The sequence below is a fragment of the Atractosteus spatula genome, chromosome 9 (assembly GCF_055471065.1).
Source record: "Atractosteus spatula isolate fAtrSpa1 chromosome 9, fAtrSpa1.hap1, whole genome shotgun sequence".
Classification (NCBI taxonomy): Eukaryota; Metazoa; Chordata; class Actinopteri; order Semionotiformes; family Lepisosteidae; genus Atractosteus; species Atractosteus spatula.
The window spans coordinates 37,344,262-37,488,440 of record NC_142714.1 but is presented as its reverse complement, the minus strand read 5'-3'; the positions used below and the strand labels follow the sequence as shown (position 1 = coordinate 37,488,440).

Genomic DNA, 144,179 nt, shown 5'->3' with positions numbered 1-144,179 from the left:
TAAACTGATTCATGCTCTTTTGACAGTTTAACACACTGGATAAATAAACTGCAGCTTTACACAAGCAAAGTGCTGACTCACAGCCTTTTTAGTTAAAGAAACAATTACAGTATTATGCTCACATTATTATTTGAAATCAAAATTTTGTTGGTTTATGTTTTAAAGGTTATTATACCCTACTCCCATAATAGTGTAATGTATGTTTCTTATTAGTCACAATTACTCAATATGAATCATTGATAACTACTGTAACTAAATTACAGTACATACTAATACAAAAGAATTGCATGTATTGTCCTACTCATTTATAATTTTTCTTGTTGCTAATTTATTTGAAATACAAAGGTGCAAATAATAGATAAACATTTATTAGCTGCAAAAGCAGAAGGTTATTATTATTATTATTTAGAAAGTTCTACTGAATACACGTGAAGTTTAACAGGTAGAGCTTCTACCTGAGAACCATTGTAAATGTTTTGAACTATTTTTGTACATAAGCAAGATGACAAAATAAAGTCAATGTCCATTATTTGTCACTGAAAAAAAACCAAACAGGAAAGTTATGTTTCCAAAGATTGGTGCTGGTGTACTGTCTATATTGGCGGGACAGATAATCAACAGACCTATTGCTCATATTGTATGCTGTGTGCAGTGTAGTGCATGTGTTTTCTCAGTAGACTGCTAGAATGTTGTTTATTGAAACATTGTCATTGCAGGTTATTTTTAATGCAATGCCTAAGGGTTCTTAGCTCCAGAAGTGTTGTGTAATCCAACACAGTGGAGGGTTTATGTTTTACTATAGGATTTTGGTCTTGAACCATATGTAGCAATCAACAGTGTTAGATAGACATCACTTACTGGACCTGTCTTGTTTAAACATGCTTGTGTTAAAATCTACTAGGGGATTTCTTTCCTCACTAAGCTATCAGTTATCTTGATTACATCAGGAAAAGAAATCACTCAACCAAAACACAATGATGGAATTTCTTTTCACGAAATCTAAATCTAAGCAGAAATTCTGACATTTAACAATTCTTGTGATACATAATCATTGTTTTTAACTAATTGTGATAAAATACATACATTAAATAGGTACTTCATCCATTCATTACATTAAAATTTATAATTTATGTACTTAATAATAATAAAATGATACTGTGCAGTTATAGCTCTTTTGAACTCAAGACTCTTATTTTTATTAAAGTTCCCAGTTTATATTCCATTAATTAAAAGAGAGATTTGCAACCAGTGAAAAATCATGTGCAAATACTAATTTGTTTAGCTCAAACCCTCTTGAAGATACAGTGCCAACATACTGCCCGTATTATTGCTTGATTTTACTGGTATTGAAAGGTATTGGTAGTCAAAGGTAAGAGCAAACAGGAGCATTTAGTGCTGTGATTGGGAGCACGTTGTCTCTGAGGTGTTAAACAGTACTAAAGGCTGGTAACTTAGGTTTTCAATTCATGCACAGTTGTTTGGATTTTATTGATTGTCCTCTGCAAATATTTTCACTAGACCTTGCTGTTTCTCTAAGGAATTAAAATGTAGAGTAAACAATTTGAGTAAAGGAAAACAGCACTAAAACTGTTATTTTCATAAACAAGACAAGCATCTTGAGTTCAAAATATTTTTCTTTTAAAACAAACATGACCTCACATCATTGGTTGTTCCACCCTAGTCAGGAAGTCTGTTCCACTCTAGTCTGTCACTGATACTTTTTTGTTCTCTTTTTGCATTGATATTTTTACTTATTAAGCAAGAACAAATCCCCTCCAAGTGGCCTTTTTGGCATCATATTCTGCTAAATTATTCTAAAACCATGGTACAAATAAGAAAATTAAAGAGCAGAAGTATTTTTTCCCTAATTCTTGGATATATGAAACAGCATGATTCTGTCATGTCAAAATAGATCTAATTGTGTCATTAAATAACTCACATAATGGTGTAATTAGCTTTTCTCAGATTAATAACAACTCCAACCATGTCTCAAAATGGAACCATGAGGTTGGAAAACAGAGAACAAAAGAAATGCTAGAATTAGTTTCCAACTTGTTCAGTGAGAAGTGAGAAAGTCATTGTTGATGTCTGTCTTTTACAAGAAAAATAACACAGCATATGGTATCTCCCAAGAATATTCTGTTAGTTAATTAACAATAATGAATTGTAGAACACTTCTTAGGATCCCAAGGTAAAATAAACAAAAGCTGACAAAGCCCCCTGTACTCTGAAAATCAGCTGGTGGTCATTAATGAATTGGGTTCTGGTTTGTTATTTAGCAATAGCATATACTGTAGTTTATTGCAAAAGTACAAGCAATGAAGCACTAATGAGAAAAGAATGGCAAAATGTGCTTGCAATGGCAAAGCTCAACGGCCATTTACTGCTGATGTTATTAATGAGCGGATGTGCTGCCTTATTGAAAATCCAATCAGCTGCTTTTTCAAAACTGAGCTGTAAGCCCACCCTATGGTCATTTAAAACTGACAAAAGTTTTCAACAACCCATCACTTTCTATTTTGGTACATTTTGTTTGGGTCTTGTTTGTCATCATTGTGTAGATGTACACAACCACAAAACTAAAATGCTGTGTTTGGTACTGACACAACAATTACTGTATATAATCTGTTCTGTATAAATAAGGGAAAACAGAGAAGAAAGAGTGGAAGAAATAAGAAGTAAAAATAAACATTTTAAAGCAGACTCTATAGGGGTTTGAATGGGGATATATATCAGCTTGTGAGCTGCAAAAGAGCAAATACAGGTTAATTGTGCACTGAAAAGTGAAAATAACCTTTTTTTATTTCCTTCTTTTCACTTATGTGAAGAAGACTCCATAGATGAACACATTTATTCATCTTCTCTTTTCTTTTCATCTTAGAATCACACAATACTATACCATAGGATCTCATGATATAACTTAATTAATTTAAACATTCCACATGCAATATAAACAATATATTTACAGAATAATTCAAATAAGGCAATGTAAAAAATCAGCTTCAAATACTCACTGTTCCAATGCAAGTTTAAAACATGTACGCAATAAGATTCTTAGCTTAAACCAAATAATAAAACACCAGATCTATTTGGAATATCCATCCATTTTTTCACCCCTTTATCCAATATAGGGTCATGGGCGCAAACCAGTTTACACCCTGGACAGGACACCAGTCCATCACAGGGGACACACACTCACACTCACATTAGGGGCGATATTCCCAGCAGCCAAGTAAGCTACCAATATGACTTTAGATTGTGGGAGAAAAACCTTATTTGGGGAGAACATGCAAACTCCACACAGACAGCACCATAGGTCCAGAATTGAATCCATGACCCTGGCACTGCCATGCTAAACACTGTGCCACAATCCCACCCCCATTTGGAACATGTATCTTTTAAAATTCATATGATTTTTCATGTACTGTAGATGCTGCTACATATACTGTAGCTACAGTACTTTGTGTTATATATGTGTTTTCTTCATTTGACTAATGTACTCAAGTAACATGGAAATTTAAGAGTATATATTATGTTATATTAGGATAAATACAAATAAGATTTTTATCATTTGTACTCATATGAGAATGTTAGAAAAAATATGTACAGTATATGCATTCTAAACAGTTTATAATAGGTGGGGTATAGCACTTTATAATTACTGATCAATAGGTTTGACATCTATAAAGTGTAAGGTCATGAAAAAAAGTTAAAATGGAGTTAGGGGGTCACCTAAATTAATGTAGATCAGATATTAGGAATCAGCATGGTTTTAGAAAAGGCAAGTCTTTCTTGACCAACTTGCATAGGACATATACTATATTTAGATTTCTAAAAGGTTTTTAATAAAGTTCCTCATAATAATGAATTTTTTAATTACAAGCAAGGGGCAATTGGGATTATACTTGTGTTTTGATTGAGAATTGGTTAACAAATAGAAAACAGAGGAAACACCTGAGAGTGTCTGCCAGAATGTCTGAGAGTGTGTGCTCCTCCAATTGAAGGGTTACAGGAAACTACACTACAACGTACAGTATCCTGGAATCTCACTTGGTTTGGTCTTTTCATTCCCAGTTTCCTGAAAAACCCTGTCTAACACCCAGAGTTCACCCTTAGAGGGGTGGGGGAGCACTATAACCAGTATAACTATAACCAGCAGCCATATTACCCTGCAACTCACAACTGACAGCCCACTGACGCTAAGCAATTGGTCAGTACCTGGATGGGAGACCTCCTGGGAAAAACTAAAGTTGCTGGCAGAAGAGGTGTTAGTTGGGCCAGCAGGGGGTGCTCACCCTGCGGTCTATGTGGGTCCTAATGCCCCAGTATAGTGATGGGGACACTATACTGTAAAAAGGCGCCGTCCTTTGGATGAGATGTAAAACCGAGGTCCTGACTCTCTGTGGTCATTAAAAATCCCAGGGCGTTACTTGAAAAGAGCAGAGGTGTAACCCCAAGGTCCTGGCCAAATTTCCCATTGGCTCTTACCAATCATAGCCTCCTAATAATCTCCTCGACACTGATAGCTGATGTGTGGTGAGCGTTCTGGTGTTCTACTGCCGTCAAATCATCCAGGTGGATGCTGCACATTGGTGGTGGTGGAGGGGAGTCTCCAATACCTGTAGAGCACTTTGAGTGGAGGGTCAAGAAAAGTGCTATATAAGTGTAAGCAATTTATACCTCTGCTTTGAGCTCAGCTCAGGAGCTGTACTTACACATTTCTTTTCTCTGTACCTAGTATTCTGCCCCTTACCGTGCGCCCTTCTCCTGTTCGATTCCAGTTCTTGTTCTTCTTCTCACTTTGTTACCTCCTGGTTCCTCCTTGTTTCCTGTGTCCTGCTTCGGATATTTGATTTCTCCTTTGATTGCCTACACATACTGTTGAATCCACTCCTTTTCTTACTGGAGCTGTCAAGACAGCCAGTACACACTCTTTTTCACCATCCAGGGTATTGTCATTACAGGTGATCTGCACACTGCAGTTATGCAAGCATGCAAGACCAGCAATGATGTAAAATGACATTACCATTGCAGGAATGCTTGCATCAGATACTTGTAGTTTTAAGTTGTCTGATGAATGTACAGGTAATACACTTTATAGGTCTTTCAAGATGCCTTTTTATGTTAATAAAATATTAAAGTAAAATTTAATGTTAATGGGTGTAGTAAATATACAGAAGCAATCCCTTTAGTATTTCCTACTGGGAGGTTACAATGGGCAAATCATGTATTGATTAATCATGTTTTCCACCCCTTTTATTTCTATAACACTTGCTTACTCCCAGTCGCTGGGACACTCCTGTAGAGTTACCACGGCAACTGAACCAACCTCAACTACTACACCTGTTAACTCAGCAGCTACTGTTATTACATTATAATGTAGAAGATAAATCTCACCTGCACACAATTAAGGTTCACTTACAGTATCTCATTCACTACTGGATATTTAAGATTAGTTTCCACATCAGTTCTCCGAATAGAGACTGTCTCCAGTCTTGGCATTCCCTGTGCTTTGCACTAGTTTACCTTCTTTTCTCACCTTTGATTCATTTCAGTTCACCTCAAATTCCTCGAGTTTTCTACTGGATACTGGCTTCTATGGACTTACTTTGTTCTCTCTTGGACTTGCTTGTGGATTACCCTTTGATGCCTTTCTCTAATTGTCTTATTGGTTCCAGACGTTGCCTGGCTTTTGACCTTGTTTTCTGGATTTCCCCTTGATTGTTTGCTCGATATTTCTCCAGCCTCACCTACCCTGTCTGCACTGTACCTGTGCTCAACTCAGCCACAGACCACTGCTCTAACTTCAGATAAGAGCAACAATAGAACAACTTCAGTACAAACTAATAATCTTTATTTTTATGAATAAAGTTTATTAAATTAATAAACTGAATTTTATTGCATTATTTAATGCCTTTAAAGGTGGCATCTCAGTGGCTTCTCAAAGCGCTTTACAGAACAACAACAAAAAAACACAATATAATGTATCCACAAGGAGATAAAATAGTAGATTGGGGGAACAGAATAGAGCAGGAACAAAGGAGGGCCAAATAGTGGCTCAGTAGCTAAGGATCTGCACCTGTGGCTGGAAGGTTGCCAGTTCAAATCCTGTGGCTGGCAGAGGAATCATATTCTGTTGGGCTCCTGAGCAAGGCCCTTAACCCCATCTGCTTCAGGGGTACTTTACAATAGTTGACCCTATGCTTCTCTCCCTGTCTGTGTGTCTCATGGAGAGCAAGTTTGTGTATGTGAAAAAGGCTAATTCCTAATGCAATAAGTTGTATATGGCTAATAAAATGATCTATCTATTACAGAATTAGAATAGCTACAAGGTGGAGAGCAGGATCATAGTAGTTCAGATGGGTACTGAAGTGCCAAGTCTGGCTTGCCTTATAGGTGAGCATGAGGATTTTGATTTTGAAGGATTATGAAACCTGAGAGAAAGCCAGTGCAAGAACTCCAGGATAGGGGTAATGTGATGACTTACACTACACCTGGTCAGGATTCTGGAAGTCGAATTCTGGACATATTGAAGTTTGCTCAATGTGGATTTAGAAACCCCAGCGTGTTGTGAAGTTGAGAAAAGACAAATGTGTTGATCAGCTTTTCTGCAACAGTTAGCGACAACATAGAACATAGTCTGGCAATATTTCTGAGGTGAAAGAATGATGTTTTGACAATATGTTGCAATGTGGGTCAAATCTCAATCCTGAATCAAATAGCACCATCACGTTTTTCAATTTTGACTGCACTGGCTTTAGTTGAAGGGGAGTGCCAACAAGCATGACTTCAGTCTTGTCACAGTTTAGATGAAGGAGTCATCCATGTTTTTATGTCAGAGATGCAATTAGGGGGAACAGAGACAGCCACATCAGTGCCAAGTTTGGTATGAATGTAGATTTGAGTATCATCAGCACAGAAATGATCATTTAGGCAATCTTAAAAGTTGACTGAGTGGGAACATGCAAGTGCTGAAAATTAGGGGGCAAAACCTGAGCAAAACCAGACTTAACAAATCCAATTTCATACCTAAATCCACCAAGAGAGACAAAGTGACAGTGATCAGTGAGGTAAGACTTGAACCATTTAAGAGCAGTGTCAGAAACTCCAAACACAACCTCAATACAAGTAAGACATCATAGTTAACAGTGTCAAAAACAGCACTGAGGTCAAAAAGAATAAGGATAGAAAGAGAACCAGAATTAGAAGCCATTATCTAGATTGTTAGTGACTTTAATCAGGTTAGTTTCTGTGCTATGAAGTTATTGGAAACCAGATTGGAGGGGTTCAAAGACATTATTTGCATTGAGTTAACAGATAAAAGCAGTTTGAATGCCATTGGTACCACATGAGAGAGCAGTGAAACAGGATTGAAATAAAGTGGTGGAAATTGGATCTAATAGGCAGATGGTGGATTTCATATTCAAAACCAGTTTACTAAGGGATGCAGAGTCAAGTAGAGATGTTAGAGAGAAGGGAATACACTATTGTATTTGCAGTAGGTAATTCTAGATTTAAGAGAATAGCTAATTGATTGTAACATATTGGTCGCAGGGTCCCAATATCATGGCAAAACTCAAATGTGAATTTTTCAAGGAAATAATTTCGTTTAAGTTGCAGCAGTTGTGGTGAGGAGTACCTTAGGAACATTTTGGTGGAATCTGGGACAACCTGGAAAGACATCATGAATCAGGGCAGTAGCAGGTGGTTATAAAAAGCCTCAGTTTAACAATTCCAACAGTTAGTGGCAGTATCAGACTGGCAAGTGACAGTAGGATCAGTTACTGTACAACTCAGTTTATAGAGACATTGCAACATGAAGCGGTTACTGTAGAAGTTTGTGTAAGAAAAAAAACAAGGGAGACAGAGAATAAGTAGAGAAAAAAACTGAAAACTGGCAACAGGAGCAGCAGCCAGAATAAGCCAGCGTTCCCCCTTAACCAGAACTAGAACTGTGAGTAGTTAGTAGCTAATTGATTCAAGGATCTGATTCAGCTGTTTCTTGAAAGAAACCTGGGTATCAGCTTCAACAACATGGGTTGCTAGTTTGTTCGATATACCAACAACCCTTTGGATAAAGAAGTGCTTTCTATTCTGAATTTTAAATGCTTCTGTTATGATAAGGTGCTGAGCTGATAAGTTCGCATCTGTGTGATCTGCTGAGGAATCCGCTTGCTTGGTCTTTGTTAAAGCACGAGGAATAGCAAGAATTAGGGATGTGCTCTGCAGGAACAGGGAGTGTGCTATTCTGCTGGGCTGAGTACGACAGAAAAGGCACAGGATATCTGAGCAGAGCAGAACTGGGGAGTGGCGAAACCAAGCAGGTCTGCAGACAAGGACAGTCCTGCAATTTCAGGCTGGTTAGTGGTAGGATGCTCATTGACAGGGCCTCCAATGTTGACAGGGCATGATAGCCTGGAGCTGAGTAACAGAGAAAATTATCTGTTAAGTGGGGACAGGTGGCATGGACAGCTGGCCCGATCGAGTTCTCACGACACCAGGAGGTGGTCAACTCACCCTGGAAATGCATTTGGTCGCTGTGGAGATCGAGGGTTGTGACCTATGACTCACCCGGGCATAAACGTTTTCAGTTGTGTCATTTGGTTCGTATTTCAATGTTCATTTGAAGAAAACAGTCGGCCTTTCAGGATTTTGCTAACTGTCTGTTATAGACAAAAAACATTCTGTTCCTTCGGCTTTCTAGTTTAGGACTTAAAATTTTGTTGATCTTCTAGAGACTGATCCCAGAGTAGTAATACCTTTCTGTAACATGGTGATGAAAATTGTACTTAACATTCTAAATGAGACCTTATTAGTAACTGTGTTTTTCATATGAGACACTTTTATCTTCGTTTTTCCCTTTTTGTATTTACAATTTATGTTTTTTCTAGCTGCATGCAAAATTCAGTACTTGTTTATCCATCCATTTTCTAACTTCTTCATCCAACTCAGGGTCACAGGGAAGCAGAACCCAATCTTGGCAAGCAACAGATCCAAAGCCGGGTACGCCTTGAACAGGATGCCTGTCCAATGCTTTGTACATGTTTGTATAAAACATTATCTCCTAAGGATAAAAGCTGAACTAAGTCTTCTTGAAATACAGACATTTGAAAATGAAGATACATGTATGTCTGTATCCAGTCAAATCCTGACTGATTCACTTAGTCTGACCATTGCTCTCCAGATTATATCCCGAGGATAAGTTGACTTTCATTCCCAGTCAGAAACAAGAGATGAACTGGAGACCTATACCAGAGGAAATGTCTGATGGAAATCCATGGATCCTAAAAACCCCTTTAGCGAAAATATCCGCCATCTGGAAAGCAGAAGGCAACTTTGGCAAGGGAACAAAGTGAGCCAACTTTGAAACGTGGTCAACGCCAAACAAAATTACAGAATACCAATGAGACTGACGAAGTCCTGTGATGAAGTGCATGGAGATAGAAGATCAAGGGCAATTAAAAAATTAAGTTAAATTTAAAAAATAAAAATTAAAGGTGAAACTTTTCGATGCAGACACTCAATTTCCAAGGAATATTTTACATTGAGAAAAAAAGAAAGAGCCAAAACCTTAGAGCAAACACACGCTGAACATACACAATAATTTATTTACTGCCAGATCCAGCTGTAATCACTAGAGGACACAATGTGATTTCCGTTTAAAGGTGATCACCCTTAATTCAAAGTGCAAATATATTACCAGACAAGAAAAATGACATTGGAACTGATTATTAGGAGTCTTCTCATAGCTTTTCTCAAAGGGGGAAATGGTGTATTCTAGGGAAATGTGAACAGATTTTTGTTTGGTTTCATAACATCTTAGATCTTTTCTGTTTATTGTCTTTATAATGCCGCTTTCAGATGTAGTGGAAAATTAAACTAATTGTCAATAAAATGACTGCTATGCAAGCTAGAGAAAGACTAACTGAAAACTACTAATAATAATAATAATTAATTGCTTATACTTATATAGCGCTTTTCTGGATACTCCACTCAAAGCACTTTACAGGTAATGGGGACTCCCCTCCACCACCACCAATGTGCTGCATCCACCTGGATAATGCGACGGCAGCCTTGATGCGCCATAACACTTACCACACATCAGCTATCAGTGGGGAGGAGAGCAGAGTACTGAAGCCAATTTATAGATGGGGATTATAAGGATTATTGGTAAGGGCAATGGTAAATTTGGCCAGGATGCCGGAGTTACACCCCTACTCTTTTCAAGAAATGCCCTGGGATTTTTAATGACCATAGAGAGTCATGAACTCGGTTTTATATTTCATCCGAAGGACGATGCCTTTTTGCAGTATAGTGTCTCTGTCACTATATTGGGGCATTAGGACCCACATAGACTGCAGGGTGAGCGCAGGCTCACACCTGCTTAGCTTTAGTGGGTTGCCAGTTGTGAGTTGCAGATTGATATGGCTGCTTTATTAGTATTATTTTAAATGGGCCTATTTAAAATGGAACAGGAAGCACACCAAGCACAGCATGTAGTTTTTCGGCAGATGAGTCAAATACAATGACTAAAAAAAAACCTACATTTCCCGATGTGCCACACATGTTAAAGAAAACGGGAAAGCCAGATGTAGCAGACAGTTTACTGTTCAGTCCAAAAACAGATCAATGTCAATGTTGCCCCTGCCCAGATGCAAAGTGGATGCATTGTACAGTCTTGTATGTGTATGCGTTGTAAGTCTTTTACACAAAAAAGAAACATAACATAAAAATAAAAAACATTAGAGAGCTGCACACAAGATCTCGTCATGGAATGGTCCATCTTGTTTTGATTAGTTTGTAGTCACTCCATGAAATTCCTTCTTCTCTTAAAATATCCATCAAACTAGGCACATTAAAAAATCAAGGTCCAATCCAGGCTCCATTTATGACATGTTATCCCCTTTTCATAAAAACAACAGCCATGTTACATTTTAAAACAGTAGATAGGCTATATTTATATATTCACGTTTCAACATCTAATGCAACATACGTGCCACCTAGTGATATGTTTTGAGCTGTGAAGAGCTAAAAAAGTAGCATGCCAGGCAGGACTGTGTGCTTTTCATGAACGTGAGTTTTGATGTGCATTTTAGATGACTGCATCCATCCTGCAAAAATTAATGGCAGGGATGGGCCTGAATAACTCAACAAGGATGTCATGGTGAAGCTGTGCTTCAGTGCTTCGAATGCATTTTGGGCTACAGGAATTAACGTACCCTGACCAGGCCCCTTCCTTGGTGAGAGCAGTAATAGACACAGTCACAGAACTAAAGTTCTGAAGCAGCACTAAAAATGTGCAAAGCCCACAAATCAATGCACCTGCTTCAGGCAGGTGGGGATAAACCAATCACAGCTGACACTTCCTGTGGATCCATCTAAGGCCCTTGGAGTGTGATCTCAGAGTATATGGGGCTCTGGTATAGAGTCTGCTCTATGAGTCTACCTGTAATCCTAGTCTCAAATTCCTTAGTTTCAGAATTCTCTACTTTCCCACCCTTGCTTTGCTCTGACCACATCAACTGGATTTGCCTTTTGTGCGTTGATGTGGTATGTTTCCTATGTGATGAACTTGTCTGATTGTCTCTACAAAACTATAATTCTGGATTTTCCTATTGGTGCCTTCAATGTGTCTTTCTGGTTTTGAACCATGCTTGCTTCTGACCACAGTTCTGGACAGTGTTTACCTGTACCACGCTCTGTTTGTGACCCCCTCCTGCTACAACATTGGACTGCCTGCAGCATCCTTGTTTTTTCTCACCCTGCATGTGGGTTCTATTTACCAATCAGACTACTGCTTAGTTCCACCTTAAGCACCCAGGATGCTTACATAGAGCTTTGAACAATTACACTGTCCTTTCCCCCACATTCAATGCGCAATCCTAATGATCGATTGTGTTGGAGTTCAGTGGAGGAAAGCCTGGCCCAGCGAATTCACATTGGTTTTGTCTCAAAGGGGTCATAGCTGGAAGCAAATAAGCAGGTGACTTGTTGGCATTAGTGGTCATCAAAATTACCAAAGCCTCCACAGGGGTACCACATTATTTCTCCTGCTGTCTGTCATCAAGGCAGGCATCTTAATTTGGTGACAAGATGAATTAAGGACTGGAATCCAGAAAGTAGGTAATGCAATTTTGTCCCTTAAATCTATGGACAGTCCAGCTTGAAATAGTATAGAACCACTCTACAAAACCAGCATTTCGAAAAGGATGGCATAACGTTACACAGATTGGTCATCTTCCTATAGACAAAGAAGAGTAAAAAACTCAAGAAAAAGGCAGTGGAGCATGCATCTGTAGTTCCAGAGAATGTCTCGGAGGAGAACTGGAAGAAGACAGTGCAACCACTGTGCTCACAGCAAAGACTAGAGTCACCATGCTCAGAGAATTTACATCAGCACTTCGCACATGCTTCTAACTATGAGATTCAATTCATCCAGGCTCAAATGATGAAAATGTGTGGTGAAGTCATGATTTGTCAGAATATGGTTGATATCATCTTCACCCACTGGGTTCATGATGGCCTTCTCTTACTGTGATATCACGGCTCTTACCTGAAGTTAAAGCAGCAGCCTGTAGCTGTGAGCTGACCCCAGGTGAAGGTGAAGCAGACAAGGCATCTTAGGCCATGGAAGTATCAAAATACCAGGAACAAAATATCCATGGTGTCACGGATGTCGGAAGGGACGAACCGTGGAATAGCAGGAGACCGGAAAAAGACCCATATGCGTAGCAACGGAACGGGGAATTAGCCCGGGCTCAGCAGTTCAGGAATTGAATAGAAACTAATGCCCTCAGGCAGTGGACGTGGGGCGACCTGGTGCTAGGCGGGTCTCAGGACATCCGAACATCAATGCAGAGCGCAGGTGAATGAGAGACCCGGAAATATATAGCCCCATAGAGAGAGACATCGGAAGGACAGCAAAGCACAGGAAACTAGGGACAGGACAGAGTAGGAGCACCCTCTGGCTGCAGAGGGCGTGACACAGGGTATCCAGAAAACAAAATCAAAAGTTCAGAGTTCAGAAACCAGTTCACAAGCGAGCCAGAGAGAAGACAAAGTAAAGTATGTAGCCATCATTAGACAGTAGAAAACACAGGAAATCCAGAGACAAAGTGAAATCAAGCAAAGTCAAGAACTGAAAGTAAACTGGAACAAAGCACAGAGAATGCTAACACTGGAGACAGTCTCTAATTGGAGAACTGAGGTGGAAGCTAATCTTCAGTGGTAATATTAGAGTTTATTGTCATATGCACAAGTGCAATGAAATGCTTATTTGCATGTATGCTCCTATACAAAGACATCAAGAAAACACCAAAAACAAAAACACAGAACAGTGGCAGCAAAAACAACAAGTTAAAAAAAACATCAGTGTGAGCCAGTGGTAGGGGTTGAGTTCAGTAATCTGATAGCTTGAGGAAAGAAGCTGTGTCTGAGTCTAGACATTCGTGCTTTTATACTCCTGAAAAATTTACCAGAGGGAAGGGGTGAGAAAAGTGAGGAACCAGGATGACTGGTGTTCTTAACGATACTTCCTGCCTTCCTGAGTCAGCGAGTAGTAAAAATGTCTGAAATAGAGGGCAGCTGTACTCCAATGATGGACTGGGCTGATCTGACCACCCCCTGTAATGCCTTCTGCTCAGACAATGAGCTGCTGCCAAACCACACTGTAATTCCGAATCTTAGCACACTCTCAATAGCACACCTGTAAAATGTGGTAAGAACAGTTAAAGGCAGTCCAAATTTTTTCAATTGTCTGAGGAAGTAAAGGCGTTGTTGTGCCTTCTTTGTAGCTCCAATGCTGGGACTACGTCAAGTAATTAGAGATAAAGGTACCCAGGTACTTGAAGCTGCTAACCATCTCAGCAGTCACCCCATTGATGTGAATAGGAGTTTGGTCCTCACCCTGCTTTCTAAAATCAATGACTAGCTCTTTGGTTTTACTGACATTGAGGAAGAGGTTATTGTCAAGGCACCATTCCACCAGGTTCCTGACCTCATCCCTGTGGGCTTTCTCATCATTAGCAGTAATTTGGCCAATGATGGTAGTGTCATCAGCATATTAGAAGATGGAATTGGAACTGTGTCTTGCCGCACAATCGAGGGTAAACAAGGAGAACAGCAAGGGGCTAAGCACACAGCCCTTGGGGGAACCTGTATTGATGGTCAGCGTGGAAGAAAGTTTTCCATCTACCCTCACAGTCTGTGGTCTGCCAGTGAGGAAATCCATAATCCATCTGCACAGAGAGGGTTGATGCCCAGGTCATTCAGCTTCCTGACCAGTCTGGAAGGAACTATTGTGTTAAATGTAGAGCTGTAATCAATGAATAGCATTCTGACGTACAGTATGTTTCTTTGTCTTCCAAATGAGTCAGAGCAGGGGAATAGCATTGTCGGTGGACCTGTTACACCTGTATGCAAACTGCAGGGGGTCTAAGCACTCAGGTACCATTGTGTTAAAAGAGCCCCAACACCAGCTTTTCAAAGCATTTCAATATGGTGGATGTGAGCGCTACCAGTCTGTAACCATTAAAACAGGTTTTTTTCTTTGGAACTGGAATAATGATACTGTAGTTTTCTTAGAGCACGTGGGAATGGAAGATTGTAAACGTGAAAGATTAAAAATATCTGTGAAAACCATGGCCAACTGGTCTGCACACGACTTAAGGACCCATCCAGGAACACTGTCCGGGTCAGTCTCCTTTAGTGTGTTAGCCCGTCAGAAAGTTGCCCTCTGTGACTTCAGCCTCTGTGACAGAGCAGCAGCTGGGAGCACCGGCGTCAGTTCTGTGATTTCCTTCTCAATGCAAGCTCAATGAATAGGTGTTCAGCTCATGTGGGAGAGAGAAATCACTACTGCTTATATTGGCTTTATAGTTTGTAATTGTCTGAATACCCCGCCACATTTGGCGCACATCGGCAAAGCAGCTTGTGTTTCAATTTTGATGCTGTATTGCCTTTTAGCATCCCTGATAGCTTTTTGCAGGTTATACTGTACCTTGCCTTTTTATAAAGATCCAGATTGCCAGATTTAAAGGCCTCCGATCGTGCACGTAGCTTATTTTGGATGTCGATGTTAAACCATGGTTTCTGGTTGGGGAAAAAACTGTCTTTATGGGCATGCAGTCATCCACGCATTTCTTAATGAAATGCTGTAGCGTACTTGTTCAGGATCGTGGTAGGCGTCTTTGATTGCAGTGTAGCAGTGATCAAGCGTATTCGCACCCCTTATTTGGCAGAAGACATGCTGGTAATATTTCTGAAGAACTTTCCTTAGGTTGGCTTGATTTAAGTCCCCTGCAACAACAGATACAGCATCAGGGTGGGCAGTTTCATTGCTGTTAATGTTGGCATATAATTCACTGAGTGCTGTTTTCATGTCCTATCAGGGTGGAATAATAAATATCCAGTAGTGAATGAGGTAAGTGAACCTTAATTGCATGCAGGTGGGATTGATCTTCTACCATATAGTGTAATAACGGTAAACGGTGAATTATTGTAGTTGAGGTTGATTCAGTTGCCGTGGTAGCTCTAGGGTGCTTGGGTGATCTGGCATGAGTGAGTGTTGCAGAAATAGAATATAAATATTAGGGGGTACACATGATTCATGAAAACATGGTCAGATCCTTGTAACCTCCCAGTAGGGATTACTTAAGGGATTGCTTCTGCATATTTACTACTTTCTACATAAAATTTTACTTTCATATTTTATTAGCATTGAGAAGCATCTTAAAAGACCAACTGAATTAATACATCTACTGAAGCTCCTAGACACATAATCAGTGATGTTCCTGGGTTCATTGAGTATTTTGGGTCTTTCAACATCATACACCCTTGGGTGCACCAGGTGCCCCAGCTGAGGCTTATTAGATCTCAGTTTGTGTCAAGGTGGCATTAAACTAATCGCCATGAATCTTCTCTCTTAAGCCAGAGCCATCTTGAAGGTCTTTCTGCTGCTTCAATTGTTTTGTGGATGGCTCATCTCCTCTTCTTCCCCACAATGCGCTGTACACTGAGAGTCCTAAACAGTGATCAAGATGCATCTCTGCATCCAACCTCGACCTGCATGTTTTCCAGCCCCTGTCACTGACTAGTCCATCATACTTATTGAGTATCCTTTCAATGGCCTTCCTCCAAATGATCTTCCAAGGGACAATGAGCTCCAGAAAGATAACTTGTTTGGTGATCTCCGAGACCAGCATGATGTCTGGTATCAAGGTGGTGGTTACAAAATGTTGGGGGAATCTAAGCAGTTTCTCTAAGTCTGTCAACAACTGCCAGTCCCTGGCAGAAGCCAAGAACTCTACCGATAGTTTTGTTGAGGGCTTAGGCTGTTCTGTAGCTCTTACAAATGCATTTGTGTGGAGGTTACACCCGCTTGCTTCCATGAATCCCTGTGCTAACTGCTTCTGCAGTGGCCTTCAGGACTTGGTCACTTCCCCTCTCCTAATGCCTTAGAGCAACTGCCCAGGATTTGCTCCATTGTTCCTTGTTTTGAGCACAGAAGACATCTTGGAGATTGCCCTGCCCCAGATGTACTGGTTTGATGGACCCGGGAGCACATCATACACCAGTTGGTTCAGGAACTTAATATGGTGGTGTTCTGCCTTCCACAAGTGATCCCTGGCTTCCTGCTGTCTCATCCCCACCATTTTGCTGTGCTTTTTCTCACCCACGGTTGCTCATATTTCCTCCTGAATCAGGTAGTACCTCTCCTTCCTATTGATGGTGTCACAGTGAGGGGCTGGAAAAAATCCCAATCCATCCCCACATACAGAGATAAAACAACATGAGTAAAGGAACAACAATTTGCTGATAGCAGTATTGTGCCATAAAAAATAAGGGTCATTCGAGACTTTCCTCTTCAATCTGAGATCATATGCTTGCTGCATTTTCATGTTTAATCCAGAAGATCACCTGTTGTAAGGATTGGGGTGGATATGGATATCAAAATCATCCACAACATAATAAAACTTGTGATCTGGTGGCATGATGAGAGATCGGGTCTTCTAGTCTTCAGTGGAATTCTTTGCTGTCTGAAGAAAAGCTGGATTTGTTTGTGAAGAGGTGTAAAATTTCCAGTGGCTGTTCTTCATAATACCTTTAGGTTGCATACATACGTTTGTGTACATACTGTATGGATGTTTCAAATGTACAAAATACAGTTCAAGGTTAAAGCAAAGGATACAGTTTTTATTTGGCATATATGAATCTGCCTCTGTATCTGTCTCCTGACTGATGAGCTTTAATCATTTTGTTCTTTCTTTTTCTTTGACCACTGGCTAGATGCAATAGAGATCACTGCTGGAGGGTTTTGTAAAGCTGATTGTGTTGCCTTTTTGACTCATTTGAAAATTATTTTGTGCATAATAGAGTAACAGCAGAGTAATAGCACTAGTGGCCATCAACTGGCTTAAAAAAGTCACTCAAAAGAACAAAGCATTTCCATTCAAGCCCTTGCTTCTAATGTTAGCCTTGCTATATTTGGAAATGTTACCCAGTGATTACATGGTTTTCACATTTATCTGCAGGCATCAGGGATAATTTCTCCTTCTGGCCCACTACAGCTGCTTTGTAAGAATTATCATGGTGGTGTGTGTTAAAATTATTTTTGAAACGTAAATGCAAAATCTTTAATGCAAAGTTCATATTGTGTTTAAAAAAATGAAATCCAAAAAATAAATACGCAAAATAAATAAAAAAGGTATGGTGTACTGTCTTAAAAAAGAAAAAAAAACATTGCAATTTTGCTTCCTTTGAGTTTGAGGTTATTTTTTTTACGATCAATCATCATTTTATTTATACAATCTTTGGCACTCTTTGGTATACTAAACAGATATTTTCATACTTTCCTCACAGATATTTTCATACTGTCCGGGGGCATGGGGATCCTAGCTTTCAATACATACCAGAAAATTAAATCTACAGGACTGTATTTAATGACAAGTTACTGTAACTACAACACTGGCAAATAGGCTGGGGTTCCCAATCCTAGTCTTGGGGGCCCACACATTTACAATTTCTGTTTCATAGATAAATAACCTAATAATATAAAGGTGAATTGGGTTACATTGTCAGTAGCTATATCACCCTGCAACTCACAACTGGCAACTCATTGGAGCTAAGAAGGTATAATCCTGGCCAGTACCTGGAGGGGAGACCTCCTGGGAAAGCTAAGGCTCCTGCTGGAAGAGGTGTCAGGGTGTTTCTTGAAAAGAGTAAGGATGTCACCCCAGTGTCATCTATGAATTGCCTTCATCACTCTGTTCTCCTCCTCACTGATAGCTGGTGTGTGGTGAGCATATTGGTGCACTCTGACTGCAACTACATTGTCTAGTTGGGTGCTACACACTATTGGTGGTGGAGGGGAGTCCCTGTTGCCTGAAAAGCGCTTTGAGTGGAGTATCCAGAAAAGCTCTGTTTAAGTAAGTTTAAGAATTATTAGTATTTATCTATTACACTTTTTTGAGGTTGTCTTTTAACTATTACATTTAAAAAAAACTCTTTTATTTACTCATTTAAGTAAAGTTTGCCCTGCAATAGACTGGTGCACTGTGCAGAATGTTTCTTGCCTTGCACCCATTGCTTGTGGGATTAGGCTCTTGCATCCCCAGCAACCCTGTACTGAATACACAGATTAAGAAAATGGATGGATGGAAGTAAAGGGCTCGACTGCAAGGAAAAGGAGCAATAAGGGGGCTTCCGGGACTAGGATTGTAAACTGTGTCTCTGTCAGACAGACCTATGAACATGCCCATGGCTTGTAGCTCCTTAGTTCATTGTCCTTTCATATTACTTCACCAGGGGGACACTTTCCCTGAAGGTGGAAGTTTGATCATCTTTTTTTTTTTTAATTGGGTCAACTGAAAATTAAGATGGTGTTCAAACATGGTTGATTTTCTTTTCTGCTCTCGTGGGTCAGAGTGTCTTTGAATGGTCTCAGTCATTGCTACCTCACTGAACATTTGGAGGAAAGGGTGTGGCAAGCCCCAGATATAAGCTTTATCTATTTCAAATGACCTACTGGTTCTCAACCCTTTATCTACCCACCTCAGTCTGGATGAAATGCTCTCAATGAAATATTTAATAAAAATAATTTAATAACAGTGGGTGCAAGGCAGGATATATCCTGGTTGGAAAGTCAGTCCATTGCAGGGCACACACAAACACACATATTTTTGTTACTTGCCCGGGCCATTTTTTCCAGGAGCCAGTTAATCTACAAGAATGTGTCATGGGCTCCCATAATCAGAGGCAAGCCTCCACCAGTTCTAGAAGGCGTAGACATCAGAACTAATTATCCAATCAGCCCTCTCAGTCACTACCACACCTTCTGGCTTTAGACTACTTAAGAGTCAATCACAGTTACATTGGTGTTCAGTATTGGTTTTCCCTGTTGAACCTCACATCTACTCCTTCAGAACTTCTGTCCTGGACGCTTTTGTGTGTTTCTGGGTCCTGGACTTTACTCCCCTTTGACTATGATTCTGGTTCTCATTCTACTGCTGAGTAGACCAGGTTTTCTAGACTCTCGTTCCTTGATCTCTACCAAACGACCACATAGGATCCTCAACACCATCTATTCTGGCATACACTGATGTAACAGCTTGCCTTTGGGCTCTGGGAGGAAACCAGAGCACCTGGAACAGACCCTTGTGATCACAGAGAGTACATACAAACTCCACACAGATAACACACCAGGAATCGACCCCAGGATCCCACCACTGCGCCACTGTGCTGTCTGGTTCAAGAAATCTTGCTTACTTATTTACTGTCTCACTTGGTTTTCATTCTGAAAGTACAGTATCTCATACACTGCTCAAGCCTTCATACCTAATGTACATGGTGTCCTTGGATGCAGCCCTGTCTTCTAGCCAATTTAATTGATACAAAACTCAATACAAGGTTTCTAAACTCCTGACTACATAACTTCTCTTACCTAAAGTTAGTCCTTTCCCAGCCACCTTTATGTGGGTTAGAGAGCTAGATGGAAATGCTGCATAAGATTTAGTCTGGAACAATACTTCCTTTTTACTGAAAATGCAGAACATAAACTAATCCATTATTAATCTTTCACATAGAATTTAAGCAGTATGGTATTGGAGTTTTAAGATACAGATTGTTTCTAGCCATTTCTGTCACAGACAAGCAGCCTAGTTTCCCTAGTTTCCCTTTTCCCTTTAAATTTCTACAACTGGAGATCATTCATTACTATTTGGCTTAAAAGGAGACATGCACCTTTGAAACCTTATTAGCAGTCACCTTTATTTGCCTTTTTTCTCAAGACTGCAGGAGCTATTGGAAGATCTTCCTCGCTGTCTTTTTGGTCTGTCTTGATAAAAGAATAGCCTAAGATGGAAGAGAAGACCTAAAACTCAGTAATTAGTGAAATGTTTAAGTTGTCATTATGGTTTACTTGACTTAAGTAGCTCCAACTATACCAAAATATATCTGTCATGGATGTGTAGTACAGGTCAATCAAGGTTTATTTATTTATCAATGCACGAACAGTACAGCATACAGTGGTGCTCTCGGCAATAAAATGCTTTTATTGTTTATAAATAGATTAACAAATAGATGGAAGGAAGTAAAGTGCTCAACTGCAAGGAAAAGTAGCAATATGGGGGCTTCCAGGACTAGGATTGTAATAATAATCAAACATTCAACTCATTAATATGGTTTGCATTGTGTCCTTAAATATATCCTGCAAAATTTGTATTATGGGTCTTGCCCTACCACTGAAACCACCAAACTATGCAATTCTGGATGGTCAAGCTTTCAAGAAAATGAGCTTCCAGTTAAAATATTTTTTTCCAGTTAGATGTACTGTGATGCCAAGTGGCCCAAGTTCTGGGCATGTCTCCATTCAAAGATACAGTACATCCTACACGCAAGTCAGGAGTATTGTACTGTATGTTATTGACTGGAACTATGTACAATACAAGCTCTGTATCAGGCACAGCAACAGGGGTGGTCGATGTTCTGTCTGAGACAGCCAAGGTAGTAGAGGCATGTGTCTTTAGTCCTAGGCATGCAGGTAGCTGTGAGATTGAAGAATTTGCTTCTGTGGCTATGTTGGTGAACCAGCATCTGGTTCTGTGATAAGGCAGCTGTTGTGAAAACCACAGCTGGTCTACAGCTTGTGGCCTGTAAAGTAGTTGAGTGGCTGGGGCTTTTGGTTCTGTGGCTGTACTGGTGTGTCAGCAGCCCGTGCTGTATTAGTGTGGCTTGTGCAGTAGCAGCACAACAGATCTTCACCCAGGAAGGTGATATTATAGCTGGGATCTTCTGCCCGGAGGCTGCTTTAGTAATGTACTGTATCAGCCTGTGTAGGTCTTGTGTCGCTCATACTCCTATATCCTTTCCCATACATCACTCCCTCTTCCTGGTTCGGCGTTTGATTTATGAGTACTGTAACTGATCCTTGGTCCAGTGATTGGCATCCAGACTTTTGGGAGCTGAACATCTGGTGCACCATCTAGGGTGACGGGAAAGCTTCCAAAAATTGTAAGAGACCTTGGGGAAAGTAACTCCCCTCAAGGGCATGGACCCTCATGGCATTACAGTACTTATAATGCAATTTTTTCTGTTACATTTAAAAGATGTGCAGTAGCTGCATCTTGCATATGGTATATTGTTTCAATGGACAATGTTAGTGCTTACCCGTATACTATCATATAAACTTGGTAAAATATTTTTGATCAAAGGATCAGCCCTTTCCAAATTTATGTTCACAGAGGTTGTTAATGTGTCTGTAGCATTAACATTCTTTATTTGGCACAGTTGATTCCTTAGCCTCACTCACTTATATGCAGTATTTCTGGACTGGGTGCAGTAAGGGCTGGGTATTGTAAAAATACCAATACCGTGGTTCTTAAAATATTTAGAAATAGTAAAATATCTATTCAATCCAAAGCAATAATGTAATCATGCTATCTGTTTAAATATTTACATTTTTAAAAATGTGTATGTTATTTTCAAATCCTTGTGGATTTCATAATGCATTTTTAAAAATTTCTTCTCTTTATATTTTGGTTCAGTTATCTGCAAACTGTAAGTATTCCACTATTTTATAATGGTTTTAAAGAAATATAGTGCTGTGTGGTACAGCTCATACCTGTTGTATGCTCACACTGTCCCTAAGTGGTGTGCTGGCAGAATGCAAGGGGCTTCAGAACTACATAGGCCATAGAATATCTTCTTTAAATTCAGTGCTTAAGCAGCATCATGTACTGTACAGTAAACGTCATTCCAGAAATCGTGAGGTAAAAAAGAACGAACTTTATCTGCAACTATCAACTATTAGTCTACCAACTGAAATATATTCCTGGACATAACGAAATGTCATGCACCTGATGGGATAAAGCAGATTAAATAGAACAGAGACAACCATCTAATTCTAGGTTACAAAAGCACATTAGTCATTGACAAAACTGACCCAACAAACCTCTTCACAATTGATGGCGAAACTAGAAATGCAGGACACAAATAGGAATCATGGGCAAATACATTTTGAACTGAAAACTTACCTGTCTTTTTTCACTGGATGAGATTAGCAACTTGGATGAATAAACTACTAACAATTAAAGGACTTAGATTAGCTTCACAATCTCCTTTAGTTTATAACCATTCTCTGTCTTATGTCCTGCTTCAGGCTCGATCTTAACTGTGCAGTAACAGAAAGGACAAATTAATCTTCTTTAAAAGACTAAATTCTTCATTATTGGTACATATTGGTAAATATTTGTATAATATTTCTTGCATGTAAAGGTGATAAAATATTCAATTTCATCAGGCCATTTACAATTTTATGGAATGGTTAAACGCACAGATTTTTTTTTTTCATCAAGCTATAAAAAATACAGGGAATTCAAAGGACAACATCCTTTAGTTACAGGATTTTCGAGATGAACGCACATAATTGGCAGAGGGCCAGGTTAGGATGGATGGATTAGTTAGAGATACTGTACTGTAGTTCTCTCCCCGCACTGGCAGCTGCAGGGCTTGTGGGAAGGACAGTGGCTGACGCGCCAATCAGATGCTGGGAAACTTTCAGTGTAAAAACCTGATTGGTTTATTCTGCAGACAGGTTGGAGGAGCCTGTCTATCTTTCCTCACTTTTCCTGTTCTGGTCCAGGAGTCACTGCAGTGAATTGAGACATAAACACAATTGGCAATTCCAAACTGGGTGTATATGACATACAGTAACAAAAACGTGGTATCTCTGAATCTAACTCAGCAGCTTTCTTTCAAGATCGAGTGGGTCATTGCTAAAGAACCCATTTCTCATGGGAATAAACTTGAATAACACATGGTGTAGGTAGACTGGTGCCAAAACTTCACATAACCTGGCATCTAGGTTACAGTATATGCCATAACATGTGGCAGGAAACTGAATGTCCAAACATACATATAGTTTTTAACTCTAAAAATTGTTTTTTTTCGGGTAGTTTCCCCTCTCTCACATGGCAGAGAATAACTTTTGACACAAATGTCTCTTGATCTGAATCCACACAATTTTGTTTGTGAGTAACGCTAAGATACCAAGTACAGCATTCCGACTTATACATTACTGAGGGCATAAGAGGAACAATCTAGAAAGAATTTAATTTCACTGTTCATGCTTTAGAGTGTATTGAGTAATTTGACTGTTTGTTTGTGGGATGTGATTGAATGTAAAGGAGACAATATTGGCCATATTTGGAAATATGAATGAATATGTAAATTAAATTCTTAATGGTCAGATGAATAAAGCAATCACACTCTATAAAGATTATTTAGAACAGGATATGGCACAATGTTTGATTCATTGCCCTTGAATCTATATCATTTCAAAACCTAGTCATTCTCAAGGCCTTGTTATTTTAATTGCTCATCTGATTGTCCTGAATGAATAATTCAAGAACTGTTTTAAATAAAGTCCTGGATTGGTAATGCTTTTGAGAGACTCTTCAAAAGATTTGAGAAGAATAAAAACTCTTGTACTAAAGGGTGAAGAATACTGTAAAAATTTGGAAGGTTTTTAATTTAAAAATATTGTAAGTGACTTGGAATGTCCCCAGTCTAACTTGCCTTATCTATTACCATAACGCAACTATTTATTGTATCCACATAAGAAATGAATTTTGAGTAAATGTTTTCTAAAAATGTATTTAAATTCCATTAATTTCGAACCACTTCAATCAATTTAGGGTGACGGGGGAGCCAAGCAGCAGGTGCAAGGCAGGATACACTCTAGAAGGGACCCCTGGCCTTAGAAGGGGACACACAAATACAAAAATCACACAATCACACCAGGGCCAGTTTTCCCAGAAGCCAATTAACCTACAAGTCTGTCTTTGGACAACGGAAGGAAACCAGAGCACCTGGCCACAACCCATGTGAACAAGGGGAGAACACTTAAAAGCCATACAGGTAGCACCCCAGCACTTCAAGGCACCAATGATAATCACTGTATGTTGCTCAATATGTAAATTCCATAAAATCTTACAACCTTTAACTGTTTTATTGCTTTATGATAATATATTTGCAATAATAAATTACAATGGTCTCTTAGTTTTACATTATTGACATTGCCATCTTTATAGCATAGGTTTTGCTACTTCTATCTCCTTATAGAGTTAACTTCATTCTGTTAAATTCTATTGGAAAATTAATAAAATATTATAGTCATTATAGTATATGTCATAGTTTATTAATTAATAAAAAAATAACATTTGATCTGGATGAATACTACCATAGAAGCTTTGTAATGAATCAACAGTAAATAGTATAATTCCAAAAGCATTTTTGTTTTGCGTCTAGAAGCATATAGCATTTTATAAATAACCAATACCTCCAACGTGGTTTCTGTCAGAATCAGAAAAAAATATATTATGTATTGATTCTCTCTGTTTTCACAAAATGACAAACTATTTAAGCTGTGTTATAATATACAAAAAGGGTAATAACAGTTTTTATTATTAGATAGAGAGGTGCCACAGTAATCTTGTGGGTCTTGGGTTCTGAGTTCAGTTCTGAGCTGATGTGACCTTTGTGGAACCTGTGTCCACCTGGGTTTTATCTAGGTTCTCTAGTTGGCTCTCATCTCTCAAGGACATGCTGATAGGTTTGAAGAAAGATATAAGATGTGAAGAAGGGGTTAACTGAGTCATTTCTGCATGAGGACTGGACTTCTAAGTAACAGGCTTAGAGTTATGGCAGGAAAGGGGGATAACTGATAAGGATTCCAGAGGCCAGCTAGGAAACCCCTAGGGAAGGAAACCTAACACGGACCATTAAGAGTGACCAAAGTCTGTGAACTGGCTGGACACCGTGACCTCCCCCCATTACCATGGTAACGAGCTACATCAGAAGCGGCAGAAAAGGACTATATAAACTGGAAGTTTTGTACCGGTACTTCGAACAATACTTCTGTTTTATTGTTCCTTGCATACAATAAAACTCATCTGTTTAAACTTCATCTCGGGATCCAGAACTTATTTGTCTGTTACAACAGTTGATTGGCTATGCTAAATTGCCCATTCAATAGTGAGCAGAAGTGGGGCCCCTGCTTCACTCATCCTCCCTGTCTGGAGTGCCTCTGCTAGAATATTGCTGACACCAACTTAGCTGGGATATGGTTTGAATGAAGAATATTGGGAGAGAAAGGGCAAGCTGGCAAACTGTCCCATTCCAAACCTTAAAAGAACATTAAAAGAAAATTCCATTTAAAGTATTAAGAGCAAAAGCGATATGGCAGCACTGGTTACCATTGCTGCCTCACAGTGCTCGGGCCCTATATTCAATTCCTGGGTGCTATCTAAGCAACATGTCTGGAGAGCTTATTCCATACTCCCACAATCCTTTGCTATTCTCAGTTTCAAATGCACTTCCACATAGTTTGCAGTTGTGTCCTCTGATTTGTGTTTTACAGATTATTCAGAAGAAGTCCACTGGGCTGACCTTGTCAAAACTTTAGAGGATTTTATTTTAAAAAATATTAAAGTTGATTAAAAAAATTAAAATGCCGAGCTGGGAAAAAAAAAGCTAATTTCACTTCTTATCAAAGTTTGCTTCAAAAAAGTGCTATGAAGGACTTTGGTAGCATGGATTGTACCACTGAGCCATTCTTTACCCTTAGACAACAATTCACATTGTGAGTAAAACAGACAGCTAAAGTAAAGTTAGACACATAATTAAAATGAAACAAAAGGCAAATGAAAAATGAAATGCCACCCGCTCACAAAGAATCTGGAGAAGGAAGCTGGAATGAGACAACTGTGTGATAAAAGGTTTGTGAAAATACACTTAGGGCACCCAGACAAGCAATGCTGTTCAAATAGGTTTCAAAGGAATGTAACATATAGAATCAGCATATTAAATCCTGATAGGTCTGAGATGTAAGCACATCAAAGTGCCTTGTGTATTAATCTTTTCTGCCACCTAGCATTCAGATTCAAAAACAACCCAAAGGTCAAATCAATCCTAAAGATAAATTATAATACTTAATACTGTGTCATTTGAATACTATGCAAATACTAAATATAAATGACTATGTAATTTAAATATAAATAATATGAGGTTGTGAATGCATAAATTATTCTTTTTTGTGCCCAAGAACAGCTTTCAAAATATTATGAGATGTTGTGAGCACTTGCAGCATTTGCAGAAAATCCATTTATAAAACTCTCATGCATTCAGTTTATAACACAGATGGCTAAGTTTTTTTACTAGCTATCCATTCAGCCATTTTGCAACCGTGTCATCCAATACAGTGTCACAGTGAAGCCAGAGCCTATCCTATCAAAGCAACATGTGCAAGGCAGAATACATTCTGGATGGGATGCCAGTCCATCACAGGACACTCACAGACATGCATACACTCACACCAGGGCCAAATTTACCAGAAGCCAATGAACCTACCAGTATGCCTTTGGTCAGCTGGAGGATTCCAGAGCACCTCAAGGAAACCCACATGAATGCAGGAAGAACAAACTCCATGCAGATAACATCCCAGGAATTGAACCCAGTGCCCCAATGTTGTGAGGCAGCAATGCTAACTACTGCACCACCATGCTGTCCTATATTAGTGATGCAGATTCTTATTAATTGAATTGTGTAACCTGCGTTATACAGTTTTACAATTGTAAGTCTACAATTTAAAAAAAATGCTACAGAAACCACTGTCTTAATTTTAAAGTGTAAAATAGGTCCTATGTCAACGGAAAAATTATTATTGCACTTTCACAGCTTTACATCAATTTGGCCTGAAGCTTGTGCTTTAGTTTTCTATGGTTTCCACATTATCATTCACTTGGTTCCACACAGTAAAACACAGTTAAGAATGCTATTCTAATTCTATTCCTAGTTAATCCTAGTTTATTTGGTGTAACTCTATGGGTTATGGGAACAGCAGCCTGGACCTAGGGATGAGTTTGATAGAACTTCCCCTCATTTTTGTGAGGAGCAGATGCAAGGGTGAAGGGCGAAGCTGGGGTGGAGGGAGAGATGCGAGAAAGATCAAGTGATACAAAGGGTTGCTTAGAAGGCAAGATATTTGCCTTCAGATATATGCAGGAAAGCAGAATTTGACGTTCTCCTCTACTTGTATATGATTGTTACCAAAGACAAAGACGAAGGCCAGAAACCTTTCAGATCAAAGCCATTCAAACCAATGAGCTTTATCCTATGCATTTATATAGCGCTTTTCTGGACACTCCACTCAAAGTGCTTTAGAGGTAATGGGGATACCCTCCACCCCCAATGTGTAGCACCCAACTGGATGATGCAATGGAAGCCATCAGCGCTTAGTTGTTACTAATTCATCAGCTATTATTAGAGAGAGTAATAAAGCCAACTCATAAATGGAGATTAGTAGGACATGATTAGTAAAGGCAAAGCAGAAACTTGGCCAGGACAATGGAGTAACACCCAAATACTTTTTGTGAGAAACATCATGGGATTTTTAATGACTGTGGAGATTTAGGACATCAGTTTTACATCTCACCTGGAGGCTGACACCTTTTTACAGTATAGTTTTCCCATCAGTATACTGGGGCATTAGGACCCACACATTCCACAGGGTCCCTACATATCCCACTAATACCTGTTCCAGTAGTAACCTTAATTTCTCCGGACAGTCTCCCATCCAGGTACTGTCCAGGCTCACACTTGCTTAGTTTCAATGTGTTACCAGTTGTGAGTTGCAGGATAATATGGCTGTTGGCATAAGTTCCAGTTCTGTAACTGTAGCTTCTGTTCTGTAGCTTCATTCTCTAATTGAACCAGTTTATTGAATAAATCTAATCAATTAATCAATTTTCCAGGATTTAACCTGTTGGTGACTTGAAGAGATCCACAAAACTCACAAGTGTGCAGACCACTACAGTACTGGGAGGATCATAATTTATTGAAGTCAAAGACCATAAGCTTAAATAGAAAGACAGCAGTCAAATCTGCAGGGTTTTTTTTCTCAGAACCTTATGCAGTTTTTTTAAAATTCATAAAAGCTTCCACAAATCCATATGATTGTAAACTAAAAGTTTTGAAAGAACCACTTTCCAAAACGTACAGCTCAGTTATGATCAAAGCAAAATTAAGGTATGAATCCTTTGCATTGTTGTATTCAGAAGTCACAGTTTATATTTTACTAGAATAGCAAAATACAAAAAATGCTTCTCAAATATCTTGGGGGGATCCCTCGTTTGTGTCCTTGAAATGGACTAGAAAAGAACAGCAAACAAACACCAGAATAGAAAACACAGCAATATGTCACTTTTGACGAGTTTATATTTAATTGCAATTGGTTTCTGCTGCACAGTAACCAATGTTAGCAAAGAAGCAAATACTGACACATCAATATTTAACTGCAGATTGGAAAACCAACCTTGACCTGCTACTGCTCATTTTTATTATTTCTCTGTTTTATATATGTTTATATTTTTGGAATTAATAAGGAAAATAATAAGATGGGATAAAGTTGTGAAATACAAAAATCACAAGCTGGAAACACAAGGGTTGGCACATGAGTTTGTGTTCCTTTACAATCACACAGAGTTTAACATAATAGACATGTAAAAGCAAATCTCAAAAATAAATGACTAAAAGAAGCTAAAACACCAAACTATGAGAACACAAAAAACACGAACTGCTGATCGCCTTTCATTCATATTATTAGCAAGGTTGAAATCACTGTCAGCTGTTCCAGATTAAAGTTTGACTGGAGATCCTATCAGTACAGGCTATCACATTTTGTTGTGTGTGGATACAGAGGGAATGGACATAGTAAACATAAATAACAATTCACTCAAGAAGATTCTGGAATTTCTACTCTTCTTACTATAAAATTCTATTGTATGTAAATGAAATGTACCTGCAACCTCACCTGCAAGCTCATATGAGTAAACCCAAGGCCAAGAACAAAATGTTCTTGATTCTGGGGAAGGGACCTCAGGAATCTCTCACAAAACCATGGAGACTGGTCTCCCAATGAAGGTGTCAGTTTAAATCTAATATCTGAACTATCCTTTTTTAGCACTTGAGATGCAGTGCTTCCAGAACGTACTGAAAGCACTTAGGATAAATCTGCAAAGAGTGATAGTTCTCATTCATTTTACTTAAGGTAACAAGAAATGTGATTAATAGGATGTTAACAAAACTCTTCTAGTACTCAATTGATGAGACCCATTGATGGTATGCATTGACTGGAAAATATCTTATGTAGTTTCCATTGATAAAATGGGTCACAAAATTGAAACAAGTACAGTATATGCAAACCAATAAGTCAGACTTCTATTACACGTAAGGTCATTGCTTACAAATATGAAGAAATATTCATATTAGAAATTACAAATATGAAGAGTAAATATTATTTTTGGAATTAAAGACTAATTCAGTAAAATTAATTTCTATACACTCTTACAATACAACATGGCTCCACTGTCATACCTTGTTTTGTGACCTAACCTGACACTACTATTTCTGGATCTCCAAACTGATACTCCAATGATGGCATCATGTTTGTCTTATTTAATTAAGTAAGGTAACATCATCAGTGATATGTTCAGTGCACCCAACATCCTTGTTAAGCCAAAAAGCTAACGAGACAGGGCCATCAGGTCTTAGATTATGAATTTTAATGATTTTGTCATGAAAAATAAACCTCTAATTAAATGGGAAATCTCCTCATTATTTTTTGTTCCAATCCATAGCTTCATTTTTGCTCCTTCAACATGAATATTTATAATCATACCTTGAAATAATTATTTTTATGCCGGTGCTTTGCATAGCTTTATATAAAAGCTTGTTGTTTCTGCTCCTTTATGAGAGTTTCTTAATAATCAGAAAATACTAAGGTTGCAAATGCACAGTGCCTTCAGAAAGTTTTCAATCCCTGCACAATTGCAACACAGTTACAAATATTGTTGATATGACCAGAATTTTTAATGCATTCGACAAAAGCAGCAATTTAAAGGGGTCTATGTTTTTACTGGGTATAAAAAATGTATGTAAAATTAACAATGAAAATGTGTGTCATTTGCACAAGCTAATCTCCCAATCAAGTCAAGATTTTATACACACTGTACTGTATAAGCAATTGGAGCTTCAATGTTTCTTGTGAAAATCTCTGGATCTGGAGATTTTTGCCCAATCTTACTTGCAGATGGAGAACGCTGATTGAACCCCAATCTTCAAGTCCATCTACAAATTTGCAACAAGATTCTAGTCTAGTTGGCTGGGCCAATCAAAAAACATTCACCCTCTTGTTCTGAAGCCACTCTAGTGACACTTTGGCTGTATGTTTGGTGTTTTTGTCTTGTTGGAACATAAATCTTCACCCTTCTGTAATTTTTACAGAAATACATTATCCTCAAGAATTTGCCTCTGTTTGGCTCCATTCACTGTTTCCTCTATCCTGTCAAGAGCCCCAGTCACTGACACTGAAAGTAATCCCATAAGATCATTCTGCCACCCACCATACTTTATAGTAGGGATGATCTTACCTTTTCATTCAGGCAAAAGAGTTTAATTTTTGTTTCCTTATAGTTTCAGGATTTGCTATGTACCGCCTTGCAAAACTCCAGGTGTACTATTACAGTAGCTTACGTCCAGCAAATTACCCAACTCGCCAGTCTCGGTCATGAAACTCTGTAGTTCTCTCAGGGTGGCAGTTGGGGTCTTGGTGACTTCTATGACCAAAGTCCTTCTTGCCCACTTGCTCAGTCAGGAAGGACAGTCTGGGTAGTTCGTATAGATCAATGTCAAAGGAATCGGATTTAAAAGTATTTCTATTTGAGTTTGCCCCATAAATTGAGGAAAAGTTCAAGAAGAGTGAATACTTTTTGAAATCACTAAGTATAAAGTATGGTAAACGAGTATAGAAAAGTGTAAAGTATCATTTATTTCTGATAGGATTAAGTATGGTTGTTGGAACCTCAAGGTTCATGTGGCAGCATTTGCTTTAAATTCTTTCAATTTAAATAATGTATTCCTAATCAAAATTTAAGGAAACTGGTTTTAAGAATGACATGAATACATTTTATTTTCATTTTTTGCTTTCTGATGTCATCGTACGCCATTTCTTTTTTTTTATGTCTTGGTGCAGCTGATTGTGCTAATTGAAAACCTTTTGTGTGTGGCAAAGGCATGTTGTGGTTTCATGCAATACATGTGCACATGGGTTTCAAATCAATTGGAAAGAGCGCTCTTGTCTCAGTCCCTTTGTTTGAGTTGAGAATGCACTCGTGCATGTCGCTTCTCAGGGGAGGGAAGTCAGAATTCTATAGACACGAATGCGCAGAAATCTATAAATTGCTTCCACAAATCATCTTCACAAAGCTCCGTGCTCCTATCTTGAATGACCTTGCTTCCAGTGAGCTGTCCTCCTCTGCCCCTGCAGCTGGCAGCTGGGACTCTTTGAGCAGGGTTTTCCATCCTAGACCCTCCTCCCCTGGGCTTCATGCTTCCAACCCAACAGCAGCTGAGTTACCACCAAGATTTATACCACAGACATGGAAGCGCATGAGTCAATATTGAACTGTCAGAGTCATTTTAAGAACATGCCTATAGGGGTTCACATTTGCCCCCATATTTCTCAAAGGTGCTATAAAAACTTAATGTTATAATAGAGAGCCCAAGATGTAGGTGTGGATAATGCATTTTTTTCCCCATTATTAAAACATATTTGGGGATTCAGACTTTCTATGTCAAGAGAGAGAAGAAGTGCAGAAAACCTGCACATTTCACACTGTGAAATGTCAAATGCAAGTACTATAAATCAGCTTTGTTATAGACAAAGTATGGGTTTTAATACCAGTGGGTTGGGCTTGTTGTAAATTTCAGACCTATATACTGTACATAGTACTTGTTTTCTGGTGCCTCAGAAGAGTATACAGTATGATGATATACTCTTGAAGCTATAAATATAATACATTTATAATTATAGTATTATATAATAGAAGCTATAAATGTCAGCATAAGCTGTAACAATATGAGTGACTTATACACAACTACAAATTAAATTTTACTGTACATACTAAGACTTTATGCATGATAACTTTCACATTTATTTATTATTAGAAAAAATGTAGGCAGGTAGTGAATTTATTTAGTGTGCTAAATCCTTGTGTAATTATAGGCCACCTTATTTTATTGAAAGCCGTGAAGATGAAGTGATTTTAGAAATGTATTTTTAAGTCTACAGCACATCAACACTTTTCTTTGTGGACTTCTTGGCATAATTGTCAAATGAGGACTGGTTTGAAACTGGTTTGATGTCACCAGCTCTGTGCTTTACCACTTGATAAAACTGAGACAAGTCTTTGAATAGAACAGAGAGGAATTTAGAGACATGGAAGTGGAGTAAAAGAAAAGTTATTTTCCTTTTCTTTGTGACAGCAGTCCTGCTCATACATTCATTCCATACTGTATTGTTTCGTATTGTTTGAACTTTTTGAAGACAAAAGACCATTGCAATAAAATGAATGTTATACACATAATGTAGTGCATTGCAATTTTAAATTGTTTAAAATTCCTTCACTGTTTGCTAACACTGATCTGCAAATGCCAGAACAGAACAGGAAGGGAGAAGAGAGAGATCAGAAGATGTTAGAGAGTTTATGTTTTCTGATAAATAATACAAAATAAATACTCCTAAATTAAAGGGTGAATGCAATTATAATTAAAAATGGGAAATTCATGCTTGATTTATGAGGCATTGGATGTTTTCAATATGGTTTTATTTTTTAAATACAGAATACATTAAAAAATATTTTTCTTAAAAGTCATGCGTCACAGGGGCCTGATCCCACTGTTTTATCTGTGTGTTCCAGGCTTTCCCCTGACTCCCCTCTTTTATCTTTACTTGAAGCTCTGTTCACTCCCATTTCCTAGATGTGACACTGTGTGCTACATGACTTTCTCTGACCCTTACCCAACAGGAGTCACAAAAATGTGATAGTAAAACACAGATCATCTGTGCAGAAGAAAATCCTTGGGGCATTCAGTGCCCATGTGTTTGTTTGATCTCCTAAAGGCAATATATTTATCAACGGTATCCAAGCACAAGAGACAAGAATCTACTCTGTGTCCTATAATCATGAATACCCAATAATTATGAGATTAGACAAAATATTAGATTAATTAGAAAATGAATGCACAGTATAAAGTTAAATTTATATAGTGAGAATATACAGAATACCTATTGCTAAGTTTACTGATGGCAAAATATTCAAAATTATTTTATGTACTATATTTTTATGAACTATACATACTGTTAAGTACAGCCTATCCATATTCAATCAACTATCAATTTTGCTATTAAATATCAAATATTTTGTTTTTAATTTAAACTTGATCAAATTCTCTTGACTACCTTCCAAAATACAACAATAATGATGTAATAATTAATGTACAATTTCAGCTAAGATGACTAAAACAGTACTGTACGTCTGCAAATAATTCAGTAGAGGAATCCCTTTATATTTGTTCTATTTTCTCTTCAGGTAGAGGGCATCAGAACCCACTAAATCACTCACAAGAAACTACCAACAGCAGAGATACACATCCTCATCTTAATTCTTATCTATGATAAGAATACAACATAAAAAAACACATTTTTCCATGCGTTAGAGTAACATGGAAAAATGAATTATATAGATTTATCAATATACAGTGATAACAAGAAAGTTTATACTGTAGCCACTGAATGTATTCATACCCTTGATGAACTGAAACTAAAAAAAGATTTAGAGTGTAAATGCATGCGTACATTCAGTAGTTTTAAAAGAAACAAAAAAAAGAGATCACCAGTTTTATTTATTATTATTATATTATTTCTCACAAATCACCAAACAAACTTTACTTTAGCACCTTAACACTTATTTTCATGTCTGGCTAAAATTTGGGATTACTTTTTAGTTTTAACATTTGGAAAACTCTTGATATGCACCTGTATTTTCTTTGTAAATGAACTATTATTGTTCATCAAGGGTTTGAATAACTTTGGAAGGTCCTCTATATTTAAACATAGTTTAAATAAAGTGGAAAAACAAAGGCTTAATTATGGGACACTAATATTGCACAGTATGTAAAAAATGCACACAGTGCTTCTGTTTCCTTGGGTCAGGTGTCACCAGCCCTGGTCCTGGAGAGCTCCAATCCAGACAGTTTCATACAGCAGGTCATAAAAAATTGGCAACCTGTACGACTCTTTGCTCAGACCACATCTCCATGTAGTCTGATACATCCACTGGGGCAGTGTGGAACTTATCAGTCCTCTGTGCCACTAATTAACAGGAAATTATCTTGTTAACTACTATGGTATATAAGTCCTGGCTGAACCACTGCTCAGTGCTCTATCATTGGCTTTTCCCCTGAGAGTCTCTGCTTGCTCTGCTGTGCTGTGCTTCTCCTTACTTGCTTGAGCTTTGTCTAGGTTGCTTTCTACTGACCCCTTGCTTCATTTCCTGACAGAGTTCCCAGATCCTCCCAGGCTTTGTTGCATCCTGATTGGCCGGCTATGAACCTCACCTGTCTTACTCCATGTTTTGTAAACTCATGTGATCCCCCTCTCCAGTTCCCCATTTATCTTCCCGTGTCTAACCTTTGCCTTGCCTCACTCTTCACCAACTTACGTGTGGATTCTAGATCCAACCTTAGAATCACCCCAGTATCTTAGAGTGCTGATTCATTGCACTTTCCTTTTAAAGTCTTTCTAAATATGCACACAGAAAAAATACATGTCACGGATTCTGAGACCTGAATGCAAAAACATTTCAGTTTTGTAGCAGACTACGTCACCTATCAATTTTAAGGTTGCTTGGGACCCCTTTCCCCTGCAACAAGTTATTTTATCTTCCAGAACCAACAGTGCACCCATAGACCACACAAGACAATCATCCAACATATTTTCCCTTTTTATTACAGTCTATCACTCTACCCATAACACAACAAAAGTCTCCCCATAACACACCAGTTTCAGTAACTGCCCACCTACCACACAGAAAACATAAATCAGCTTGTCTATAAGAGCCGCACATAAGCTCACACAAGAACCATATGGACCGCAGTTACCAGAACCCAGTGTCCCAAAGGAGCAGTCCAGCAGTGCCATTCTCTGCAAATAGTTGTGGTCTGCTATCCAGAGTGCCTTCATCTGCCTCAGAAAATAACCTATGATTAGTCTTAGGTGTCTTTTCTAGCCCTGGCAGTCCCATACGACTGCTCCCTCATGTTCCCCTCCTGCTACCCTTTATTTCTCTGAGTGCAGTTTTGTATAGACAGGAAGACAGGAAGACAAAGGCTGGGTCCTTCCTCCACTGCTCTATGGGGAGTTCCTGGTGTCCAAGACCTTTCCTGGCTGCTGTGGTGCAAATTGTGGTTCCTTCAGTTTCTACTGTCTCTGTGTGCTCAAGACAGGGGTTTTTGAAGCCCACTTAACCAAGGCTCAAGACCCATTGTCTTAGGGGATAGAAATGTCCCTTTGGTGTCTTGGCTACCGGGGACAAGTTGTTCAACTGTCTTTATATAGATCGCCAATTGTAACAATGCTTTTTATGTTCGTATGCTGTTCTAGAACCCGCCTCTTACTCTGAGGCCCAGTTAGATGTGTCTCACAATCCCATATATCAGTATCACTGTTCCCATATGTGGGGAATTGTGTGGTAATTAATGAAAGACCTTTGATCAATGGAAGCAAGGAAAGACAAAAGCACCACCCTTATGGAGATACTGCCTATTCTATGCAAACTTAAAGTGAGCAAAGTCCCTAACACCTGTTGTTCCAGACCCAAGGTTTGTCAATCAGTGACGCTGTACAATTGGGATTCAATAATCTTGAAGAAACTTTTACATTTTCATATTTCTCTGACTAATTTGTGGGGAATTAATTATAAAAGCAACAAAATTGTAGCTTATATAATAAGAATTTCAATTAAGGGAAATTATAGTAAAAGCTTTCAATGCATTGATAAGAACACATTCAGAAAACTATACACAACGTTGGTTGCTACGTTAAAAAAGACAATACATTGCTGACCTGCAAACACTTAAAGAAGAACTCTTGAGAGGTAATGACAAAGTCAACACAATGGATGTCTTCAGCATAATGAATGAATCTGGGATCAAATAACACAAGCTGGCATTATAAAATACAGCATTAACCATGTTACAGTCAATAGTGGCAAAGAAAACCAACAAAACAACACTACTTGCAAGGTGTCAATTTTTCTTAAACCTAAAAAGCTAGGACTGCAAGACTGCTAGAGTGGTTAAAAATGTCATAAAAAAGAGACAATAAGCTCTTATTAATGTTAATTTAAATTAATTAATAACATATTTTCATCCTGGAAAGAATACACTGTATCAAAACAGAAGGAAAAAATAAATGGAAACCAGTGGTCTGCAATTTTTATCTCGCAGGACTCAGGAGTTTGTTTCTTGAAGCTCAGCCCAACGAAGGTGTTTTCCAAATTCTGGTAAAATTGGCAGTGTTTCACTCCTGGCATCCCACAACTGGATTTACAGGAATGGGATATCCACCTGATTTGCATCATGGTTCCGTCCTGGAGTGGTGTCTCTGGTGCTTTGGAGTGCTCTGAAGGTGTTCCAGGAATTGTCAGGGAGGTAAGCTTATTGTGACATTGAAATCCTCTCTCAAAAAGAAGCACACAAGTGAACATACTGTGTAAAACATTAGTTTTGTGGCCAAGCACCAAATGTACAACATAGGCAACTGGGCTGATCACGTGTCCTGTTTACCCCAGTAGGATATCTAATTATGGAGGTCTGACAGGTCTGGCAGGTTGAACACATTAACCTGACAAGCAGCCCACTGGGCCCACCTGCTCTTGCTATGGTTGGCAATGTGGCTTGTCAGCTTGGGAGAAACACCTCCTGTGGAGGTAATTGAAGGCCAGGGAGGGGAGACATGGGAAGGTATTTAGTGTTTCAGGAGTGGCAGTGGCTGTCAGTGTCTAAAGATCGTTTTTTGAAATTTCTTGCAAGAAGCTTCAGTTGATTGCTTCAATTATCTCTTAGCAGAAAAGCTGGCTGTAGCCGTTTTTGAGATCATCCATCTGAAGCAGTGAAATGTAGACTTTAAAAATTGTAAAAGAAACTTGCAGAATACTAATATTTGTATTAAATTATAACATTATAATAATAATAGCTACCCACGATTCCTTGAGCTGCATGTTCTCTGGGTTATTCCATGTTCTTTTGTCCTTTTGTATCATGCAAAGTAATAATTCCAACTAAGTATAGCCTTTGAATGGATTTCTAAAAGGTGAAATAAAATGAAAAAAATGAAGGAATATCAATTTTACACCTTAGCATGGGGCAAGGCAATGCTAATACTGTACATTTATAGTTACCATGGGAAATAAAATTGCAGTGGAAAGAATAATCAACATCATGGATTTCACTTTTTAAATTAAATAAAAGGAAAATGAAAATGCCAAACACCAATTTGATTATTTACATATGTTGACTGAAGATTATTGATTAGCACACAAATATAGAAGTAAAAACAATAACATGCATTTTTGTTAAACACAATCCAATATGTTATGATAATAGCAAGAGTTTGCAAAAAAACCCCGGCACTTCAGTCAGTCAGAACGCTCCTGTGCTTAAGCTTAAGCAGCCCTCTCCAAAGCAACATTTTATAGAATAATGTTTAAAGTAGGGGGTGACATGGTGACATGGTGGCACTGTGGTTAGCATGGCTGCAGATGTGTGTCCCTAGGTTCAATTCCTGGGGGGTTCTGTGTATGGAGCTTGTATGTATGCTCTTTTTTCCTTTGGGTACTCTGGTTTCATCCTACAGTTCAAAGACATGCTGGTAGGTTAATTGGCTTCCAAAAAAAATGGCCCTGGTGTAAGTATGTGTGTGACGGTGTTCATGTGTGCCCTGTGATGGACTTGCACGCTGTCCGGGATGTACAGTATTTTACCTTGTGCCCATTGCTTGCTAGTATAGGCTCTGGCTCCCACTGCAAACCTGTGTTGGACAAGTAGCTTAGAAAATGGATGGATGGTTGTAAATATAAATACCTGATTTGAGTTTTAAATGGAACCATAGTTGTAAATATAACCGGTGTGAAACTCACAAGGGTAACACCAGATTTCCATGGGTAGAATTTAATTTTAGAATGAATTTAGAATGGGATTTCAGAATGGCTACTTGATATACTTCTGATGCTTGCATATTGTTGAGAGATGGTACTTTTGTGCTTTAATTCATGTAGTTTTCTAGAAGGAGACATTTACTTTTTCTTAATTACATCTTTTTCAAACTAACAGTACTTTTGCTTGAGTAAATAACTTGTACATACTGTAACTGACTGGTAGTAAGAACATACAATCTACTAACATATATTGTTTGGGGAAGCAATAAAAAATGAAATAGAATGTAATTATATGGAGTTAAATGTTTCAATTTTAAGAAGATAATTTTGTTAAAACTGAACAATCTGCTAGTAAAACCTGATTATGTATAATTTTGGCCACCATGCTACAAAATTCATGCTTCTCTGGAATCAGGCTGTACAGTAGCAATGAGATACAGTACATTCCAGGGATTAAAGGAATGGCCTGTTCTTGCAGGCTAAAGATTTTGAATAATGTGAGTCTTGAACAGAAATGATTGCAATGAGAATATTACAATTCCACAAAAGCATAGACACTCAACTCAATGGACTTAATCAGGATCAACAATTAAACCATTTAAAAAAAGACTGCAAGTGGAAATTGAGGGAAAGTTTTTTAAAAACTGAGTGCAGGAGTCATAAAAGGTAGTGGGGGTGTGTAACAAGCAAGGCATGTTGTTGCAGCTAATAAACCACTTTGCTAAAAATGATTTTTTTAGATCAAGTAATTTTTAAAACCTAAATGAGCTAGGTTAAGCTCCTCTCATTTTTATCATTTCCAACATTTATGTTCTTCTGTTAGATTATTTTAAAATAGGAAGAGAATAAGAGCATATATCAATAAATGATTCTGTACCGTATATCAAAAGAGCATTTTTTGATGATTGTCACCTTCTCAAGATAGATGCTATCATGGGCCAGCGTACTACAGTGCTTCATAATATTTAGAAGCTACAGTAGCTTGTCAGAATTTCCCATCCAAGAAGATAATGGCTCCAAACAAGATGTACATTTTCAACAATTTTAGGTTTTAGGATTGTTTTATGTATGGTTGCAACAATTTAATGCATAGTATAGTGTTCGCATACCCAGCTGAGTAATGGATACATTCTGAAGACATCTAATAATTTGGCATGCTAGTGTAAGCTTTTTTATTCACAAAAGCAACCCAAAGAATACATCACCATACAAATGTGCCGCTGTGAAAAAGTCTCTTTGTGTTGATACTCTGTAGTGCAGCCAAAATTTAATTTTAGTAAGGCATAGAAATATTTAGCATTTCTGAATAAAAATGTACACGTTGCTTTGATGTGCAGCACTAGTCAGTGCAAAATCTTTAATGTGAACATAACAAAAATACCTTGAGAAGCATAATGCAAGCAGAAATAAAATATACAGTATAACAAAAGAACAATCTAAATTAATTGAAGACTACAAAAATAGAATAGAGAAGGATAGAAAAGGGAGAAGAGAATGAAATGGTACAAAAAAGCACCAATATGAGGACTGTTTGACTTGAGCTTTAGTTACCATGGTGATGAACCAATCTCTTGTGCTTCGTCATCACCTCAGCTCCTCCTTCCTCTGAACAATGTGATAAAAATAGACATTTCAGAGAACAAAGTGCTATTTAAATATATATATATCTTGCTCATCCTGAAGTGTGACAGGTTTTCACAGTCAGTGAAATGAAAATAGATTTTGAAGAATGCCATGTTGGAGAAGAAAATCCCCTAATTATCATTTGTAATTTTAAGGCAATAACTCTGGAAAGTGTGAAACAGAGACTGATAGACCGCTCCTAGTTTCAATTGCACTACTTACAGCTTCTATAAAAAGACATAAGCAGCTGAAATATACTGTACTTCACATGATGTGTACAAATTAAAATGTTTTAGTTTATATTCTGTCATCAGATATACTGCAGTCAAAGAAGGAATCACAATTCAACAGAAGCAATAACATAATAATAAGGCAAATGTCATCTCTTTTTATAGCTTGTCAAGGGGGCAGCAAAATGGTACAGTGGTTAGCATTGTTGATCTTTAGCACTGGGGCCACGGGTTCAATTCCAGACCTTGGGTGCTATTTATATGGTGGAGTACAATATATATACAGTATATTTCTATATACTGTATATATGTTACAGTATACAGAATATATTAGTACTGTATGTTCTACTAATATTCACATTTTTGCCGGATGTTCTGGTTTTCTTCCACAGTCCAAAGTCATAACGGTAGGATAATTAACTTCTGGAAAGATTGACCTTGGTGTGAGTACAGTGTAAGTGCTTGTTTGTGTCTGTGTGTGTGCAAAGGATCAGTGTTCTGTCCAGGTTGTAACCTGCCTTGCACTCATTGCTAGCCAGGATAGGCTATGACTCTAATTTGGATAAAGCAGTTAGAAAGAAAATGGTTGAATGGATAGAGGAGTGGGGATTTCAGAGCAAAGGCTGAGATTGGACATTACCAGTTTGAGTATGGATAATGGAATTTGATATCTGTGACTGGAATTCCTATGTAATGGTGGATAATTGCTTCCTAGATTTCAGTGGGTTTGAGTTGACCAGGGCATCCCCAGTTTAAACGTAAGACAGTGACTACGTGACTTGACAAGATCCTGTGAGCTGACATGGTAACTCTTTGGTAGAGGCTGTAAGCCTTGCTAAAACAACAATGATAAATGATTCTGATACCTCTGATAATGCACGTTTTGGAAAGTGAAAAAGGAAAGTGTTTCTTATCCTGCTTATTCTGGTACAAAGGTCATAGCAGTAAAGCTGAATAATCAATTTGTCATTCCAAATTTCAAAGGAATTAAGTTAACACTATTGTAACTTGTCATTCCAAAGTTTATTTTTTTAAAAAAGCAGACTTGTCTTTGCTAAAACAAATGGAATTATAGTTTTATTTTACTAGTTCCAAGGTTTTTATAGAAATTGAAAAATAAAAAGTCTTTCAGCTTTCTTTTAAAATAGTTTATGCTTATACTTGCTTAATGTCTTTTATTTATTAATTTTATGTTTATTTAATGAGAATAAATTTTGCAATATATTTGATAGTAGCCTTGAAGAAAAATAAGTGCCCTTGTTACTTTAAATGTTCAAACACACTATATGAACAAAGCTGTGTTTGTAAACAAAAAGGAAAAGCAAAAGTGTCAAAATAAGGAGGTTCTACCCATGTAGAGAAAATACTATGACAGTTAATGTTGAATTGAGGTTGAAAACAACTGAGTTTTTTTTTTTCAGTTGTATGACAACATTTTTCCAAATTACTGGAAAGGTATTAAAAGATCTGAGCAGGTTACACTTCTCTGTGTTCTGCCTTATGATTATTAAGTTATAATTTTAATAATAATAATTCCTTACACTTGTGCTTTTCTGGACATTTCACTCAAAGTGCTTTACAGGTAATGGGAACTCCCCTCCAAACCACCAACGTGCAGCATCCACCTGGATGCAACAGCAGCCATAATATTCCAGGATTATTAGTAGGATTATTAGTGGGAAGGATGCCGGGTAACACCTCTATTGTTTTTGAGAAATGCCCTGGGATTTTTAATGACCACAGAGAATCAGGACCTTGGGTTTACATCTCATCCAAAGGACGGGGCCTTTTTATAGTAGTGTCCCCATCACTATACCAGGGCATTAGGACCAACACAGACCACAGGGTGAGCGCCCCCTAATGGCCCCACTCACACATCAATTTCCCTTTGGGATCAATAAAGTCTTATCTATCTATCTAACACCACTTCCACCAGCAACCTTAGTTTTTCCCAGGAGGTCTTCCATCCAGGTACTGACCAGGCTCACACCGGCTTAGTTTCAGTGAGTTGTCAGTTGTGAGTTGCAGGGTGATATAGCTGCTTTTGAAAGATAATGAATAGCATACTTCTTAATAATTTGTGTTCCTTCTAGTGTTCCATACAGAAGTAAGATTTAATTGTTTTACTGAAAATCTCCAAATGAATTGTGAAAAAATCAGTAATATATACAGATGCAGCCATCTAAAATGCTCAAAGTGTCAGTAGGTACTATGTAATGCAGTGGGCACTGCAATGTCACGGATTCCAGCGTATCATTGCTTTTTTATGTTTTTAAATATTCTGATGCAGGACTGCACTACTCTGTAATACTACCAGGTAATGAAGAGAATTTTTAAAGTACCACATCTGTAAGTGGGGGGTTGTCAGACAGATCAGTACAGTATTAAATGTTTATTAACCCATTAGTGCTTTCCCCTGCACTGAAAAGAGCTTTTGTTTGTTTCTCTCTAGCTGGCCTATTTTAGCTAGTCGTTTTTTTTTGTATTTAGCTAGCCGTTTTACTATCGAGTGTGAGGAGTTTTCAGTTTGTGCTTCTTCACACATCAAGGATTATAAAAGGGGTGCAGCCCACACCTAGTACCCTCCACTATGAGGAGACAATGCAACTATCAAGGCACAAGACAATGGCACAAAGACAACAGTAAGGAAATTTAAAGATGTCCTTAAACAGAAACCAATTAACATGCAAATGAAACACTTGTTAAGCCCACCTTTGCTAATATTAGTGTTGGCTCACAAATACTAAACACAGCAAGCAACACTGAACATTTTTCACTGAGCATCCTTCAAATTCAAAATAAGAAACAATAATGTTTCTTATATACCTTATATACCTAACCTTAAAATTGCATAACTTAAACAGCTATATAAAACACTTTTATGTACAAAAATGAGTGCTTTTTCCTCCTCATAATCAGTTTAGAATCTGTGTATACACTTTCCCTTACCACTAGGGCACGCAAACATTGTCTTGCAGGAATTATTTTTTTCTGTCTCTCTCTCACTGTGGTTCAAACATTCTGAATGGTTAAAGGTGATAAAACAGATTTGAAGTGCTTTGAGATGCTACTTTTATAGTTGCTACTTTTAAAGTACCTGGGCGTTCACATTGATGATAGACTGCAATAGACCAAGAATACTGAGGCTATCTACATTAGAGGTCAGGGAACGCTACAGAAGGTCATTCTTGCCTTCTCCCATAAGACTTCACTACTCTACTGTGTGTCTGGGCAGGGGAAACATTGACCTGTTTTTGGACTAAACATGAATTATCTGTTTGCAGCTCATTTTCCTGTTTACAACTGATGTGCAATATATGTTGGGGATCTGTGCAATATATTTATAATGTGCAATCATACTTCTTGTATACTGTACATTATGGTTTGTTTTGTATCTTCTGTACTGTGTGCAATTCTGTATACTCCTATTTTTTCCTTTTTTACTGCTTTTCTCACTGTACTTACTGAATCGTATTGTTGTATTGTTGTATCATTTTGTTACACTGTGCTGTGTTGATGTTACGGACAGGGTCTGCAGTCCGTGTCGGGGTTTGTAGTAGATCCTATGTGATGCGGTAAGAGCTGGAGGAAACAGGAGGCGTGGTATGGGAAAACACACAGGGGTTTAATGGTGCAAAAAATAACAATGACAGTCCATGAGACAGTGAGCGGGGGAAACAAAGAGTGGTGTCCAAATCCGAGCAGGTCCGAAGGAGGATCAGGGCACAGTCCAAGAGTCCATTAACAATACTGTAGATCCATCCTGAGACATGACAAGGTTAAAATCCCCGGCAATGGGGAAAACACGAACAGACAACCGACATGGAGGTCCTGGGATAATGGGGTGAGTTCCTCCAGACCCTGGGCTCAGAACATGGGAGGTGTCAGGGATGAGGCCTATGCCCTCAGGAGACAGACGTAGGGTATCCTGGTGCTAGGAGGGCCATGCAACATCTGTACCGTAATTTTGAACCCCAAGGACTGGAGGCACTAGACTTTAAATAGCAGTAGACATAACGGGCCACACCTGGGGAACATAGTAACAGTCACAGAACTAATGACAGGAGTAGTGGAGCACTCTCTAGGGGAGGAATGTGGGCCGTGACAGTTGACTGTGCCAGGCTGCTGTTGCACTGCAATTTCCCTCATGGGATTAACAAGGTATCTATCTAAAATAAATTTTCTTTTAAAATTATTTCTTAAATGTAATGTTCCCTTTTTAAGGCTAAAGTCACATTTTTCATTTACAGTACGTGCGCTTTGAGTACACTCAGAACTTAGTGTTTTTTATCTGTGGAGATAACTGTTGAAAATACTCAGCTTTTTAAAACCTTCTAAAGAGAGTTCATAATAGACAACAGCGATGAAGTATGTCCCACAAGAAAAGCCTATCTGTGTTTAGCAGCATAGACAGTGAAATCCCTTCAGCCCCAAGAATTATACAATTCACTGACCTCTACTGGAGGTTTATTAGTGGGTACATTGTATCTATTAAGAGCTTCCCAGAAGAGGATACATTAATAGTTAATAATAGAACATCTTTGAATATTGTAGTACTCCTCTGCTGCATATGATTTGGAGCGATGAACCTTTGATCCAAGTACGTGGATCTTACTCCTAGATTTCATACCTGCCAGCCAGCCAATAAGGAATATAACAGTAAAGTGCTTAAACAAAACAAGTCCAAAAGGCCAAAGTTACTCCAAGGGCTCCCAAATCATAACCTGAAGAGGTCTTTGTGTTAACCCACTTGGCGGCTGAGATCACACTACATCTGGCTGTGCAGAAAGAGTGTACTGTTAGTATAATATGGGGTTGCTCATACTGTGATTGCCAGTCTCTGAATCATGATAGAATGTGACTAGACCTTTGTATAGGTTGCAGACAATTTAAGTTTGTCCAGTAATGCAGTTTGTTGGGTTCCTACAGCACTGAACCATGCAAACTGCACAGCTGGCTGCTTACAATTACATTTAAGGAGTGGATGACGGGGACTAATAATGAACAAAACACTGACATGAGAAAAAGTTAAGCTTTGTCATTGGTTATCTAAGGTCAAAATTGCTACATTTTGTGGTGAATCCCACCAACTTTTTTAATTATGGTGGCCATTCAAAGAACCTAAATGGTAAAGAAAACAATTGCAATAAGATTTTTTTAATGCAACCATATTTTGTAATATCACACATTATAAAGCTTTAATATATATGTTAAAAGGGGCAGCACTGGGGACCTGAGTGGATTTTGTATGTTCTCTCTGTATTAAAATGGGTTTCTCTCAGGTGTCTCAGTTTCCTCCAAAACGTGCAAAAACATACTGGTAGGTTAATTAGCTTGTGGGAAAATTGGCACTGCTATGAGTGTGTGCATGTCTGAGTTTTTGTCTGTCTGCCCTGTGATAGACTGGTGTCCTGTATAGGGTGCACCCTGCCTTGTGCCTGTTGCTTGCTGGGATAGGCACCAGCTCCCCTGTGACCCTGAATTGGAAAATGCATGAATGGATGTTAAACTGTAAGCCACAACTAAAATTAAAAAGTGTCACGATAAAGTGGTAAAGTGGTGATAACACTGTTGTTATTGGGAATACATTTCATTGAACTGAAATAACAACATTGAGTTGGAGCATAAAAGACAGCAGAAATGTATTTCCTCAATAATCCTTGTAAACCCAGCAAGAATTAGGAGGCACCTCAGATATTACTATGTTGTGTGATGGGAGCTCATAATAATGTTGCTCAAAAATCAGCATTAAATGATATGTATAAAAAGCTTCACATGACATATTAATATATTGTAACTCACACAAATAATGATTTTATGTCAAAGTGTAACTGTTGGTTTAGACCAGGAAAAAGTGTATCAGACTATCCTATTGATACTTAACTAGCGAAATGTGACAGATGTATTTGTCCACATGCACAATCAATGATGATCTTAAAACTGTTGCTTATAGAAGGGAATGGGTTCACTTAAAAAAAAAACTGGAGGTTGTCTGCGTGAGATAATTTTTTAAGTGCTACTCTATGCGTGGCTGTTTACTGGTACTGTATGTGTTTTGCATATAAATAATGAATATAATTCACTCCTCTAAGCGATCAGGGTTTTTGGAACTGCTTTCCAGTCTGTTCCTAGCTATTTTTTAAGCAGTGTGCTTGCACTCAAGCAGGACTGAAAACCCTATGAAAAGCACCACCTGCTGGTCTGATTTCAAACTAGTTTGTCTGTTTTAATCTGTAGCCTAACAGTGGGATTCTAATAGAAGCTATCCATTATTGCTACAGTGTGCTTTTTTAACCTTTCCCATTACCAACAACTTCTTTCACATTCATATTCTATATCTCCAAATCCACTCACCCCCATCATAAAATCCAAGACCCTCAACAGTGACCCCAATCTAACTTGCGCCCCAAATGATCCCTTTTACAACCTCTGAAATCTTTACAAAGTACACATTAGCATAAAAGAGTATTTTAAGTTGTGCATTCCAAAGAAGTTTCATTTAGTCACAATAAATTAGAGCATAAAGTGGTTACAAGCTACATCATTCTGGGAAAAATCCACTATAATGGGTATAGATCAGGCTTCCTTCTTTATTAAATGTAAAACAAAACCTCTTGTCAACAGTTTTCCTTTCTTATTCATTTAATGCACATGTATTTTCCTTCACTTTATTCATAGTTATAGTTGTATGTTATAGCTAGTTTTATGGCTCTAAATACACCCCACCCAACACAAGAGAACAATATAGAATTTGGAGTAAAATGAGCAGCTACCTGATTAGGTAGAAATGTGTAGTGCTTAAGGCTCTGGGTTCTGAACTAGATGAAGGTTCAAAGCCAGGTAGGATGTTGCTTTTGTATCCTTGAGCAAGATACTTTATTCTAGTTTCTAAATGCCTTACTGTATTGGGTCTTCAGGTTGTTACCGTAAAATAATTATTTGTTTTGAATTGACATACCAGGTGGAATATAAATAGTACTACAAATCACCGAACTGTTTCATCTGTCACAATATTTAACAAATGATGATTTATTAAATTGACATTCCCCTACCAAGTACCAAATAGTGATTTGTTACCAATAAAGTAAATATTGCCAGAAGCATTCAATAATCTAGACAATACCTTTGCAAATTCTATATCATTCTCTAATTTACTGCACAACTTTTGAGTAATCTATCTATGAATATTTTATATGTTTGCTCTTACAGGGGAAGAAAGTCTTAATTTACAATAAACAGGAGCTACTGTAAATAAAGTACAGCGGAAGAGTTCTTCAGGAAAGGCAGAGCGGAAATACAACAGGAACAATTGCTTTTCTAATTCCATCTGCTTAACATTTTGACAGGGTTTACATGAAAGCCGTAGCGAACTATTCTGTCAAATGCTTACAGCAATGAAGCTGTCATCTTCCATAAAAGTGTTTTCCCCAAAAAAGCCCTCTGTGTCTCGCAGTTTTACATCAAACACTTACAGAACAAACACATGATGTTTTTTTTTCTTGAAGTTTATGATGATTTAAATTTAGGTGAAGCATAAAGAAGCATAAAAAAATAAACTGAGGCTTTATGCAGAATAATGAATACCCCAGGGATTCCAGCAGTGCAGAGCTATAATTGCAGTATTTGGCATATTAAAATGAGCCAAAATGTGCTGCCTTGATGGATAATGTGTAATGTGTTGAACTGTGACAAAATACTACGTGTCAAATGTATCAAATACAATAGTATCAGCTAGCCTGGCATTTAGTCTGTCATGCAGATGGATAAGGTTAACTGTAATGCTCAAGCATAATAAGAACTGTGGGCAAGTGGAATAAATCTGGGTATATTTATTACAACATGTCATGTTTCCCTAAAGCAATATTTTATACTTTTGTTAATGAGTCCTGCTCTATGTTTTATGTAATTGTTTTACATGTATGAAAGTACTGCTGAATTTCTGGAATGTGTTTTTCTATATAAAATCTGCAGATAAGGGAGTAACCATTTTGGTGTTAGATTTAGAGATGACATTTCAAAAATGGTTGTGTTGTCCTTTGTGTTGCTTAGAATAATGACAGAAGAAAACATACCTGGTTGTTTCAATAAATGAGGCAGTCAGACCTGTAATAGGTGTAACAAGGTTAAGTTCAACAGTTTTGGAAAAGGAGCACCCCACCTGGTTGTAATAGCACAAAGTATCAGATTAAGCATGGCCAGCTAGCTCACATTGGGACGTTTGCAGGAGGCCATTTGTACAAAATACTGTAGGTACTGTTTCCAGCTCTTAAAGAAGCACCAGTCCAGCAGATGTACTGCAATCAAAAGCAAAGGGCAGCAGGAATTTATATTTTTAGTTCCACAAGAAGAATGAAAGTGCAGAGAACAATCTAGTTTATAAACATGTAAATGTCATGGTTAATATGTTTTTCCTAATTATGAAATAACTCTTTATGAATTCATGCCATAGTAACCCATTTAAAAATGAACTTTTTTCTTTGACGTTACATGAAAGACACATACTGTAGTTTTTTCCAGAAATTTCCTCCTTCAAGATTCATGTTTTGAATATGGGTACAGATTTTGTATACATCCCTGTTCAATGGGTTTAAACTGACTGTTGGATTCGTTTAGTTCTGTCTGCAGCTTTCGCGGAATACTGAATGGCTGAATAAATAGGTCTGAAAGAACTTTGTGAGGCAGCAATCAGCAGAAACATTTGGTCCGATTATGTGAACGTTATTAATTGATTTTTGAAAATGTATTCAGAATGTGTATTACATATATATTTTTAGGCATGTTCACCCCTTCTCAAAATCACTTTCATAAAACTCAGTACTTTAGTTATATTTATTGTGGCTTTGTGAAAGTGATTTTTTCAATGATACAGCAATAATTCAAATTAAGGAAAATAATTTGTTGTTTCAAGCAAACTGATTCTTACTGAAATTCACTCTGCTCTTGCCTTATATGATACATTAATAGCGATCACAATTGCAGGAAAACATTTCTATAATGTAGTATAAGAATAAATATGCTAAAAGAGAGCACATGGTTTTACCCAGCAAATGCAGGATATATTTAATGTTTACTTCAGATATTACCATTTCCATCCTTACTTACAATATGTCTGTAGACAATTTAAGTATTTTGCTCAGTTGTTTAAACTCAGCACAGTGTTGCATATCCAAATCACCAGGAATTGGGGTAAAGCTAAATCTGTAAAAAATTTAAATGGACGTTTAAATTAAAATACAGTACAAATAGGTCAATAAAAATGAACTGTACAAATAGTTAAAAACTATTCTTAAAGATTCTTAAAATGTAGAAATATTATGCTGTATAATTAAGCAAACATAAGCAACATTAAGAATACATTTCTCTGGAGGTGACACCATAAAGATATCTTGGAGTAAGTCAAAAACAAAGTGAAAAAACAGTGACTATTTACTATTTGCTGTTGTGAAAGAGAATGGTTTACAAACTAAGAGTAACCATAACACATAAGCAACTACAGTTTCCCTAGGTAATTACCTACCAATATTTTTTTTAAATACCAGCCCTACACCAAACCAAACTTTATATAGCACACAAAGTTACAAAGACTGACTAACTGCTACACAGTGAGTGCCAGGTTAAATGCCCAAAGCTTGTCCCAAAGGACAGGTAAGGTAAGAAGAGTGGGTCTATAACCTGACTCAAAATGGTGGAATGGAAAGGAAGCAAAGACAATACTCTTAATCCACAACAGGTAATACACTATTATTATTATTATTATTATTATTATTATTATTATTATTAAATACAAAGATATACTGTAATGTCCTTCCTTTCTGGATTGATAGTCGTGAATAAACATATACAGTACGTGGACGGAGACTATGAAAGACCTCTTCTGGGGTCATAAGACAAGGCTTTTTCATAGCCCTTTGTAACAAGACCAAAAAAAAAAACTAAATATAAAAGACAGTATATAGAGATATAACCCAGCCATGCAGGGTTACTCCTGTATGCCGGTCCCAAGCCCGGACAAATGGGGAGGGTTGGGGAAAGACCTGGCGACCTACCCTAGAAAACCATCGCCATGAAAATTCATGGAAAATCTCTCACATGTTTCAAAAATGGTACCCAATGGTAGACCCCCCATGCCAGGAGGTATCCAAAAAGTGACTGGGGAAGAGCAAGGATTATTTGCGAGTAATCCGGGATTTTATGACACAAATGGCGGAAATCATTCGGGAAGCCCAGATGCTGATGCTGCTTGCGATGAAAGAAAGAATCTGCGCTGCACAAAAACGCACAAGATCTCAACATGGAACGTCCGCGGAATGAGTCAAGGGAAACTGGACATCATCAAGTGAGAAATGATAAGACTCAACATAGATTTGCTTGGTATTAGTGAATTACACTGGAAAGATAACGGCCACTTCAAATTGGACGACTTTTCAGTGTATTATTCTGGGCATCAAGAACTTAGAAGAAATGGAGTGGCTCTCATAGCACACAAGAACATAGCCCATGCAGTCGAGAGCTACACTACCATCAGCGACCGCATAATGGCCATCTGTATCCGTAGAAAACCGCTAAATGTCACGGTTTTACAAGTCTATGCTCCAACAACAGATGCTCCAGAAGATGAAAGAGAACAATTTTATGCCAAAATCGAGGAAGCACTGGAACAAGTGCCCAAAAAAGATATAATTTATATCATGGGCAATTTCAACGTGAAGGTCGGCAGTCAAGAAGAGGCGAACATCATAGGCCGGTGTGGATTGGGCGAAAGGAACGAAGCTGGTGATCATTTGGTCCAATTCTGCCATTAAAACCATCTCAGGGTCTCAAATACATGGTTCATGCAACCGAAATGCCGTCTGTACACCTGGACAGCCCCCAATGGACAGCATTGCAATCAGATAGATTACATTCTTTGCAGTCAATGCTGGAAAAGTTCAGTCCTCGCCATCAAAACTTTCCCTGGTGCTGACTGCGGTTCTGACCACGAACTGCTTTTAGCCACCATCAAGGTGAAATTCTGCAACATCAAAAAGAATGCTCCATCAAGCGTTTTGATGTCTCCAAGGTACCTGTTTCATAGGCAGTTGCAGTGAAGAACAGATTCGAACTGCTTGGCAATGAAGAGAAACAGCCAGACGAATTGTGGCAGGTATTCCAATCCACGATTATCAAAACAGCACAGGAACATATACCATACAAGAAATTAGAGAAAAAAAGCAAGTGGCTGTCGGCAGAAACCATCAAAATCGCCGATCAAAGAAGAGCAGCCAAAGCCGTTGGGGACCGAGACGAAGCTAGGAGGCTAAATGCAGAATTTCAAAAGGTAGCAAGGAAGGACAAAGAAGCATACTGGGATCAGCGATGCAAGCAAATGGAGGAGGACTGTCGAAAAGGTCACAACAGAAATCTCTTTGCGCAGGTCAAGAAAATTCGAACTTCTTTCACTGCCCGCAAAGGAGCAATCAAAGACAAGAATGGGAAGGTCCTGACTGGCCAGCAATGCATCAGAAGCAGATGGAGAGAATACACGGAAGAGTTGTATGCAAGCACTAGCGACCCTGAGCCACCCCACGACGACCCAGTGGAAATGGAGCCAGCTATCCTGGATGAGGAAGTCGTATGGGCGCTGAAGCAGTTACCAAACAACAAGGCACCTGGTATTGACTGCATCCCAGCAGAAATGTTGAGGCCTGTTCCACCAGTGGCTATCAAAGCGATCTGCCAGAAGATCTGGGAAACCAGCAGGTGGCCAAAGGATTGGAAGAGATCAGTATTCACCCCACTGCCTAAGAAAGGTGACGCAAGGGACTGTTGCAACTACCGTACAATAGCCCTAATTCCTCATGCCAGCAAAGTCCTTCTGAAGATCATACAGCAGCGACTGCGCCCAATCATTAAAGAACTACCTGACTCGCAAGCTGGGTTCAAAAGAGGTCATGGTACCCGTGACCATATCACAAATCTGCGGTGGATTATGGAGAAATGTCATGAACATCAGAAAAACATCTACACTTGCTTCATCGACTACAGTAAGGCATTCGACTGCATCGAACACGATAAGCTATGGAAGGCCCTGCAAGAACTGGGTGTGCCAGCACACTTGATCCAGCTGATAAGATCCTTTCATAAAGATCAAGAAGCAACTGTTCGAACACAACATGGAGACACCGAATGGTTCAAAATCGAGAAAGGTGTGCGACAAGGCTGTATTCTGTCCCCTTTTCTTTTCAATCTTTACACAGAAATGATCATGAGGAAATTAGATCTGGAAGAATCGGAAATCGGTGTGAAGATTGGAGGCAGAAATATTAATAATCTCCGCTATGCTGATGATACAATATTACTGGCGGAAACGGAAGATGGCCTGAAATACCTCATTTTAAGAATCAAAAAGGAAAGTGAAAAGATGGGTCTCCACCTCAACATCAAAAAGACGAAGATCATGACAACAGCTGGAAATGGAGCAGTCAAAATAACCATCAATAGTGAAGAGATCAAATGCGTCAAGGTTTTCTGCTTCCTGGGATCCATGATCGACCGAACTGGAGACTGCGGCCCTGAAATCAGGCGACGAATTGCGTTAGGCCGTAGTGCGATGCTGGGCATGCACCAAATCTGGAAGAGCAAAGACATCAGCCTCACAACCAAATGCAAAATGGTCCATGCCATTGTGTTCCCCATATCAATGTATGGGTGTGAAAGCTGGACCCTGAAAAAAGCTGACCGAAAGAGGATGGATGCTTTCGAGCTACAGTATGGTGCTGGAGAAGACTGTTACGGATACCATGGACAGCAAGGGTCACCAATAAAGAGGTTCTGGAGCGAATTAAGCCAGAAATTTCGCTTGAGGGAAAGATCACCAGACTCCGGCTCACTTATTTTGGTCACGTGATGCGATCAGATTCATTGGAGAAAGTAATGATGCTTAGAATGGTCAGTGGAACAAGGAGACAAGGCTGCCAAAGAACGCGGTGGCTCGATGCCATCAAAACAGACACTGGCTTAGGCATAGAACAGCTGAAAGAGAAAGTCCAAGACCGGAAAGTGTGGCGAGAGATGGCCTATAGAATCACCGAGAGTCGGATCCGACTGACCAGAAAACATCATCATATAGAGATATTATATATATTATCTATAGTATTTCCAGTTTGCAAGAATAACTGTACATTATCCATGCATTGGTTTTCAACTAGGTATTGTGGTTAAATGGCAGTCAAACATATGGTTTTGTGCTATGGAATTTTATCTCTAGGGGGCAAGGGGTGTTTGATGTTGCCTACTGTCTGTTACATTATTCAGCAAAAAAGCACACCTTTATATGGTAAAAACTATTATATTGTATACTGATGGAAAAAAGACACTCAACATTGTCTGGAATGAAAATACTATAGTTATAGCTTATGTATTTTCACAAAAAGTTGACAATTTGTTTTAAGCATTCTGACCAGCAATACAACTTGTGCAGTGAGACATTGCAACTTGCCAATCACACAAAAGCTCATTAGGTGCACTTTTACCCAACAAGGTCCAGGCGGAAGAATGCCCGATCATGTCACCTTTAAAAAGGCCTTAATTCAACGCTTTTCTTCACTGCAAGAAAAAGGCCACACTTTTTTCAGTTTTCTATGCATTCCATAATGCCTCGAATGTCACCAGAAGCAAGGGAGAGGGTCATTGGCATGCTGCAGGCAGGCATGTTATGTGCCAGCGTTGCCAGACATTACGGAGTAAGCCGTTCCACTGTGTCTCGACTGCGGAGAAGGTTTCAGCAGACCAGCAGATCAAATGACCATCCAAGATCCAGTCACCCTCGAGTGACCACACCAGAGCACGACACATCAGACTGGCCCATCTGAGATATCATTTCAGATCTGCCACCCATACTGCTGCTGAAACTGCTGGCAGACACAATGCCTGCATCAGTTACAGGAAGTGAAGCTCCATGCTGCTGGCCTTAGAGCAAGGTGACCTGTCAGAGGCCCTCTGCTCACACCTCCTAGACTTTACACCCAACTGGCTTGGGCCAGACAGAGGCTGCGATGGACTTGTCAGCAGTGGAATCAGGTCTTCACGGATTAGTTACTCCTCAGCCTGTTCCATGCAGACAGGAGGACCAGAGTGTGGAGGAGGATGTGGTGGCTCTGTGGCTAAGGATCTGTGCCTGGGACTGGAAGGCTGCTGGTTCAAATCCCACAGCTGGCAGAGGAATCCTACTCTGTTGGGCTCCTGAGCAAGGCCCTTAACCCCAACTGCTCCAGGGATGCTGTGCAATGGCTGACCCTGTGCTCTGACCCCAAGCTTCTCTCCCTGTCTGTGTTTCATGGAGAAAAGCTGGGGTATGTGAAAAGATGAATTCCTACTGCAAGAAATTGTATAGGGCTAATAAAGAAATAATATTATTATTATTATCAAAGTCAATGAAAATAGTTTCTGTGCCTTTTTCATCATATAGAGGCTCTATATTTAATGTACAGTATTGTAAATATACTGTATAAAATTTGCACAACCATATGAAACACAAACAACACCCTTCATAAGCCATTGACCTACTGTACACCTATAGTGCAGCATTGATATTCCTGAACTGTAAATCTATGTACTGTAACATTTCCTTTAACTTTGTTTTATTATTTGTGCATTTTATCGTTGTTGTGGATAGGAGTCTGTTTTTTAGATTTTACAGACTAAATTCCCCCCTGGTAGATTTTGACTGTTAAATCCAAAATCCGTTATAGCAAGGGTTTACTGTATTTCTTATTTATACATCTTACAGCTTTAGAAAGCTTTTTACGAAGCTTGAACTTCGATCTTTTTTCCCGTAAATTGATGTACTATAAGTGCAATTCTTGCATTACACAATATTGAAACCCCAGCCTCCCACAACATTCTTCAGTTAGCTCAAAGGATAAACTCCTCAGGTTGTCTTACAACAAAAAAGCTCACTTATTTAAAATAAGCATTCCATGTTGTAATCATTACCTTAACTTGCCTACACGTTACGAGTTGACTATAATTTCTAGCGATTATTTCTATAGGGATATAGAACAGTCTAGGTCAGAGAGTGAGTAAACACATTCATCATTACGTGCATTGTGAAAATAACAGTTTCTCAAGATATAAACATTCTGAATCCCTTATGGGACACTGCTCCTTTTTCGAATAATTGGTGGACACTGCTTGATCAATGCAGATCAGCTTTTTTTTCCCCTATCAAACACTTATCGGTTTGCAAGCTCTCTGGGAAACCCAAATAGAGAAGTTTAGAAACTGTTAATTACAATGCCCTTTCAGGCAATCAGGCATTGGTGACAGACCTGAACAGAATGTTTAAGCTTCATTTAGGTAATACAATCATGATTGCATGAATACAACCCCTAGCTAAAAGCAATGTATATTTGTTGGATTAAAGTCATTTGAAAATTCCTGTTGTAATTTACTGCAATTCCACCATGAATTTTATATTATGCAGTGTTGTATTTCATAATTCAATAAATTATAATGTATCCTTAGCTTCATTATATTGCACATATGGTATCACTCTATGCATTATCTTTCTAGTAATTACAGCTATTTGCAAACTTGTGATTTTATTTTTGGATAATGGCTACTACTAGATCAGTAGTGGTAAATACACTTTACCATAGATTCTTTGAAATTTCAACATGCATCACTAATACAATTTCATAAATGTATTATTTTACTGATGGAGTTTACCTTGAGTGAGCAAATTATATAAATTTAATAAGATCAAAATAAAACACTATTTATTCTTGATCATTGTTAATACAATTTCACTGGCTTCAGACCTGATCATCAAAGAAATTAGCTTAGTCTAAAACACCACAAAATTGAGTGTTAGTATAATTGAAAACAAACATGTAAATCAGATAAAATAACAGCAAATCCCATAATAAATTTGTATAGCAAACTGTTCTTTCATCTACTATTCATTAATGTTGCACATTGGCACAAGCTTTTCTTTCTCTGAAAATATCAGAATATTTTTTCTGTTAGAAGGAAAAGTTTTTTTTTCTTTAAGAATTTTCGGTATTTGAATCAGGTCCCCTCATAGCTTTCTTTATTTAAAACATTTGCTTTTAAGCCTGTGATTATACTAGTCACACACTTTTGGACCTACAGTATATCAGTATTGCAGGATCAGCTTTTAGAAAGGTTTTCAATTTTTTTTGTAAAGCAATTGATATGCTTAACAAAACTAAGCAAAATGTACAAAAGTAATATAAAACTCAAATAATTATAATATATATTGTAAGTCTAGATGCGAGTATACGCTGTGCCATTAATACTGTGTGTTGCAGTTTCTTCCAGCATCACAAGGTTTTAATTTCTGATAAACTTTTCTTCACATTATCCATTTTTCTGTCATCAGCTGTATAATGCTTCCAATTCTTTTTTTCCAACAGATAAGCCCAAACACATCGTGGAATACATAATCAGAGAGAAATTAACTACATCACTTCAAGAATTAATGCAAGCAGTCTTCAGTATGGATCTTTATCAACGGGCTATCACAGAATGACATTTTCAATTATCAAAGGCAGCAGTGAAATATAAACTTACTGCACAGCAGAGCACAGTGGAGTGCCATATACAGTAGTTATATAAATTGTCTTCTGACAAAATTTACTTTGGTCACATTAAATTCAGTTCAATATGTCTTTTTGGAGTAAATTATCATCAGCATTATCATTTTCTAACTACATAATCCTGGTCAGGGTGTAGTGGTAACAGGCTGAGCAGACCAGACTTTCCTTTCCCCATCAATAGTCTCCAGCTCCTCCTGAGGGACCAGATGTTCCCACTCCATCTGAGAGATATAATCCCTCCAGTGTGTCCTGGGACTGCTCTGGGTCTCTATCTCCAGCGGGAGGCACCCAGGGGCATCCTCACCAGATGCTTGAGCCACCTTCACCAGGGTGAAGGGAATTATTTGTTGAGTAAATGACTAGCATGACTCAGATATCTCTTTTTAAACAGTAAAATGTTGCTGGTTGAACATTTACAAATTTAATTAATTTTGTGTTGAATTACGACCTTTTCTTTCTTCTAGTCTGATCTTCTACCAGTAATGTCACCCTCTGAAATCCAGACAGTGTAGCATTCTTCCTTGGCTGAGGACCCTATGTTATGGTGTGGCAGAGTTCATCACTACCCAGGGAGTGGTGCTGTACTTGTTCTGAGCCTGTGAGCAACTGTGATTGAATCCCAGCAGGAACAGAGCAGAGCTACATACATAAATAATTCTCATTAAGAAACAAATAATTAGAAAAAAGTCAACAGGAAACCTCTTATTGTACATGAAAAGCAACTGGAAAACCCTGAGATGTAGAATAATATTTTGAAGACTCCAGTCTTATTTTTCTATGTTCATACTGTACCTTCAAAGACAACAACAAAACATTGTCATTATTTAATGGCAGGGAAGAACAGATACATTCACAAAACCAAATCAAACACTGGCATTGTGTGAATTTCAGTATTGCCTTCAGACAGACCAGAAAACTTCAGTGAACTGGCACATTTTCTAAGGAGTACTGTAGCAGTATAACAGATGTCTGAGGAAATGCAGTGCCAAAAGCCTGCAAATTCCTCTTTTGTCAGGTGCTTGACAAATTGACAAATTAAAGCATCACTGTACTTCATTTGCATGGACAAACATGGGCACCATGGGTACCACTCTTGTTGGCCTTAATAATACCTAAATATCTTGCATTTATTCAAATTAACACATGACTAACAGTTAAATAATATAGTGTGTATGAAATCAAGCTATTTTAAAGTACTAAGGAAGTAAATAATTCAAATGCAATGATGACTGCATCTGTAATATCTAATATACAACACCAGCATAGGGACATATTGTAAAATACGTTAAAAGTGTAGTCTGTGATGAATATTCAAGATTGAATATAAGAAAATTTCAAAAGAGGGGAAAGATAATCATTTATTCTTGCATGATTACTCTCAGTATTTAAAATACAAATACTAACAAGTCTGCCTTCTGTCTGTCTGCCTAAAATATCCCCTGTTGTTCTGGTCTGCTAGATGCACTCCAGATGTACCTGTCTGCCTGGTGCATTCTCCAACTTGCCTGTCTGCTTTCCTTCACCCGGACCTAGCGATTGGACTACCCAGTCTGTTTTACAAATGTAGCATTCTCCAGGTCAGCGTCACATCATAACGAAATGACAGAGCCAAAGTAAGTCTATCCAGTAGGTTTGAGTGAAGGGCACTTCATCATGTCCGGCCATGAAGAAGCACTGCAAGTCCAGGAGACCAGTGGTGCTGAACCAAAAAAAGGTCTGTGCAAGACCATGCTGCACACTTTTGCCACTGCCAACATGCCTGCCCCAGCACCAGTCAAAACACTTGTTCCAGAGTCAGACATTCTGGCAGTTCCTTGACATGCCAGGCCAGGTCGCCCGAATCCACCCACCAGTTACCTACGCCTCAAGTAGGAAAATCAACCAGCCTTCCAAAACTCCATTCAATTTTGGTGATTGGATGGGGAGAAGAGGCACTCATCATTCTGATCGGGGCGGTAACTCAAACTGCTGCCTAAATAACTTCACTGGAGACACTGATTGCTCTGGCCATCTACCTGGACACTTGTCTGCAAGAACTCCATCAGGAGAGGTATCAAAGAATGCCCCCTAGAGGTCAACAGCGCCCCCTTCTTCTCCAACGGCTCCCAACCATAGAGCTGGTTCTTTCTTGGCCCCTTTCTGGTGAGGATCATGATGGGGGCCACGACCCAACTGGTTATGGGTGAAGGGTGGTAATGATTTGCGAATACCCTGAAGTGCTGAAACTGTTTGAGGGCATTAGAGGTAGGCCAGCTCTTTCCTGCCACAACCTTAATGTGGTCCAGCTGCTTAGCATGGCTGACCCTCTCCAGGAGTGATGGTATCAGAACCAGGAGGTAAAGGTTTTTCTTGATTATCTTATTTAGCCCTGTGTAGTGGATGCAAGTGCTCAGGAAGACATCTTTTTTTTCTGGACAAATTGGCTGGGAAAATAGAAGGACAGATAAGGTCTTTTTGAAAATTCTCCTCAATATACAGTATTTGTTTGTGGCCTTCGGCTCAGGTGGATTACTGGTGATCACTTCCCAGAAGGGAAGGTGGACCCTAGAACCTTCCAGGAGCTGAAACACTGCTTCACCATGGCTCCTGTCCTATTGCATCACGACATTTCTGAACCATTTGAGGTAGAAATACTGTACATGTGTCAGAAGTGGGAATAGGCATAGTCTTTATTCAACTGTTCGGACCACCGCCCAAACTCTACCCTTGTGCCTTCATCTACCAAAAGCTGTCTGGGCAGAGCAGAACTACGATGTGAGCAATTGGTAGCTGATGGCAGTCAAGATGGCCCTCAAAAAATTGCGAAGCCTCCTAGAGGGTGCCTTGCACCAGTCTATAATATTCACAGATAATACAAATTTGGAATACATTAAGAAAACCAAGAGACTGAATCCATGACAAGCGTAATGAGCACTGTTTTTCTCCCAGTTGGACTTCACCATCTGATATTCACCAGAGTCGAAGAACGGAAAGGCTGACTCCTTGTTGAGGATGTACTCAGCAGGCAAGGCTCCCATAGAACCAGAACTGTTCATTCCTGAAACCTGGACCTGGAGCGACTAGCCTGGAGTTAGAAGAAGCAGTGTTGGCAGCACTGCTCTTGAGACCTGCTCCTCACGGCGCTCCTCCCAGCGCTCCAGGCCTCCATATTGGTGATGATTCTCTGTCATTTCTGTCATCATGTGCACTGACATAGAGGCCTTCCTGGCAGCCTGCGCCACCTGCAGGAAAGCAAAAGACCCCATAGCACCAGCAGGACTGCTCCTGCCGCACCCATACCCTTGGACATCATTACTAGACATTCCCATTCTCCAAGCCATTCGGTCATCCACAGATTCTCAAAAGCTGTGAACTTCATCCTGCTTCCCAGATTACTATCAGTCTGCAAATGGCTGACATCATTATTAAATAAGACTTCTGACTCCATGGTTTTCCTTCCGATATTGTCTCATATATTGACCTCAGGTCCTCTTAAAATCCGGCCTATTTTTTTGTTGATTGACTGGGAATAAAGATCAATCTGAGGTCTGGCTACCACTCCAAGACAAATGGCCAAACAAAGTAGGTGAATCAACATACAGACATACCTGCACTGCCATGTTTCAGAGTTTTAGGATGACTGGGCACCCCTGCTGCCATGGGCTGAGTTGTACTGGAACATCCTGATTAACACATCCACAGGTATGTCACCATTCTAGTGCCAGTATGGCTTTCAACCTGCACGGCTTGGGTTATCACCAGACCAAGTGGATGCGTTTACTGCTGACAGGGCTATATGAGATCTGGAGGGAGTGTGGAGAGTGGTGAAGACCAACCAAACAAAAGCCACATAGAGATAAAAGACTGTCAATCAATGCTGGCGGGCCACACCATCCCTGGGTTTGGGCCATTGAGTGTGACTCTCAACTGAACATCTCAGTCTGTGCCTCCAATTGAAGAAGATGACACCTTGTTTCATTGGGCCATACAAAATAGTGGAAGGCGAATTGCCTTGACATTCCATCCTGGAGCCCACACTAACCTAAATAGGCCTTGCTCTCATCCCTGTTTGAGAGCTCCCAAGAACCCAAACACCAGTTCATCCTCAATTCCCAGTGGGTACAGGGGAGTCTTCAATACTTGGTGTATTTTGACGGTCCAAGGGTGTAAGGGTTAGAGATGGCTGAGAAGCACATTCCCACTTGTGTCTGCCTTTGTCTCCCTGCCTAGTGCACCCCCTATTCTGCCATTTAGCTGAGCACATACCCAGCTTAGCCTGTCTGCTTGGTGCATTCTCCACTAAACCCGTCTGCTTGCCTTCACACTAGGGAATTGTATTTCTCAGCCTGTCTAACAGATACAGTTCTCTAGATCAGGGCTGCATTATAACAAGAAAGCTTAAAATCAAGAGAAGAACAAGAGATCATCTGGCTCATTTCGTAATTAGCAGTTTAATTACCCTGGGTTTTCATCCAGTCATTTCAGAACCAAAATCACATTTATTTGCCAAGTACAATTCATGCACAAGGAATTTACATTGGTATAGTAGGTGCTGAAAAACTTTCTACATATATCATACTCAAACAATGCTAATACACTTGCAGCTCACACCTGGCAACCCACTGAAGCTAAGCAGGTATGAGCCTGGTCAGTACCTGGATGGGACACCTCCTGAGAAAAACTAAGGTTAATGGTGGAAGAGGTTTTAGTGGGGCCAGCAGGGGGCGCTCACCCTGCGGTCTATGTGGGTCCTAAAGCCCCATTATGGTGACGCGGACACTATACTGTAAAAAGGTGCTGTGCTTTGGATGAGATGTAAAACCAAGGTCCTGAGTCTCTGCGGTCATTAAAAAACTCAGGGCGTTTCTCGAAAAGAGTAGGGGTGTTAGCCCAGTGTCCTGGCCAAATTTCCCATTTCCCATTGGCCCTTACCAATCATGGCCTTCTAATAATCCCCATCTATGAATTGGCTTCATTACTCTGTTCTCCTCCCCACTAATAGCTGATGTGTGGTGAGCATTCTGGCACTCTATGGCTGCTGTTGCATCATCCAGGTGGGTGCTTCATATTGGTGGGTGGAGGGGAGTCCCCATTACCTGTGAAGCGCTTTGAGTGGAGTTTCCTGAAGAAGAAGAAGCTGTTCAAATACTGGGAGATTCTGGTTTTAATAGAGCGGTATTGTCTCCCTGAGGTGGTAACCTGGGTGGGAGGTGTCATCAGTAATCTTTTCTGACCACTTCTTTGCTCAGGAATTATACAAATTCCAATAACCCTCTCTGGAGAGAAAAACAACACTACAGTCTGCCTTTGGAATGGGAAGACACATTTCCAAACCAAACAGTTACAGAGGCTCTCTATAATGGCTCTGTAAAACTGAATCAGAATTTGTTGAGAGACACTAACAGAAAGCATATTTTCTTCTGTGCTTTCTTTGTGATACTAGTGATATTAATGTCCCATTAAAGAGTATTAGAGAGTATTAGAGATTATAATTCCAAAAAAGACTCCACCATGTGTACAGTCACTTTATTGATTAGCAGGGAGAAAGGTTTTGGGTATTAAGCCCTAGATGGTTGTTAGCACACCATGATACCAACTGACTCACTTCCCTCCTGTCCATGGTCTCATCATTAGTGATGCAACCTACAGTACAGGATGATCTCATTCACAAGCCTAATTAGTTTGATGGAAGAGCCCCTGGAGGTGTAGTCATTGGTGTACAAGGAATAGAGTAATGGGGAAAGCACACATTCTTGAGGAACACCAGTATTCACAAACAGTCTGACAAATAAGGGGCTAGCTAAACCTGTTCTCATTATGAGAAAGTTGAAAATTACTGGCAGTTGAAAGAATATTCAACTGTTACAATTTATTGTAAAGGAGTTTAGGGATGATAGTCTTAAACACAGACCTAATATCCACAAAAATAATTTTTGCATATGTACCTGAGGATGTCACAACATGTAGTGAAGACCCATGTTAACAGCATCATCTACTGACCTCTACTGGTCCTCTGTGCAAAATGTAGAGGATCAAGATGTGATTCTGTAATAGTTTTGAGATAAAGTTCTATACTGTACATTCAGAAGTCTTCATTATGATAGAGGTAAGAACAACTGGTCTATAGTCATTAAGACAAGCTATTTTGTCCTTCTATGGTACAGGAACAATAATGGAGGTTGTAAAGCATGCAATCCAGAGACTGATTAAATATATCAGTGAACACAGAGGATAACTGCTTTGCACAATGCTTAAATGTACTTTAGCAGTGGAGACATATTCTTCACATATTTGAAAGTTCAGGTCCAGCAGCTTTCCTGCTGTTCTGCCTTGCAAAGAGGTTTTCAACCTTGCTGTTCTTTGATAATTTGAGGAGGCTGAAGAGGAGAGGAGCAAATTAAGGACTCAATGTGTGCCAGTTGCACCCGAAGCAAAGAGGGCAATGCCACAGTAGAATTTGAAGAGGTCATCAGAATGTATGAACTACGATCAACATTCAGGAGCCTATGCTTTCCAAACATATAATAAAACTTGTTCATTCTATCTGGAAGAGACAAGTCAGTTATAACAATGGGAGGTTTTTATTTTTAGAATTTAATAATCTAAAGGCACCTCCAAAGAGTAGTGGAGCCATTATTTGATAATAGCTGTTCTAATGTTTTCCTATATCAGACTTTTGCATGTCTAATTACTTTGTTGAGCTGACATTTAGCTCTTCTGTAGTTCTCACTGCCTACTTACCTCTTCTTTTACTATATGCAGTTCTCTTAGCATAAACCATGGCTCATCTGTATCTGTTGGAATACAAGGATCTCATAATTCTTGAATTTCACATTTCCAGAAGAAATCCAGAGTACGGGCATCAAGTACATGCTTAGATAGCACATTCCATACTACCCCAACCTTCTGGGTAAAGACGTACCTCCTATTTTTGGTTTTAAATGCACTTCTGTGAAGTACCTACTTGTGTTTTCAGATTCATGTTTCACTGTTCATTTTGAAGATGTCTGCTTCATTGACTTTGTCAGTGTCTTTGTGGCTTTTTAATAGATTCTTTTCTTTCTGCCTGTCCATGTAGGACATTCTTTGAAGTCACAGAATGTACCTGGTTGCTCTTTTCCTTACTGATTCCAAAGCAGCAAATACATTTTTTGTAATATGCAGATGAAAATTGTAAATAATATTCTAAATGAGACTTAAATAGAGCATCATACAATTTTAACAGAATACCCCTTAATCAAATTTTTCAGTTTTGACTATATAGCCCAACATTTTGCTTTAAAATACAAGAACATTACGGACATAGTCACTAGTTTAACAATGCTTTTAAATGCAGTCTTTAGTTATGCTTCAACTGACTAGGATAGCAGGGTACATCCTGAACGAGATGCCAACGGAAACACACATACTCATACCAGGGCAATTAAATGTATTTAATTAGCAAAAGCAAATTCCCTAAGCCAAGCAATAGATTCTAGTGTAGGTGTGTTGAGGGTGTGCAGTCCTCTACTAAGTCCATAGATTTGGGCAGATGGTTTGCTTGATCCCACAAGGACAAAAAGGGCTTGCACTGATTTCCTATCTATGGACTATGACCAGTCCTAAAATGGTTTAAAATGGACCACTCTTTTCTTAGGACATGAAAGCCAGGCGGTTGTTGTGTAGGACATGTTTGTTTGTTAAGTCCAGTGATTCCCATTCTTGAGCCCAGGTGGAGTCTGCATTGAAGTCTTCCTGAGGAGGGTTGGCTTTCTTGAAAGCAGATGTGTCTTTGGTGAATGAAATACAGTACAGTATATGTCCTTGTGTAGTGGAACATTCAAATTGCGCCCCCTGTCAGTACCCGGGTACTGTATGCCTGGAGAAGCTCCTGATCCAACTAGCAGAAAACAAAATTCCAAAAGAAGCTTCAGAAAAGACATCTTGCAGGATCCTAGTCCAATCCCAAAGCCACGAAGTAGCCAATTAACCTACCAGACTGTAGCTCCACAGGCACTGAACCCAGAGCACAACCACTGAGAGGCAGCAATGCTAACCCCCGTGCAACCACGCCAACCAGAACACATATAATTTTTGTTGTGAAAATGGAGTTCCTGCATAAAGACAGATGGTGTCAGACCTCCACTGTGTTCACACAGCTCAAAATGTGTCTGTCTTGGGAACTACTGCAACAATACAATTAAAACTTGAAAACTCATCACACCTGATGAAAAGCAAAGGCTGCCTTTGATTTGCACTTCTCAAGTTGTTAAGATAATTTTTCTGTCCACTTTGCATTATTGACTTATTGATGAAATGTAGTCTATTATGCAAACTGCTGCTGTTTAACATTTTTTTACATGTTTTATATTTTTATTATTATTATTAATAATAATTGAAACCAGAGGTACCAAAAACAGCCAGGGGGTCAAATTTCAATTTCAGTTGAACTAATATGGCCAATATTTAGGCTCACTGTGTTGAGGCTTTGCTTTCATGTTTCATCTAATTGTAGCTGGTGTTCTTTCTTATTTAAATTATTTAAATTGACATATTTTTGTTTAAGATAAAAAGCTCACAAGAAGAGGTAAAAAGGCAGCTGAAGAATTGGGCATTACATTTCAATAATGATGTGATTATAAAGATCAGTAATTATAGCAAAATAATTTCCCATGACCATAAAAAGCAAAGTTAGAAAAAAAGGAAACTAAAATACTATATTGGTTAGAATCACCTGGTTTGATAGTCAATCTATATGCTACATTATTTAATGAAAAAACACACAGTTTGGCATCTCATGGCCTTCTTTCTATTAATGACCTTTCACTCTCAAGTTGGGATTTACGTATGAACAAAGGGAGTATCCAGTTATCCTGGACAATCTTATGCAAATAAGCCATGATGCATTACCTCTGATGAAAACTGACCTTTTATTACTAAATTGGCCCTTTTGACCAATTTCACATCCTTATGATCTCATAGCAGCTGGCTGTTTTTATGTGACAAACATTTTGTTCTAAATAATATTATTTACAAAACAAGGTCAATAATAAAAGTGATCGACAGTACATAACAATTATTTGTTTTCTCAGGGCTGAAGATGTTTCCTTTTATTACTTGGAATACCTACTGTAAATACATTACACAAATAAGGAAACAGAAAAAATGTCCAAATAGAAAAAACATTTAGGAGCTCATGATTACATTTGTTATATCCATTCGGCCATCCAATTTCTAACCGCATCTTCCAATTCAGGGTCATCAGGGAGCATCTGGCCGGCAAGCAATGGGCACGAAGCAGGGCACACCCTGGACAGGACGCCAGTCCATCACAGGCCAGGCGCACCTATATAAACACAGCCGCATACACACTCACACCTAGTGCCAGATTTCCCAGAAGTCAATTAACATGCCATTATGTTTTTGGACTGTGAACAAGGGAAGAACATACAATCTCCATACAGATAGTACCCTGGGTCCAAAATTGAACTTTAGGGCCCCAGCACTGTGAGGTACTGTAGCAATGCTAACAACTGCTCCACCATGCCACCCACATTTGTTATATGGCCATATTAAATTCATATCTGTGTTTTATTCCTGGAGTTAACAATTGTAAAGAACGTTAAAGAACAATAAAAATTCTTTTTATGTGGGATTTGAGAGGACAAAACTTTTTTTTGGCTTAAACCATGGTGAGTTATTGAACACATTACAATCTTGTGTTATAAATAAATAACATAAATAACGTATGTACTTCATTATGTGTTTCCATCCCCTATTGATCTATACCATTTCCAGTATTAAAAATTGTCACGTTAAATGTAATAATGTAATGTTAAGAAAGTCAATGACACGTAAATACAATACAACTACAAATGAGCTAAAGACAGGTGGATACTTATGAAGCATACTGTACATGCCTTACTTTTCAAAGTCACGTACACACACATTTCGAACGGGAACCTCGACTCAAACAAAACAGGCTTTGGCTACTGGAATGATAAGACCGGCGTACTGTACATCATCAGTGCGCATTTTCTTGGTGTCCCCGTTAAGATGTGATCCGAGGCGACGGGAATTAAACCCTCCTCCAGGGGCAATTTCTGCTGCCAGCCAGCACCAATCTGAGAGGGGGAAAAGGAGGGGGAGGAGGGCGATTGTGGAGGAGGCTGGGTTTTCCACATTAACAGCCCCCTTCCCACTCTGATTTCTGCCAAACACTTCAAAATCTACCGGACAAATCACAATTGCAGACAAAATTAGTGGGATACATTCAAGGCACACACAGCCAAGCAGTCATACGCTTAGAAGCAGGACTGCCTGCAGAAACAGAGAGAGTGAGAAAGAAGAAAACTATTGTTTTCTGGTGAGGATTTATATTTATATGTGTTTGTGGTTGCTTCGTTGCCATGGAGCTTGATGCTAATTTGTAGTGGAATGTTGTGTGAATAGAATTGATAAGGAACGATTCTTCATTTATTGGTGAGGCAGGTATTTTTCTTACAAGAGGTATGGTGTCAATATAATGCACGTCGGTGTTTAATTCACTGGCAACGATATGATTTCTGTTATTAGTATGACAGGCACGTTACTGTTAGCAGGTTTAACAGGTCTCCTCAAATTATGGTAATAAAGGGATGTGCAGTATTTCGGGGACGTGTTATTTTAAAAGTATGTATAGGTAGACCTACATGTCAATAAATTGCCATGTAAAAGTGGACAAAATACATTTAAAAATTCTGACTACACGAGGTTTTAATAAATGAGGGATTAATGTGCGTTGTGCCTTAACATAACAGTAGTAATGATAAACGTGTCTTTTTAACAGTTTTATTAGACATTGTGTATCCGCCGTTAGTAGTGCGACACGGCGTTTCCATTTGATCGTCCGACTGCTTCAAGTGTAACGGGAAATTTCGTTGTTATTATTTGTTTTGCTTTGTTGGTTGGAAGAAAGAGGGGACTTTATACCCACGTATGGGTCAAAACGGTGGATTGTTGGTGAAATGCGCAAAGATATCTCTGGTAAATAAATGCAAGTCAATGTTGCAATGGATAACCTTGACTAAAACAAGGGGGAAAAGTGGATCATCCCATTAAAGAATCATAGTAGCATGTTTAGTTAAATATTTTTAAAAGTTATTATCTGAGTCACTATTGTATAGTCTTAAATCTTGAAAATAATATTTTTTAGAAAGAAATCACGCTTCTGCGGTGACGCACAGTGTTTCTATATTAAATGTGTTTTAAAACAACAATTAATGTATATTATTTCAAAGCCTTTATTTAAAGATGTTAACAATTTGTCATCAACTAACGATCTGTCACAGTGCAGAAATAAATAATGACATTGGGAATACGCCTTTATGTACCTATTTCTTGTAAAGCGCGTAGCCAACCTACAGAATCAATTTTGTCCTACTCGGAATGTTAACCTGAATTGAATGGTTTTTAGTGAAAAAATAATACAATTCCAAGATAAAATCGTTGAAGCCACACATTAATGTCAGAAAATGTATTATATCAGTCTGTAAAGAACCTCACATCTGTTTTAAAAACATCCTGACGGTAATTTATTACGTTTTATAACTTTATTATATGTTCGTTCAAGTTATTCTACAACTGTGTACAGTACGTGACATGCTTTAATCATATTAACCTAAAAACATCTGGGGAAGTAAAATAAAATAGGGATTGAGCATATAATTAATAATAATAATTGCTTAACACTTATACAGTATAGTGCTTTTCTGAACACTCCATTTCAAGCGCTTTACAGGTAATGGGGACTCCCCTCTACCACCACCAATGTGAAGCACCCACCTGGATGATGCGACAGCAGCCATAGAGCACCAGAACGCTCATCACACATCAACCATTAGTGGGGAGGAGAACAGAGTTATGAAGCCAATTCATAGATGGGGATTATTAGGAGGCCATGATTGGTAAGGGCCAATGGGAAATTTGGCCAGGACACCAGGGTTACACCCCTACTCTTTTCAAGAAACACCCTGGGATTTTTAATGACCACAGAGAGTCAGGACCTCGGTTTTAAGTCTCATTCAAAGGACAGCACCTGCCTTTTTACAGTACAGTGTCACCGTCTCTATACTGGGGCATTGGGACCCACATAGACCACAGGGTGAGCGCCCCCTGCTGGCCCCACTAACACCTCTTCCAGCAGCAACCCTAGCTGTTCCCAGCTCTCCCATTCAGGTACTAACCAGGCTCACACCTGCTGAGCTTCAGTTAGTTACTAGTTGTGAGTTGCAGGGTGATATGGCTGCCTTAAGCATTTATTTATGCTTTTCAAGAAGGCATGTGCGTCTACATCAATAATTAATGTTCAAAAGAAATTGGTTCATATTATAAGGTTGACAGTTGTGACAGATGCAAATAAAATCAAACAAAATGATTAAAAAAAATTCCAAAGCCACCAAAGCTTAACTGTAGTAAATACAATTTGTTGCTTTGATAACAGAATGCGTTTTCCTATACATTTTCAAAACCCTGCTTAATATTTCTAGTTATTTAAATAGCTTTAAAAACATGGTCTATGTTTCTATGCTCTCAGAAAATGAACTACCTTAAATTCCTCTGGTAAAAAAAGGTATGCTTTTTTCATTCAGAGATAAGAAAAATGAAAGATTTATGCCGTTTACAATTAAACAACAGTAATTGTGAAACGTGTGAACATTCAAACTGTGTTAATCTGCTTATAATATTGCCTATACACACTAGTTTCGATCAATTGTATCACTTGTTTGATGTGTATCAATGCTATGTGAATAGTGTGACATGAAGTATAGTTTTTCTTAGGCTCATAGCTGTCTAAGGGGCTCCCTACCATGGGTTAAGAAATGGAAATCCATACTTCAAGTATGTATCCAGAGGGTCCTATTCCCCAGGGAGCTACTTTAGCAAAGATAAAAGGTTGTAGTGGATGCAGTAAAGAAGCATTTTGAAAAGCCTCAAAAAGCATAAAACAATTGTTGAGCATTTCAAGAGGACAGAGGAGTGATTTGTTGTATCCTGTGCAAGAAAGACAGAAATAGTCAAATGATTGAATTCATATCTTTGTCCTGCATTTTCTAAAGATCAGCTTAGCGACTTCCCTTTTTTCTGTTAAAAAGCATTAACAAAACACCAAGGTGAGAAACATATTACATTTACAGATCATTAAAAAATAAAACACTCATGTTTTTTGTAACTTTAATGTAACTTTTTTTTGTAACTTTAACGATTCCAACTGAATTATTGGACTTAGTCATGTCTAATCAGCAGCTCCTCCCTAATGTTTACATCCTAATCCAAACAATAGACAATGGATCGCAAAGGTCTGTGTCATATACAAATCCATATCTGCCCGTAGTTTGACAAAGCACCCAATTTTGTCTTAATACATTTTGATTACCCAAACATACATTGCGCAAAAGAAACCTATTATAAAAAATATTTTTAATAATTAGACACTACACTAAACATGTATCTACGTTTTAGGAACTATCCTAAGGTTACTTTCTTCTATGGCTTACCTTGAAACTGTTTTCCGTTCTACAAAATGTCATTTATTTTCACTTAGCAGTTTTCTGTATTAACAAAAGAAGTTTTTTTGTTGAATGAATGTGCATCAGCCTTATTATTTTACCAAAATCCTTTTTCTTTTACTTGATGATTGATACAATTTAGTATGTGAAAGTGAGCTTTACATCTAAGGTTAATAACTGGCACTTAATGGCATCTAAACAATATTACCTTCAGACTTTTATGGGTGTAACAGTCTGATAGAACTGATCGTTTTTTGATTATATGACAACTATTATGCAGAATACTTTGTATAATAATGCATTTATATTGCACTTCTCACCCAGATATATCCCAAAGCAAAAATATCCCATTTACAGTAGGAAAGGACACAATTCATGCACCACCAGAGTTAGGTGTGACAGCTACAGTGTGCCAGCAGCCTCTCTACTGTACATAGCCATTGAGGTGAAAAGGGAGAAATTACATCACCAATTTAATAAAGGACATTATTAGGTAGTAAATATTGTACAAGCTGAGAGTGGAATTCAGACGCCTACCCTTGTGAGATCTGTAATGACTTTGTGGCCAGAACACTGGTTTGACATCTCATCTGAATGACAAAAGCTCCCCAGTCACCACCCTGGTGTATTATTTGTTAAATAAAAAATGATAATGATCCAGAGGGAAGACTGCCGCCCCTGGGTCCACCAACAGCAATTACCTCAGTACCCTGGCTTTCCCTAAAGACTTTCGATCTCATTGGTGAAGACTCCCAGTCTTGGTGGGATTCTGAGAACAGATTTGGAGGTTTAGAATGTGGTTATGCTATTGCCATTTCAGTTGTATATACACTGTAGAGTATGTATAAGAGGACAAAATTGTGATTGTAAGAAAAGTTACATTTCATCTCCTCTGGCATATTGTTCTTGTTTGGTTGTGAGGAGCTTGTTGTTTAGAAATTCTCATCAAACAGTTTCCGGAAAGAACTCACTAAGCTTGTTTCATCAGCATGGCTCAGCAATTCCACATATCCCCAACGCAGTTGTTAAAAATCTACAGGTTCTTTACTCCCAGACCTTAACTGATTACATTTTGGCTGAGGGTTAGCGTACCATTGTTTGTTTATAAAGTACAAACTTTCTCTTTGTAGATACTTAAGGTGGTGCAGTAGTTAATATTTCAGGTGGGTAACTGTATCAGCATGCATAGGCTGCAAAGGAGCAAGGAACAGATGTGACACCTGAAGTCACACCTGAAAAAGAAGAAAGAAAACACAACGTTTTGGCCGTGGAGCCTTCTTCAGGTGTGAAGTCTCACACCTGAAGAAGGCTCCATGTCCGAAATGTTGTGTTTTCTTTCTTCTTTTTTTCAGCATGGAATAAACCTATTACTCGTTCCTTTGCAGTAGTTAATATTGCTGCACATGCAGGCCTGGAACCCTTGGTTTGCTTCATGGGGTGCCATCTGCATGCACTTTGTATGTTCTTCCCATGTTCATGTGGGTTTCCACCTGGTGCCCTGGCTTTCTCCCACAGTCCAAAGACATACTGGTAGGTGAACTAGCAGAGTGTATCCTGCCGTGCGAATGTTACTTGCTGGGAAAGTAATGCAGGGTCTGGCTCCCCAATGACCCTGTATTGGATAAAGTGATTAGAAAATGGATGGATGGTTAAATTTGGTAAATATTGACCTTCTTACAAAGAATGCTTGAAAAGGTCCCTCCCTCCCCCCTGTCTTTATAGTTTCTAATTCCTTGTACAATTCAGTAATAAACAAGGTTGTCATTATAAATGAAAATTTATTCTCAATTGGCTTATCTGGTTAAATAATTTGAATTATTTCCATTGTGTGATTATCACTTGACATAATAGTAGTGACCGCAACCTTCACCAGGAAAAGCGGAGTGAAGATGGATGTATAATAGTAGTGCAAAATTGATTTTCCTCAGACTTTTCAAAAGCTTTTTTGACAGTCTGAGGAAAAATGGACAAAATTCACATTTAGTATGTTCAGGGATCCACGGAGAATTGAATTCTTTAGAATTTAGGAAACAATTAATCAATTGCAAAAATACATAGTTGAGAAATGTGGGAACATAGGGCTTCCTCATGACTCAGCATTTTATTATCAGGTAAATTGGAACATTTCTTGTTTTGTTGAAACTGCAAAGTTCCTTTCAGTCATAAGCTGATAAAACATGCATGGTTTTTTGTTAACAGCCTACCTTCAAACATTTTTTTCAATGTGAAAATTTAAAGGCAGTGTATTTTGGCTCCTCTGTGAGTGAACGTAGGCAGAATAAAAACACCCGTCTCTGTGAGGTGCCTTGGTCAGGTAGTGAATTTCAAGCAAAGTCTGAATGATGAAGATTAAGGAGCTTTCAAAGCAAGTCAGGGATAAAGTCATTGAAAAGCGCAGATCAGGAGAAGGGTATAAAAATATCAAAGTCTCTGAAGATCCCTGTGCACACAGCCTACTCAATTATCAAGAAAGGGAAGGCACATTGTACCACCCAGATACTGTGTTCATCAGACTGAGATGAGAGAAAATGTGCATCAGTTTGCAAGAGAGCACCTGAGTGATCCTGCAAAAATGTGGTAAAAGTAGGGGCAGATTAAGGTGATCAGAGGCCCCTAGGCTACACGTTGTGTTGCGCCCCCCCCCCTTACCCATCCCAATTACCAGAAAAAAGCGAGAGAAAATACTGTAATAATTCAGTGACGTGTTCGGAGTAAGAGCCTGCTACCGCCGATTCAAATGGAATATGGCGCGGCACAGACAGGGAACTCACACACAGTACTATAGCCTGTAAATTAATATAAGTACAGCAATGCAACCAATAAATCAGAATCACAGCCAATCTACGAGTTGACTCACCATCATGTTCACCATTGATGTGGTCTGTGCTCAGGCTAGAGCTAGCTGCGACTAACCTCTCAACCACGGTTGTTGTAGCACTGGCTGCAATGTTAACTGTAAACTCGGGGTCTGGCTGACTGGATGATGAACCAGCAGACTAGAAATAACCAGTCAATTTGGGGACTTTTTAACTAGATCCTGCTCCCGCTGCTCTTTTAATGGCTGTGCTTTTCGTTTTTGCACCCCACTACCATATTGTAACGAATACAGCAGACACAGGTTGTACAAGCCGGTTGCAGTGTGGCGATGACACCGCCCTCTACTCCCCTGCACGTAACAGGGATGTTGGTTGCCCAGGTTAGCAAACGTCTTCTTTAGCTCACCCGTCAAGACCCCTGTTGAGTGATGCCGGAAACCTGGGTTCGAGCCCATGTGGTGAGGGCACAAGCCCGAGAACCTGAACTCGCTACAGTATTTTCTTTCACACATTTTGACTCTAGTCACCGTAAACGTGCACCAGAGATGACTGACCGAGTGACACAACAGTGATATAAAATCTGACAACGTAAATTTGAACTGCGAACCCATTGCATCTAACCAATCATCGATTCACAAATTATTCAACGTTTTTATGGACCAATGGGGGCCCACAGGTCTGTTACAAAAATAAAAAAAAACAATAATTCTGGCCAATCAGGGGCCCCTGATCCATCTGGGCCCCTAGGCTACAGCCTATGCCAGCCTGTTTGTTAATCCACCCCAGGTTAAAAGGTGTTGTGGTTAGATGAGCCCATAGTGGAACTTTTTTTCAAAACGATTTGTATATAACTTTTTGTAATTTCGCATGCCACAAGATGAGGCACTGTAAGAAGGGTTGGAATACATTTGCAAGACAATAATAAAGTAGGCTGAAAAATTACCCAACATTTTTGCAAATGCGTTGGGTGCTGCTAATGTTTTGTTAGGGTTGCCTATCTGAAACAAAGGACTGTAGTATTATTTCCATTCTAACTTATTTTGGGAAAAAAATAATAAGAATCAATAAGTTAGTAAACTTGATGGAGTTCCCTGCAATTGGAAATCTGAATGCTTCCATCGGTTCTCATAACACTATGGAGCAACAAGTGAGCAGAGAGAATGTGTGGCAAATGGGGGAAAGCAGGGTCTTAATTTTCCAAACAAGACAACAGAGTAACATTCATTAACCCTTCAATCACCAAGCCTCTCCTACTGCACAAATCAGATGCATTTGCACTTTTTTAAGTATGCATATAAAGGCCCGTTGACCCTGAATTGGAAGAAGTGGCTGGAAAATGGATGGATGGTTATAAAAGAAAAGTGGGATAAGAGAAGAAAAGGAAACCTGTGATAATCCAGTTACAAAACCATACAGAAGTGTAAAAAAAAAACTGACATTAGTCAGCACTTTGAGACACTTGTTGCTGGAGGCCGCTGTGTAGAATATACCATCAGGTCCTTTGTATTTAATTCATGTTCTGCCTTTCTGAAGATATTTCCATAGACATCCCAAGATATCAATATCATCCATCCATCCATTTTCACTCCGCTTTTCCTGGTGAGGGTCGCGGTTGCAGCAAGAAGAATAGATTAGCCCAGACTTCCCTGTCCCCAGCAACAGATTCCTAGGTGCTCCCAAGCCAGCTGACAGATATAAACCCTTCAGCGTGTCCTGGGTCTCCCATAGGGTCTCTGTGTGAGAGGTCAGACAAAGAACGGTCAAAAAAAGACTCTCATGACATTACAAACTAAGATCGAATGTACACTGGAGCCAGGCCTGGGGGTGGCGTTCACCAGCGAGCTCCTGGTGGCCAGGCAGTCAACATAACCCAACCAGGCTCAGCCCGAAAAAGGCAATGTGGGGCTGTCTTGTGGGCTCAGCACCTGCAGAATGAAGGATGAGGGTTGGGTGTGATGCCAGTCTAGTGGCAGGCATAAGATATCAATATATTAAAAATAAATATGCATTTGCAATCTGCTTTATTGATACAGTTTATGAAACAAACAGCATCTTAACAACCTTAAACATTAACCTCATTGTTCAGCTAGGGTCTGCAAAATTTGCTGAATAATTTCATGATATATTCAAATTACATTAAAATGCTGACTTTGAAGAATCATAATATTGCCATGATTTGTATAAGGGCTGAACGGATGCACACAATCTCTTCAGTTCCTTTTTCCTTTTCAGAATATCAGACTTCCTAGTTTGGATGTTTGTAAACCTCTTTACACAACAGTTTGTTATGGGAGCCGGTCCTGACTCCCATGTAGGGCGTACTTTAGGACCCTGTGCAGACGGTATAGTCCAAAAGTGACTGGAAAAGGGCTAAGGGGGAAAACACATCTTCCATCTTCCAATGCAGAGCCAGAAATAGCGGGAGTACCAGGCTTAAATAATAAGAGACAAGACAAGGGGCAGGTGCTTGAATCAACTAAAATATGAAAGGGTCGGAGCGCCCTTAAGAGGAGGGATGACTATCGTGACACAGTTCTTTCCTAAATCAGCAATGCACATGACCAGCATGGAAGTTTTCTTGTTTTTATATTAATACCGCATGTGTTTCTTCTTCAGAACACATGAAACATATTCCTGCAAAACTGAACCAAAACATTGCATGTTATAAAAAGTCCTTGGAAAGAAAAGATCTCACCAGCAGTACAGGTAATGTCTGGCTGGGAACTAACAGAAATGCAGTACCTGTGTGCGAAACCATGCAACACTGCAGCCACATGAAATTAAGTAGTAAAATAAGCTGGTGTTCTCATGGAAACAAGCGACTCGGAGCTGAAATGTAACTGGCAGTGATAGTATATTGTGACATTTGTAGAAAGTGACGTGATGATGTTGATAGACCATGAGCTAGTGCTGTAACTGCTTGTGATGAGATGATGACAAATTGAAGCTAGGGTGTGGGATGCTGTCTTCTTACTCCTTTGCTTTGAAAATAGGGTTAATTTACATTTGAAGTCAAAAGGTAGCTGCTTTCCTGAAAGCAAATTGTACCAGTTATTTTTTTATATTTATAAAGCCCTTTTCACTGCATAAATGTATAATGCATAAAACTTTGGGTTTATGTCAGCTGTTTTTATTTCCTGTGTTTTATTTGTCTTCATTTTTGGAAGACAAGACCATACTGTATCTAGTACTGCAAATATTTTTACAGTATTGGAGAGCTTTTATTTAGTCTTAATTTAAGTGTAACCAAAGTCTGAAAGGAAACTGAACATCTGTTTTTCTAAAATGTGTCTGCTTATCCTTCAATATATGCTTCCTAATACTGCAAAACAGAAACTAAAACTAAAATATTTCTGCTTTGCATATATTTAGCAGAAATAGCCTTGTGACATCAATGTGACTTTGACGAGTAAAATGAGTTTGTCTAGGGAAAAAAACATCAAAAAAGATCTTACTAGTTACTTGGGTAATTTTAAAGGGGAACTATTTTTATATTTTGGAGTTAGAAAGAATCTGCATTGATACTGTATGTGCATTTCAAAACACAATAAAAGTAAAATGTACACAGTAACGTTTAAAACCTCCAAGTTACATAATAAAATAGACACAGGTACGCGTAACGCCATGTGCTGCAATTCAGAACGAGGCAATAACCTGTACTCGTACACAGCATTACATTACCCATTAGTAACTAGTGAGCAGGAAGGGCTGTTTTCCATTACAATTCAACAACATCTCAACGACATGCAAATATATAGTACTTTCACAAAGTCCATGATGTTGTGCTTAATTCGGAATTTGTAAAATATTGAAATATGGTCAATTAAATTATTTTGTTACCACGATTTGGATTAAGATTTGGATAGCAGTAGAAATTGGGACAGCAGGTTCTATAACCATTCCTATTATCACTTTTATCTCTATATATCCTATTACTGTATAACATAGTTTGCCTTTTTATTGCTCCAGATTGCCTGAGAAATAAGTAAGTCTTTTTCATAAGTAGCCCCTTCAGGTTGTTTCACATGTAGTATACATAGGTTCATTTTGCTACATACATACTGTATAATACTCTACTTTAGACTAAAAATATTTTTATCCAAAATATTTGAATTTGAATTTCAAATTTCCATGAAATTCAATGTTTTTTCTTCTGTGGTGTTTTATAATCCTAATATTTTGGAATAATCTGCAAATTTATTTACTAATTATACTATAAGATAGCGAGGGTCAGCAGCCTTTCAGAAGGGGGCATGCATAGAGATAGCTCATGCACTTGTTTTTATGGATTTGCATGCCACTGGCACTTTTTAATTTCAATAATAGGCCTTCTTACATTTTGATTAAATACAAATTGTTATTAAAATATAATTATATTTTAAATTAAAAATTCAAATGTGTACTATTACTGAGCTCTCCAAAGTGCGGCTCTGTGTTTTGTTCATTAACCTAGTAGGAGGGACAAAGAAGTGGCTTCATGTGTAATAATACCTGTTCACAGAAGTATGCAGGTACAAGTGCTGAAACAGCCAGTAGGTCTAACAGAAAGCTGTGATCATTTTCAATGCCCTCAAATGTGTTTAGCAGATCCTGGAACTTTCACGTTCCACAGAAATTAGTAAAGAGACTGTGTAGCTTTCCATACTTCCCTATGGCCTGTATGATAGACTCAGTCATGTCCATCCCATTCTCAAAATGTCTGAAAATGTAGTTGGACACTTGATGTGCTACAAATCGTCATGGTCTTTATATGGAACAAATCCATATTCATCTCTCCAAAAGGGATGCAATAAGCAAACATCTAACTTTGCTTTCTAAGGAAAGTTTTTGACTTTACACTTGTAAAACTCTATCATTTTCATTTTCATTATTTTATGGTAACACCTAAAAGAAAAATTCTAGCAGGACTTTAAGAGGACTTGCTGCGCCATAGTCTGTGATGTCACCTGAACAGCTGATTTGAATGAGTGCAATTGAATTGCATTCAACATATTGACTTTGAATTAAGTATTACAAAGCACTATACCAAGCTCTAGCTCTGAAATGGAAGAAGCAGTTAGAAAATGGTTGGATGAATGTAGGTTCCTAACTTAGTTTTACATTGTGTTATATTATTATTATTATTAACATCTGCATTTGGCAGTCTAAAGTCCAAAACATTATATCTTCAGAATGTAATTTTTGATTTTTACAGATGTGATTCATTAAGGCTCTGGATTTCACAATGAACATATTTAAGGGTTACTGATTTTAACAGCAAGTAGAAGTCCCTGTTATACATGAGTGTAAATGAACAAGTAATAGGTTTATTCCATGCTGAAAAAAAGAAGAAAGAGAACACAACGTTTCGGCCGTGGAGCCTTCTTCAGGTGTGAAGAAGGCTCCATGGCCGAAACGTTGTGTTCTCTTTCTTCTTTTTTTCAGCATGGAATAAACCTATTACTTGTTCCTTTGCAGCCTACGCATGCTGACGCAGCTACCCACCTGAACTACATGAGTGTAAATGTTATTTAACTGATAGCATTTGTTTCAACTGTGCATTGCTTCTCCTCCACACGGTTGATCAGACCTGATTGGCTCTGTTCTTGGTCCCAGGCTACTTCTTACCATTGCTTGATATTCTTCATAGGTTCTGTATGATATTAAATTAAATTTCTTTGCCGTTGACTCCCAAATTAATATTTGTGCAAAATGCGATACCAATCAAACATTATCTCCTTTGCCACACTGCTCATGTAATATTAAAAAAATAGACATTTTTAATATTGTTACAAATGGTGGATTATGAAACTGGTGAAAATCAGGATTTGACTGAGCGGTTTAGTCAATCAGTGAAATAATTATTCATAACCCCCAACTTGTAAGTAATTTCTAGAAATATACCCGAGCGGTTGGTATAATTAGAGGCACGTGAATTCTTTGTCCCCTTGCACAGCTTTAGTGAGAGGAGTAATAATCCAGGCACAAATATTTATTACAATGACACAGGACACAAACTGCTCTACACACAACATACAACACACGAGTTAGTCTCTGTACAGTATTATTTACAAACAGGGCGTTTCAGAGGCCTAACATTCTGGTCACCCAGAAAACCCCAGACTGCTACTATACTAAGCATTAAACTCTTAACATGCCTACAGAGGCCATAGAAGAGATGAGCTGCATTCTAACTAAATACAGTGCAACCTACAGTTAAATCTCTTTCTCTGCACCAATATGCCACAAAATAAATGGGAGCCTATATCCCTTTCCATAAAATACACTCTAAGCAGGAAAGATGTTTCTAACTGAGGTATCTTTTACTTAGGAAACCCAAGCTCAGAATAGCATGCTCTGTCTAACAAGGTTCAAATACTTACTGTAACTCCAGTCAGGTTTTATTTGGATGATCATGAAATAGGGGCTCTCGCCTGGTGCAAGCTTCAAGTCCCAACCCCTCTGGACTCCTCTCTCTTCTCCTTGTTGCCTGCTTCTTCTCTCTTCCTCTTCTTTTCCTCCTAATGTTATCTTATATTGTCTATTTCTGTCCTGCTGCTTTGCAATCATTAACCCACAACTTACCTAGGTATACTGAGATAAACTTTAGAATTATTTCTGTTCAAGTGACCTCAGCAAACATCCTCTCTCCTTTGAAGTTTGAAGTTTTTACCCTTCCAAGTGTCACAAACTTTATCTGTAATCTCAAAATGGAAATCAGTGGTAATTGGCTCATTGGTACTGTATGATATTAATATAAATTTATTTGCTGATGACTTCCCAATTAATATTTGTTAAAAATTTAATAATTATCAAACATTGTCTTCCTTGTCACACTTCTTATGTAATACTGTATTTAAAAAATAAATTAAACATTTTTTAATATATGAGCTCAAAACTGAAATCAATTTTAATTGTTCTTTCTTATGAACTACAATTTTATTCTATCATTTTGAATACAGATGACTCTGCAATGTCTCCAAGCACTCTGATCACCTTGCTAACATGTTTGATTTTAGTCTTGCATTTGAGATTTATGTTCACAATATTGTAATTTTTTTTTTCGTCGTCATGAAAGTGCTCATCAAGAAAATGCATGAATTTGTTTCTTCTGGGCAAACAGACTTGTGTATTGTAATACAACACTTCCTGATACTGTATATCCAAATATGTTCTTAAGTTAAAATATATTCAAAAACCATGAAAACAAAACTAAAATGCCTGAGCATAAATCACCTGTTAAAGCTTCCTCACACACTGGCTCACTGAGGATTTTTAGAATAAACTAAAAACTGCTCACCTTTAAGGTCTTGAATGGTTGGGCATCTGACTACATCAGTGAACTCTTATCTCACTTTTCAACTATAAGTCATCTGTGCTCTTTGGTCTACTTTCAGTTCCCAAAATTAGACTGTATTTCTGCTCTGTTCAGCTCCAAGGCTTTGGAATGGTCTCCCCACTTGTATTATATATCCAAAGGCTGTCAACACTTCTGAATCCTTTAATCCCGTTAATTTATAATATAATGTTGTGTGTATTGATGTGCATCTTTGCATTGATTATTTTACTGTAAACCTGAGATACTGTAAATTAAAGACTACAGTATATAAACTAAAAAATATCATTAAATGAATATAAATTCATTCTGTTCATTTCACAGTGCTTGAAACCAGAATCATTTTAGAATATATATCAATCAAACAGAGTTTGATTTGTTTTAAGTTGTATTCACTACAACAATAAAGCAAATCTTTTTTATTTTAGGTTGAGCCTGCATCATGTGTATCTATGGATTAACTGTTTTACAACCTGATTAAAAGATTTTACACAAAATCATTTTGTGTACACATCCCCATTGCTAGGGGTAACCCTCCAATTGAGTAGCATCCTACCCAGAGGGGAATCATGTACTGTCAGTCTGTTTAAAACTAAAGAAGCTAGACTAAGCTCCAGCCTCTAGGACTTTACTTTGATACAAAACCTTTACATTTTCACAATCATGCATTAGACATATTATCTGTGAGGGTACATGATGAAGAGATCTCATGTTTTTTTAAGTATGTGTTTTCAAAATATTATTTTGATTTAGACATGGCGTTTCAAACAGACTCATAATGCTGTATGAGTCTTAGGGCAAGCTTCTTGTGGCACGCTGCTTCTCCTTTCCTCCTCCTTCTTGCCTCCTTGCTTAAAGGAGTGCCTTTAAGATGTGTGTCAAAGAAAAGTTTAAGAATCTGCTTTTGACATATAAGGCTATAACTAGCCTTTCCTTTCTCTTCCTGTCAGAACTCAAAACATCGTATGAGTACGCTGCTGTGGCTGCAGGGTAGCTGAGGGTTGGTTAATGAAAAGTCATGTTCTGAGGCTGCAATAACTAGCCTTTTGGTACATAAGCCTAGGTCTGTTTCGAAATTAAAACTGTGTGCCTGAAGGTCTAAGTTTTTATGTACTGATTTGACTCTAACTGTTGCTAGGCATATGCTAATATACTTCAATATTTATGATTCTTCTTAATAATGGCATAAAAGAATGGTTTCTTTGATTCACACATGCATGTGTTTGGTGAGGAATAGAACTGTCAATTTCAATTCATTGTGTTTCAAAAACGATTCCATACAAATATATGACATAAGTTCAGTAAAAGAATGTAGGAGAGGAATACTTTAAAATTTGAGGACTTTACAGTTTAAATTTGATTGTGGATTGCTTTACATTCCATAAAGAGTTATCAGTTTAGAGTGATAGATTTAAGCACTGACAAAGAACAATGATTTAACCATGCAAGATATGTAAAATGATAAAGCAAAAATAGCAAACATTATATTTGGTACAAAAAATAACCTATTGTTTATATTGAATAATTTATACTTTATAAATTAATCAGAAAGAAGAAGCTTGTCTGGTCACACTCAATCCATACTTTCTGAAAAAATCAGATTTTCTAGTTTCTTCAAAACAGTTTTCTATGTCAAAACTTTCAGGTTTTTGCTTGCACTGGGGAATACTGAATTTAATCTAATTTTTATTGTTTTTTCTTAAAGAGATTATAATCTTCTGCTTGTATTAGATTCAGAAATTACTTCTATTTCATTCTGTTTATGAAGTATTACAGTGAAGAAAAAGTTATTTAATAAAAAAGCAATAACCTTGTATTGAAATGGTACACATGCAAGTCTTCTTGAAGTAGAATTCTTTTAGATGTTCAGGTGAACAGTGACAGTCCCATTCTATGTATTGTGTTTCACAGAATTGTTCAATAGCTCTAAGTGAAAGTTATATTTATTAAAGACAAACTAAAGTTGTCCTGCTGATGTGATATTATTTTTACGCTTGACAATTTTAGCTTATTGTGAAACCTGGATGGCCCAGGTTTTTTTTTTTCAATACAATTAAAAGTATCTGTGGCAAGAAATGACCACAGGGTATTGAGGTGGAATGACCGAATTCGTGATTCAGTCACTCTTATCAGAATTTCATTTAAGTTGAAAAAATAACATACTTTATATTCTGTTTACACAGTATAGGGTTTCTCAACAGGTACAAAGCCTCAATGAAAAAGATACTCTTTGAACAATTAGAAATTTTTTCACAACATTATTTTGCATTGGTCTTGCAGAGTATACTATATACAGAAGGTTATGAACTTGCTTTACACTGAAGTAATAGATATAGCAAAGCATGATTTGATTCTAGATATAAAGTATATAATCCATCCATTCATTTTCTAACTGCTTTATCCAATTCAGTGTTGCAGGAGAGTTGGAGCCTATCTTGGCAAACAACTGGTGCAAGGTAGAGTAAACCTTGGAAAAGAAAAATACAGACATAGACATGTACACACTCACTCCAGGGCCAGTTTTCCCAGACTCCAGTTAACCTACCAGTATGCTGTGTCTTTGGACTGTGGAAGGAAACTGGAGTACCTGGGGGGAAATTCACACAAGCACAGGGAAAACATTCAATAACCACTATGTAGATAGCACCTCAGGTCCAGAACTGAACCCACAGCCACACTGCTACAAGACAGCAATGCTAGCCACTGAGTCACCATGCTACCCTAAAGCATCTTCTTTGTAATCTACTTTAAGTATTAAACTGTCTTAAGAATGTAAGTTCTCAAACTGTTGGTGCGTGGTTTTTGTGTTTAAATGGCCAGTGCAATTTGGCATTATGAATGGCTTTTTGTGACATTCCATGAAGAATGATATCCCTCTCACAAAACTACTATAAAATAAAAAAGCTAAACACACACAAACAAAGCGATCTAAAAGCAACCAGCTAGCTTTGTGGGAGCTGGAAGGCAGGCAGGCTGAGCTACACAGCGTGCCTTTAAGCTCACACATGGAAGATTATTCAGGTCTCACACAAAAAATAGCATGGACCCTGAAAGTTCTGCAAGATTTTGGGGGGAATCCATAAAGATTCTAACTTTTAAATCCTGTTGGATTTCTGCATGTTTCCTCAAAGCCTTTTTTAGATCCAAATAATTTAGTGCTTGTATAGGGACTGACTGTCATTGTCTAGGGAACAACATCTTTTGCTTCAGAATTTTACTCAGAATGTCTTAGGAAATATGGTAGTCAGACTGAGAAATTGTTACTTTTTGCATCATCTTTGCAAATTAGCAAAGACAAGCTAAATGAGCTGAACCTTTTTTTTTAGTTTTGAAAAGAAATAAATGAGAGAAACTTGACTTCTTTAGTATCAACAGTGAAAACTGAACTAGAGGTCACCGGTAGAATCTACATTAAAGTGCTTTTTAATCTGGGAATAGTGGCACTACTATAAACAGAACTTTATTGAACAAGCTACCCAGACATGGTTAAAGTTTAAATGCTGGCTTCTTTCAAGAAACGACTGGATAAGATGTCAGGTCAATTAGCTACTCACTATCATACAGGCTACAAGGTAATTTGTAACCATCTGCCAGGTTATAAACATTTGTAATCTTTCTTATTTTCTTAGGTGCTATAATATATTGCAAGCTGTGATTGAAAGTGATTGTAAAAGAGAGTGTAACCTGTACACTAATGTGTAAACTGCTGAGGTCTTTAGTAAGGACTTGCTTGACTTTATGCAAATACTGTGTTAAATGTTGCAAATCAAAATATTAGGTTTCCAATTATCTGGAATAAATTAAAGGAAAATTACTTTTCATTAGTGGAAATATAAAAGTTGTATTGCACATAGTATCAGTGTAATATGTACTGTATGAAGGACTAGTTTTTAATTGTTTTCTAGTCAAAACTTTACAGTAATAATTGCATTACTTTGTTTGAGATTTCCTGTCATTCTAATTACCTCTAACTTCCTCAGAATGTATCAGCCGAGTCAAGAGCGTCAGTCAAGCAATCCTCTGTAATTTCTAAAAAGATCAATTTCCTTCTGCATATTTTACAGATTGGACATTAATCAATTGTAATTCTGGATGCTCTCAGATGCATCTGATATTATTCAATGTCTTTATGAGCATAAATGATAACAAACTCTCTGAGTTATGTGTGTTACCACTATTTGTGATCTTTTTAGTCAAGGTAATCATTTATCTCCTGCTTCATCTAATTAAAAAAAATCAGGATTGATTTTAACACAGTCATACAAGAGTGCAAAGTGTATTTGTCGTAAAATAATTTCGAATTTACTTATACACTATTGTGTTAACACTAATACTCTCAGTGGGTTTACATACCCAGTAAACAGGGATTAGGGAAGACAAACACAAAGGCCTCCTTGCTTATAGGTGGGTGATAAGGTAGAGAGGATGTTCTTCATTGGGATACTGTAAATACCAGGGGAAGGAAAGAAAAAAAAATCCTAACTCCTCAAGCATGTCTTTGAGAGGTCAAAGGAAATTAGAACACCCAGTGAAAACCAACCTACACTGTTAGGTGCCCACTTGGCTGGAATCGAACTTGGGACCCCGGAGCTGTGCCAACGGCCTATAACAAATTCTAAATGTACCGTATCTCAAATTGGAAGCTTTCTATATGCAAATATCTGAAAGCATTGGGGTAGAGTAGTAGTTTTACTTACTAAATTAGATAGTTTTACTAATTTTTCTCATTACTTATTTCTGTTTGCAGTGATTTGAAAAACTCTTAAACTATATAAGTTTAAGGCTTTTGCATACATGATATGTCTACAGTACATCATCTACAGTCTACATCTTTGAGCCACAGTGGCATGTTGCTGCCTCACAGCTTCAGGATTCTGACTTTGACTTTGGCCCTGAAATCTGTCTGTGAGGAGTTTGCATATTCCCCCTTTGTTAGAACAAGTTTCTGAGTGGTGCTTGGGTTTTCTCCCACTTCTCAAAGACATGCTGGCTAGATTTGATTAGCTTTTCCAAACTCCCCCATGTACCATGCTCTGCAAAGGACTGGTGTCCTGATCTGGTGGAGAACAGTTGGTATTATTATCCCTGCCTTGTGTTCTGCTATCTTAGGTCAGCTCTGAAAACTGATGGGTAACCTGAGGATGTTGACATGACACATGATATTTAGGAATGTCTTTCTTTTTTCAACAGGATGGGAATCATACTTATTATATTAATGTTGATTATAAAATAGTTACCTCTGCTAGAGTAAAATGCATGATACAAATTGTCTGAATTCTTTTCATTTAAAAAAAATATTATGTTTTGAACGTAAGAAAATAGTTAATTTAAAGTTACATTCTATATGCTAATACCTTCATTACAAAGATCAGGGAGAACATTTTTTCTTTATGAACATACTGCTGGCTTCAGGCAGCACAGGATTGTTTCATGAAAAAGCCTTTTGTAGTCCTAAAAACTCACCTGGTATGCAAATTTAAGCATATCTTCCCTTACCTTCTGTGTCTGGCTTTCTATCTGTCACTTTCTTTTTTGCCCTGTAGTTATTTTTAGTTAAAAGGTCATGCACCATGTTTCTTCTTCTGATTTATGTCCAAGGAAGGCTAGACATCAATCTGTGGAGTTACAGCAGATGTAATTTATCTAAATGTTTGACAAAATTGGTCCATGACTATGCACATAATGCTTATTGAGCCTACAGTCTATTATCTCTTGCTAAATTACCAAATAAACATGTAACACATTGTATACATATACATATACAAGGTGCTGTTTTTTTTACCATTTTACAAAATAATAATGATGTACTGCTTTGAGAACATTTATTTTCTTTTTAGAGGTTGTACCTTTATTTTTCAGCTAATTTGAATTAAATGCAAGGTCATAATATTTTGACTACTTATTAGAAAGTGAGTTTGAGAACAGTAAATAGAACAGGGGTATATTAAGATCTTTAATAATTTACCTCATTTTCACACTTGTTTTCAATGTGGAGCTCTGTCCCTGTGATAGAGCCCCATCACAGTACCGAAGGAATGGTACAATACATTGAAATTCATTGTGCTCTTTAAGGGATGCAAATTCAACAGGATTATTAAAACAGGCTTTGTAGTCTATGTCATGGGCAGGAAATAGTTAATACTCAATAATACTTATGTAAATGTCTATTTTTGTTGTATGCCAATTGGTTATTGTAAATGTTTGTTAATGAAGGATGCTCACAGTAGATGATGCTAGTGAGCAATACCATGAATCCCCAGTGAGCTCATCTTCCAGGTCTATTGAAATTCTTGCCAAGGCACTAAATTATATTTTTGAACCCAGTAATGACCAAACCATACAATAGATTAGGTCAGAAAGTGTCCATGGCTGGTCCCAGAGGGCCAATGCACCTGCAGTTTCTGGTTACTACTCATCTCTTAATGACCTAAAGCATGTCACTGTCAGCTTAATCAAGTAACCTTAAACTACTTCTCGTATTTCTTCAGGTGGTAGTAATTTGAAGAGATCTAAAAAACTTGCAGTGACACTCACTCTTCAGGAACAGCATTGGACACTCCTGATTTAGATTTTTGTATTGAATATGTGTGTGTGTAGTGACTATTTTAATAATAGTCTTTACACTTACAGTATACAGTATTACCACCAATGTGGAGCCCCACCTGGATGATGCAACAGCAGCCAAAGTGCGCCAGTACACTCCCCACGCATTTGTAGGGAGGGGAAGAGAATAAAGAATGAGAATGAAGCCAGTTCATACTGTAGATAGGGATTATTAGGAGACCATGATTGGTAAAGGCCAATGTGAAATTTGGCAAGGACTCCGGGGTAACATCCCCTGTCTTTACAAGAAACACCCTGGGATTTTTAATGACCACAGAGAGTCAGGACCATGATTTTATATCTCATCTGAAGGACGGAGCCTTTTTACAGTATAGTGTCCCCATCACTATGCTGGGGCATTAGGACCCACACAGACTGCAGGGTGAAAGCCCCTACTGCCCCCACTTGCCCCACCTCTTCTAGCAGCAACCTTAGCTTTCCCAGGAGGTCTCCTGTCCAGGAACTGGCCAGGCCCACACCGGCTTAGCTTCAATGGGTTGCCAGTTGTCAGTTGCAGGGTGAACTAGCTGTTGAGTGCGGCTCCATACATTAAAATGTACACGTTTTTGAGGGTTAGGTTGTGTTAGATAAGCAGATAACTTTTTAAAGGGCATGAATAAAAAATGGTTTACAGCAGGGGTTCCCAAAACAAGTCTTGGAAGACAGCTGACATGCAGTTTTTCAATCCAGCATAACTTTTAGCAGTCTAAATGAACTATTTACTGACTTAATTAGAGCAGTTTGTCAGGTTTTCCCAGCTCTTCAAGGGCATGATATTTATTTTAAGAACAAAGTGTTTTGGAACTAGAACAAGGACACTATTGAGAATTAGAGTTTGGTTTGTGTGAGATTGCTTCCTACATTTTTTTTATGTGGGTACCTGGTACAGTAAATAGCATTTGTTTATATCTGTGTACGCCTTGAAGGAAAACCCTTCCTATTTGCTTCCTTTGAACAAAATAAACTAAGATCCTGTGTACCTCTTCTCTACATACAAGGTAGGAATGCGCGCTCTGGGAAAATCATGGAAAATCACTTAAATACATTTTGGATGTTTTTATATCACTGAATTGTGTAGATTTCTACAGCAGTACAACAAAGAATACTTTATTTTATAAGTAACCTTTGCATTGATTTTCCACTCAAATAGTGTGCAAAGATATTGCATTAATATGGAGCAATATACTCTAGGAGCCACTTTATAGGTCACTTAAAGTTGGTGCATTATTGACAAACCAAGGAAAAATGTTTTCCAGTATAGTTAAACATTTTTTCTTATCAGTAGATAATTTTTGACTCACAATATATTGCTTCATGGGGTGGAGCAGTGGCACTGTGGCTAAGGATCTGTGCCTGTGGCTGGAAGGTTGCAGATTCAAATCCCATGGCTGGCAGAGAAATCTTACTCCATTGGGCCCCTGAGCAAGGCCCTTAACCCCAACTGCTCCAGGGATGCTGTACAATGGCTGACCCTGTGCTCTGACCCCAAGCTTCTCTCTTCCTGCCTGTGTGTCTCGTGGAGAGCAAGCTGGGGTATGTGCAAAGACAAATTCCTAATGCAAGAAATTGTATATGGCTAATAAAGTGATCTTATCACACCTGAAAACCAGTTAAAAGGATTAAAGCTCTTTTCTTGTGTGTCATTTCTATTTTATGATTTCTACATTATGGTAGAGGAAGTGACAGCACTATGGACAACATGTGCTTGTCCATTTGAGAAAAATAGAACAGCCTAATGTGAGACAATGTGTGGCAGATGATACTGTTAACAGGTGCTGTCTCTATTGAATATTTCTATCTTTAATTCAGATAATTCAGGTAATATAATTAACGTTTATTTTAGTTTAAAGTCCATTTTTCATTTGGGTGAAATATTTTCTATATCAAACAACCAGTGTTTACACCCCATTTAAAAAAGAGAAAAATAGAACAATAATAAATGAATGTCATTTCTGGTACATGATTTTCTGTCTTTTTCCTATCTTGTTTAGATGCAGGGTAAGCTAGCAGAGGCTGTCAAGTCAAGACAAACCACTATGAGTTATACTAATGTCATAATTCAGGTCCCTACAGGTTTTCTGAATGTTGATTACTCTGAGGTTTAAGAATGTGAGAAAAAGAGAAATCAAACAGAAAGCTCACAAGTGATGCCCTTGATACAGGTAATGCAAAAATAGCAAAACTAAGGCAATACATTTGTTAAAGTCAAACTTAGCATTTTTAATTTGTTTTTAACATTTATCTTGCCTGATAATCAGGCATTTTAATAATAAGCATAGATTGCTTGAGAAAGTATTTAATGAAATACAAGGCACATATTTTAAAGGACATAACTCATAAAATATTCATTCAATTGATGGTTATTCTGTAACTTTGTAGGTTTTTTTATCATGGAGCTTCTAATGTACTGTATACATTCTTTTATATAAATAAATATACAGTGAAGGCAAACTATTTGAATGTTTATAAATAAAACTTTTAAAATGGCAGTGGTACCTAAAAGCAGACAAAGAAACCTTAAACAATTCAGTGCCTCTTTAAGTATTTCAATGTCTCTGTGAAATGATTACAAACTGGTTTAAATGTCATAGGTTATGTTAAAAACTAAAAATATTTTCCCCATGTGTGATGCATAGTTAGTGGGTAATAAACTAATTAATTTGCCTATTCAGCACCAGCAGTATCAGCGTGCAACTTACAGCTGACAACCCACTGAAGCTAAGCAGGTGTGAGCCTGGTCAGTACCTGATTAGTACCTGGACAGGAGACCTCCTGGGAAAAACTGTTGCTGCTGGAAGAGGTTTTAGTGGGGCCAGTAGGGGGTGCTCACCCTGTGGACTAGTGACGGGGACACTATATTGTAAAAAGGCTCCGTCCTTCGGCTGAGATAAAAAACCAGGTCCTGACTCTCTAGTCAAATTTCCCCTTGACCAATCATGGCCTCCTAATAATTCCCATCTATGAAATGGCTTCATCACTCTTCTTCTCTACATTGATAGCTAATGTGTGGTGAGCATTCTGGCGCACTATGGCTGCTGTCACATCATCCAGACAGGTGCAGAATATTGGTGGTGGTGGAGGGTTCCCATTACCTGTAAAGTACTTTGAGTGGAGTGTCCAGAAAAGGGCTATATAAATCTAAGGATTAGTAGTAGTACATTTTTATATTGCATTCACCCTTGTCACTTCCACAATTACTCAATTACACAATTACTCAATTCATTGTCTATACTATCCAGAAAAGAAATGAAAAACCCCATTGATTAACTTTATTTCTTTATATCTCTGAATAAAATTGAGATGTACGCTATATACTTATTGATTAATGTCAATGTGTGTTGTCATCAAATGATACTGATGCAAGATCAAACAGTGCATTAATATTGGGCTTGTCTTGTAGCAAGGACAGATAAGCAGTGAGTACTCAAACTGGGTGGATGTAATTAGTTGTTTACCACAAGGATCTGTTCTAGGAAATCTACTCTTCCTACAGTACTTTGCTGTATATCAATGATTCTGGTATGGTTAGTAATCTAGGCAAATTTGCCAAATATACAAAATTAGGAGGATTACACAACACTGTAGAACCAGCAAGTCAAATACATAAAAAGATTTAGAGAAAATTCAAGACCTGATGACATGTAATGTAGACAGGTATCTGATGCATGAAACCTCATTTATTTCACTTGGATAACCCTGACAACACACAAAGGGCAGCAGGATACCAACCCTAGACTTTGCTGAAACTGATCATAATCAGGATTAATGCTACAACCACAACCCTGTTGTCTAGGAGGGTAACCCCTAGGCCTTTGAAGCTCAGAGGTACTGTATATATTCTTTTTGTTTTTCTCTCCTCCATGCTGTCATGGTGTATTATCTATGTATATTATGTCTATTATTAGAGTGCCAAGGAAAACAATTGTGAACCCCCAAAATTGAGAAATGAAAATACACAAAACTGTTGTTACTGTCACGATTATAGTCCCTCCTCCTTAAGGGTGCTCCGGCCCTTTCACTTTAGACTTGATTATGTGCACCTGACCCCTGTTCCCAGTCCACCTTAAAAGCCAGGCGCTGACGTTCATCCGGGCTCTGCATCTGATTTCCGTATCGTGCAAGTCCGGGACCTGGAAACGCCTGGTCCCTTTAAGGTTTTAATCTCTGTTCCCGTTCCTTGTCCGCCGGTTCCGACCCGGTACATGTTTTTAATTCCTTGTTGGATGGATCACCTGGCTATGGACTTATTCTTGCGTTTTTGGATTCCCTCTCTGGATTACTTTTCGATTGTTTGCCTCGGCCACACCTCCCCCGTGCACCAGCGCACTTTGGACACGCCCCCCTGTTTTCATCCCCGTATTCCTGCATGACTTTTTCCTAGTGTTTCCTCACGATTCTGGATTGTGTCATCCGCATAGGGTCCGGAAAGAACTGATCGTTACAGTTACTGTGTTAAAGAAGTATCAAAATTTACATTTTTAATGAAGATCTGTCTTAGTCAGGATATTCAGTTGTTTAACATAAGAAGCTTTCTGGCAAAAACAAAAAAGCTATTTTTTACCTTCTATCAGGATTTAGTTTTCTGTACAGTACCAGAAGGCATTTTATCTTATACTGTACATCCTGTATTTGGTGATAATACTTTTTTATTTTTATAACAGTAATATTTTTTTACTTTTGAGTGCTCATGGCTTTATTGAGGAAACAACCGCACAGACTGTATTAACCACTACTGGGGCAACATTGTACCATGCCCATTTGAGGTATGAAAGCGTACCAGCATGCTTTCATAACATTGTGAGACTTGGTATTAATGCTTAATGGCAACATAGTGCATTACTGGAAACAGGAAAGAAGTTGAAAATGAGATTCACAATGCACCAAAGAATTACACCAAAAGCAAAATACAACATAAGACAATTACAGTTACTAAGACTGCAAGATGGAAGAAAAAAATTCAAGTAATTCCAATATTTTAATGTAGATATACATTTTTCTAGAGATTTTAGTGGGAGATTTAATGCCAAACGATCATTGTTAAGACCTCAAAATAATTTCTGATGAATGAAGACTGTAAGATATGAAATACTGGATAGTGGAAAAATTATATAAAGTATAATCTACTGTATATATCATGTGCAAAATCAATAGTCTGATGACATTAAATTTGAAATCTTCACAATGCCTGTTTGTTTTGTAGAACAGATAATGAATATTATAATTCAACGTGTCTTTAGACAGCTGTGAAACACTCACTTGCCCTCAGAACATTTGGGGACATGTCTCAGAAACCTCGTAAAAATAAAATGTTGATAATGGAACACACACAGCTGTAGAAATAGTGTGATCCAAAAGCAATTTATTTTTCAATGTGCCCATGAATCCTAAATATAATGCAAATTAATATATTACAATTACACAATGTAAATACCAAATCCACAATAATTATCATATTATGAAAGTATCACCTTATGAAACAATCCAAACATTCTATCTAGCTATAATTCTCTACATAAATATATGCATTTTGGACAAACAGTTACTGACATCCAGCTTTATTTGTTTTCATAGCATATACATATGTGGAGCACTATTTGCAATATTTTATTGGCTATTAGAAGAAAAGAAAGAATACCAAATTTCCTCATATTTAATTTGATACTGTTTCTCTAGCTCTTTCAAAGAGATAGCATGCTACATACATACTTCTGTGTTATGGAGGATTTGCGAACCGTGTGAGTAAAATCACTTAATGCCACATCCAATCCAAGTGTTAGAATTATTGCCTATCTATTGACATTTGTAGATCATGCTCGAGTTCTGCTTAAGAGTTCAAATGAAATGAAAACCAAGATTGAATGGAATAACCTGCTGTTTTATGATTGTTGTGCTTTAAAGCAGTATGTGAGCAAAGTCTCACACTCTGATTTTGTTATTGGGTGTTTTTTTATATATGCATTAAATGGTTTCAAGTTTAAATTTTGTGCATCGTGCCACAATATAAGAGCAGTCCTAAACTCTTAAATTTGTATTTCATATGTAGATACACAAACATGCATGAACTCCATGAAAGTTATTACATTAAGGTTACAAATGAGAGGTGGCCATTCATCTGGCAAGTCATCTGCCCAGTTCAGTTATTAGTTGCTTATTAATCCAAGGATCTCATTAAGCCATTACTTGAAGGAAGCCAAGGCATCAGCTTCAATCACTCATAAATAGGAGCTTTTCTTTACCCAGAGTGTTACATACATTGTACTGTCCTTTGATTTCAGCTAGACTTTGCTTTCCTTCAACAATTCGTCCTGGTAATCTTTATCTGCTAGCTTTAGCTTCAGTCAGATTTGATTTTTTTATATTTGATATTTAACTTAGACCCTGAAAAAATGAAAAACTTTCAAATATTGGTCTAGGTAGTCTAAGTACTGTACATTAAGCCTTTAAGGTCTGAATTTGTGAAGATACAGAATAACTGAAACTATAAGTAAGAATGTATATCTACTTAATTTTCCCCCTCTTCATAAATCATCGAAATTGTATGCATCTTCCTTATTTTGAATGTATATAGTTTTGTTAAGATGTAAAATAATTGTAATATACTGTATATATATAAAATATGAACCGACTACATTTTCAAGTGTGATGTACAGTATATCAGTAATGTTTTATTATAAAAGGATTGTTGTGTAATGTCATCTGTATTTACAATTGTGTTATCTATTTCTCAAAAATAAAAGGTTAAAAAAAGACAAAATAAAAACCTGTTAAATCTCTGGACATTTACTGTGAAGAAATGTGTCACGACCACCAGCCAGCAGAGATCAACGCGTAAGCGAGCTAATCAGCACCAGCAGCGGGTTACTATTAACAAGTGCCGCCGCACGAGTTAACACACCTGCAATTGCTCTACCGTGCGGCACGCCGGGTTATTTATACTATTCTAACTTACTTCCCGTTGCTCGGTATTGAGTTCACTTCTTGTTGCTCTGCCTAGCGTTTCTTACCCTTTTGCCTTCCTGGAATTCTGTCTACACCTTTTGCCTTCGGACTTCGGATCTTGTCTCGCCCCTTGGATTGTTTGCCTATTTCGCCTATTATTTTGCCTAGTCTGTGCCTATTTCGGATTTGACCCTGCAGCTCTCTTTTCGACCACGATTCTGTCTCACATTTTGGATTGTTCGCCACCAGTGCCTTTACCGGATCTCGACCTACCTTACGCCTACGGACTACAACTCAGCTCCTGGTTTTGCTCTGTTCGCTTACTTACCTCCCAACGACTCCTGCATCTGCATCGGATCCTTTTCACCTCTACAGAGCAGCGTTACAGAATACCGAGCCTGATTATGGATCCCGCAGACGCACAGACCCTTCATTTCCTTCTCCCGCAGCATTCCCAATCTATCACCCAGCTTCAATCTTCTCTCCAACTGCTCACTAACCAGGTCGCCTGGCTTTTTTCTTCCCCTGTTTCGCCGGCTCCCGCACCGATTCCTGTAACGCCTTTTGTGCAAACACCTGCTCCAACCCCCGCGGCCCCGCCCACCTCTCCCTCAACCTTACCATTTGTCCTCCCGGAGAAGTATGATGGCAATCCTGCAGGCTGCAGGGGCTTTATTGCTCAGTGCTCCCTGGCTTTTCAGCTGCAGCCTGAGCGTTTTTCTACTTCTCGGGAGCAGATCGGATTCGCCCTTTCCTTGCTCACAGGCAAAGCATTGGATTGGGCAGCAGTATTGCTTGCTAGAGGAGATCAGCTGTTCTCTGACTTTCAGCTTTTTGCTGACCGTCTCCAGGCGCATTTTTCTCAAAGCAACCCGGATTTGACTTGCCTTCGGCTTTCCTCTCTTCCCCAGGGCGACAGACCACTGCAAGATTATGTGGCTGAATTCCAAGCCCTCACCACGGAGTCGGCCTGGAACCCTGAAGCTTTGGTTTGCTTCTTCTCTAAGGGCCTCTCGGAGGATCTAAAGGACCACCTGGTGCTCATGCCTTTACCCACCTGGTCTCTAGAGGCTGCTATCGCTCAGGTGGTTGAATTGGACACCCGCATTCGGCTTCGGAGAGTGGAGAGACACCCAGGAAGCAGACCTGTGCGCCCCATGGGTCCTCCCCGCTTGGCGCCCACCCTGCCACATGCACCCCTGTCCTTGGAGGAAAAGGAAAGGCGCCGTCAGGAGGGGCTGTGTCTGTACTGCTCTGCGTCGGGTCACCTGCTCGCTACTTGTCCTTCGAGACCCCCACATCCACCTCCAGCTCCCCCACTGCCTACTGTTAGAGTCAGTAGTGCTGTTTTTTCACAATCCTCTTCAGGGCCTTTATTCCCAGCTGAGATTTCTTGGATGGACACGCACCTTCCTCTTTCGGTTTTGGTGGATTCAGGGGCAGCTGGGAACTTTGTGGATGCCTCTTTTGCTAAAAAGTGGGATATTCCTCTTGCTCCGCTTTCACCCCTTGTCTGCATTCAAACTTTGGATGGGTCACCGATCGCTCCTGGACGCATTACCTGGCAGACCATTCCCCTATCCCTTACTGTTGGTGCCACTCACATGGAGGACATTTCACTCCTTCTCCTGGATTCCCCTGCTTACCCTGTGATCCTGGGCCTTCCCTGGCTCAAGAAGCATGATCCCCACATCTCCTGGGCCAAGAATGAGATCATTGCCTGGAGCCATGCCTGTCGTGACAACTGTTGTCGTCCTCCACTCAAGGTTGCTGCTGCAGTAAACCCCTTGGAAGAGCACTCTATTATCCCCCCCCAATATGCACATCTGAAACAAGCCTTTGACAAACAGAAAGCTCTATCGCTCCCCCCTCACCGCACCTGCGACTGTGCAATAGATTTGCTTCCAGGAACACTCCCACCCAAAGGACGGATCTACCCTCTCACTCAGGCAGAGAATGAAGCCCTGCAGGATTATATCAAGGAGGCCCTGAATTTCGGTTTTATTCTTCCCTCCTCATCCCCAGCCTGTGCTGGGTTTTTCTTTATAGGGAAGAAGGACGGCTCCTTGAGGCCGTGTATTGACTACAGAGGGCTGAACTCCATTACAGTCAAACATCCCTACCCCTTGCCTTTAATCCCAGCCACTCTGGAGTCCCTAAGTGGAGCGTCCATCTTCTCAAAACTAGATCTATGGGGGGCTTATAATTTAATCAGGATCCGTGAAGGGGGTGAGTGGAAGACGGCCTTTATGACCACGCACGGCCACTATGAATATCAGGTTATGCCTTTTGGACTCGCTAATGCCCCAGCGGTCTTCCAGTCCTTCATAAATGACATCTTTAGGGACATTATTGGAAAATTTGTTTTGGTATACTTGGACAACATCCTCATTTTTTCCGCCGACACTTAGGAACATATCCATCACGTCCAGGAGGTCTTGTCCAGACTCATCGACAACCAGCTCTACGCCAAGCTCGAGAAATGCATTTTTCATGCTTCTAAGATTCAATTTCTGGGCTACATTATTTCTCCCCTTGGAGTCGAGATGGACTCAGCTAAGGTCGCGGCTATCAATGATTGGCCTGTGCCTCGCAATTTAAAGCAAATCCAACGCTTTCTAGGTTTTGCCAACTTCTACAGGCGATTCATCCGGAACTTTAACTCCGCTGTGGCACCCGTCACGGCTCTGACCCGCAACCGACCTAGCCGTGGTAAATGGAATCCGGAGGCTAACCAGGCATTCCTGCGCTTGAAACAACTCTTCAGCTCCGCTCCTCTCCTACGGCATCCGGATCCCTCCTGGCCTTTCATTGTTGAAGTTGACGCCTCTGCCCATGGGGTTGGTGCAGTCCTCTCCCAGCGCCTCGAAGAGGATCGCCTTCCTCATCCATGTGCCTTCTTTTCCAAGAAGCTCTCTCCTGCCGAGGTTAACTACGATGTGGGCAATCGTGAACTCCTAGCTATCAAGCTGGCCCTCGAGGAATGGAGACACTGGCTGGAGGGGGCTCATCACCCCTTTGTAATTATCACGGACCATAAGAACCTGTCCTATATTCAATCTGCCAAGCGCCTCAACTCGCGTCAGGCCCGTTGCTCACTTTTCTTCTCTCGTTTCAATTTTGTTATCACCTACACTCCTGGCTCCAAGAATGGGAGGGCTGATGCACTCTCTCGGCTCCATGACCCCCCAGACCTGGACTACACGCCTGAACCAATCATCTTTTCCAACAGAATTGTGGCAGCGATTCATTGCTCCATTGAAGATCAGGTCAGGCATGCCCTCAACGGAACTACAGTTCCTCTGTGCTGCCCCCCGGATAAGCTTTTTGTCCCGGACAACTTGCGTTCTGCTGTCTTGCAGTGGGGGCATGATTCCCAGTTTGCTGGCCACCCTGGATGCAGACGCACTCTGGACCTCCTCACCAGGGACTTTTGGTGGCCTTCCATGCGATCTGATGCAGCAGAGTACGTCCGGGCTTGCCCGGTCTGTGCCAGGAGCAAGAATCCGCGCTCTAGGAAGGCTGGCCTCCTTCACCCCCTTCCAATCCCACACTGCCCCTGGTCCCACATAGCTGTTGACTTCATTACGGACCTTCCTAACAGTCAGGGTCATACGGTGATCATGGTGGTCTCCGATCGTTTTTCCAAAGCAGCCCATTTTGTCCCCCTCCCAGCATTGCCCTGGAAATGGTGTCTTTGTTTGTGCAACAGGTTTTTAGGATACATGGTTTGCCCGACGATGTTGTCTCGGACAGGGGACCTCAATTTGTCTCGGCCTTTTGGAAGGCTTTCTGTCAAGCTCTAGGGACCCATGTATCTTTGACTTCTGGTTATCATCCTGAGGCCAATGGTCAGGTGGAAAGGACCAACCAAAGCCTCCTGATCTTTTTGAGAGCTTTCACCTCCAGCTCACAGGATGATTGGTCATCACTGCTTCCCTGGGCAGAATATGCCCACAATTCTCTTACCTCCTCCTCCACAGTTCTCTCTCCCTTCCTCTGTTCATTAGGTTATCAGCCCACTCTCATCCCTGTCACACCTCCAGACACGGCAGTGCCGTCAGTGCAACAATATATTTCCAAACTGCGAAGGACCTGGAGAATGGCGAGGACAGCTCTTATTAAGTCAACCCAGTGCCACGCCAAGTTCGCCAACCGACACCGCAGACCAGCCCCTCGTTTTCGGAGAGGACAGTTTGTTTGGTTATCTACACGGAACCTACCTCTACATCAGCCTTCCAAAAAGCTTGGGCCTAGGTATATCGGCCCCTTCCGGATTCTCTCCCGGATCACCCCAGTTACCTTCCGCCTTGCTCTCCCCCCTACCCTCAGAATCCACCCCTCATTCCATGTCTCCCTCCTGAAACCCTTTTACCGCTCGCCCCTTGTGGCTCCCCAATGTAGCCCGCCACCTCCTCGTCGCATTCAGGAGCGCCCGGCATATACGGTCCACAAGATCATCGACTCCAGATGGAACCGTGGTACCCTTCGGTATCTAGTCGACTGGGAGGGTTTTGGCCCCGAGGAGAGATCTTGGGTTCCAGAGAAGGATATTTTGGACCCTACACTAATCAGCGACTTTCACAGGGACTATCCTGATCGGCTGTCTCGGGCGTCAGGAGCCGCCCGTGAAGGGGGGGGGGGTACTGTCACGACCACCAGCCAGCAGAGATCAACGCGTAAGCGAACTAATCAGCACCAGCAGCGGGTTACTATTAACAAGTGCCGCCGCACGAGTTAACACACCTGCAATTGCTCTACCGTGCGGCACGCCGGGTTATTTATACTATTCTAACTTACTTCCCGTTGCTCGGTATTGAGTTCACTTCTTGTTGCTCTGCCTAGCGTTTCTTACCCTTTTGCCTTCCTGGAATTCTGTCTACACCTTTTGCCTTCGGACTTCGGATCTTGTCTCGCCCCTTGGATTGTTTGCCTATTTCGCCTATTATTTTGCCTAGTCTGTGCCTATTTCGGATTTGACCCTGCAGCTCTCTTTTCGACCACGATTCTGTCTCACATTTTGGATTGTTCGCCACCAGTGCCTACCTTACGCCTACGGACTACGACTCAGCTCCTGGTTTTGCTCTGTTCGCTTACTTACCTCCCAACGACTCCTGCATCTGCATCGGATCCTTTTCACCTCTACAGAGCAGCGTTACAATATGCTGCTATTTTTAGAATGGAATATACAGTAGGTAGGCCACTGTAAAGTGTATTTTTGAAATAGTAAAGTGATACATTTAAACGTTCTCAATCTGTATTTCTGGTGGATTATTGTTTTGATTGTGAAATGTCTGTTCATTTTTAGCTGACTTTAACCTAATGTCTTACAGACTTTCCAACAGAGGGGAAGGAAGGCTGTGAGAGATGGCATGTATGCTCAGAAAGATTGCAACACCATTTCCTGGTCTTTGGGTTTTCCTGATGGTTTTCTCCTCACTTGTACAGACAGGGTAAGATTCACCAGTTCTTTTTTCTTTGAGACTCATGTGTCTCATTTTTTTGCTAATCCTCTCATTAATAAAGCTTTACTGATGAAAGTTTTGCGATTTGCAATTGTCATTTTGATCCGGCCTCTGCGGGGTGAAATGCGAATTGGATTTCCATCAAAATGAGGGCTCAGTTACAAGAATGTCTCAATAAGCCTAAAATGACTTTAGCTCTCAGACCTGAGGGACAGAAAGACACAGCTTATCCGAGATTGCTTCTCTTGTAATGGTTCCACTCATCTCATATTACACATTAACAGATTTGTTATTTCATAATTGTTGGTAAAAGACCAAAGCTGAAAAATTTCAGGTTGAGGCACAAAGCCTTTTCTTTTGGTTTGTGTGTACAGTTCAGATGTACCCCTTTCGGATCCTATTTAAAAATTGCATGACTTTGATTCAATCAGGTTATAACATATTTTTTTGCATTTTATCCACCCCTAATAAATTCTCCTAACCTTTGTTCATGGTGTGCCCTATTATATGGTGATGTTTTTAGATATACTATTGATGTCCTCATACTTGAAAAGACCCAAAATATGTGGCCCTTTTTATAACAAAATGCTATTACTAGGGTGTTTGCTATTTAAAAAAAATAATAAAAATCCAATACCAGCTGTCTATTTTCCATTCCCAGGAGCTGCAATATCCAATTCCAGTGGTTACATCAATTCACTGGTTTGTTGTAAAGCAGGTGGAGCTGAGCATTATGTGGATGTGTGACCTTTTCCATCTGTGTGTGTCTGTGTGGTCTGCATACACATTAACTGTAGATAATAATTATGTGTGTCTTGTCGCTTTAACAGCTACTCTAAAGGAATCTGTCAAAGAAATAAATTGATTGGAGTCTCCCTATGACTAAACCAATTTTGTAAGTAATGCAAGCAAAGAGAGAGGTAGAGAAAAAAAATAATTCAATTCTACCGTACACATAAGACTTAGTAATAAAAAACTTCTATTTAGGTAACAGTGATTTATTATATACTGTACCATGTTAGCAGATGGAAAAAACATGGACAGTGGCAGATTTAGTGTGACATAACAGAGTTGGGTTTCTAATATAAATAGCTTTGAGAGTTTTTTATTATTCACTTTAAAAATGTATTTCTCACTATCGAAAATCTAATGCGTTTTTAATCAGTACAAAATAAAAGGTGAACAAGAGTTCATATTGAGTTATGTTCTCCATCAACATATAATGCAGCAATTTAACTGCCCAGATGCAGCCTTTTCACTTCTTTTACAAAGCAACATAGCTTTAATGTTTGGATTTGTTATTTGTTCTTAGAATAATTTAAAATGAAAAACCCAAAGAAAAGATTTCTATCAGGCTGAATAAAGGAATATTTGGATTTAACAGATTTAGGTCTATAAGAAACTTGAAATATTTCCCTCCTCTACCCATTTCTTAAACTCAACTGCCTGAAGTGCTTTGTGACTTAAGTGAGAGGCCCAAATAATTTGTATTTATTCAGCTGACCCATTTTCTTTCTCAGTCATAACTGGTTGTTTTTGAGGGAGGGAATTTGAAAAATCTGGTTTTGATAAGCCTTTCATGATTTCCAGCACTTTGTTCATTCAATTCTTCCAAGTCACATTAACTTTTAGGTTTCTCTGGAGTTAAAAATGATCCTAGTGATTTTAAGATGCTTGTTGAGAGCACTGTCAAAACCAAACATTAAAAAATGTCATGCAGCTCCAACATCTCAGTAGTATTAGACATTAGTTGGCCCATATTAAAAGATGTTTAAATATCTGAGCAGAGATTAATTTTAGATAGCTGCAGTTTGTTTTTCATTTGTTTGGATCATTCTTTTAATCTAAATCAAAACTACAAATTGCATGCGCTATGTTAATTTTACTGACATCTCTCAAGAACTTGAAGGCTAATAACATTGCATTTTCTGCATTTTCACTGTAGGTGCTGCAAGGCATGTGGTAGACTAATGAGAGTCAAAGGCATCCCCTTTAGTGATTTTTGTTCTCAATAACTGGTTGGAACTAGTAGGATTTGAAGACTGAAAGTGTCATGTTAGATTAAAAAATGAGATGTGTCATACCAAAATAAGTTTGTAGCAGAAAGAAAAAAAGGATCTCCTTTCTATATACTTTCTAATATAAATTTTACCCAGTTTCAACAAAAGGAGGTTGGTATTTTATATATAACACTTATCTTGGGGAAGACTGCAATAAGTATTTACAGGTAGATTGGCAGCCTGCAGTGCAGCATATCACCCTACATCAGCAGATCTGTCAACACCAGGTTATCCAGTTTTGCTGAGACACACAGTGACTGGCACAACCTCCCATCTTAAAAACCAACTTTCATAAAGTAAAAGTCCTTTGTCAGCTTCTGTGACTGTGTTGCTGTAATTGTCTGTTGGAGACATTACTTATAGGATTAACCAAACCATTATTTTAATGTGAAAAAGAAAAACTCTTTTATTTAGATACAGTATTTGGTCATGCTTTTTTATAAATATTTCAGGCAGATGTATAGGATGCTGGACACATAAACATGTATGGTGGCTTTGAAACTGCACCCAGAAGTGACACAAAATCAATGGTTACAGTGGAGTTGTTACGCATCAAGATGTATTATATATGGATTATCTTCGAAACGCTGTTCTCGTTAATTGTCTAGTATTAATTATTCAGATTCCAAGAGGAAGTGTTTTTCACTGGCAACGTTGTATGGCTCATCTCAGTTCTGGCTAGATAATTAAACCGTGGCAAGACAACATGATGGGATGGTCGTTTTTGAGTTCCTACTAAGTGTGACATTTTTCTCCATGTGTGATATCAGCCGTGTTATTCTGAGAGGGGATTTTGATGAAATTGTTACTAATGTTCATTTTTATTTCCACATATTTTATGACTTCTTTAGAAGCCTAAAAGATCTATAGTAGAGACATAGTTCCATAGCAAATCATTGGGCTATCACAATTTTGTTGAACGCAATCATATTTTAGATGGAAGGGTGACATTGTTCTAACTTAGTACATAATTGTATATGTACAGTGTTATAAACATCTTAGTATATGCAAATTGGAATGAGATCTGTATGCTTATTTTAAACGATTACTGGTAAAACATCTGTGGTGTATTTAGAATCATGGATATCTGAGCATCATGGACTGGATGATGGTATCTTTCTGGGGAAATGGAGCTCATCAATATCCTGATAGGAAGGTACTGGTTCTTTTTTAAACACTGTCCCCTTGGTACTGCAGTATGCTGTGAAATCAATTGTATATTGATCACTAGCTAAATACATAAAATGAACAGTGTTTTTTCTAAATCTGAAGTGGTTATTTTGTGAGTCAGCTATTGCAAAGTCCAAACATTTTCTCCAGTATAAAGATCTTAATTCAGGAGCTAGTTATAAACTCTTTCAACAGTTTCAGCTGATACAGTACCTCTTGGAATGCATTTATTAGACTACCCTGGCTGGGGAGGATGTTGTGGATTTGCGGATAACTTGGAAGACAAACAGGAAAATCAATATTGCTAATTAGATGTGTATCTTTTTGCTAACAATTTCACAGCTTTTAACCCTTCAATCAGAATACTCCTATTAGAATGGAATAATATACACTGACATCAGATTCCAAGATGCTCTATAAAACCTTAAGAGATCTCAATATTAATGATTACTTGCAACTGTTTTGTTTAAATTGAGAACATCCAGTATTACAAATAGGGCTATCTGAATTTTAATTTATTTTATCAATAAACATAAAGTACAAGAGCACATAGATTACTTTCTATTTGTAGTCAAGAAATCAACTGATGGATTTAAAGCAAATGTTTTTAAGGTAGCAGCAACCTGATATTAGCACAGAAAATAAGGAAGATCTTGTTTTTTGAAAAGTATGCCTGTTATTTGAAACTCTATTTGACTGTCAAGTCTTTATTTGAGGTTAATGATTTTTTTTTATTATGGAAATTGTGCTTCCTGGAGTTCTAATGACTTCTGCTAACAGGCTTATGCTCTGGAGTCCATTTTGCAAAATAAGAGATGAGAGAACATCAGATTGGGATTAGTGTCATGGGTTTCTTAGTACATGTCTTCAGGACATTGATGAATATCTGAACAATCTTCACCTTAACCTTAATCATAATAATTGCTTTTGTCCCTATGCACAGCAAATATATGTGAACCCACTGGCTTGAAAGCACTCTGAGCTAGACTGTCAATAAGAAAAAAGAGCCAATGAAGCAGCCTAATGAATCTATTTTAATGTGCTACTCATTTTATTTTTTTGTTTTCCTTTTCCTCAACTTCACAAGCAGAAGCAGTAGAAATATTGTCAATAAAATGTACAAAACAGTTTTTTTTAGAATGTATCCTTCCATATTTATCTATATCCAATATTATCAGCAATATCCATGGTAAGTTTGGGGTCATTGCTAAGCTTTGCTGCTGTCACTAATTTTCCATATAATCTAAATTATTTCTGCAGGCCATTGTATTGATTTCTGTGTTTTTGTGACACAACAGCATTGCAAATCCCATTAAAATAGTTAAAAATCAGAGACTGTAATGAGCTCTGAATACATTAGCATATTGGGCAGCCTCTAGAGCATCTGTGGAAATTATAGTTTGAGTCTTCCATTCCCAGGAGTCTTCATTGCTACTGTAAGAAGGCCTGCTTTACAGAATAGACAGCAATTCTTACATAAATAAGACATGTTCGGTATCACCTTCAGTGGCTAAAAGGAAGACTTGACTCTGTCCAACAAACAGACCAAGACAGATTCAAATTATAATCTGGAGCAGTGCCACCTTTTTTAAATAGTAGAAATAATAATGAAACATCTGTGTGTGGAATGACTGTTACGTTTAGGATCAATCCTTTGTGTGGAAGCACTTGACTCTATACACACAACAGATGTTTTGTAAAATAAATGTATCATTTAGTAATGATAATAGGACTACACAAGGTTTCCCCCAAGGTGAAAAAATATACTTAAAACTACACTGGAAAAAGATTTCAAGACCCTGGGTCAGAACGACTGGAAATATTGAGGGTACCTAATTAAATACCAATGATTATATCTGAACCACATCCAGAAGAAAGTCCTGCATGACAATTCAAATAAAAGGACATTCTCAGCACCATGTGTGCTGAAGAATGTAAGAGGATATAGTATTTTATAAGGTTAAGTGGAATTATATTCGTCTTTGTAAAGACCACTGCTTTGATTTTGTTCTGGGTATTGTCAGAAAGGTTAGATTTAGTTACAATGTATGAATTGGAAAGCATTTTTCTATACGTACCCAAGCATTCGATGCTAGCAAAATTATAAATAAGAGTTTAAATAAAAGCAAAGCAGACCTCTGCAGTACTTTTTAATTTACTGAATTAATTTGCAGAGTCTGTTTAATTTAATTTGTAATTCAATTTCTGCATTTCTATACTATTTTGTTTGGTTTCTTTATTGTATAGCACATTGTAATGGTGTACCAATGTATAAAAATTATTAGTGTTGTTAATATATGTTTTATGTGGAATATCATTAAGAATTTTCAGACATATAATAAGAAAGAATGAAATAGGATAGTATTAATGTAAGATGGTGTTGTTCTTGATGATAGTATATCAACTATTACAGTAAATGAAGAAATCAAAGACTTAAGTATTTTCTGTTTGTCTTACAGTATATAGTGTTATACTGTATCTTAAAGTGGCAAACTATATACACTTAAATAGTATCCGATTTCAACATTTTTAAATGTTTAAATTATAAAATTATGGGAGAAGTAACAAATATTTAGAATACCCTCGGGGAATCTCTTGTTCTTAGAATTGTATAATAAATATGTGTAGTTTTCTTAATTAATCCACCAAAGAATATTTAATATGTTCATTTCAATCTCCACATACTTGTTTTGCCAAGGGCAGACTAACTAAGACATATTACATATTACCCTACAAAAATTCTATATTGATTCATATACAGTACAGCAATTCTAGAATAGTTGTATATATTTAGTAATAATATACTCAATATGAGTTTTAATTTTTACACATATTTGAAAGGGCACGTTTGATACAAATTTCGTAGTGTTTGAGTGCCAGGCAGAGTGTGACTCACATGCCTTCTGTTTTATTGGAACAGTTGTGTGACAGTAGAGTAAAAGCTCAATGTCATGTTTAATGAAGTTATCTGCACATATATAGTGTACTACAGCTTTTGGTGCCTGATGATTGTCACTTCAGAGAATGTTATCCTCTTCTTTCCTTTTCATTCTCATTGTCCAGTCTCTCCTAAATTCTGAAATACTGTATAGTGACTTGTGTAGGTTTTACTAAATGGTGTCATACTAATCAATTTCCAGATTTCATTGGTATATGCAAGCATCCATTTGCTCATCATAGTGTAGGTGGTAGACTACTGTTTAGATGTTATACCCTTAAAATGAGCTATCTGCAAATTAAAACCCATAAGCACATTTTAGTGTCCTATAAACTGTGCTATGAAAAGAAAAGAAAAATATTTGGAGCAAATTTGTTTTTCATAAGGCTGACATACTGCACAATTCTCCTGTGAGTATACTATTTGCTGTTTGTGTAGCGGGATTACAGTAAAGAAGCAGGCTGTATTTTTCCGTAGCAAGGAAGAAGTATTTTACTTGGATTGAATAAGTCATGGTTGATTGGAAAGAATCCATTTCCTACCCCGTTTCACTTTTGCATCTCAGTGATGATACCCTGTTGTAGACTAGTATGTGAATAACTTCTGCATTTTTAAAGCATCGGGTTGTATGCCTCGATGCGTATTTGTGAAGAAGTGAGACACTGCTACATAGTCCTCTGGATTATTAATTTTAATGGAAAGTTATGTATAAAATGTGAAATGATTCTCTCACTCCAGTATTCCCCTGATATTCATACAGCAGGTAGAACAAAATAGAAAAAAGCAAGCAAACTCCTAATGCTTTCTGGGGCAACAAAATGCCTCTGAGACACTTTCACCACCAGCAACTCCAAATCAAATGTTTGGATATGTAATTTTGAGTGAATTTGCATGCTTTGTTTGAGGAAATGGGCTGTTTAAATGCTTTCAGTAAAAAGAACATATATTCTATAAAGAATGTGCATTTTTGCATTTTTGCAATTTGAACAGTTGCAACGTAAGTTTGCAAAAGCAAGTTGATCTTATATCCAGTATATACCCATGTTTTCTTTCAGACACATTTCCTGAAGTCTTTTTTTCATTTCTTTTGTGAAGTATAGTAATTTGAACGGCGTTGTTTCACACTTCCAATTTACCCAGAATGTCTCTGGCCTGGATCTTTAACTGAGATAATTAAAGGAGACTAATATGTCTGCTTCTCTCTGCTCTAGCCCTGTGGCAGGTTTTTTACTAAAACTGTCAATTAACTAATCAAGAATAGCAAGTCTTTACAGAAGTGAATCCATCAGTGTGGCATGGCAATCTGCCACTTGCTTTATTGAATCTCATATTTAGTCTCACAAATCTTGATTCAATTATGGGGTTTTACTCTAATGAAAATTTTGAATCAGGTATGCAAAACCAGTGTCATAATGCCCATTTGAAGCTCCCATCTTCTGGTATACCAACCGTGTTATACCCAGTGCAACAAAGAAACATTATAGACTAACATTTTATCACTTTACTTGACACATACCAGTAGCTACAACAACAACAACAACAACAACAATAATAATAATAGCTAACTTTTCTCAGTGGGAAATCTGAACTCATTAAAGATATTTGAACAATGGATCTTGGAATAAAAAACTTAATAATAATTCCTTACATTTATATAGTGCTTTAATGTGCAGCATCCAAGTGGATGATGTGACAGCATCATCAACAGAGAACACTCACCACACATTAGCTATCAGTGGAAAGGAGAACAGGGTGATGAAGCCAATTTATAGATGAAGATCATTATGAGGATTATTATTACTCCTTTCGAGAAACACCCTGGGATTTTAAGGTCCAGACAGTCAGGATCTCAGTTTTCTGTCTCATCTGAAGGATGGCTGCTTTTTATAGTACAGTGTCCCAGTCACTATACTTTGACATTAGGACCCACGCAGACTGCAGGGTGAGCGCCCTCTACTAACCCACTAACACCACTATAGTTAATCTATGGTACAAACAGTTACACTAGGCACATTCCCTTCTAATTATAACCTATGTGCACAGTCAAAACAGTTCCAACTGTACAATGGCAATTACTATTTACAAAGTAATCTCTTTACCGTAACATTGGTAAGTCCCTGATAGTCATTACATAGTCATCAATATCCCGTCGGGATCAATAAAGTGTTATCTATTTATCCATAATACTGGATCCACCTCACCGGGGACAATCAGCAACATACTTCTATTTTATTTGGTACGCATAATTTAAACAAGAATATAGTTGAAATCTCATTGTAACAAAAAATGCACACATTAATTAACATTGACTTCTAAGATTGTTATCATATCTATTAGAAATCCTAAATGATTCATTTTAAGAGCTTGCAATAAGGTTTTCTAACTGACCACTACTGAAGTCTGAGGGATATTAATTGTAACTGCAGCATTAATACACACATCTACAGTAAACCTAATATATTTTTATTTCTACTCAGAGAACTGATCAGGAAGAATAATGCATAATTATTTAATTTTCCAATAATACTGTCTCTTACTTAAAATTGTGCGCTTTATGCACTGACATTATTCCTATAAATGAAATAGAAAATTCACAATGTTATTAGGTAATTGTAACTAAATGCACTGTAATCATCAGTTTTGAACCTTGGTTGAAACTGTTAGGATAGAATAGAAGGTAGTGTAGCAATTCAACCAGCTATATCAAGACATCAAACTGGACAAAACAATATTTTCTCACAAGGGTACAAGGGTACAAAACACCTTGTGTTGATTTTTGACTTATCCAAACCTATTGAAGAAGCAGAAATTAGACCTTCAAATATAACTGCATGCATTTGCTTAGTAAATTTCTCTTAGAGTTTCAATATGAATCTCTTCTGGTGAGTTTCCAACAAGGATCCATTAGTTTGAAGCTGATAAAAAATAACACAGAACAATGTCACTCGTTACTAAAGAGACACTTCATTCTCCAACTCAGTCAATCAAACTGTTATTAACACCAATTCTTCTGCCTCTTCCCTCTTCACTCTCTGTTATCTCTAGCTGGAAGAGAAAATGGAAGATGCAACATTCATACCTATAACAGAAACAAGAAACCACTCTAATTACATAAAAATCAGAAGACAAATTGCACTCATCATAAAAGAAGACAGCATAAAATACCCATCTTCATATTGTATAGATGTTAAAGACTTCAACACTGCATTGAACAGAAAGAATTTTCTTATAACAATTGAAAACATAAGCAGTTTTAAAATAGAAGATGAAGTGGTTACAACAAAAATAAGAGGGCCTAAGCATGGTATGGAATAACAAATGCTCTTTGTAAATAAACTTCAGTCATGAACACATGATAAACTGTTGGAGTATTGAAAATCGAAATTGTGAATAAAGTGGATTTACCTGTTGCACACTGCATTGATCTTAGTTTATGAATGCAACCAGCATTTTGCCATTTTTCAGTGTGCTGAAAAAATATCCTTGTACCATGAAAGCAATACAGTTGGGGATCATGTTTTTGAATGCTGATATCTTGTCAGGAAATACAACTGTTCTGCTATTCTTTTTTTTTCAAACTTTCAATTTCCAGCTTCTTCCCAGAATAATTGTATTTTTGTTCCAGAAAAATACAGCACAGTGAATACACCTATAAAAAATCAGTAGACAATATAAACACACTCTTCTGTATTAGTACAGGGCATTTTATTTAACACCTTAAATTTACATACTATTTCAGTACAATATTGCGTATCATGACCTGGGTACAGTTGGATAAAAGAAAAGAAAAATAATAAAGAAGATCAATTCATAAAAATGTGCAGCGATGTCACATGACTGTTACATGATTTAATGTAAATTTAAAAACCAAATTCTTAAAGAAGCCCTAATGAGTTTTTTTTTTGTTGCCACTTTAGTCATCAATCAGATAAACATAATTAAGTTGCTCCCAGTCAACTTTAGGACTAACCAATCACTTTCAGAATTGCTACAGTATATTACTTCTTTATTTATTCCATTTTCTGTTACTGAATTGGCTAAAAGAGTTCAATCCTGTTTGTTTTGGAGTTGAGATGTTATCCTTTAGGGTGTGGGTAGGTATTTGAAAACAATGGATGTAAGACAGTCAGCTGTACTGAATTTAACTTTTCTTCTCCTTACTGGTATGTGGGGTAGTTACAACTGTTGTAAGGTTCATTACTACTAAAGCTCCCTTGTCATTCATTATGCCACCCAGCATGAAGGCATTTGGAAATGACTTTGGCAAATGCCACATGTGACAATTACTGCAGAAGCTCTGCTAGTGCCAGGGTGCACGTTTGGTTCTAGAACATGGTCAAATGTTCATTCCATCAGTTTAGACATGTGCAACTCACATGGCTTCTGAAGTATGCCACACACACATTGAAAATGAAACCTTTTATTTCTGAGAAAATCTCCAGCTTAGATGAGGCACTGTTGATCAGTATTCGTTTATCACTGATTTTCAAAATTGATTTAGGTATAGTATGCATAATTACACTAATTTATTACACATTAGCTCAGCTTCAACTCATAAAAGCACATGGTGTGTTATTAAACCTGGTACATATACAGTATTTTTCCAGTTTATAAATAATTTGCACTAATCCAGAGAAGGATGCTCACTATAAATATTGATGAAAAGGCTCCTGAAAATGTACCTGGTTTGGTGATGCCTCCTGCGATTGAGGACATGCAAATGACTTGCCTAGGAGTGATTCAATATAAAAGAGTAGCAATGTTACGTCTACTGAGTGATTGCATTGAGCAAAAAGAGGATCCAGACACCATGCTGAGATCAAAAGAGCTCACTGATTCTCCTTTGGATTAAACATGCTTCTCCTGCTGGTGAGGGCAATGGGGGGTGGCTTTATATCTAAAGTTTAGATATAAAGCCTTTCCTGAGACAAAGATGAGCCCAATTCCTGGGATCCCAAAGAGTTATTTTATTGCTAAGACATCCCATTGGGGCATTACTAACAAAACTTCAACTATGAAAGTGGTGTTTAAAATTAATTAGGCTCCTGGTGGTTTCCAGCTTTGTCAGTGTTCCAGTTTATCCATCCATGGATCTTCTAGCCACTTTATCCAATCCAGGGTCATGGGCGAGCTGGAGTCTACCCCAGCAAGCAAGGGGCACAACGCAGGATACATCTGGATGAGACACCAGTCTATGACAGGAGACACACACTCACACCAGGGCCAGTTTTCCCATAGTGAATTAACCTACTAGTATGTCTTTGGACTGTGAGAGGAAACCCATGTAAACAAAGGGAGAATATCCAAACTCCACTCATATACTGTAGCACACCTGGAATTGAAGCCAGGACTCCAGCACTATGAGGCAGCAATGCTAACTGTTGTGCCATTGTGCCACTCCCAGTTTATCCATTGATATCTTATATATAAAACATGCCAATGGACAAGCACATATTTTGCATCTATTAATTGTTTAATGGCACATTAATGTTCAAGATATAAAAACAATTGGAAAATTACACAGATTTGGAGGAATTTTCTGGACTTAAAAGGTTCACAGACTCCATTAGGAGGCTTCTAAGTACAGTAAACTTCCATCTTTTACAGAACCGAAATATATAAAAGCTGGAAACATCAGTTAGTGATAAAATTTTCAGAATGTGAAGCAATTGTAATTTGATTTTAATTTCCAAAGCATTATATACTGGAAATGTATTCTACCAAAAGTGTCATGCCTGTATTTGCTCACAGAATGTAAAACAAATGAACAGAGCAGACATGAAATACTAATGCTTTTCATTTTTCAATATCTAACATCACAGTTGCTCGTCCCTCAAAAAATCCTAACCCTTTAACACAACGAGTCTGTTCGCTGAAATAAGGTGCCAGGGGAATGTTGAACACATCTAGACACTTGAACATTGAAATGGATATTTCTTGTTATCAGTCAATCAGTGCCAAGTCTTCCCCCAAGGCAGATGATACTCCTCTTAAATGCACAAAACAGAGGGTGCCAATTTCACATACAGGGCATGTAAGCGGCACTTTAAAGCTCCTGGAATTAAATTAGATACCACTAGAATAATGGCTTTTGATCTAGAGTGGTGAGACAGCTCCTCACTACAACCTACTCTTCTAAAGATTAACTTAGTGTGTTTATAAATTTGATGCCATTAATTTTACAGTACACACTTGGCATCATCTAACCTCCGTAAAATACTTCTAAAATGCACAAAGGTTGTTTTTAGAACAATTTGCTGGCTATGCTCCAAGAGCCGTTAAATGAAAACACATACTAGTGCAACACTTTCATCAAGCATTAACTGTAACATTTCACCTTATTTTTTAGCGGCGATGTTGAACAGAGGTCCTACAAATGGGATGAAATTGAAGTGGCTGTCGTTCTTCTTGCAGGGGAAGGACTTTGACCCAAGCTTCAATACATGTCATGGAATCTGTTTTATTTTTTGCTATCCTAACCTAAAAAATTGAAATTTGTTTACTACCTTATCCTTTCAGCTGTTTTCATTTTTTCAAATGATATGCATTAGTGCAAAGTATATGTAGTTATTTTTATGATTGGTGTGCATTGATATAAAGAGTTTTGAGATGTCTAGATTTATTTAGAAGTTTAATTTACCATACATATACAGTTTATTTAGAAGTCTAATCATTGTATTCATCCACCTGGTACCATCAACCACTATTGTCCTGGGCATTTAATAAAATTTGGAAAATGAGAGTTGAAATCATATTTTAGACATTTACTACTTGTACAATTCAGTGGTGTTATGGGATTTTCTAATAATGTCAGACTTTAGATTAATCATTTTCCTTGTTTCACAACATGCTTTATTGCCATGTTGTATTCGAAATTCAACTCAAATGTGCTTGTGTCTACATTCATATAGTTTCCTATGACTGTACAACCAAATTGAAAATAAGTGAAACGATTATCTTCTGTTATATCTGTTAACATATTGTTTGTAACAATCTGTAAACAATAGCATCTGCTTGTTTTGTTTTTGAAGATTGACTCCTTCACTCTTTTTTTTCACTTCTTCCTCGCCACTTAAAAGCAGTATTGCACCAGATTAACTATATATCAGAATTCATTTAGACCACTTCGCTGTCAAGTATGCAGAGGAGTGATATGCTCATATGTGAGCCCAAAATTATAACAATTTAATGGACTGTGATAAATGAAGGAATTGGTATTTTTTCTCCACAGATTACTGAGATATGATGATTTGCTTCCAGATGACAGTAAAGATAACATCACAATTTTTACAAGAATTCTCGACAGGCTTCTTGATGGGTATGACAACAGACTGCGCCCTGGCCTGGGAGGTTAGTGAGATCTCTCCTTGTTTCTAATGATGTTCAGCAGTTTTACAGTGTGGTTCATGCCCAGGAGCTAATGTCAATCTCAAGGGTTCAGCAAAGGCATTTTAAACCAAAATGCCAAATCCTCTTTTCTTTGCAACCATTTCAATCAAGCGTTCTTGACAGTAAATTTTAGATTTATCCAAGTCATATCCTACAGCATCTTATTTTAAAATATAAACTCAACTGTACAGGACCTATTGTGTGTTTCATTGATAAATGACCCACTGCTTTGAAAAATCATTTATAAGAAACCTGTATAATCAAAGCCTAGTCTTGTAAGTAATTTTACCCTAAATGCACAGTGCATGATGACTGCACAACACGTTTATCCAATGAGTAAAATACATTATTTTTATTTAACTTCTTTTTCTACAAATGTTTCTTTTTTCTTTTATTCTTAAAATATGATTCCATTTCCTAATGTAGTCTCATTTTCTCCAAGGATATAACACTATATTCTTTATACAGTTCTTTTTGTCATATTTATAAACAATTTCCTGTTGTTTTACCAAAACATTAAGACGTTTCTGCTATAGAGTATTTAAATTGTAACATACAGTATTATTGACGTCCACTGTAAAACTATGATTACAAGGTTCCTATTAAGGGAATGCAAAACTGGTGAGCAGTGACACCAGTGCTTGGGAGATATATGAGCTGTCTTTAACCTTTGTGGAAAGCTTTGCTGCTTGTCAGCTTCAAGATAAAGAAATGCCTCCAGGACATGATAAGCACAGACAGTTGAGCCTATAAAACAGGAAAAGGATTACAGCTTAATACCTCAGGGCAGGGTTATGTTCTTTGTTGGACATAAAATGTTGTCAAGAGAATTTCCAAGTTACTTATAAAATGTTCCTGTCCCTTTATGATTAGCAGTGCATTGTAATCTGAATCACGTATTTGTGTATTATTGAAGTTTGTTAATGATTATAACATTAAAGAACAATGGCTATTGTAATTTTGAGAGTTGGTCCTGAAAACTCAGCTATATCTAGAATATATCTAATTGATGTTTTTCCCCCCACTCACACTGTTAAATTAATTCTGTGGAAGTAGTCAAAAAAGTAAAACGTGTTCAGAGTAGGCAGCTTTCCAGGTTGTAGTGTGACCTAAAAAGAAACAGATACTGCTTAATTCCATGTTATAAAAAAGATAGAAGAAAAATGTTTCTGCTATCGAGTAGAATGGGGGAATGAGAAAAGGTGGACAAAAGAAAGTGAAAGCGAGAATGTAAAGGGGTAGTTGAAAAAGGTGGCTTAAGAGATCAACAATTACCATGGAGAGATTTTTGAAGCTCTTGGCTCCTTGAGATGTCCTGCTAGTCCTGTTTCACCAGTGTACAGTAAATGACAGGGCATTTTCTACAAGTAAAACAATAATCTGATCTTGAAATTGATAGAAGGGTCATGTATATACTTGGGCTGTTGGATATTTATTTGAAGGTGTTTTGAGTGTTATGTGAACAGAACACTGGCTTCTGTTGCAAGAAAAAGTGCTTGGCAGCTGTGAACAGTTAATGGCGTTGTGGACCGGTGCAAATTAGATGGTCTGTGGTGTGTAGGGAATTAAGGTTTCCGTTGAACAGTTATACTGTAAAATGGAGAGCTTTTGTTTGATGACTTTAGTAATAGAAAGGGTGTTAGAGTAGAACAGAAGGACATCTTTAACATGGAACGTGGGTGTAGGGTTGTTCAGCCGTTCTGGAAATTCCATGTGGAGTTGGTGTTTCTCGTATATGAACCCTGTCAATGCTGTATGAAGGATATTAATGCAAATAAGAGTAAAACATTGTAATTTAAGGGCTTGGTTTTGGAATTAAGTTTTTTCACTGCATAAATGAAGATATTTGAGGAAGTGAAGTTTTGACAGGTTTGTGATAGAAGCAGCTCTAAAGAAGATAACTGGGAATCAGTGAATTTGCAATACACAGCATTTGTCAATCCTGGGTAGTTAATAAAGAGGCTTATGTCTAGACAAGAAAGAGTGATGGAAGACACATTAACAAAGAATTTGAGACATGGATATAACTTGGTGCAGTGCACTCACTTTGCACTAACCAAGCCATAAATGGAGAAGAAGCACTTCTCCATCCTATCCATCCATCCATTCTATCCTACCACCCATGGTGACTGCTGACCTTATGGTAGAAAAGATTATTGGAAGAAAATTCATTCAAAGTGAAAACCAGTTTAGCCACTCAGATAAAGATGGCTTTGGGAGGTCCAGCAGTAGGTTTTTGTTGAATGTATGTTTGAAATCTGTGAAGCTGCCACCATGGGGAATAATTACATATAAAAATGAAATGTCCATGATGACCTTTATGAACAGTTAAATTAAAAGCCCTTTTAGAGTCAGAGAGTTTGGTTTGGTTACTATCTTTAATCTATGAAGGGGGACCCTGAAGTTCTCTGCATACTGAAGGACTCTGAAGGTAGTATTGCGTAGTCTCTAAAAACTAGTTACAGGCTGACACAATCTGGTGGTCTAGGATGTCATGTTTTGTAGATCTTGGAAAAGAGAATTGAGTTGTTAGTGTTCAACAGTATGATGGTTAGTCTCATGAGTTTATTCTTCATTGTTGATAAAAAGTATAATTGTGGATACAATCCCTTGTCTTTGGGTTCAGCGATTTTCAATCTAGTGCCTGTTTATAGCCAGGTGTCACGAATGTTGGAAGGGACAAACCGTGGAGAGGCAGGAGAGCGAAAAAAGACCCTATGCGAGGCGGCGGAACAGGGAGTTAGCCCGGGCTCGATAGTGCAGAGAGTTCTGGAGTGCCGTATAGAAACCTATGCCCTCAGGTAGCGGACATGGGGCGACCTGGTGCTAGGCGGGTCTCAGGACATCCGAACGTCAATGCCGAGCGAGGCAGAATAAGTGACCCGGAAATATAAAGCCCAAGAAAAGAGGGAAACTGGAAGGACAGCAAAGCAGGAAACTAGGGACAGGACAGAGAAGGAGCGCCCTCTGGGTGCAGAGGGCATGACACCAGGGAATAGATTTCACCTCTAAAGGCCCCCATTTTTGAACCAGTTTCATGATAACAAAGAATTGTGTGTGGGGTTATATTGCCTGGGAGCAGAATACAAATGCCCACCTTTGATAATATTATGTTTTTTACAATTGTGTCAGTCAAAAAAGAAACCAGTGTTAATTAACGTGTGATGTCATTTTATCTCTGAAACCTTTTGTAACATTAGAACAAGCCTAGAAATGATCCACCAGCACTGTACAAATTTGTATCAGTGTTCAAATATCTTGTGAAAAGCCATTGGAGAATATGTGTTTTTACATAAGTGCTCTCATATTTCTGAAACAAATTTTCAACATATAGTATTCTGCTCTGTACCTAGTCTTCTAAATAGTTTTGATCTTACTATGTTTGGCAAATAATTAATTAGTTTTTGTGTGAATAGCTTTGTTAAACTCAAGTTCTTACAATGCCAAATATTCACTGGAAATAACCTTACAAAAACAGATGACTCACAGGTCTCTATAGAACCGTTCCTATTTTCTATAGGAACCTGTACATTTTTGTATTTATTGTAATTTATTGTTTTTGTAAGGGAAGCTAAGTTTTGATGTAGCATTTTATTACAATTTTACTTTTACAATATAATTCTCGATTCTGCTGAACTTTATCTTCAGGCATTGTGTTCAGTGGCCAAATTGTTGTTCTATTGGATTGTCAGTTTTAAAATAAAAATGTAGATAAATTTACATTCTTCTTGTCTTTTCCAGAAAGTGTAACTGAAGTCAAAACTAACATCTATGTAACAAGTTTTGGACCGGTTTCAGACACGGATATGGTAAGTGTTGATTTCTAAATAGAGGAAGGAATTTATGGAAAATCTCTTGATGTTTAAACAGATTTATACGGGCCAGTCAATATACAGGAAAAAGATTCTCAAGATTAAAGATCCCTGACTGGATGGAAGCAGAATACACAAGGCTGTTGTTTGACAATTTGATTGTGCTTTTCATCATGATCATAGTTTCCATCTGCAAGTTTGCAGGGGTGTCATTCCAAGGTTATTAGTTATTTAAACAAACCGCCTCTCTGCCTGCTGTTCATTGCCACTTCCTCCACATTTCAGCATAGTACTGGCAGAGTTATCTCTCAGTTTGTCCTTCCACTTAGTACTGTCTGATCAAAACATTTCCAAATCCTTTTGCTGTTTATGGATTCTAGTAGCAGAAAATGGAAAATTGATGAAAGAAGGTGTCAAGCATTTTTTTCATTCTAAGGCCTACTAGATTTATCTTTGCATATTTGAAAATCCACTAGGAAATAATATTATGTTTGTATTAGATTATGAAGTACTGGTCCAGAAATGTGAGAATATGGGAAAAAGTCCCTTTTCCTATATGTTAGCCTCTTGGGAAACTTTTTTAAAAATTAATCTACTGCTAAATGAATGAAAACAAAACTGTCCTCTTGCTGACATACATAGAACCTAAATTACATTCGAATGATAATTTCTTCACCTATACAGTAGTAATGCTCACTGTGTGAAGGAGCTACTGTCACCTCAAAGGCCACTGTTTAATATAATTCCAAACAACACATATATAGAATTTACATTTGGATTGCCACCATCATAAATTGTTCACATAAGGTCAATTAAAACCATTCCTTTTTCATGACCTGTCACTTCATGATAAAAAAATATACAGAGCTAATAGATAAGGTACAGAAAAATATAAAATACTATGAAACAATAATGAATTCGGTAGGTATTATTTACTTAGTCCTCTTCTTCCAGGTAGGATATAAGGCTCCAGTGTTTCCTTTTCTACAGGTCAATATTTCCTATTCTTGATGGCTTGTTGTACATTTCTCCAAGAGAAATTTATCTTGGCTAGCTCCTCCACCATTGGTTCTGTCTAACTAGTTTTGGGCCTTCCTGGTTTTCTTTTTCCTGCAGGTGTCCTATGACAGTTTTTGGGATGTGATCACTATCCATTCTAAGTACATGACCTACCCATTGCAGTCTTCAATATGTGATTTCTGTAATTATATTCCAGATTCCAGTCCTTTTGTATACAGTAGTTGGTAGTTGGATATTTTATTTGGCCAAAAGATGCAGAAAATTTTCTTAAGACATTCATTGTCGAAAGCTTCAATCGTCTTCATGTCTGTCTTAAAGACCCTCCAGCACTCAGATACAACATGATAACAACATTTAACATTGCTGTTGTGGAGGTGCTGTTCTGGATGGACCTTGAGTTTTCCCGGCCTTGCTTTGATGTCTTTTTGCTGATGAGGCCTCCCAAATATGTGAATTTATCCAAAAACTCCAGCAGGTCACCACTTATAACAATTGGTGCAGAGGGAGTAGCCTTAATGCACATCACTTGAGTTTTGATGGTGTTGATGTTAAGACCTGCTTGTCAGGCAAAGATATCAAGCCTGTCAGTTTTTTTTCCTGTACCTTGTATTAGGACAGTGCAGTCATCAGCAAATTCTAGGTCTTCCAGCTGTTTGAACAGGGTCCACTGGAAACCTCTTGGTTTGTCTAATGTGTTAGTCATGATACAGCCTATAGTGTAAATGAAGGGGATAGGTGAGAAAATACAACCTTGTCTCAATCCAGATTTCAGAGGGAACCACCCAGAGAGGGTGTTGCCCATGATCAAATTGTTCATAGAATTTTCCAATGATAGTGACAGTCTTTTTATGGGATTTTTTAGAATCACAGTATCTTCCAGAGGGTGTTTTGATGATCATTATTAAATGCCTTCCTGAAATCCACAAAAATTGGTGAACAAAGCTGTGTTTCATTTTAAACACTACATGATTACATTTCACAGTGCAAAGACCTGATTCATACAGTTCTCTCCCTTTCTTGAAACCTGCTTGCTCCTGCTTCGGTCAATAGCTGCCTCTATTCTGTTGAGCAGGACTCTACAGTAAACCTTATTTGTAATAGCAGGTTGATTTCTTGCCAGTTATCACTGTTCCTGAGGTCACCCTTCTATTCTTCAGAAATAAGTGTCAGTGGCTCAAATGTCTTGGAAAAGGTCAGTTAGCATTTTGGAGGCCATTGAGACATCTGCCTTCAGCATCTCAGCATGACTTGAGTCAACAGCACATGCTTTGTACTCTTGACAGTTTTAATGGCGATTTTAATTTCAGAGCTTCAGGAGGATTTGGTGTCAATATCAAGGACATCATCTGTTTTTAGCAGACTGTTCAGTATGTGTAGGTTCTTCTTGGGGCACTTGACTTTCATGATGTCTAGCCACTTTTGGTGCTGGTCTTGTGTTATCACCTCCTTGAGTTTGAGTCGCATGGTAGTAACAATTAGATAATGATTGCTGTAAGCATCTGCAACATGGTAGGCACTAACTTCATGTTGTGACCTCTGCCACTGGCCACTAATGATGATGTTGTCTATTTGATTGGTGGTTTTACCACCAGGTGACTTCCATTTGAGCATATACTGTAAATGTTATGTTTTGGGAAGATGGTACTGCCTATGATAAAGTGGTTGTTCATATAAAAGTAAATAAGGCAATCTCAATTGTTTCTTTCACCACATCCATGGGTGCTCATTGCTCTCTCATAGTTTGTCTTATCAGATCCCACTTTGACATTAATATCACTGATTATCAGGAGTATGACATGCTTTGGTACCTTGAAAACAGCAATTTGAAGGTGTTCATGCCTACTGTCTGTCTTCTTCATCAGTTTCATTAGTTGGTCCATAGCACTGCAGGATAGTGAGCTTCCAGAAATTTGAATTGAGGCATGCTCTTATCCTCCTAAAATCACTCAATAGGTCCCTCTCTATTAAGGATCTGGCTTTCCCTCAGGAAAGTATGACGACTATATCTCTCTGTGGTTTAATGTGGCCTGAGAAAAGAAATTTACTGTAGGTAAAGTAAGTAATGTGGCCCATCATTCCACATCTGACACCCAGATGCAGCGACATTCATTTGTTCTCAGGATGTCGAGACTGTATCTCTTCATTTCCCACAGGCTGTTTTTGAAGTCTCATACATGGTTCAGACATTCCATCCCCCAAGGCTGATCCCACTTTATCACACTCCTGATTTCTTGCTGGTTTTTGTCAGGGGTGGTCATACTGCCACTCAAATGACTCGAGTGGGTGAAGTCTTTTAAGGGCCATGTATTAATTTAATATTGCTCACTGCAGTTTCTGTAACAAATTTTTGATAGTGTTGTTAGTGCTATGCCCAACCCCTAGCCTAGAGGACCAGCATGCTGGTTTTTGTCTGGTCCCTTGCATGAAACCAATCCAATTCAACCTACCAGGAGTCAGGGCTCCCACTGGTATAGTAATCATGGTCTTAAAGGTATAGATGCTTCCCCACCACAGCAAGGTCAGAAGATGGGGAGAAGAACAATGTAAAAGCCTTTAAACTGATCTAAGAGTTTCTTTTTATAGATGTTTTATAAACAATATATAATGTATAAATAATAAGAAAATTTCCTTCTACCTTTTTCATATTCGTTATGTTCCAGATCACTATCATGTTCTATACTGAAAAATATCACCCGTCTTAATCAAGATACAGATGCAGCCATTCAAAATGCGTGAGGTATTTCGCGGCATACCCCGGTGGGCGTGTCACAGTATCACGCGGTATGACGCAGTTAACGTGGTGTCACGTGGTTAACTATCCGGCGTCGCCTTGTAAAACCGCCAGGGGGAGCTTAACCTCTCATGTACAGCATTTGAGCCTTTAATTTTGAACTGTGTATTACAGCATGTTAATCATCAGTCATTAAAATGTTGGTATATTTTATGAAAGCAAGATTGCTCAGTTGGACAAAAGTACACAGCCTACCTTTATCATAAATATTTATGCATCAAAGCCTTTACTGAAGATATTACTAATAGTATTAATAATGGATGACTTTAGACAAGCTGTATACTCAAAGTATAATTTCTTTAGCACATTTGTACAAGCACTTGGAATCTGTCCAAGCCATACTTTGTCAGGCATTTTGTTTTACTTCAACGGGCATAAAAACTTCCTTGCTTTTAACAGGGCGTTTCATAATTTCTAACTACGAAAATGATTTAAAATGCGACACTTATCATTCAACTAGAGCTTAAAATATCACAAGGATCCTCAAGAGCACAGCAAAGAGTGTATTAAAAGACACTTGTATTTATCAACGCTTTCTTTTCCGTATACCAGATTTTATGGAACCACTTCAGAGGGGTGTCAGCCAGTCAGATTCCAGGATTCGGCACTTTAAAGGAAAAATACACACCGGTATTCCATTTCTCCCTAACGATTTTAAGCATCGAAGTATTTAACTAGCATGTGAAATAGCGTGTGAAAAAGTGGTAGTTTTAAGCTTTTCTGCGAATATAATATGGAATCGATATTGATTTAAATCGTGTTCTGATTTAAATCGCAAACGCGTGTTTAATTATATGTGTTTTTTAATCATAATCAGGCTAATGCAACATAAATTGATACAGTATCTTTGTCTTCTAAGCATCTTAATAAACTTTCAGCATAGCTTTCTACCCGTCAAGATTTATATTTCTTGGGATTTTGGGATCAAACGTGGAAGGATTAGATTATAATCGTTTTTATTTGTCAAATACGTGATTGTATTTCTGAATGTTATGTGACACCTACAGTAGTTCACTGCTTTAAATACATCGAATTAAGAAAGTTATGTGTAGCACTTTAGATCTTTTTTCTGAACCAGGGAAAATCTGATCATGTTTCTCTATAACAATAATAAAAAAAACTTTATTTTACATATCGCCTTTAAAAGTGGCATCTCAAAGCAATACAGTAGATCGAAAAACAGTTAAAAGGGACCAGATTAAATACCAGACAATCGCAAACGCATTTTCAATAAAATTATTTTATTCATTCAGCAGTTTGTGAGAGGAACATCCAGCAGGGAGAGACACACACACCGGTTTTCATTGACAAAATTGTTTTTTTTCAATTCCTTTTGTCTAACAGGAATGTTTTGTTTGTGGACAAACTGTTAGACAAGAGGAAAAGACCGCCTCCTCCTACGAAGCATTAATCGCGTATCTAAGGAAAATTGCAGTATACCTTTGTTCATGCACATCATTATACAGTACAGTATCTCAATTTGTATTTCGATAAAAAAAATCGTTTGCCCAGCCACTACTGTTGTTATTGTTTTTATCCTGTAAAGCGTTTTCTTTTTCTGCGTTTTCCATTTCCTTTTTCTGATCACTCGCTTTCTGGATACACATCTCACCTGTCCTGTTCTTTGTTTTCCTGGTTTGCTGATTATGCCTGCTGCGGTCCACTCCTACCCTCACACCTAAAGAATACTATTTTAAATTTCTTGGCGCAGTTCATTAACCCTTGTATGTGCTGTCCGCGCCCAAAATGCAATTAAAAAAAAGTAAAAAACCGCGCTCAAAATGCAATTTAGAGCTTAATAAGATACACTCCACAGGCAAAATTAAAGACAAAATTAAAGACGATTAAAATCTGTAATCTTTCCACTTGTACTGTGAGTCATCGGACAGTTTCTGCTTTGTGTAAGGATGGTGAGAAAGCTGTGTTCAATGTATTTAAGGGACTCAGAAGTAAAAGAAGATGCTTCATATTGCGTGACTAATTTTAAAAACCAAGTTATAAATGCAGACGCTCCCTCGGTGCCGCGCCGGGTGTAAATATCAAAGTATACATTCCCAACAAGAATTGTACCCATCTGTCAAACAAATAAAACACCTTGAATTGAATTGAGGGAGAGATGGGGGTAGTGGGACAGAGATACTGTAGACAGACTCAAGGCAAATAAGATACTTATGGGTACGCAGGCATTCACGACAGCAACATACGAAACGTTTGCACGTACTGTATAGTTAAGTTATTACTTGGTTTTCAAAGTGCAACGAAATACAATATTGTTGTTGCTGCTGTTCTGGTTGTTTTTATCCCGTAAAGCGTTTTGAGAAGCCACCTTTAAAGGCGATATATACTGTAAAACCACTGATTCTTATGGAATGTGCTCCGCAGGAGATTCAAATTTTTATTTATTTATTTTTTAATCGCGTATCTTAGGAAATCTCAGTATAACTTTGTTCATGAACAGTGGCATGTTACATTATCATTCGTTTTTTTAACAAGGCTCGCCAGCTAATGTGAATCGAAACCTGTCTTGCTAGCTTTTAAAGTCGTGCATGTGTAAACTGTACTAGAGGGCATGCAAGTTACTCTGCCCCTTTCAGCGGCAGGGAGTCCCTCTGCTGCAACACACAGCAGACAGAACGGGAGACTATTGCCTTTCATATCTGACACCAGTGAAGTAAAAGGGGTGTCTAAAGGGGTGATTTTAGACCACATTTTAGTTACTTTATTTTGGTTACTTTTAACATTTCTGTAATTTACAGTAGATGTCACAATAGAAGCCCGAAGCCTATTATACTCAGTCTAGCCTTGGATCCTCTGAGTCCCTTGACTCAGTTATTGCATATTAATTTCTTGAGATACGCGATTCCATATTATATTCCCTTTTAATCAAATTCTAAAAGTATGCTTGTTGACTCCGGTATCGCGTTACTTAAAGACTTCGATGCTTAAAATGTTTAGGGAGAAATGGAATACTGGTGTGTATGTTTTCTTTAAAGTACCGAGACCAGCCATATACTGAACGTTTAAGTTCCAAAATTAATATCGTTTATGGACTTCACACGCGTTGCAGTATGCTCCTATTCTTTTTATGCTCAGGCACTAAAATCTCCCTTCTGCTTTGTGTAAGGATGGTATCAAGAGCAATCTTAAGTGGTGAGAAAGCTGTGTTCAATGTATTTAAGGGACTCAAAAGTAAATGAAGATGCTTCATATTGCTTGACTAATTTTAAAAACCAAGTTATAAATGCAGACGCTCCCTCGGTGCCGCGCCGGGTGTAAATATCAAAGTATACATTCCCAACAAGAATTGTACCCATCTGTCATGCAAATAAAACACCTTGAATTGAATTGAGGGAGAGATGGGGGTAGTGGGACAGAGATACTGTAGACAGACTCAAGGCAAATAAGATACTTATGGGTACGCAGACATTCACGACAGCAACATACGAAACGTTTGCACGTACTGTATAGTTAAGTTATTACTTGGTTTTCAAAGTGCAACGAAATACAATATTGTTGTTGCTGCTGTTCTGGTTGTTTTTATCCCGTAAAGCGTTTTGAGAAGCCACCTTTAAAGGCGATATATACTGTAAAACCACTGATTCTTATGGAATGTGTTCCGCGGGAGATTCAAATTTTTATTTATTTATTTTTTAATCGCGTATCTTAGGAAATCTCAGTATAACTTTGTTCATGAACAGTGGCATGTTACATTATCATTCGTTTTTTTAACAAGGCTCGCCAGCTAATGTGAATCGAAACCTGTCTTGCTAGCTTTTAAAGTCGTGCATGTGTAAACTGTACTAGAGGGCATGCAAGTTACTCTGCCCCTTTCAGCGGCAGGGAGTCCCTCTGCTGCAACACACAGCAGACAGAACGGGAGACTATTGCCTTTCATATCTGACACCAGTGAAGTAAAAGGGGTGTCTAAAGGGGTGATTTTAGACCACATTTTAGTTACTTTATTTTGGTTACTTTTAACATTTCTGTAATTTACAGTAGATGTCACAATAGAAGCCCGAAGCCTATTATACTCAGTCTAGCCTTGGATCCTCTGAGTCCCTTGACTCAGTTATTCCATATTAATTTCTTGAGATACGCGATTCCATATTATATTCCCTTTTAATCAAATTCTAAAAGTATGCTTGTTGACTCCGGTATCGCGTTACTTAAAGACTTCGATGCTTAAAATGTTTAGGGAGAAATGGAATACTGGTGTGTATGTTTTCTTTAAAGTACCGAGACCAGCCATATACTGAACGTTTAAGTTCCAAAATTAATATCGTTTATGGACTTCACACGCGTTGCAGTATGCTCCTATTCTTTTTATGCTCAGGCACTAAAATCTCCCTTCTGCTTTGTGTAAGGATGGTATCAAGAGCAATCTTAAGTGGTGAGAAAGCTGTGTTCAATGTATTTAAGGGACTCAAAAGTAAATGAAGATGCTTCATATTGCTTGACTAATTTTAAAAACCAAGTTATAAATGCAGACGCTCCCTCGGTGCCGCGCCGGGTGTAAATATCAAAGTATACATTCCCAACAAGAATTGTACCCATCTGTCATGCAAATAAAACACCTTGAATTGAATTGAGGGAGAGATGGGGGTAGTGGGACAGAGATACTGTAGACAGACTCAAGGCAAATAAGATACTTATGGGTACGCAGACATTCACGACAGCAACATACGAAACGTTTGCACGTACTGTATAGTTAAGTTATTACTTGGTTTTCAAAGTGCAACGAAATACAATATTGTTGTTGCTGCTGTTCTGGTTGTTTTTATCCCGTAAAGCGTTTTGAGAAGCCACCTTTAAAGGCGATATATACTGTAAAACCACTGATTCTTATGGAATGTGTTCCGCGGGAGATTCAAATTTTTATTTATTTATTTTTTAATCGCGTATCTTAGGAAATCTCAGTATAACTTTGTTCATGAACAGTGGCATGTTACATTATCATTCGTTTTTTTAACAAGGCTCGCCAGCTAATGTGAATCGAAACCTGTCTTGCTAGCTTTTAAAGTCGTGCATGTGTAAACTGTACTAGAGGGCATGCAAGTTACTCTGCCCCTTTCAGCGGCAGGGAGTCCCTCTGCTGCAACACACAGCAGACAGAACGGGAGACTATTGCCTTTCATATCTGACACCAGTGAAGTAAAAGGGGTGTCTAAAGGGGTGATTTTAGACCACATTTTAGTTACTTTATTTTGGTTACTTTTAACATTTCTGTAATTTACAGTAGATGTCACAATAGAAGCCCGAAGCCTATTATACTCAGTCTAGCCTTGGATCCTCTGAGTCCCTTGACTCAGTTATTGCATATTAATTTCTTGAGATACGCGATTCCATATTATATTCCCTTTTAATCAAATTCTAAAAGTATGCTTGTTGACTCCGGTATCGCGTTACTTAAAGACTTCGATGCTTAAAATGTTTAGGGAGAAATGGAATACTGGTGTGTATGTTTTCTTTAAAGTACCGAGACCAGCCATATACTGAACGTTTAAGTTCCAAAATTAATATCGTTTATGGACTTCACACGCGTTGCAGTATGCTCCTATTCTTTTTATGCTCAGGCACTAAAATCTCCCTTCTGCTTTGTGTAAGGATGGTATCAAGAGCAATCTTAAGTGGTGAGAAAGCTGTGTTCAATGTATTTAAGGGACTCAAAAGTAAAAGAAGATGCTTCATATTGCTTGACTAATTTTAAAAACCAAGTTATAAATGCAGACGCTCCCTCGGTGCCGCGCTGCTCTGGTGCGCCGGCTGTTACACAGTGCCTGTCTGCCGTAAGCGTTACAATATACATACCCAACACTGCTTGTACCCATCTGTCATGCAAATAAAACACCTTGAATTGAATTGAATTGAGGGGAGAGGGGGGGAATACTAAAGCCAATACTGGCTCAATACCCTCAATGGGCTTTGACGTGCTAATGCGTTGGTTTAACAGTCCGGGTGTGGCAGGCTTCCAATGTCAACTCGACTCGATTGGAAGACAATGAACGTATTTTAGCCCTAAATGAATTAATAGCAAACATGGTTTACATAAAATACATTTTTCCAAGAAAGTTTATAATAATACGATCTATAGTTGAAATCTGAGCCTACTTTAAAAATAAAGGAAAAGCATTTTCAGAGAGTAATCATGCTGTGTTTATGTAGAAAAAGCGATTAGGTTTACGAGCAATCTAATTACCTATTCGCTTAAAACGCTATTAAAAATTTACTCTGTTGCACACACACACACAATAGAAGCAGGCACCGCTGTCAGAAGGGAAGATATGTTCAAAATATCGCAAATATCGATCATGTTGCGATATTTTGAAATATAAAAGTCAATTGATTGTCCATAATATCGCTATTCTATTTTTTCGAAGAAATGTTTGTTAAAAGAAAAGACCAGCACCAGCTGGATTCGAAAACACAACCTGTCAGCTGGTAGTCACGTCTACAAGACAGCTCACATGAACAGGCAGGCGAAACAGCCCTACACAGCCCTGTCGCAGCACACGAATACCATTATTAAATTCTTTAGATACGCGATTCCATATTATATTCCCTTTTAATCAAATTCTAAAAGTATGCTTGTTGACTCCGGTATCGCGTTAGTTAAAGACTTCGAAGCTTAAAATGTTTAGGGAGAAATGGAATACTGGTGTGTATTTTTTTCTTTAAAGTACCAAGACCAGCTATACACTGTATGTTTATGTTCCAAAATTAATATCGTTTATGACCTTCACACGCGTTACAGTATGCTCCTATTCTTTTTATGCTCAGCTACTAAGATTTCCCTTCAGTGGTAAAATTCAATACCTACAACGGGCACAGCAAAGACGTTTACTGTCTTTCTACGACAGACCAACGGACCACGAGTGCCCCTGTCGGTCAACCAATCACGTACTGCGGTGCCCCGCGTCATCTTGCGTCATACTGAGCGACGTCACCTGCGGTACGTGTCTGTAACGCGCACTTTGAATGGCTGCATCTGTATATGATATGATTTGCTCAATTCCAACTTCAAATGATGAGCTCTGCAAATATCCATATAGTAAAGGTACGGATATTGTACCTTTACTATGTGGATATTTGAACTTCATAAAGAAGAAATTAACATTGTCATTGTTCTTCATCACTGATCTTTCTAGGAATTATTAAATTAAGTACTTTTTTTAAATGAGTGCATTTTATAATTGTTTTAAATTATTACAGTGTAAAGACAGCTCTGTTTCACTCTGGTCATGACATCTAGGATACAGATCTGTAGTTGCTGGCATTTTACTGAAGTATAGAGCTAAAGCCTAGGAAGGTATTCAGAACTAATTTAAAAAAAAAGAGTAAAAAAGGTAAAGATCCCTGGTAATTCTGAGTGTCATTAAAACAGTGGAGCGGAGCAGTGGCTCTGTGGCTCAGGATCTGTGCCTGTGGCTGGAAGGTTGCTGGTTCAAATCCCACAGCTGGCAGAGGAATCCTACTCTGTTGGGCCCCTGCGCAAGCCCCTTAACCCCCAACTACTCCAGGGGTGCCATTCAATGGCAGACCCTGCACTCTGACCCTAGGCTCTCTCCCTATCTGTGTGGTTGTGTCTCATGAAAAGCAAGCTGGGGTATGTGAAAAGATAATTCCTAATGCAAGAAATTGTAATGGGTTAATAAAGTGATGTTATTATTATTGTTATTAAAATGAAGAAAACAGTACAGTAATATTTAGTGGTCTCTGGAGAGGAAAAGCTCCCCTAGAGGCCTGTGATGGTTCCATCTGCCTGTCTGATATGCCAATGTACTACCAGAAGGGACAATGGGTTCAGTGCCAGAGTGCTAGACATACTGTATAGTTAACATTTGGAACCTTTGTCTCTGTCAAACTAGATTTGTCTAAACGTGATTAGTGATCCTGATGGATCTCTGAGCTTCTGAGTCTGCATCGTAGCTGAAAAAGACTGATTGTGTGTCTGTCTGAGTGTAAATTCAGGTGTAGTTCTTCTTTTAGCCATACAAGGTACTTCAAGCAAAGTTAAAGAGCATATTATAGCATTTTATTAATTTTTAATTATGCCAAAATAAAAGGTTAGTTATCGTGTGACATTCGTTTTGAACACCAAGGTCTATATAGCCAGCAGCCATATCCCCTGCAACACACAACTGGCAAAGCATTGCTGCTACGCAGGTGTGAGCCTGGCCAGTACCAGCATGGGAGACCTCCAGGGAGAAACTAAGGTTGCTGTTAGAGGTGTTAGTGGGGCCAGCAGGAGGTAATCACCCTGTTGGCTTTGTGGGTCCTTATGCCCCAGTATAGTGACAGGGACACTATACTGTAAAAAAGGCACTGTCCTTCAGATGAGATGTAAAACTGAGGTCCTGATTCTCTGTGGTCATTAAAAATCCCAGAGTGTTTCTTGAAAAGAGCAGGGGTGTAACCCTGTTGTCCTGGACAAATTTCCTTTTAGCCCTTACCAATCATGGCCTCCTAATAATCCCCATCTATGAATTGGCTTCATTACTCTGTTCTCCTCCCCACTAATAGCTGATGTGTGGTGAGTGTTCTGGTGCACTATGGCTGTGGTGGTGGAGGGGAGCCCACATTATCTCTAAAGCGCTTTGAGTAGAGTGTCCATAAAAGCGTTATATAAGCAATTATTATAATTATTCAGTGCAAGTGTCATAGTAAACTTCCAAACATTACAATGTTTTTTAAGGTTGTTGTATATACTCAATTCTTGTTAACTACATTATATGTATTGTATGCTAGTCTACATAAATTCAATCTAAAGCTTTCTAGAAAAAAAAAGCTAAAGAAGGACTTTTCAAACTTAAGTGAGAGGAAATGACAAGGGGGCATATTTCAGTGCTGGTGTGCTACAGTATATGTTTCACTAATGGGTTTAAAGAGTTCTTTCGTACTTGCCATTATAATGTTAGATATGTTTAGTTGTCAGGATCATTAAATGTTTTAATATGCTTTCCAAACATAAATTTTGGAGAGCAATTTCAAACAATTTATGTAAATGCCTGCCTGTCAATTTAAAAGCAAAACACTTTTCTTCATGAAAGAACCAAACTGTGCAAAGACAGTGAGTTAGACATGAAAGTGCATTTAGCAGCCTTTCCTACTATTAGAGCTTACTATTTTAGTTAATAATTTAGCATGTATCTTTCTCCAGAGTCTATAGTCCTTACATCTTTTGAGGAATTTATGATCACATTCCTATTCTGTTCTTTTTCTGCATTGTCATTTTAGGCTGGTGTAGCACAATCAGTCATGTGTAACAGAACTAGTAGATTAACCAAATCGTTTTTCAATCGTCTTTCTGGAGAGGCTTTTTGGCTTCAGAGGCTAGAATAATGTGCTTTAGTTTTTCCTTTTTTTTTTCAAAGTTGGAAATATCAAGAGAGAGACTTAGGCTCCCATTTGCTTCTCTTCATTGTGTCCCTCAAGCACATTCTGTGGGAAATGCTGAAGACTATCAATCTGCCAAATCCAGATCAATGCTTTTAACAATAAGTCCTTTATCAAATTAAAAATATTCACAGAAAATCTATATTAATCTACTGTCACTAAACTCACCAAAAACTGTAAACGTTGCTCTCATATATGTCTTACACAAATTGCAGAAATAACTGATAATCATTCTCACAAGAATTTGTATTTCAGATGCATTATTAAAGCATGACTGGCTTGTCTTCCACTCAATAGCATACTGTCATTAACAAGAAAAGCATATGGGTTACACATCTGATACTTTCTGTATTTTTTGTCTCTAAATATTAACCTTCAGTGTACTGAAATTTAATTTATTCATTTTATAACATGGACATTTTAAAACCTTTTCACATTTTCCAATAAGCACTGAGTGCATTGTCAAGAGCTAGTCTTTTATTAAAGGATAACAAGATTAAATCACAATTGTGCTCACATCTCTAAAAAATAAAAAGTAAAAATGACTGGACAATATGCAAGTGATATTTTTAAATATCAACATTTAAATTTTGGTATTACTTTATACTGATGTCTATGGTCATTCATTCAATATTTCCCTTGTGTAGCAGATCACATAACTAAACTACTCATTCTGAGAGTAAAGAAATGTGTCTCTGGTGGTGTAGGTGGGATTATTTAACAAAAGCCAGATATGTTGGAGAACACTGTTTTTATTAAAATACATTTATTGGTTTCAGTCACATACACACTTTATTGAGTTATCACTCAAACAGTAACTTGAGCTTCAACTACCTGTGTATTGAAATATTTGCCATCTTACTATTTTGTAGCAAAATGTTAAGCTTCTATTAAAAACCATGTAAAACAGCTTAACAAGCATAGTCTAGAAAAGACTATTTGTATCTTTAATATGCTGTATCCGAGAGAGTCTTCACTGTGTTGCCATAGCTACAAGTCTTTATGCTAGATGGCTTTCAAAATACATGCTGTGTAATTATAATTCAACAATAGTCCTTGCCTCCCAAGCATCCATGGTAAATATCTATTATTCAGTCTCAAGGACTATTTGCTACTGTTGCTTTATATCTTCTTCTTCACATGTATTGAATCTCTCTCTCTATATATATACAATATATACATGTGCAAATTTAGTTTGCTGTACTGTATGATTTAGAAATTAGAACACTGTCAAAAGAGAAATAACAGCACAGTACGCACTATAAAGCAATGCTAAGCAAAATATAAAAAATAAGATTTATACAACTGTATAATACAGTATATCCCAGATTTATTGATATTGGTGTGTGTCTGGTGTTTTTTTGCTGCTACTGATTATATTCATTTATTTTAAAAATCAGAAATTAGTTTCATGTTGCGGCATCTTCTCTATAATACTAATAGTGTTTCTACTGATGTTAATACTTTTATACTGCTAATCACAACAATATGCAAAATATGGATAATATTAGATTTTCTCAGTAAATGTGACTTTGAACACTAACAGAAATATATAATTATTTTAAATATTTTATGAAAAAGAATTCTCCCTGCAGCAACTTATTTTCCCTGGGGAAATGCAAAGATCTGTATTTTATTTTCGGCTTAATCATAAGATTATCCAAAATAATCAAATAGTACAAAAAAAAACATCTGTACAGTATACAGCATTTACAGTATCTCATGTTTTTGAATGATAAGGGCATAATATTTTTATTATTTCTTCACCCAGACACCATTTACTGTACATACTGTACATGAGGCATCATAAGGATGAAGCTTTTCCTTGATGGTCTCAGTCAGTGGCTCCTTGGTAATGCTCTCTAAATACCAAAAATAACAGAAAAATATTTTGATAACCTGGTACAAACTGTATAGCTTATATTCCTTTTTTACCAATTCCATCACATTTTAGTCTTGGGGCTGCAAAATACAATTTAAAAATGGCAAACAAGCCAAAATATTTAAGCAGATGGTCAGTTTTTAAGGGGTGGTACAGTAGCGCAGTGGTTAGCATGGCTACCTCAAAGTGCTAGGGCCCTGGGTTCAATGCCAGATGTAGTGCTAGAAAGAGTGTTCCTCTGCTTGAAGCTTGTAGAGCATGTTCTCCCTGTGTTGGAGTGGATTTTTGCTCCAATGTCCTCCCACAGACCAAAGACATACAGTGTACTGTACTATACTGTACAGTATTTGGTTAATTAGCTTCTGGGAAAATTAACCCTGGTGTGAGTATGAGTGTGTGCCCTGCAGTGGACTGGCATCCATTCAGGGTGTATCTGTCCTTGTGCCTGTTACTTGCCGGGATAGTATCCAGCCTCCCTCGATAAATCATAATGGGATGAAGCTAATAGAAAATGGATGGTTTAGCCTTTAATGTTTTGGCAGGATTTTTTTTTTTCTTTTGAAAAAATGGGTTTTTAATTTAAGCATAAAACTTCAATTTTTAAAAATCTTTATTTAGTCAAAATAGGTTGTGTTTGTAGTCTTTTGTAGTCTAATTTGTATGTTTCATGTTACTATTAATTCGTTAAGTTATTATTTGCTTAATATTCTGTTTTGTGGCCTAGGCTTTTGTGTAATTAGTGCAGTAAATACCTCGCTCAGCTGACATGACTACATCTAGCATTACTGTGTTGAAAGGTGCAGTGGACAGGAATATCTTGATTTTTAAGATTAATTCCATGTAATTAAAATGTTTTGCATATGTGGGTGTGAGCCATAATGTACAAGTCTCTCACCAGTTTGACAATAAATCTAATCTTAAAAAAGACTATAGTCAGGAGAGTATTTACAGCAGTCAGTACCTGGATGGGAGAGCTCCTGGGAAAAACTAAGGTTGCTGCTGGAAGAGGTGTTAGTGGGGCCAGCAGGGGTCGCTCACCCTGCGGTCCATGTGGGTCCTAATGCCCCAGTATAGTGACTGGGACAATATACTGTAAATAGGCGCCGTCTTTCGGATGAGACGTAAAATCGAGGTCCTGACTCTCTGTGGTCATTAAAAATCCCAGGGCTTTTCCTGAAAAGAGTAGGGGTATTCTGGCCAAATTTCCCATTGGCCCTTACCAATCATGGCCTCCTAACAATTCCCCTCTATGAATTGGCTACATCTCTCTGTTCTCCTCCCCACTAATAGCTGATGTGTGGTGAGCGTTCTGGCGCACTATGGCTGATGTCGCATCATCCAGGTGGATGCTGCACATTAGTGGTGGTGGAGGGGAGTCCCCATTACCTGTGAAGTGCTTTGAGTGGAGTGTCCAGAAAAGCGCTATATAAGTGTAAGCAGTTATTATTATTATATAGTATGTGTGATAGGTGAGAATGGGGAAAACAATTTACCAAAACTCTGAGACAAAGTGATGCTTTGGTTAATCCAGTAGACCTACGTGAATGTTGTTGTATGTAGTATGTAGTTGTTGGAAATACAGTGAATGAAATAGAAGGGTCTCACTGACATACTGTAGTAGAGGAAGTTCAAATGTAGGACCTGAATTGCCAGTGGAAAGACAGACCTAAAAAGAGCAGAAGCAGTCACAGAACAGCCTTGATGAGCAGGAGTGATTCTTCTGTGGCCAGAACATCTGAAGCTCTCAGTACTGGATAGGATACATCCCTTTTTCACGTATCATTCTGTCAGGGGATACACATTCCAGACTTCAATGGTGCATTTGCTCATTTCTTGGCGGCTTAGTGTGGAGAAATCAAATCAAAGTGTTTCTTATTTGAGATCTGTCTGTTGCTATGAGAGCACTGTTGCAAGAAAAGAAGACAATTTCTGTTTGATGGGTTCTCCAATTGTAATGATTCATATTACTGGTATAAATAGATCATTACAGTTTTATACGTTTGTGTAAAACCCAAGATGAATATTTCAGGACACCTTAAATGACTTCAGGTTATACAACAGCTCATATTAGAAAGGTATACAATCACTGACAAAGTGTCATTCCGTCTTATGGTATGTAATGCCTTATGTAACTTACTATATGTAATGATGATAATGTGCAAACATACAAGATCTGCTCTTATTTGGGTTCCGAATGCTTAGTGTATTAAATAATTAACACAGTTAATGTATGACATATTCCCTTGAAAAGTCAAGTATGTGTAAACAATATAATTGTACGTATGGAAATTTTCAAGGTAGAAAACAAAATTATTTCCACCTGGATTTTCACAGCTGAGATATTTCTTATGTGTGTATACTGTATAGAACATAAACTCAGAGACAAATAACACTTTCTGCCTAATTTTCTGTAACCACCTTTGGGCAGTCTCAATGCAGTGTAGCATATGCAAAATCAGTTGGCATCCATTAGTCTCACTACTGTGATATTATGCTACTGCAACACCAAATAAAGATCTACACTAACATGAAATTAGGTTTCTCTGAGTCATTGTTTGGCATGTGTGTATGTGGATATATTTGGTTATACTCTAATTTTGCTAATTGCTTAAGAAACACAACATTGATAAGGAAGTAATGCTCAAGGCTATTATTCTGAGATGAAATTTTCATTCAGCTTTTATGGAAGTAATCAATGAGAGATCAGATGTGGCATATTAGATTCTGAATTATTTCAGAATTAAATACTTTTAGGAATAATGCACAATTTGCAACACATTTTTATGTACTGAAGCCAAAACTTCACTATAAGTTCAGTATAACTTCAGAAAAAATGTATATCATCTCTTTTCAAAAGCACCCTTAATGGTAGAAAATGTATAGCAAATAAGTCTGGATGTTTTTAAAACATTGATGAAATTGAAACTTTATTTCAACGGAATGAAAAAAACATAAATTCTGATTCATGTTTGGAAACCAAACTTGCATTAATCCATATTTGAGCGCATACATTTTCTGTATGATTGCAATGTCTCTTACAGAGAACACTTCATCATAGGGGCCATTTTATAACTCAATGTTAATATGTGAATATTGGAATTAGTCATTTACAGTTAGACTCAATAGAATTCACTTCTTGTTTTCCTGTGGGAACTGTGAAAACTCTCACAAATTAATCTGTCTGTTGTCTGCTTAATTGAATAAATGCCACATTTAAAAATGTTTCCTTGATACTTTGGTTGCATCTCTACAAAAGCAATTGCTGTTATGATTATCAATTGTTACATACCCCTTTTCTAATTGTAGTAAAATATGAGTTATGTTGCAAAAACAACCAGATTATAAAAGAAAATTCTGTCAGGTGTAATTATAGGGTAGAATAATGATTTTATTTTTTAAATTAAACCTAAAATTCCAGGGAGTCTTCTTATCCACTTTCAACAGTTCACTGTTATATCTTGGGAATGGCATAATTACTTCATTACTGTGACCATCTATGATTAAAACTGTAATTATATCCATTTGCAAGAAGAAAGCTGTGTGAGTAGTACTGTACATATTCAAAACCCACAACAGATGTACAGTGGGCATTTCATTGTACAAAGCCAGGTGGATATCACTGTGGTGTGTCTTATTTATCATGCAACACCAACTCAATTTTAAGCACTTCTGTTTTGTAAAAGACCCATCTGCATAATAGTACTAAAAATGAGATTGATTTTTTGTACACTGCCAACTTATCCTGGAAGAGTTATATTTTGTCACTATTAGTAATTTCTCTTCTTGTAGAAAATTGCAAAACCCCTTACACCTCCTGCGGCAACTGAAGGATATATTACTGATTTTATTTACTGCTGTCTAAAATGGTTTTAAAGGACAAGTTGTTAAATAGGAAATTATTTGATCGAAGTCCATCTGCACCTTCAGCTATTGTTTTGGGTTATATCAGTTACATGGAACAGGATCTTTGTAAATACTACAAACTGTAAAGGGAGCACTTTGCCATTACAAATCACAGTAGATACCCACCAGCATACTAAACTGAATATATCAGTACTATAATCCACATATCAGCATGGCTGTCATTCTTCACAATGGACATGTTTGTCAGAATGTAAGCAAGAGAGATGACAGATCCAATACTTGAGAGGTTCAAGCAGCGATCAGTGTGCAGGCTGTGAAGGAGACAAGCAGTGGTTTAAGTCCATGCTGAAAAGTAGAAAAGAAACAATGTTTCAACCTTTGAGCCTTTTTCAGGTGGGAGCATTTTGGAGAAGCACCTTTGTGGCTGAAGAAGACTCAAAAATCATTACTTTGTGCTTTTTTCTTCTCTCCTTTCTTTCATTCACTTTTCAGATTTGATACTATTTTGAGAAAAAACATATATACTGTAGGCTAAATAAAAGAACACCATTCTGAGCAAGGAATTAACTAATATTATACTGTACTGTGTGTTACTAATTTTAAATTAAAAAAATATATTTAGCAATATGTTATTACCATTGTTAATGTAAATAAAAAATGTCATACTGTAATATTTAATGAATGACCTCTGGTTTTGCCTTTAAACATGAATTTATTTTTCCAGATTTGCTCTTTAAAACTTGACACCCAGAGTGTCATTTGAAAACATCAATGTTATCTAAACAAATTTTAATTTCTTTTTTAACAATAAAAGCGTTGTTATCAATTTTGATACTTCACTGTTAGTCAAATATCTTTTTGATCAGGTGAAAATGACCACATTTGAAGTTTGCTGATCTTCTGCCCACAATATTGATAATTAGGTTACATTTTATGTTGTGCAAACCCAAGCATTGCATTGTTATTAATAGCATCAAACAGCGTCAAGCCAGATAAATTAATGTAGAACTTCAAACACAAAAGCCCATGAATAAGATTTTGCTTTCTTGAATCACCTGTACATATTTTATGTTGGAAAGCACCATAAATGTTGTTTATTTTACATAATTGTGACAGTTAACATAACTTAAAGTAACTTTGATTGGTATTTGCATAATTTATGGATTTCATTTAGACAGGAAGCTCTATCAGACGTAAATGTATACAATACCCTTCATGAAAATTAATTGGAAAAACAATTTTATCTGATGTATAATGTTTAACATTCATGATACAGTTTAATTACAGATATGCAGTGCAGGTACAGTATGCTTAAAAACAGTAAAACTGACAGAAATGTGATTTGTTTTGGATTACTAAAAGATGGTTTGTTGGTGGTGCCTGTTATGAACTTTGAATTGAAAACAGTCTAATCAAAAAGGCATTAGATCTCCTCAGGCAATCAACTTGTTTTAATACATTTGTGTTCATTTTAAGTGATGCCTGTCGGTGTCAAAGGAAGATGTAATCTGGAAAAGCAATAGCCTATTAACTGAAAAGAGTAAAGAGAATTTTGGTTCTACCAGTTCTGAAATATTAAAATTGGAGTGATTTCTCATTCTTCTCAAGCCTGCCTGTCACTGAGAAAGTGTGAAACATCCATTTTAATTTCAAGAATATCCAGACAGTCCAAAAACATCCTGGTAGGTTAATTGGATTCTGGGAAAATTGGCCCTAGTGTGAGTATGTGTCTGTGTTTGTGTCTGTATGTAAATGCAGATGTATTGGCTTCCTGTCCAGGGTGTATCCTGCCTTGTGTCCGTTGCATGATGGGATAGACCCCAGCTCCCCCGTGACCCTGTATTGGATAAAGCAATTGGAAGAATGGATGGACGGTAAACTGTTGCCAGCTAGGTTAAAATCTGGCTCAGTGTGCCCCTGTATCCCCAAGATCATCTTTAAGAAGGGGTTTCTTTAATTTTTTCCCCCCAAACCAAATTTTTGTTTCATGTGTTTCCTAGAAGATCCTTTTAAAATAAAAGATTATGACAAACACTTCAATTTTATGTCAATACTCAGAAATGTCGTATATAATAGTGTAACGCTTCAGGGTTCACGTGGGCGCCCTCGCCTCCTCAGGTCACCCTCCCACCGTCAGGGACACGAACCCAGGCCTCCGGCGTTACTCAACAGGGACCCAGCCTGGTGAGCTAAAGAGAGATCTCTCCTCAGCCCAGCGGCTGTGGTCCTGCTATCACAGGAAAGGGCGGTGACGTCACCGCTCTGGTAAGCTGGCTTTCACACTCAATGGTGGCTGTAAGCGTTACACTCTCCCCCGCTTAACTTTCTGTCCTCGGCGAAGGGCTATCCCATCCCACTCTGACATCAATGTAACGCTCCGGGGTTCACGTGGGCCCCCTCGCCTGCTGCCGCATCAGGTCGGCCCCCTACCGTCGGGGACTCAAACCCGGGCCTCCGGCATCACTCAACAGGGACTCAGCCTGTTGAGCTAAAGAGAGATCTCTCTTTAGCTCAACAGGCTGGGTCCCTGTTGAGTGACGCTGGAGGCCTGGGTTTGAGTCCCCGACAGCGGGGGGCTGACTGGTGCAGGCAGCAGGTGAGGGTGCCCACCTGAACCCTGTAGTGTTACAATAGTATTAAAACAAATGGCGAAAGATTTTTAAGATAATGCAAAATTATTTAGGAAAACATTTTACTATATCTGCATACTTTGAAATTGACAGAGCACACTATGACCTTTTGACTTTTGGATAAGGCTATTGCTTTATTGAAGTCTCAGTGACAGTGGTCGAACAGTGGTATTTTTTAAGGGCTTAAATACTGCTGGATCATAGTAAATAATAACACCAGGCAATAAAAGGTCCAGGAATTTCATGTCTACCTTTTTAGTAGGCTTGTGTAATACTGCTATTTTTAAATCTATCCAGCAATATTATTTCTCTGTACTCTACTAAATGTGCTGGGACTGCAAATTGGAAAGGAGTACTATGATCAAAATCATGATATGTTGGGGCACAATGGTTTTCATTTCATTCCAAACTGTTCCTAATGCTAGCATACTGTTTTATTAAAGTAATTTTGTCTTTAAATTCCTCCAGTGTCCTTCACTAGGCTTTTAAACAGTGTGACAGTGGTTGAGAGACCAAGGGACTGCTTGTATTATAGCAATAGCTCATTATACTTTATTTTAACAGGAAATGTGCACCTGGCAACTTGCCCTTAATATTTTGTGTAGCCTTGCTAACCTTCCCTGAAAGCTGAATAGTGAAGATTGCTTTGCAAGGCAGCTCACAGACTTATGTATGTTGTTTTCTGCCAAAGATATCTTATTTATGAGTCCTGCTGTTTATGAAGGGGTGTGGAAATGCATATACTGTAGTACTAACTTTTTTCTTACTTACATCATTAAGTCTGGCTGAAGTTGACATATGGTAGTTAATGTTCACTTTTACCAGCTCCAAAATTCTCATGTATGGAAAACTTCTGGCATGCTCTTGTAATGTTAAATCACTTTTTTTCTTTGAAAGATTATGTATATCTTTTTGGATTTTTGGAGTGGGATGAAAGGCAATTCATATACAGCATAAGAGATAAGATCACTTTATTAGCCATATACAATTTCTTGTATTAAGAATTTGTTTTTTTCGCACACCCCAACTTGCTCTTCATGAGATACACAGACAGGGAGAGAAGCTTGGGGTCAGAGAATAGGGTCAGCTATTTACACAGCACCCCTGGAGCAGTTGGGGTTAAGGGCCTTGCTCAGGGGCTCAGTAGAGTAGGATTCCTCAGGCGGCCACGGGATACAAACCAGCAACCTTCCAGCCACAGGCGCAGAGCCAGAGCCACCGTATATCTATTAATCTTTCTGTCAGGCATTTTCATTTTTCTTTTTGGAGTCACTCAACTTCTATTTTATACTTTCAAAATGTACATGTATCTACTGTATTTTCAGTTCAAACCATTTTTTCCAATACAAGGTCACGGGAGAGAAAAGGCCTATCCTGATCAGCAATGGGTCCAAGACAGGATGCACCCTGGATAGAATGCCAGTCCATCCCTGGTCACACACAGGCACAAACAAGAACACACTCACACCAGGGCCAGTTTTTCCCAAAGCCAATTAACCTACGACTGTCTGTGGACTTTGGGAGGAAGCCAGGGCACCCAGAGGAAATCCACACAAACACCCCAGTGCTGAGATACAGCAATGGTAATCACTGCACCACCATGTCACCCCCACCAAATTTGAAATTACTGTTTATAACTACAAAATATGTGCTGCACAGTGAGAAAGAGTACCTGTGTATACATTCTGCATATATGTCCATACATTAGAGACATTTTTTGCTTAATATTTGTTGCTTGATATGCTGTGAATTGCCTTATTCCTTATATGGTTAAAACTGGTTGGAGCAGTGCTGCATTTCTCACTGATACCACACAAAGCTCGCAGGTGTCCACATGTCTTAGGAATGACTACTCCATGGAAAAGAATCCCTGACCAGCTCTCACATATTTCCATTTGTTTATGACCACTGGAGAATCCTGATCCCTATTAATAGCATAGGCTACTGCTGAGCCAGTGATGAATGGGATACTGTATATGGTGAGCCCTTTATTCATTCAATTAATTCTACTGGAAGTAAACCTTACAGTTTGAGGAAATGTGGACAGACTTTAATAAATGTCATAACGTGTACATCAGGAGAGAGTACTCCTTAGAAGCACTTAATGTGAAAAATGTGCTGCAGACCTTTCTAGTTCTTTAAAGGGCAGCCATTCTTTAGCTTCTTCTGTTGGTACAGATTTCTAGCAACCCTGTTATCTGCTAGCCCACAGGCTACCTCTAAGCCATGATGGGGACAACCCCTGCTATTACTATGGTTTGCTGATACAGGATATCCATTTGAAGTTTTGCCCTCTAAGTGAAAAATCTTTAATCAATGAACAGGATTAGGTCATAAACAAGACTCCCTACAAGGGAATGTCTTCTAAAAAAAAACTATTTCAATTCCTTCTATACCACAAACCTTACTAAATACACTGTTGAAAACTACTCGGGCCTCATACACAAAATGGTATTGCTTTTCTTTAATAATGCTGATGAGGAATCAATTATTTCCCTATGGAGACACACATCAGTGGGTTCAATATGGATTTAAAACTGCAGACTTTAGTTTTAGATCATTAAAGTAAATCCCACAATGAATTAGTGATAATTTAGTCACTCTTATTAACTGTGGTGTGCAGTATCCTCACTTGTTCCCTTCACCCTAGCCTGGGACAATAGAGCACAAGCAGTCTGAAGAAGTTTGATTATACTGATTTAAATTTCTGGTTCCTTATTTGTTTCTTAATTATTGTTGAAGAAGAAAGTTTGTGGGAGCTATAATAATGTAAAGTTTTTAATTTACTGTAACAATCAGAAATTATGATGGTGAATTACAACTTTTAGGAATCAATTAAACATAATAGTTTGCACTCTCACACACTGATCCAAATATAAAATATACAATTTATTGATATAACACCAAAAACATGCATAACACAGTATCATGTGCCCATCAAACATGCTTTTGGAATAATAGTTCAACTATCAAGAATTATCTTAAAAACAAGCTTTAAGAAGTCAGCAACTATATCACCCTGCAACTCATGGCTGGCAAACAACTGAAGCTAAACAGGTATGAGCCTGGCCAGTATCTGAATAGGAGACCTCCTAGAAAGCGAAGGTTACTGTTAGAAGAGATGCTAGTGTGACCAAGAGGTAGTGCTCACCCTGTGGTCTGTGTGGGTCCTAATGTCCCAGTATAGTGACAGGGACACTGTACTGCAAAAAGGCACTTTCCTTTGGTTGAAACATAAAACCGAGGTTATGTAAATTCCCAGGGTATTTCTCGAAAAGAGTCAGGGTGTTGACCCTGGTGTTCTGGACAAATTTCTGCCTATCCTTTACTAATCATGGCTTCCTAATAATCTCCATCTATGAAATGGCTTCTTTTCCCCTCCCCACTGATAGCTGATGTGTTGTGAGAGTACTGGTGCAATTCTGGCAGCCATCACGTCATGCAGGTGGAGGCAACACATTGGTGGTGGCGGAGGGGAGTCCCCATTACTGTAAATCACTTTGAGTGCCATGTCCAGAAAAGTACTACAGTATATAGGGGTAAGAATTATTATGAAGCTTTATATTCAAAGATCCATTTGTCAAACATCTTTAATTAGTTTAAATTTCCCACCGAGAAGAGGGAGCTGGGCTGGGTTGGCAGCTACTGAGTGTGCAGGGAGTGTCCCAGGTGCAGAGAGGAGAGGAGTGAACTTTGCCTAGCATTGACTGGGAGCAGCTTTGTCAGAAGTTAGCATGGCTAGAATTCATTTTTTTAAAGCAATATGTCTTCTTCGGTCCGGCCACAAGGTAGTCAGGTGGGAGAACTCAGTGTGTCACAACTATTGCTTGGTGCTCAATATACTTAAATATTTACAATGTCGACATAAGAGAATCCAGTTCTATTGGATATACAGTATACAGTACTGTATATACGCTTATTTCATTGATCAGGTGAAAATAACAGTGGGTTCACAAACACAAGATTTCTTCTGTTTCAGAAAGAATATCTTGGGCAGAATTCTGTACTTCACTGACTCACGCAGTAACGTTTTCAGAAAAGTCAAATTGCTAGTTTAGTTAGAGAGTCCTGGTACCCACAATACAGTCATTAATACGTGGTTCAGCATTGGTTATAGTTTTAGAACATCGCTTATCAGAGGGGATTATTAGCCACATTTCATTGCATTTACAGAGAGAAGCCCAAGATGACTTGTCAAGTTAAAACAAAGATTATTAGAAGTCTTTAATAACACTTACTGTAATTCTAAGGATAATAATAGGCCTTGCTGCTACAGGGTCAATGATAGAAGAGGTGTTAGCCTACTGTATGTGTCCAAGCTAAATTTACACTCTAGGCTTGCACAATAGGCCCTATCTAATGTTCTACCTTCAGTTGCTGAAGCAGTTTCTCACTTCTACTCCTTGCTATACAGTGAGATTGCTGCTGTGCATCACCCAGGCAGTGATTAAAGATAGATAATGTCAGAAGGCATTGGGGTTACAGTGGTGGTCCATCTGGGGATAGGGTTAGAATAACAATGAGATTTTGAAAGAGAATCTTTTGTATCGCTGTATGCCAAATGTTTAAATGAAGTGATATGGAGGTGTTGCATGGTAATACAGTGAGTGGTTTAATATGGTGGTTCTGGTAAGTGTTATGGCTAATGTTAAACTTATCAGAAAGTGAGGACCATGTCAAATTGAAAGAGGAGACCAAAATATGTCTCAAAACCATTTTGAACATTAATTATAATGCTAATTTTATAGGGAAATCTAGTCCTATACCTAACACATCCCTAATGAAAACCCTCCACAAAAGGTACCCTGGAATGCTGCTGGATATACACATTTAGCTTAAATGAGCAAAAGATTAGTTTGCAAGTCATATCACGGTGACATCATTTCAAAGCAGTGTCATTTTAAACTATCTGTATCTTGGTCTACAGCAACATGTAGCATTCAGTCCATCACAAACTGCATCATTGTATCAAAGACCCAACAGAAACATTAAAGTATTCTGACAAACAGAATTTTTTTAAATTATGCAGTTCATCCCTCCAGTGTAAAATTATTTTCTTTGAAAAATATTTGAATAGGTGACATGATGGCACAGTGGTTAGCATTGCTGCTTTGGTGCTATCTACCTGAAGTTTGTATGCTCTCCCCATGTTCATGTTTTTGTATTCTGTCTCTCACCCATTGCTTGCCAGTATAGCCTCATTTTCCCTCATGGGTGGAAATTATTTTCTACCACTACTAGGGTACTGCTGGCTTCCAGATATTAATCTGAATAGACTAAATTAAATGAGAACTATAGGCAATCTGAATTTACTGTTATTTGATAATGATGAATTCCTACAAGGCGCCACTCAGTATTTCGGTAAGGCAGCCATGTTTCCTCATATCCTACAATGCAGCTGTCTTGTAGTTTGAGTTCTTTTTTCTCAAATTAATAAAATCATTCTTTAGGTATTTTTTAGATTACTTGGTTATTTGCAAAAAATAGTATGCTTTAATTTGAGTAAAGAGAAGCTATAAAGATG

The 144,179-nt window shown here is 38.1% G+C and overlaps 1 long non-coding RNA gene across 1 annotated transcript; it reads left to right on the top strand.

Moving 5' to 3' along the window:
- Positions 1–67,272: 67,272 nt before the first annotated feature.
- Positions 67,273–117,072, top strand: LOC148828526 (uncharacterized). The gene is made up of 4 exons (XR_016091544.1): positions 67,273–67,387; positions 99,575–99,694; positions 113,106–113,224; positions 117,005–117,072. It is a non-coding gene; the product is annotated as an uncharacterized LOC148828526 (long non-coding RNA).
- The last annotated feature ends 27,107 nt before the right edge of the window (positions 117,073–144,179 follow it).